General features: G+C 35.7%; 3 protein-coding genes and 2 long non-coding RNA genes across 5 annotated transcripts; all 5 read right to left on the bottom strand.

Annotated features, from left to right (window-relative positions):
* Nucleotides 1–22,898: 22,898 nt before the first annotated feature.
* On the bottom strand, nt 22,899–30,712 carry LOC138704329 (uncharacterized). The gene is made up of 3 exons (XM_069832184.1): nt 30,335–30,712; nt 29,047–29,251; nt 22,899–23,615 (listed from the first exon to the last, which is right to left on the bottom strand). The coding sequence occupies exons 1-3, from the start codon at nt 30,395–30,397 to the stop codon at nt 23,515–23,517; spliced, it is 369 nt and encodes a 122-aa protein (XP_069688285.1). The 5' UTR covers nt 30,398–30,712; the 3' UTR covers nt 22,899–23,514.
* An 8,599-nt stretch (nt 30,713–39,311) lies between these two features.
* LOC138704343 (uncharacterized) lies at nt 39,312–60,575 on the bottom strand. Its single transcript, XM_069832188.1, has 3 exons — nt 60,421–60,575; nt 44,805–45,012; nt 39,312–39,543 (listed from the first exon to the last, which is right to left on the bottom strand). Exons 1-3 carry the CDS (start codon nt 60,433–60,435, stop codon nt 39,425–39,427), a joined length of 342 nt encoding a protein of 113 aa, XP_069688289.1. The 5' UTR covers nt 60,436–60,575; the 3' UTR covers nt 39,312–39,424.
* Nucleotides 60,576–62,953: 2,378 nt separating this feature from the next.
* On the bottom strand, nt 62,954–75,367 carry LOC138709387 (uncharacterized). Its single transcript, XM_069840129.1, has 6 exons — nt 75,217–75,367; nt 72,013–72,208; nt 71,744–71,792; nt 68,800–68,910; nt 67,711–67,821; nt 62,954–63,160 (listed from the first exon to the last, which is right to left on the bottom strand). The coding sequence occupies exons 2-6, from the start codon at nt 72,022–72,024 to the stop codon at nt 63,117–63,119; spliced, it is 327 nt and encodes a 108-aa protein (XP_069696230.1). The 5' UTR covers nt 72,025–72,208; nt 75,217–75,367; the 3' UTR covers nt 62,954–63,116.
* A 9,819-nt stretch (nt 75,368–85,186) lies between these two features.
* Nucleotides 85,187–96,168, bottom strand: LOC138704309 (uncharacterized). The gene is made up of 4 exons (XR_011333309.1): nt 95,988–96,168; nt 93,223–93,271; nt 89,737–89,938; nt 85,187–85,374 (listed from the first exon to the last, which is right to left on the bottom strand). It is a non-coding gene; the product is annotated as an uncharacterized lncRNA (long non-coding RNA).
* Nucleotides 96,169–103,230: 7,062 nt separating this feature from the next.
* LOC138704302 (uncharacterized) lies at nt 103,231–109,712 on the bottom strand. Its single transcript, XR_011333307.1, has 2 exons — nt 109,414–109,712; nt 103,231–105,632 (listed from the first exon to the last, which is right to left on the bottom strand). It is a non-coding gene; the product is annotated as an uncharacterized lncRNA (long non-coding RNA).
* Between the last annotated feature and the right edge of the window lie 14,207 nt (nt 109,713–123,919).

Below are 123,919 nucleotides of genomic sequence, written 5' to 3'. Positions count from 1 at the left end.
TCATCCACTCAAAACAAGAACCGGAAGTAAGTTGCACAGGAAATGAGCACAGCGCATTCTGTAAAAGTAGTTCGATTGTGTTATCTTTGGTTTCCGTTCGATTTTCGATATATCGACCAGGAAGACATTTTCGATTTATCGCAATCACTCATTATCGGAAACTTATATGACTTCACTATAAAATATTCGGAAAAATAAAACAAACTTACATTTAAAAAATAAGCGATTAAAATTTAACTGAAAACTTCCCCGGACTTCACCGGACGCCATAATAACCGAGATATGTCCGGGACAATCCGAATGTATGGAAACCCTACCTGATAATGAGTTCCGAAGCGTTGGAAATGTCAACTTTCAGGACACTGTGGAATACCCAAAAATCTAACTTTGAAGGCACACTTTTATTGATATTACTTATTAATGTGTTCATAAGCAGAGAACATAGAATATGGGGAATGATTTGAGAGTAGCCCGTGAATAGGAATTCAATCACATTTCCCATTGTACTGTTCTTTAATCATGACTGCCTATTATGAAATATTTGTAAATATAATTTAACTGTTGAAATCTGATGGAATTTTACATCGATGTGCGAAATACAAATTTATTCTAAATATATTTGAAATATATTGAAATATTACGATGGAAATAATTGATTATGTAAATGTACATAAGTATAAATCATTTCATAATCTATATTTTTTTTTAGGTAACGCAGGACTTTATACACACATATATACATACAAAACTTTAATAATAGAGTTGTTTCAGTCACTATCTGTCTTATAAAAAAAACCAAAGCCACCGTTTCTGACGCGTGAAATAAGTAATGAGAACATTGAGGGCGAGTGTCTTGTCTTCGCCACATTCTGTGGACAAAAAAAGCTGACAGATGTGACTGACAGATTGTTGGCGTCAAATCTGTTTAGGAGGTGGTACCACTCAGCCGAAGTGACAACAGATGTCACTGACTGGACAGTGTACGCGAAGTTCGTCTTGCCTTTGACGCAGACAGTGTGCAATAAGACCGACAGCTGTGGTTGGCAGATTGTTGACGTGGCGTGTTGGGTGTTACCGTTCTCAGCTACACTGGCAACAAGTGCTCACTGACTGACCTTTTGCTCAATGACACGCGCCAGGAACCCTGGTACTGGCTGTACTAATTTCATGTTGCTTTATCATTATCTACCCAACCTCATCGTCTCTGAATTGTATCTTCAGCTGAAAAAAAAAAAAAAACGTTGAAAAATGTACTGTTGTCTTCATGATAACTCGTATGTCATATTTATTGCTTAATTGCTGTCATTGAAATAACATTTCATGAATAAATACACGAGAAAATGTAACTCGGTTCCATAATTTAACACACTTTAAATCTTATGTACCAACTTTATAATGCGTATGAACTGAGACAATAGTATTCGTAGGATCACTGATAACAGTCTCATTAAGAGTAGAAGAACACGCGAAGTAAGTATAATGTTATTTTCTTTGTTGGACTTTATGATGACGAATCACTATCTAACGTGAGCAATTAACGAACTGTAGGCCTATCTAATTCTCACAAGCCCGAATGCAGTCTCTTTTCTCACTACTAACACAAAAGTTGTAACGCGACCGTACAATAGAAACAAACTTGAAGTATAATAATTGGAGCGTAAAATGGAAACTTGCCAAATATTTCTCTTGAACAAGGACACACTTATGCAGGTAAGTGGGTGGAAGCATATTCTGACCGTATAACTGAGAAACAAAAGTATGGTGTTACAGTATTCTGTGCTCCTTAAGAAGTGTAATGTGATATAATAATTGTGGTCAAATAGCAATAATAATAATGATGATGATGATGATAATAATGACTACAAGATGTTCCTAAACTATTATCACACTCAGGGCCGAATTTAACGTTTTGCAGCCCCTAGGCCGGTCAGAGCTCAATCTTAATAGCCTAATTTTTTTTTATTGGTGCCGGTAGTGAATATACAGGGACATCACTTTATTTTTACCAATATTTTTAACATTAACCTGGCTATACTCGGAAACACTGTTACCCCCTTCCATTACAGGAGTTTGGTGTTACTAGTGCAATATGTGAACAAATCATTTTACTAGCTATAGGAGGAGAGAAAAGTAGTGTATCCATTTATGTTACAGAGAAATACAATATTAGGATTTTCAGTTTGATCATTACTTTTACGGTATTGTAAATTTATTTCAACTCAACAATAGGATTTTATTCTTCCAACAATAATTCCTTTCTACAATTCACCTTAAAAGCTCTCGTCAACAATAGGATTTTCGCTCAACACAGTATTCGTTATAGCACTCCACCGACGACAATGACAATTTACTTGGACTATTACGAACAACAATGAACTGTTAATCTTAACTAATATTTACAAAGCACTATTTACAAATCAGAACTATCAGTTCTCAGTTCACAGTTCTTCTAGCTCAGTCACTCGAGTTCACAGTATCTCGAACCACAGACCTTCAGAGACAGTCCACTGTTATCGAACTCAGGTCCCTCCAACTGCGGTCCACTGCACTCGAACTCAGGTCCCTCCAACTGCGGTCCACTGCACTCGAACTCAGGCTTTCGGATTGCGGACGCACACTCGAATCGAACTCCGGTACACAAGACTGGCTTGCTTGCTCTGGCTTACTCACTGACTGAATAACTGAAAAACTGCTCGAGTTCGCTGGCGTTTCTTCTTTTATAGCAGAATCATAGTTGCGAGAAATTTCTACGGGTGTGCAGAGATAGCTCTCTCTCGACGTATCTGGATATCTCCACTTCGACGGACTTCTCAAAGAGTCGGGAGGGTCCGTCCCCCCTTTACTTCGTACGCAGCAGTTGCGCGCGCACTCTCTCTCCACTCTCTCGCCGCGTTGGCCCTTTCCCCTCTCCGCTGCGCGCCGTCCCTCAGTGCTTCATGAAGCCCGCGCGATCTGCTTTCTTGCGGGACGCTGGTCGTGAGTTCGAATCTCACGTCGCTGTCACAGTATTTTATCAAAATACGGTAGAGTAGTAACATTTTTTTTTTCACAAACTCAACTTTTCAGGCGGTTTTATTCATTAAATTGGCTAGTTTATTCAGCATATTACCGTACTTTCGGTAACTCTAATCTTCACTTCTGCTCAGTCCACACAGATAAAATTATTCAATTATGCTACACACAGTACTTGTGCGAAATAAGCAAGGGAGGGTATTTACGAAGATCGCGAAAGTCACGACATAATAGATATACAATAGATTTTTACTAATCTTTACGTATTAAGTGATTCTGATTAATAATATGCGGACAAAACAATCACGACAAATCGCGAAATAGAGTTCTAATAGCGAAATATGAACACATTCGCGAATTATTATTATTATTATCATTATTATTATTATTATTATTATTATTATTATTATTATTATTATTATTATTATTATTATTATTGTGTCGTTTTATAGCGAATTTCATATTCTGAGTTCTTTTTTCGGACATTTTTTTTCATTTTAATTCGTTGCACATTCAAGTAGGCTACATTACGTGGCATTCCAGGTGTTCTGATTACATTAGTGAACTCAAAAAACGGAGAATTCAACATTTCACTAATAATTTGAAAGTACTAATTTCAGGGCTGCAAGCTTTTCTTTTCCTTTTTAAATGAATGTGTGTTAAATACAGTCCCAATCCAAGAAATATTATCTATTGGCCATGCCGCACCTTTACCAGAATCCAATGAACCTTTAATGTTAATTATTTGGAAAGTAATATTCATACTGATTTAATACTCCAATTTCAAAATAATTGTATTTTCCAAAATTTCCATTAATATCCAACAAGAATACAAATCAATCTCCAACAATCTCCGCCGACACCAATATTAAAAAACACAAACGATAAAATTAATCTCCATAAATACCTGCCCCTGAAAATAAGCTTCAATAATATAGGCTCTTCCTTCTATGGAAAACGCAACCATATTTCTGAAACACATTATAGGCCTACTCTGTACTGTTTACTTCACTTCTAGCAGACTTCGAGTGCAACAGCGGCCATAAGTTTGCGTGGCTGACGGGAGCAAGAACGTTACTGCAAGGGGTGGGAGTCAAGTACATTCAGAAACGCAGGTACAATAAAAATGCAAGTAAAAATATAGTGATGTCCCGGTAGTACTGTGCTGTACAGTGGCTGGACAACGAATTAGGAATTTCAAAAAAAATGTTGTGGGCCTACCGGTACTTTATCAATTCTTTTAAATTTATACTTAGTATTTTCATATAGCCTATGGAACTGAAACACCCCTAGCGACAAATAACTGAATTACCATCATAATCATGTAAAAATAAATTTTTTATGTTAATTTTTTTACTTTGGGGAAAAGGAAATTGTACCAGAACAATGGTAGGGGGACAAGACTAACTGTAGTAACTTTCGAGGAATATCACTTTTGTTGACGTACAAAATTTTGTCCAATATTCTTTTGAGAAGATTAACTCCATATATAGATTAAATTATTGGGGATCATCAGTGCGGTTTTAGGCGTAATACTCAACTATTGATCAGATATTTTGTATTCGACAGATAATGGAGAAAAAAATGGGAGTATAAGAGTACATGCAAACGCATGTAGTTGACACAATTTTCCATTTGTTTCTGAGTGAATAGGCCTCCCTCTTTCCCGATCACGTATATTGTAAAAATGAGGTAAATAAAAACAATAGGCTTCTAACTATATCAAATTTGGAGCATTAAATACTAAAAACAAACTATACTAATCTTATTAAAACTAACTTACAATATACATTTCATTTCATTAAACTTAACTGAAACTTTGTAGTAACACGTGCAAAATAAAATAACAAACAATTCCCCAATCCAATTTCAGTCTGTAAGAATGTAGCTAGGTTTAATCCGTGCTGGTATACATTGTTCACAAGATCAGTGATATCGAAGGGATGTGACAGCCTACTTCTTTAAAACCATTGGCTCTATTTTAAATGCGTAATCTTTCCATTCTTATGAAAAAGACACTGTAGAAACACTAGGCTTGTATTTGTTTTCCAAAGCAAACTGTTAGACAAAATATAACTGAAACTCAAACAAGCAGTTTTATTTCATTATTTTTACAAATATAATCGTCCACATCTGTGGAGTAACGGTGAGCGCGTCTAGCCGCGAAACCAGGTTGCCCGGGTTCGATTCCCGGTCGGGGCAAGTTACCTGGTTGAGTTTTTTTTTCCGGGTTTTTCCCTCGACCCAAAATGAGCAAATGTTGGGTAACTTTCGGTGCTGGAACCCGGACTCATTTCACCGGCATTATCATCTTCATCTCATTCAGACGCTAAATAACCTAAGCTGTTGATAAGACGTCGTAAAATAACCTACTAAAATAAAAAAAAAACAAATATAATCTTAGTGATTTCATGCACGAATTAAAGGAAATATGCACTAAATTGAAAATAGTTTTTTATATCTTATTCTAAATTTGAAAATGTTGATGAGAGAAAAAAAGATACTTTTCCTTCCTACGAGCAGTGGTAAGATAATTCTATATAAAACTGTGTCCTGTTTTTGAGACCTTCAAAAAGACTGTTTTCAGATTATGATGTTTCAATTACATTTTGTTTAAAATTATTTTCACTTTTTCGCAGATATGTCTGGCAGCTGCACTTGTATTAATGTCTCTCTTACAACAAAACGATGCAGAAAATATTAATGATTTTACAATGAAAGAATGCATAATGGACTGCACTACTAAGATCATTCATCGACATTTCGCCCAAGATCGTACTCTTCTGATTTCAATATCTAATAATAGAACACTCATGAATTTATACGGCAATTATTTGGAACGATTTAATCTTGATTCCCAGTGGCTTGATTTTGAAGACAATCTCATACGACGAATCCATTCTTCAACTCTGTGGCCAATTGCGGTGTCTTCGCCAAGTGGAATTGTCAGAAATTCACGTGGATCTCTTGACTGGAACCCTAACAATGACGATAAACACGGGTACTATATTCTCATTTCATGGCAACAGAACACAAGAGAAGCACTTCTTGATATCAGGAGTCAACTCAAACAACTTGAGTTATCCTCTGCCTGGAATTACAGAGCTCGATTTGTGATAGTTCTGCCTGTTAATATGCAAGCTACTACAGTGGTCTCGCAGGTTATTTTGGAAGAACTCTGGAGCTGGCATTTAATCAATTCAGTTATTTTGGTTCCAAACATCTCAGATTCAGTTGGATTGCAGGAAGGAATTACATGTACCATTAATATTGTTACATTTTTTCCATATAGACTGCATTCTGGCGTATTTGGTCAAACTGATTTACTAGACATGTACATATGCAACTCCAGACGATGTCATTTCTTACAAAATCTTGCTAGTAATTTCTTTCCTGAAAAAGTTCCGAACGATATGAATGGATACGTTTTCAGAGTATCTACAGGACAACTACCGCCATTCGTTATATACACTAACTTCACAGAAGGGATTATAAATGTTACTGATGTGGATGGAATAGAAATACATATTCTTGAGATCATCGCACAGAAAATGAATTTGTCTCTAAAAATATTGCCAAATCACAACGAATATCCCTGGGGAAACTTTAAAAACGGAACATGGACAGGACTTAGAGGGGATATTTTTCACAACAAAAGTGATGCTGCCATCGCTGGATGGGCACAAAACTTTGAAGACCATTTGCTGTTCGACGAATCTACAACCTACTTCACGGACAGGTTAACTTTATTTGTTCCCCGTGCAAAGCACTTACCACGTTGGATGAGTATAGCACGAGTTTTTGGTCTTAGCACTTGGATGACGATTTTCTGCACCATCATCCTGGCGACCGTGACTTTCAGACTACTGTCATCTATATTTGATCCTCGTCAGTATAGGAGCCTCCTTCAATGTATGTCTTCCTCCTGGAGCGTACTTCTTGGTGTGTCAGTTACTCAACTACCTCTCAGTAACCCGCTCCGAATTTTCATTTTGTCCTGGGTTTTGTACTCTATGGCAATCAGCACAATTTTTCAAACATTCATGACTACTTATTTTGTCGATCCTGGATCAGAATACCAAACGAGTAAATTAGATGAACTAAGTGATCAAAAATTTAATTATCTCTTTGAGGATTTTTATGATCAGTTCTTCTGTGATGATATATTAAAGATACTACACCCTCGACTTCATTGCGATGATCCCAACAGTTGTTTTAAGTATACTTTCACTGGTACCAAAAATGCGCTTTTAACTTCAAGAATAGTGTTTCCTTATGTATCCAAGGATTTCATGGTTAGAGAAAGACATCTAATTTTATATCAATTTAAAGATGATTTGTTACAAACCCCGACAATAATGGTATTACAGAAAGGATATCCTCTTCGAGATACATTTAACGATATTATTATTCGCTTAATACAATCAGGATTTCCGATGAAATTCTATAGAGACATTGTGCACAGAAAGTATCTCGAAGATGGTGTGACGCTTTTGTTAAATTCTGAAATAACTTACATACCAATGTCTATGGTCCACCTGTATTCAGTATTTATTTTGCTGTCTCTAGGTTTGGGATTAAGCTGCTGCTCCTTTGTAGTAGAGATGAAATGCAAAAATTTTAAGTAACAAGTTCATATTAGTGCGCTTAATGAACTATGTTTGTATGTTTAGTCCACAGTCAGGAGACTGGTTGGAACCTCGTAATTGACAACAATAAGACATCACTCTTGAGACAACTAAGCCAGGAGATAATTTAGTAGTAGTATTTATTTATTTAACCTGGTAGAGATAAAGCCGTCTACCCGTCTACCAGGGGATTAAAACTATAATATGAACAATAAAATTACAATTAACATTAAATTTACAATTACAATTACAATAAAAATTAAAGTACGACAAGATTACCTGATTAATGAAAGCTAGACATTTTATCATAGAAGTTAAGAACAAAGAATATTTTTGTATTTACTGAATTACAAATAAAACCTACAATAACAAAAATCTATAGTAATGAAATTACCGGATATTGAAATATTTTATGATAGATTAAGAGAACTATTTACAAGAAACCATGTCTGAACGAGTCTCAATTACTGACAAAGTGCCTAGTAAGTTTGCGTTTGAATTCAATTTTATTTCGACAGTCCCTGATGCTAGCAGGTAACGAATTCCAGAGTCTTGGCAGAGCTATTGTGAAAGAGGATGAGTATGAGGAGGTGCGATGGGATGGTATTGTTGGTATTGTTTCATGGCGAGAGCGTGTGTTCAGATTGTGGTGGGAAGAAAGGTAAGTGAAGCGAGACGACAGGTACGAAGGAATAGAAGAGAAGGAGAAGTGAATGTAAATTTCTTTTCTTATCTAGTTTAAGCCAACCTATTGTGTCCAGGGATGGGGTAATATGATCATATTTACGAACATTACTTACAAAACGCACACACAGGTTATGAGCACGTTGAAGTTTCGTTTTGTTGTCGCTGGAAAGGTCAGTCAGTAAAATGTCAGCATAGTCAAAATAGGGAAATACAAGCGTCTGCACAAGGGACATTTTTAAGCAAGAGGGAAGATGAACATTTATCCTTTTTAGCACATGGATAATAGAATATACTTTTCTGCAGGTTTCTGTGATTTGCGAGATAATAGGAGTAGAGCGGCCAGTTCCTTTACCCTTCCATCGTATACATCACTGACTAGTAACATAGATCTCTAATCAGACTTCAGATGTATACAAACAATTGTTCTTCCTGTAATACAGGAGTTCCCAACCGGTATGTCGCGCAGCCCCATGGAGTATGTAGCGAAATTTTGAAATTGAAAACTACATTTGAGGCGCTGACATGGGAAAGGTAGTAACTGCCAAAAACAAAATTTTTCAGGAGAAGCAAAAAACAAATTCATGAACACTTTCTCACTTACATTATTACAGAAACTGCTTTAAATGAAAGGCATACACTCATGTTTGTGTTACATATGAAATTTGAAAAGTCTGGCACAGATTTATCTGTGAAATCCTATTTTATGAAAATACAACATTGAAATCACTCCTTAGCCAAACTGAGAATTAACGTTATTTATCCATTATGCACAAATTTTTCGGTAAAATGCATGATACTTTTCATCGAGGAAGTCTAACATAGATAACAATCTCTCTTTTTGGCATCAGGGACAACTGGTCTTCTTTCAAGGCGTTGCAAGCACTGCAAGTTAGTGATTGACGTTAATGACTGTCGTTTCTTAAAACTCCTGTGCTCTGTCCACATTTCAAAGTCATTGAATGACTGTCTTGTTTTTATTGGAGGAAAATCAGCTCTTGAGAGTCTAATCCAGTTGAGGGTGCTGATTTTGATAGGAGTTGTATTCAAAAACTTGTCACATTCTGCAGAAAAGTCGAAGAAATCCTCATCCTTCATCATTATTACATTATTAGGCCTTACCTCTTCTGGAACCATGGTCTTGCATCTTTTTTTTCTTTTCTCTACGATGCCAAATTCCCTATCACATGGCATGTAGGAATGTTCTGAAACCAGGAATTTCAAGTCCACTGAATCAAAATGTTTCTTGGCAATAATGTAAATCAGGACCATTACAATCATCCGATTCTTATTCTGCCCTGCACAGTTATCAGCCCATATTTGTCTAGACACACTCTGATGTTGTAAAAGGAGTTACTACCTTCTTCGCGTCAACAGCTGTGCACATACAACGTACAACATCTAGTGACTACGTTTCCAACTTCGTTTCATTACATACGGACATACTACCTCCTCTGTGCCATTGGCATGGCCATTTACTACCTTCTCAATGAAAAACCTAAAAATTCGAATTTTTGGCAGTTACCACCTTTCCCATGTCAATGCCTCATTTTATGCCATCCAGAAAGGCTCTTTACAACGCATTTTTTATTTACAAACAAGTCTTTGATATGGTACATTTTATTCTGAGACAGATTTTACCAATGAAACGTGAACACCTGCAACAATGCTCAGTTTAATTTTTTCTGTCTGGCGATAATTCGAATGAAAGTGAACACCTGCAACAATGCTTGGTAATTCGTTTACTCTTCCCACTTAGTAATAAACAGAGTTTAGAATCGTCAGAACACATTGGTCAGTTTCAGTATATAGCCTACGTGTGAGTGGGTGAAAGTGCGACTAGCAGTGATAATTCAAATAATGTGAGTGAAAATTCTCACTAGGGTTCATAAAAACGTACTGCGTTTCGTAAATATAATATGAATACTTGCAATATTGATTTAAGTGGCGTGGCGACGAATATAAACTAAATTCCTAGTGTCTTATATGCGGAAATGTTTTATCAAAATCAGTCGATGGTGCCGAATAATATAAAAAAAAGTTTATAATTGCTGTCTTCAACGTCATCTTTGTGTGAATCAACATTTTCTACGAAGAAAATAATTAAATATAAACAAAGGAACAAACTGCTGGATCTTGAAGATTATTTACGTGTTAGACTGTCAACCATAATACCACGTATAGAGAAACTCTATGCAACCCGCCAAGCGCAGACTTGAAATTAATTTAAATAGATTAGTTTAAAAAAAACGATAATAAAACTCTTTTATCGGACATCCAGCATAGATAGGTTGGGATTTTTGACATATACCTTTGTTTTTTTCTAATGCCACTCGAGTTGCTGCTTGTTTTTTAGAATTTTCGATTGCGTGTTAACATCGACCTATCTATAACACTGGATGTCCGACAGTACAAATATGTTATCGGTGCCTTTTTCTGGCGGAAGACGCTTGAACGGCGTTTCGGCTCCTTTTTCTTGCATTTTTCATCATAAAACCGAAATATGTGTGAATATGTTTTTAATATTATTTTTGTTTGAATTCCGCTTAGACCTTGAAAGTCTTATTTGGAGAAAATGAGCTTAAAACGACAAAATTCCCATGCAGTGAACAGTAATCATATCCCCGTCCGCTATAAAATATTCTACACAGAGCTCCACCACTTTTTTCTCCAGAAGAAAAACACTGGTTGTTATCATTATACAGTGGGATCGAAAAGTCCCTCCGCAGGTCTATTAGTTGTAGTAATCCTAGAATACAACCCTGTAGAAAGTTGTCACTCCCCCATTCATTTCGGTTTGACAACCTCACACTCCCAGTCCATCCTATGCTTAACGGCCAATGCTCCCATTTGAATTCTCTACTAAATACAATTGAATTCTCTGCCTAGTGGATTCTCGGCTACACAAGCACTGCGGAGAAACTTCTCGATCACACTGTGTTATTATTAATAAAAACAAGTGTGTCGCAATATAGTGGGCGTTCAGTAAAGTGTGTCGTCAATAAAAAAAAAATGTTGGGGACCACTGCTCTAACACATATTATTAAGTGAGATGTACTGCCTTATAATAGATGGATCAGCCAGATTCTCAGTCAGAGGTTGTAAAAATATATAAATGAAATTACAATAATGAACTGTACTATTTTGTTTCTCATTCTATAAGGTACTTTGTGTGACTTCTATAGATTCACTATTGATGTCGAAATTATAGTAGAATTTGTGCTATATTCAGTGCACCACTGTCATTATCGCTTGCTTGACAGCGACAATAACACTATTTTGGAGCCATTCTTAACGTTCACCGAAAAGTAATCGGACGGAGTAGGAATTGGTGACTTAGTGGAACAACAGACTGTAGAGGACTGAGTCATATGAGACTTATAAATAGATATCAGGTGTTTAAGAAACTGCCTATTTTATTTGAATGATTTTATAATAATAATAATAATAATAATAATAATAATAATAATGATAATTTTATTGCTAGAATAAAGATACCTATTATTTTTATTTAAAAAATCACTCTAGTTTCTTTAGAAAGAGTAGGTGCATGCACGTGATCCGAGGGAATTCCACAAAATTTAAAACAAATATTTAATTAATTAACAAAAAGAAAAAAGAAAAACGCAAGGTCAATTCTTATTACTCAACTGCCACTTCCAACGGACTCCTAACGAATATTCACACGTTTATCACTGGGATTGTGGCGCTGGAAATCAATGTAGAACACTTTTATCTCAGCCACGACACATTTCAATTTTTATTGTACAATAAAAATGCAATTATCACTACAATGACACAATAATTCTTGCAGATAACACAGAAACAACTTCGGAAACGTTATTAACAGAATAGCAGTTTCACTTCACTTCCACTAGATGACTCTTCAGTTCCAGCAGAGGCGTAGCAGGAATGCCAATATCGGCAAACGAAATGAAACTGTGAGGAATGTTACAACAGGTGTGCTAAACGTTAGGAATGTTACAATAGATGTGTAGCACGTTAGGTTAGGTTAGATTAGGTTTTGTTAGGAGTGTAAGATAATATGAATGGTACCACAGTTGGCGACACTGCAATCATTCTCCCACTCCACCTCAAATAACGTCACAACGACGGAACATGGCCGCCTTCTTCCTTCAAATACGACGATTTTCCTATATAAGTAAGGAACCTATTTAGGGCTGGTTGGGTGGAACCACAGCTCTCCCAGTGATCACATCGAGTTTCTACTTCTCCACACTACAAAACCAAGGTATTTTCAGTGTTTGTTTTTAATTTCCTATACTGGCAGTACAGTAATAAAAATTCACCAAACGCAATAAAGTTGAAAACTTTATAATGCCTCCCTAAACAATAATTTTTATTGATTTTTTTTTAAATAGTGAGCATTAAGAAATTCAAAGTTAGGTAATTTAGCTGTTATCTTGTTATAGAACCTTGGACCGCAGTTGCTACTGTGATTATAAGCTACAGTTGTGGTACATTTAGGTTCTGTCCAGCATATGTCGTCTGAACTTTTATTTTTATATTTATGTGAATAAAAATTAAATATATTACGGGTTTTATATACGAAATTCAGTGAGACATTGTTATAAATTTTATGGATGTTAAATGCTTTAAATTCAGAATACAACAGTTCTGAGAAATAATCAAGAAGTTTATTAAGACATGTGTATTATACTTTTCTGTAGCAGTGTTATTAGCAGGCTTCGAGACTTCGGACCCAATAGAGCAGTTCAGTGGGAAAGCCGCATAACGGCGTACTGAGTATAGTGGTAAAGCGTACAGTGGGTGGGGGTACTGTAGAATGAATGCCAACAAATACGCAAAGGAAAACGCTCTGGATTTGAAGGTTCTGACGAATAATGTGGTTTTCATACAAACTGTGTCTGAAACTATTACACGGTTAGAAAAGTCAGAGCAAGAGATGCCGGAACCCCTCAAATTAATTTAGAAAATGATGCAGAGAATCAATGAGACATCAAGTACACCGGTTACTGAACGTGTAAAACAGAAGTGGAAATAAATTTTATGTCAAAATAACGGATATGGAACATTGTGTATTATAAACAGCAAATTAGTGGACATAGAGTCACCCGAGAATAAAGGACTGTCTCTTAGAGACTGCAATGATGTTAGGTTTTTTCGTTTTGCTTTATCACGTCATGCGACGTAGAGCGCAGCTTTCTACTGTACAAACTTTGGCAGATAACCGAAAAATATTTACGTTTGAGACACTGATAATGTATCTTGTAGTAGGTACATGGCAATTCGGTACTGTAACTGCACTTCCTGAAGACGACCAATAGGATAAATGAAAAAATTAAAATTGCTACATGCTTATTTCCACCTTTAACACTGTGTAAAATTAAATACAAATGCTTATAAAAGACAGGAGAATAAATGCTTTTCACATTCTTTTGACATTATCATTGTGTTATGTATACTTACTTTCAGAATGTACATATGTGTGTTTCCCCATTCTACCGTATTCTACTATAAATAGCAACGTTGTTACCTCAACACATCTCTATCTACCTACAGCGAGTCAACAACCTATAGTGCATGCACAGTAAACTTATTGTATAGGGTTCAAAGTCTCGAAGCCTGGTTATTAGTATGATGGCATGAGGGGGTAGTAAAAGTACAACCCATCCCATAATACCATATTGTAATATAGATTGTACTAATGCGAAATAAATACAGTAATTCGTAAAGTATGGATAGTCAAGTAATTTCTTAGGATAATCATTAACATCATCATCATTGGCACTACAGCCCGTTATGAGCCCTGGCCTCCCTCAGTAGGCTTTGCCATCTGTCTCTGTCCTGTGCAACAGTCCTCCAATTACTGTATCCCATTCTTACAAGATCCTCCTCCACTCCATCAATCCATCGCAGATGTGGTCGTCCTCGTTTCCTTTGACCTCCGGGGTTTGTGAGAATAATTCTTTTACAAGGTTCTGATGCATCCATTCTCATTACATGTCCCACCCACTTCAATCTATTGGTTTTAATTATATTTATTATATTGGGCTCTTTAAACATGCTATATAATTCCCCATTAAATCTTTTTCTTCATAATCCATTTTAAAAAACTGGACCATATATTCTTCGAAGAATCTTCCTTTCAAAAATGTCAAGTCTTCTCTCGTCATTTTTAGAAATGGTCCATATTTCAGTGGCATATATCAGGGTTGATCTCACAAGTGTTTTGTATAAGGTGGTTTTTGTTTTCTGTGCAAGGGCATGTGATTTGAAATATTTCTTTAGTCCGAAATAAGCTCTATTCCCACATACCATCCTGTTCGAGATTTCCTTAGACATGTTATTGTCATTTGTAGCCAAGGATTCGAGGTATTTAAATTTGTTAACCCTTTCAAATTTATAATTCTCTATCTGTATACTATCTGCTTTACCACCTAATTTCCACCAGTTGTCACCATGTACTTGGTCTTTCCCTCGTTGATAACCATTCCCATTTCTTTACCAGATTTTTGAAGAGCAAGAAATGCTTCTTCCACATATTTTAAGGATCTGCTGATGATGACTATGTCATCCGCAAATGCCATTATCTGGGTTGATTTATAAAAAATATTACCTCTGACTTGTACTTCAGACTTCCGAATCACATTTTCTAAAACAATATTAAAAAGAAGAAATGCCAGGGCATTCCCTTGACGAACTCCATTATATGTTAAAAATGCTCTTGACAAGTGTGGCTGTATTTTAACCTTATTTTTTGTATTTTCCGTTATTAGCTTCTTCTTAGGATAATAGTACTGAATAATTTTTTATTAATCTATAATGTAAATACTGTTTAAAGACTTTTGATATATGTGCACGAGTTATGAAAAATGTAGCATTCTGGCGAAGTTTTATATTGCCCTTTTGTGTCTCTTTTGACGTAGACGAATTTATTTTTTCTCGTGCATTTCTTTTGTTACATACACCTTTTAAAATTCTTAAGTATTTTCTTTCAAGCCTTTCAAATTACGTAATACACTTCGCACAACATAATTAATTCTTTTTTTCAAAGACATGACAACAGTCATCAATGGTTTTATTTAATTCCGTTTTTAAAGACTTGATAACAATTAGCAACGGATTTTGAAAGGAAATATATAGAGTGTAGCACCGACTGTGTGTAGCGATATATTTTTAAATATCAGCAACTTCTCCATTCTGCACCTAATTGACATCAGTGTTGTATATTCAACCTAATTCCGGCTGATTGATTCTGGCAGTTTCGAATTCCTTGAAACAGAAAAATTTTTTTGTCAGACGAGAGCTGAAAATCTGGTACATTATTCCGTCGACCTCATTATTTTAAGCACTGAAATTATTAATTGGCTATGTTATTCAACCAGCAAAATTAGACAATTACACTCTTTAAAAGGAAAACGAAATTTAAATGTACAATGAGAGATTATTCACTGTTGCAAAATCAAAGCTAGATTTTACCTGACTCATTTTGTAAGCTGTGTGACCTCCAAGAAGAAATGAAGAGGAATCATCTCCACCATTGTCCTGCTCTATCTAAGCTGAGGGAAAGTGACCACTACTGGGAAGCGAGCAGCTTCATGAGTCTATTATAATAGATTTTGTTATTGTTATATTTCCTTGTTTCTTTTATTTTCATTTTGTTTATAATATGATTGTATTTAGGCCTGTCATTGGAAAATAAATCAAAGTTACAGGAAATTGTTTTGTGTGACGTAACAACGAGCTATAGTTATAAAAGTTTCGTCATAATGCGTTCTGCGCCAAACAATATTAAGTTCTTCATTTTTCTATATAAACTTTTCACACTTATATAGCGCTGATTAAATTTCCAACTTCTTTACTGTACATCTTGATTACACAACGTTTAACACTATATCGCTTCGGAATAAGTATTATATGTCTTTCTCGTGCTAAATTCTATCGTACCTGGTTAACATGTTTCGACCTGTTATTGGCCTTCTTCAGAACACACACAAGATTGCAACCTCATTCAAGAAATTAAATTACAACATCGAATACAGAACAAATAATACTCTACAAAAACGTCTCAACACACAAACAACACAAACAAACAAATACAACCACACAGACGTATACAAACTCAAATGTAACACCTGCAACAACTTCTACACAGGACAGACAGGCAGATCATGTCAAACACGTTACAAAGAAAACATCACAGCCATAACACAATTACAAAACACTTCCACATATGCAGAACACATCACAAATGCTAACCACAACTACAGAGACATCAACACAGGCATGGAAATCTACATATCCAACCAAAAAGCTAGAAACTAAACACACTAAACAATATAATATAACAGACACACAAGAACACATCCAAATGAAATTCTCAACACGCAACTCAATTTCAGAACACACACACTCTTTGACTCCATATTACACTACACAAACACACACCCACAGGAAACAAAAGAAAAGGCGCCAAGACCAGCAACAACTAGTTCTGAAGAAAGCCAATAACAGGTCGAAACATGTTAACCAGGTACGATAGAATTTAACACAGGAAAGACATATAATACATATTCTTTACTGTGTTAACGTTTAGGATTTACCTGGTGACTAGTTTCGAAGTCCTGTTGTTCAATGTCCAAAGCACTATCTTCTAGTTTTCACCACTCAACACTCAACTCAGTTTATTCATACTTTACGAATTATTTACCTCATATTAGTAAAAGCTGCATTACAATATGGTATTATATGATGGGGTTGTACTTTTATTATTCATATATTATTATTATTATTATTATTATTATTATTATTATTATTATTATTATTATTATTATTATTATATTTCTATCTTTTTAGTTTTTATTTTATTGATATTAATGTTATGAGGGATAAGCTCTTTAACATATTTTTATAATTTTTGTTATTTATTAGGTAATGTTGGTTTTATAATAACTATCATTTTAAATTTGTTAAAATTTTATTTTTTAGGGTTTTGATTTATTAATATTTAATTGTTTTACTGAAATTTTTTATTAAATTATTATTTATTTGTAATTACGATGGAATTAGTAATTTTCTATTTATACTATTAAAACTTTGTTAAGATTTTAAAAGGAACTAGGCAAATAAAAGTGTTCTCTGGCATGTTTATCAAAAACATCTTTTCTTGAATTTTAATATGAGATATGACCTGCCCACTGATAAATTTTGAAGGGCCGCGGTATTTCGAAACACGCATCCTTTCCGACACAATCATGAACACACTCATCACAACAGAAAACAACTAGACTTTTGACAATGAAGAACAAAACTTCGAAACTAGTCGCCAGGTAAATCCTTAATCTTAACACAGTAAAGAAGTTGAAAATTTAATCATTAATAGGCCTACTAAGTTGTTAAATTACGTAAAACCTAAAACAAAAGTTAGCCTACATCAAAATGTATCGACATCTGAAAATACATAGCATTGCATTCCTGGAAGAAGTAGGCTAGAAAATGCTGGAATATCAGTTTTTTTAATTGTACATTTATATAGTGAATTGGAATTCTGTACAATAATTCATTCATAAAAGATGTAATTGTGTCAAATGTGTTATAAAATGGTGGCTTTACAAGAGACTGAGATTGAAAAAATAATGTTTCATTTATATCCTGAATGAATTATGTCGTAATTGCTAGTATTATTTAACGGAGAAAAATAGTTGACATGCAGAATTTAGCGGTTATTTAACTTCTCATAGTACAAAGAAACATTTGTTTACATTGATAGCATAAGAATTCAGGGGAATTTAATTCTTGTTTGGCGTTTTTCCTTGAACTTGTATTGGCAAGATTGTTAATTATCGTCATCATTTCGTAATTTACCCGATACACTACATCTAACTTGCTTTGAAGCTAGTATTTACCAACACGATTCAGAGAATTGCAGGGAATTCACCGTGTGAAGGCCATTTCCGCGCCAGCCGCTTGAACCCCTACAGCACGTGTTGGTGCACGAAGGTCGAGTATTCTTGAACAATACTGCAGCAGTAGTTAATACGAAACTCACGAACCGAAGGACTGGGTTTTCACAACTTCTCACACCTACTGTTCGACCGAGTGGTTATATCGCAGGGTCGTCGAAACGTTACAGTTATTTACTTAACAAAGCCCTTTTCTTTCAATTATCTTAAACAGTTGTATAATATTACGTAGACTTCCAATAAATTCCTTACAGCAAATATTTTCGAAAAAGAGCCAAACAATCCGGCCACTAGCCTCGAACTCTTTGAGGCACAGAACTATAATTAATAAATTTGAAGTAGATATTAGTCAAATGAAATAAAATACATAAAATAGAGATGAAATTTGCAAACAATTTGTGTTGTCATACATTTGCATACAAATTAGGCGGTAGCTTTATTTGAAGCCACTGTGGCACAACTTTACGACTTCCAGACTTTTACCTAGAAACAAAACCAGAACTACTTGTGGTAAAGAATAATTCAAATGAAACCACTAGGCCAGCGGTGACCAAAACTTGAGCTGCAGTCATTACATGCGACAGACGGCCTATTAAGTAAGGAGACGGAGGAAAGGTAGTTGGGATGAAAACTACAACCAGTGGCTGTTCCTATCTTGATCAATCCTGCGGATAAAAATCTCAAGCTTTGCTGTATCAGTAATGTCACTGCTGTCATCAAGAGCCAGTGAAAAATATACGATTTTTCTTGCTTCTTTTTTTAACCTTTCTCTTGAATATAATCAGGAAACTTCTAAATTCTTCTCTCGATAGCTTGGTCGAGAAATTCGTAGTTTTTCAAAATTAGAAACTTCTTATGGACAAGTTTTTAAGCTATTTTAATAATTACTCTTTTGGGAAATTCTGTTCTGTTAAAAGGCTTTAGAGCACGAGATATTTCAAACCCCATTAAGTAGCTGACTTCCTTACATTTATTTATCTCATCTTTCTCTTCCTGGCTATGGTTTAAAAAATGTCAATTCCTGGCGCTTAACAGTTCGTGGCACATAATACTGAATTAGGTTTTCTACAATATTATTATTAAATGAATAACTAATAATTAGTTACCCTCATCTAAAGGTTAACAAGATTAAAACTGAGATAAAACCTAATAATTTTATCTTTCTAGAGACAAGCTCTAAATATATCAATATTCACAGAAGAATTACAGAAACACATACTTGGTGGTCAGTAATAATAATAATAATAATAATAATAATAATAATAATAATAATAATAATAATAATAATAATAATAAATTATTCAGCGTGGCAATTAATGTTTCTATATACTACTAATTGAGCCGTTGAACAAAGTAAACATATTACATTTTTTCCGACAAAACAACAAAAACGTTCTCCTTCTCATTCTTTACGAAACCACCTCTTACTTCTTCTAGAGACAGAGTTTGTAGAGCGACATGATACCGCCACTGCTTGCCTTCAGTACGTGAATGAAACACACATCAATGTACAGCAAACTCCTCGTACCCGTTTGAATGTCTGTGATTATACTATGCATCAAAGGGTTAAAAAGGGGCCAGCAGAAACGAGTGGGGGAAACCAGTATGCGACATAACCACTCGGACGGACAGTAATACTAATGGTAAATACTGTTCACATCATCATCTGGTTACCATGATCATCCTTTGTTTTTAAAGTATCTTAATTTTATCGTAATAATAAAAATAACCATATGTAACAACATCGTTATGTTATTAATTTGACAATTATCAACGTTTTAGTTATATTGTCAACAGTAATCTCACTAGAGGCTTTCATTTATGTAGGGAAAACCAAAACTCGAGTGGGATTTAATTCACTATTACACGATTAGAAGAAAGTACTGTATATAGGCCTACATATTATAAGAAATAAAGTACTCTTATACAATAAAATCTTAAGGATGCTATTCATAGACATTTCGCTAGCCCGTGCTACGAGCGTGCTAAACTAGCCACGGCTATCGACTGATTACTTGTACAGGATTCATATCAATTCATATCGCTAACACTGGTTTATGAATACGAAAAACGTTAGTTCGCTGATCATCCACCGGAAGCCTGCGCTAAGAATGTCTATGAATATGGCCCTTTGACTTACTAAAATTCTATTTCACTAATGTTGTCTTCACCAAAACGTATGAACGGAGCCTTCATTTTCAGTCGACTATCTGTGCGGGAAACAAATGACGATCGCAAAGCATGTTTTATAATACCGTAAAGAATTTGCAGTTTGAAGTGTTGGCAAACAAAGAGACAAATGCTAGGGAAGTGACAAAATTGTAGCGATAAGCAGCCATGATCGGTACCGTTTTATTGGTTAAAAGTTGTATGACGTAGTAAAAGTGTAATGGTCATTTTAAAATGTCATAATAAAATTATCATTATTTCAAATTTAAAATTCGTTTTATATTATTTAATAATCCCTCAAATGTTTCTTACCAATTAGGATACATCTTGTATGCGGACAATTCTTTAGGTATGGTGAGAAATTTTACGCAGGTGTTCAGAAAAAATATCAGAATATTTTTGCTTGAAGAACTCGTAGACTATAAAACTTCCTTACTAGGAAATTAAAAACAGTTTTGGAATAATTCGCCACGTCATATTTTTTTCATGTTTCAATAATTTAATTGAGGTAATATTTCCCTAAATGAAGAAGAATGCAGAGGAGGACTGGAGGATACTTCACGTTTGCCTAAGTGACAAAGAAAAACACTCTTTTTTTTTAGTTTTGTTTCGTAATTAGTTTCTCACAGTCAACGGAAATATCTATTTTTATACTGTACTTATAAAATAAAATGAAGTCAGTTTGTATAATTTTATAACTTCACTTGTTGCTATAAATAATGTGCAGATAAATAAGCTCGTGTCATTCAGTGTTCTTACCTATCTACAATACATCCTTCTACCATTAGCGTTATTTATACAATGACGACAGATCTGTTGTATAGTGATAATGAAGGCCTTTGTATGCGGCGGTATCATACTATGCTTGTTCTTTTCTTTCGCAATGTCATTAAACAGATTTTGCTTAGCAACACGCGTGTAAATTGTAGCCATAGAATTATTGGTGTAGATATTCCTGAAGAATAGCGGTCGTCGCGTGTGAAACCCATACATAAAAGGATAAAAAAAATTATCGCAAAATTGTAGAGAGATGGCAATTATTTCTACAAATGTTAGGATGTATACAAAATTGTTAAAAATATTCATTAAACAAGGTGCAGTAGATGACCAACCTAAAGAACAATGGTGAAGAGTGGGAAGATTTACAATTATTATTGATTATATATTTACCTCAATTTATTATTAGGAAAGCTGCTGCAACGAAATAAAGAAAATCACTTAGATACTTATTAGAAAGGCAAATGGTTATGTTTAATCCTTACAGTGAATTTCAGTGAAGTCCTGAGGGCCTAATTAGTCAAATCCACTCTCCTCACCTCCACGCTGGGGCTCCCTGGGATCTTTTTAAGATGCGAAAGAGAGAGTGGTGTGCTACCGCATTTATCTTTCCCAAGAAAAACTGCAAACATGCATGGTCATAGGAAGACACATACAGAAGATAAACTTACGAATTTTAAATGAGGCAGTAGAGCAGGTGGACAGCTTCACATACTTGGGATGTACTATGAGCAGTAACATGAGCTTCTTCCAGGAAGTCAAAAGGAGGATAGCAATGGCAAAGGAAACTTTTAATAGAAAATGAAGCATATTCTGCGGGCCTCTGGAAAAAGAACTAAGAAAGAGACTATTGAAGTGCTTTGTATGGAGTGTGGCAATGTATGGAGCAGAAACATGGACATTACGACGAAGTGAAGAGAACCGAATTTGAAATGTGGATATGGAGAAAAATGGAACTTGTGAAGTGGACAGACAGAATAAGAAATTAAACTTATCATGTACAAAACTAATAAAACAAACATAAACGAATCGCATCTCGCAGGAAGAAATTAATAATTATACAGGGTGGAAGGTAAGGTAGTACATTAATTGTAGGATGTGATTTTTAAAATATAACGAACAAAAAAGTCCAATATCATTTTGCTCGTTTTTGCGAGGTTTTTGAAGAAATAATACTTTAATGCCGACAATTCGACAGCGAATTTTACGAATACTGTTTAAAATACGCTGTACGTCCAACTGCATACTAATGCAATGTAAACATCACAACAGCTGATCAGTTGCGAGTACTACGCAAACCGTCTGCCGTCTCGACAGCGATGCCAGATTTTTAGACCTTCTGTACGTGACTCGACAGTCAATGTTTCCAGTGTTTCTTCAATCGATTAGTTCGAAATCTGTGAATTTTCTAATTCAAATACTGCTGCAACATGAACATAACAAACATTCTCTTCGTTGTTATACAAGAAATTAAACTTATTTTAAACAGTATTCGTAAAATTCGCGATCGAAATGTCGGCATAAAAGTATTATTTCTTCAAAAACCTCGCAAAAACGAGCAAGATGACATTAGACTTTTTTGTTCGTTATATTTTAAGGAGTCACATCCTACAATTAATGTACTACCTTACCTTCCACCCTGTAATAATCGCCTCTCCACAAACATGTTCAAACTAATAAAAATAATACAATTACTTTTATTTTAAAAATACATTTTTTATGTAATTGGATAAAACTTTGTACGATATACTTGTTATAACTTCATACTACGATACTGGACTGGTTATTAAACTCGTATTGTAATATGAAAAGTGTCATTACTCTTATCGTAAAATAACTACTGATGCGTCGTACATTAACATACTAGTGCGTTTATCGGGCACATTCTTGACCACATTAAATATTGATATCATATGATATTTTTTTTCACTTCGTTCATTCTTAGAATAGTCAATCTATCTTTACATCTATTCACCCATCTACCAAAACAACTAGCCATCCAACTCTTCAGTCTTATTTTCATGAATCTTTCCATCACAGTCTTTAAAATGTTGGAACTCCTGTCTGCACTCTACAGTACATACACGTGAAAATGTGTCATAATAATTTGTAACCATTTTAAACTTTATTTTTGACAAAATCCTATCAAATCTTGTAATAAATGTAAGACTTTTATATTGACACACCATTATTTATTTCAAATAATGTTTACAAGGGAAAAAGATATGTGTCTAAATAACCTGTTCCTAATTCTGGAACTGTTCCATATTTCATTGAAGACTCTCTGTATATTCTCTCTAAGCCTGCGCACATTTTCCCACTTCAGAACAGCACAGGCCGCATTTGCACCCAACTACGTGAGAATTCATGATTTCTCTCGGGCAGAACTCTCCTATTTCTGAAACGAGAAATCAGTTAAATCTTTTTTCAGTAACATAACTACGTTTTTGTATAATATTACTACTAATGATAATAATCATACGTCATATAAACATATAATATGTCACACATATACAGGGTGTAAGCGATACAATCTGCCAAAATTATACAGACAGTAAATATCAGTCTACTGAAGAAAATTTAATTATTTCTTATAATTATATTTTTAATTTGTAAAATAGTATGTTTTTAAAATTGATAACAGTGTAATATTTGTTTACATTTCAACTGGAAGTATATGCCATTGCCAATGAACTTGCGCCCAACACATACCTAGACATAACAGACTATAGCTCGACCAACTACAAAAAGACGTTCGACTTTTTCAATACTCACGTGGCCATGGAGGGGGAGACGCCATCACTATACGAGCAGCTCGCTAAGCCGGGTTACATTAGTCGGACTCCAATTGTGGTAGACAATGACAGTACCCCTTCCTTTAAAACGTTTTTTTATCAAGCTGGCCGAAACTCCCGTAGCTTCCTTGTTGATATGGCAACATTATATTTAAACTTAAATTGAATTTTGTTTCTCTTTTAAAAACTTCGCAACGTTATAAATAATTTTACGCGCGTCACTTTTCAAAAGTCTGCCGCGCACATTTGGTTTCCCTTCCATTATTATAAATTACAGTCTGCTTTACCTATACACAATACGTCGAAATGGAATATTGATAATTGATTGAAAAGTGAAAGATTGGACGCGGATACGAGTGCTGTTTCGAATAGTTTAGAACGTACTCGCTGCGAGACGTCGATCAGGGAGCGCATCTACAACACAACAGATCCCCCACTATGACAACCTGCGCACGAACGAACACTGGTTTGTGGCGCAGGTTTTAATGTCGGTGGTCGGGCTGTAACAAACGACTGCTTCTGCGTACATATAGGACAAAGTAAATAATGACTGTCTACTCTCATTTTTAAAAAGTTAGACTCACAAAATTAATTTTTTTTCTGGAAAAAACTTGAAAGTTACAGAAAACCATGATTTTACTTTACTCTTCTGTTATTTATGCTCTGTCACAAGTATCTTTTTTTTTATATCGTTTACACTCTGTATACAAAGGTTTCAGACTGGAAACTACAAAGTTCAAGAAGGCATTCGAAGAAGTATCAGATTATTTTTAGACAGGAAATTCATGGGTGGTACAGATTCCTTTCCGTGAAATAAAAAGGAAATCGTTTTAGTTCTTATGCGATTCAATAGGACACTGCAATATCAGTATTGTGTATTAAAATATAACTAATATTTACAGTAAATATGCAAAATTTATACCATGAACAATACGACAAAGCGTATAGTGGGCCTACTGGAGCATGGGCAGACGATAGGCCTACGCGTTAGTATCCCAGCGGTTTTTGATTGTACGAATAAAATATCCTCTCAATCTAAATAGAAGTCTAGTAGACAGAACTTTTGCTATTCCCTCACAAAATGAAAATTTCACTAGCGTTAAATCAGGTGACCTTATTGACCATCACGACCTATCCATCAATGTTCAAAACTTGTGTAAGCTTTACTATAGTCCCGTCGCTCTAATTTCCGGCAGCCAATCACGTTGCAGGTCGGCTACATTTAAATGTGTGCGTCTTGTGATTCGCTGATGAAGACACTATGCATTTCCTAAGGCTCGATAAATATTTAATATAATCGCCCGCCATTTTGGCTCTTTCGTTGGCGTTCGCAGAAAGCACACGAAGACGTTATTTGCCGCATAAATTTTTGCTGAATTACAGTGCATTTGATTTATTATCATAGGAGCTACGACATGATAATGTTTAACGGTACGGCAAATAGATTCCTCGTCTGGTAGCTCGGCAACGAAAGAACAAAAATTGCGAACGATACTACCTACATAGACTTTATAGAGCCTTCACTGCCTAAGACGTAAGCAAAGAGGAGGAGTCACGCCGGGAATAACAGCGTCGTGAGGGAACAAGCAAAGTCCTACATCTTAATTGTACAGTAAGCCTACTTAGTAAACATTGCAATTTAGTGACAAGATTCATCCAACATGACGTAAAAATTTGAGGTTATGTTAATATTCTCATCTGTAACGTAGATGTCGAATAACCACAGGAGGAATCCTCGGACTCATCGCGATATACTATCTCGCTGTCTCCAATTTTACCGACACTAGATACCCTCACAGTTGATAAAGCGCTATTAAGTAACCAAATAAAGAAGAACACGTTGGTTATCAATATTTTGTGTGAGGTAAGCTTTTATATTCTAAAATTTTCCCAGTAGTACTTGATGTGGTCCACACCTATGGAGTAACGGTTAGAGCGACTGACCGCGAAACCAGGTGTCCCGGGTTCGAATCCCGGTGGGACAAGTTACCTGGTTGAGATTTTTTCCGTGGTTTTTCCTCAACATAATACGAGCAAATGCTGGGTAACTATCGGTGCTAGATCCCGGACTCATTTCACCGGCATTATCACCATTTCATTCATACGCTAAATAACCTGAGATATTGATAGAGCGTCGTAAAATAAAGTACTAAAGAAAAAGTACTCGGCGTGCTAATTAATCGGGATGTGAACTCGTAACAAGGACAATTAATAGACTACAATACTAGAAATCAGTTCTATACTCATGAGTGATGCCTTATTGGTGTCACTTGTGAGGTCCAAACCTGTCTTCGAACAGTTGACGGACAACAATATGAGAAGTTCGATAATCTCTCAAGAAACTGTATCAATTTCAAATTTAGAAATAAGCCTACATCTACTATCAGGACATCATTTGGTAGGCCTATACTGTAACATTTTTATTAATACAAAATATTTATTTATTTATTTATTTATTTATTTATTTATTTATTTATTTATTTATTTATTTATTTATTTATTTATTTATTTATTTAAATTTAAATATACAGAATAGAGAACATAATTACAACAATATAAATAAAATAACACAATCAATATAAAAAAGAGAGGATACAGTCATATTAACAAAATCTGAGGACTGAATGAGCAGCGGTCGTGTTCGGTCATATTATTAATAGGCTTATAAGAGAATATACAAAATAAAATAGGAACTAAAACTAAAATTACAGCTATAGTGAAATTATATTATAATACTAGCTGAAAGTACCCGGCGTTGCCCGGGTTTTCCTTTCTGCTTCTGTTTTCAAATGAACTGGTTGTTAAATTTTCGAAAATTTCGGAAACCCAACTATATACAACCAAAACGAATTGTTTTACTAAGCTTTCCTCGCACATAAAGATGAATCTTTACTTAACTTCACTTACATGAATTAATACTCCTTAGCCAAATGCCTGCCAGGTTTAACTAAATTTAAAACAATTGTAGATCAGGCACCGAAAAGAAAATATTTCATTATGTGCCTGACGTTCAACTTTGTTTTAAATTTATATATTTATTTGTTTTGTTTATTTATCTCTGCCGGTCAGTTACCGCTAAATTTCAAGTGCTTTATCTTAGTCGTGGCTGTCAGCGTATTAAACACCATTAATTTTTCTGCTGTCTCCTTTCCTCCCCGCCACAAATGTGACGTTGTACAGAGGCAGAGAAAAAATAATAATATCTGTACATTTAACTGGAGCTGTGCTAACATACATTTCACGTAATTTCATGTCTATGTGTGCTTCCACTTGAACTTCAGAGACAGCTGATGGTAATTAGAGAATTCCCTTGTTCCCAGTCTGAATCGTTGGGGTGTCATCGTGAGCCTAAATTTATCTATCGGTCGTACCAAAGAATCAATATATACGTATGTAATTCAATTTATATTGGAATATTTTTTACCCCTTGACAGCTGTACGCCCGCTTATATCATACCAGGGCTTTTTAAAATATGACTTAAGATATAATATCTAACAAATTTAGAACATATTAAATATACTACTTTTTATTTTATATACAGAATGCAGATAGAGTATAATTTTGCAAGAAGTCATTGTTCAGCATAAATAATAATATTCTGAAAGACATCCTATGTTACAGAAAATGAAGTCACCGTTCTTTCCACAACGCTTGACATACTACACTGGCAACCTGATTACACAGATAACATTTTATTGCACATGGGCAATAATATTTTGAAAGATATATATTTTAGAATTAAGTAGTATATCGAAATGATAGCCGTCCAAATCTTGGATTTAAAATATCGGCATCCAAATCAATTCAAATGAACAAAATAAAGAAAATGTAAATTACCTAATGTCTTATTTTCAGTGGGCTTACGTATATTCACATACTACATTAGGAACATGACAAAAGTATCATTGATATGCATACAATTCGTTTTCCCGTCTTTTGTATAAATGTGTATATATGTTTAGGTGTGCTCACATGAAAGCAAGTTACGCAATTATTGACAATGTGAAAAACACGGAGATTTAACTTTGCAACTTTGCAACTTTGAGCGACTATCCTTGAGCTTTATTTTGCTACGGTCATTACGAATCCTAGTCGCACTGAAATGGCAGTTGCTTAAAATCGAATGGCATGTTACTGGCTATCATAAGAATATGTAGGATAAAAATATCTTTTCCTTTCGTTTTGCCAGTTAATACTGTCACTTCTATTACGTTTGTCATGAGTTTTTTCACACCAATTCCTATTCCATTGCATAATTCTTGTGGATCAATATTTCGCAATAATACTATTGGTGATTCAATATTAAGTATTAAATTATCTGTTGGCAATTCTTGTGATTTCAAAGAATTTAAGAATTCAGTTTGATAAAACACAGTCTGCATAAGGATACTTACTGCATGAATTGTCTACATTTTGGCCTTCATGATGTATCTACAATGTTATTTTATCGTTTTGCTTTTTCCATGGCCTCATGAAAGTCGATGTTGAATACAACAGACAATAATAAAGAACAATTGACTATAGAAGATTGCATTTTAGTATTATAATTGAATGATTGATGGTATTTATTTTTATTTTTTACTGTTTTAATTAATTTAACGTCCATTTTAACAATTTTAATATAGCCTATGTTCTTCTCCTGATTATGAAGGTTAAATGTGCAAACTTTGGTACATATTGGTCAAAGCGTGTAGATTTGTATAGGGAACATACATACATACATACATACATACATACATACATACATACATACATACATACATACATACATACATACATACATACATACCCACATTCACTTTTATATATTAGATAATATATTAATATAAGACGAATATAGGAAATAAAATAAAATAGGAACTAAAGTTAAAATTATAGCTGCAATGAAATTATTTAATATTAACATATATAAAATAATATCGTACGTGAATAAAGTGGGACAAATTATGAAGAAATATGTATTCCAAATAAAATTTCATTTTCAGTCTTCACGCGACCTTTATTTTTTATTTGCTGACTGTCAGCGTACTCACCAAGAGAGCGGTTGACGCATGCACCACAGCACTCGCACACTTGACCCGGGTACATGTATACTTCTCCTTTGGAGCAGTGTTCTTGCGATGTTATGTTGCAAAGAATGTCGGTGCACAACAGTCTGCCGCATGGATGAAGAAGACATTTCTGAGCACTGCTGATCGTCACCATGGTCACCAGCACAACGACGCCGATCATGATAGTCTGCGGATTATATTCAATAAGTCCTGGATTTTACGTTATTGCGATGTATTGCATACATATATACCAGTAGTGGTTTTTATTATATTTGCATTTCATGAGAAATTTGTGTAATTTGGTCAGCTGGCGTTCGGGAAATGCTATGGAATGATGACAGGAGTGATGTAGATGCCTAATATGGAGAGGTAAGATTTGAACGCGTGCTGTTGCTGGAGCGAAATTGAAGAACAGCACGTAATATAACGGGATGACATCACTGGCCTAGACAATTACAGACCAATTATTTAGTCCTGACAGCTCAGCGACGCGAAGGAGGGGAAGTAATAGGAGGAGTGGGAGAGTTCCGGAGTAGAGATAAGGGCGAGCGGTCGCAGTACAGCTTAATTGTACTGGAAACATACCGCTTTACCGCACGCATGACATCTGATCACTTCGAAGGCAAGCGAGTGAGTAACCCATACACCCCTTGGATTAACCACATCTCCGGCGACTGTCAGGACTAAATAATCGTATTGTAGATAAGGTTGGAAGTTAAGTGAGGCGAGAGTTCCCAATATGGTAGTTAAACATGGATTGACAGTAAAATGGCACTTATAGTATTATTAAGTTATATGAACAGTTGAAAATAGATGAGTTAGTGATATTATTGGTCTTAACATCAGTGTGTAAATAACTGAAATTTACTTTCTTGTGCGAATGTCGCAACCTTATTTTCGTGGTACAATGGCTAGTTCAAGATGCAAGAAATGAAATTCTAACATATGAACTTATTATTCAAAAGGATAACTGCAATATTGATATATACACCAAGTCACGTGAAACCAAATAATTAGAAACTTAAGAAAAATTAATATGTAACTCCAATCTCATTCTTTTACTATAATGATGATGATACTATAAAAACGAAAAATCAATTGTTTGGTCCTCAAATGTGCATGAAACTCCTGTTGATTGTCACGCTAGACAGGATGTGGTCAAGATTCTAAGCAAGATGGTTATTCTCTAGTACGCTATTTATATCACAATTGTCTACTTCCTTTGTGAACTTCACTAATAAATGTTACAAGATTTCTTGAGACAACTTACTTTACAAATGTTATCAGTATTTTTTATCCAACGGCGACTGCTGACGACGCCGGATCCCTTCATCCAGGATCGAAGATGGCTTGTCCTCTTAATCAGGCTCGTCGAGGTTGACTTCTGCTTCTTTCAGTGCTACTCGACAGCAAACTTCCTGTACCGGCCTTGGAACTTGTAAGAGTGAATAGTTCGACGCATGCTCAGTAAATACTTTCCAACTTCAATTTCACAAGCACAGTAGAGTCTCGTTCGTCCGAATTAATTGGGACCAAGACATATTCGGATTACAAGATTTTCGGATTAACCGAAATATTTCCTGTAATGCAATGCATGCTATTCACGAGCACTGAGAGACGGTGGTGGGAGTACCCTGTTGCTATTTTTAGAACCACAACCAACAGGTTTATTTAATTACGACAACAGAAAATTACTGATTTTATGAACATGACAGATGTGTAAATAATGTATAGAAAACGCTAATTGTTGTAAGTGCCCTTGAATGTGCTATTTTCATAATTTTTTAAGTAAAAGTAATTGAGTGAATTTATATATTTTTTCTTTTCGCTACTTTGTACTATTACAATAAATTTAGTTTTTTTTTTCTTAAAATAATTTTGTTCCGATTAACTAGATTTTCGGATTAGCGTAGTTTGGATTGAAGTTTGACCCAATCAATGGCTTAGTCCCAAACTCCTTTCTAGATTATCAAAATTAAGATGCTATAAAACTATAATCCTACCAACTCTTGTACATTGCTGTGAAACTTGGATATTAACAAAACAACAACAAAATCCCTTTTTACTTTTGAGAACAAAATCTTGAGGAAGACTTTTGGTCCCAATTCAAGAAAATAACACATGGAGAATTTTGAACAACAGGGAGCTAAGGGATATTTATAAAGATCCGGACATAGTAGCCTAAATAAAAAGTCCAAATTCCTTTCTAGATTATCAAAATTAAGATGCTATAAAACAATAATCCTACCAACTGTCGTATATTGCTGTGAAACTTGGATATTAACAAAAAAACAACAAAATCCCTTTTTTACTTTTGAGAACAAAATCTTGAGGAAGATTTTGGGTCCCAATTCAAGAAAATAACAAATGGAAAATTTTGAACAACGGGGAACTAAGGGATATTTATAAAGATCCGGACATAATAGCTTTAATAAAAAGTCGAAGACTACTTTGGCCTGGACACGTTCTACGGCGTGATGAAGACTCTCTTCTATGTAAAGCTTTCGACTATTCTCCAAGATGTAAGAGACCTCTTGGTAGACCTCGTCTCCGTTGGCAGGACCAAGTGTATGATAATCTTTCTACAGTGGGAGGACGACAAGAAGATGCAGAGAACAGAGACGAATGGCGATATATCGTGAATGAGGACCTCTTAGGTTTTAAATGCCCTAAATTTGATTGATTGATTGATTGATTGATTGATTGATTGATTGATTGATTGATTGATTGATTGATTGATTGATTGATTGATTGATTGATTGATTGATTGATTGATTGATTGATTGTAGTTCGGATTAACGTGACTCTACTGTAACACCAATATTATTAAAATTATGACAGCAATCGAAAATAAATTCACGCGACATTTTGTATAAGAATTTGGTTTGCTGACCAGTTCTGAGTCCTGATAGATCAAAGTTATCTCTTGACTAACCAGTTTCACTTTTTAAAGCCCGATTCCCACGGTGCTTGTTTATATGATGGATTCCAAGCTGGCAGCGCTATTGGCTGCTCTGCGTGCTTGCTTGCTGAAAGTAATGCGTACTGGTGGCTGCTTTGGTGGCTAGACTAGACGGCATTTCGGAAGGCGGTCGGCTGCTACATGCACCTTAGCATTTATAGTATGTGACGTCACAAACTTGTACAGTAGAACCAATCAGAATCAGTCTATAATAAGTACTTCCAGAGATCGTTTGTTCACGTGTGAGTGTTTCAATACGTTGAATAAGTAAAACTAACATTTACTATGTACGTGTAAGATAAATAAATGGAAGAAGAGACTGTAAAAAGACAAGTATTGCACAGGCAGGCGCGGAAAATAGTATTTAAGGTGTATAATTATTTTAAAAACGTTGACGAGCAGAACGCTGCCGGCCATCTTGATGCTGACTGCAACGTTGCCAACGCGCAAGAAACGACTGCAGAAGCATGTGGTGTGGGATTGAGAAACGTGCAAAGAATATTGCTAGTGAAGGAAACAGGGTTTGTTTGGTGTCATGCTTACAGTAATCAACGGCTAAGGTCATTATTGTCTTTTGATAATTTAAATTCTCTCCTGCGCTATTTGCATCGCACGTGCGCGTGAAGTACGATGTGGCAATGTTGTACGCTGCCTTGCCCTCTCTATCTGTCTCTCTCGACGCAAACGCTAGCAGACTACCGCCTTCCGAAATGCCGTCGACTCTAGCTTGCTGGATTTTGAGATTAGGTTGCTTGCTATTTTTCGTGTTGGCTTGCAGGCTGGAAAATATGAAACTGAGTCCCTTAACACTTTAGCTAATTTCATGGTATTTCCATCGTTCATATGAATCTCTTCGTCTGTATTTAACCATGTTATTTGATTTCCTTCAACATATATATTTTAATTTCTGAAGCTGCCAAATGAAGTAATTTATATTATGCAAATCTGTAGAATCCAGAGTTCCAAACGGGTATTTCAATGTATGTTCCTATCACATCTGTAAGTCTCGTCTCGTGATTTACGTCAGTCTTGAGAAAATATGCCTACATGTAGTTAAAACTTTATAGCTTGTTCTGGTAAGAGTTTCATTATGTTCATGAAATCCTCTGATAATTTATCTACTAGCTCATAAACTCTATTTCAGTCCTTAATATAGTCGGACGTGTCCACACCTGTGAAGTAACGGTCAGCGCGTCTGGCCGTAAAACCAGGTGGCCCGGATTCGAATCCCGGTCGGGGCAAGTTACCTGGTTGAGGTTTTTTCCGGCATTATCACCTTCATATAATTCAGACGCTAAATAACCCATATGTTGTTACAGCGTCGTAAAATAACCCAATAAAAAATAGTCCGACGTCGAAATGTTGTTCTAGAAATGTTCGGTCTATTTAGTAGTAGTACGGTATCTATCTTATTAGTAAAATTGAATCTCTGTATACTTCCAAATAGGTGTTCGCAACTACTGTCCATTTTTCACCTGTCAGCAGTACGTCACGGTGTTTCAAAACCATAGCGCCCATGTCTACTTTCAAATCTGTATTTGGTGGTTCTAAATTCCTTTCACTGTAAAGCGAAAATATAATAAAGATTTACGGTGCTGTACTGCATATTAATTAAATCGCACACAAGTGATATATTTACTCTTTAAATTTATAGCGACCCAATGCCTTTCCCTACAAAGTCATTACTTAGGCCGTGTCTCAAAGCTCGTCCATACTACACACTACTGACTAGCAACTAGGTGACTTGTAAACTACACACTAGGGAGCTTTGGACATGTATGCTTGAAACATGGCCTTCTTTATAGACTACTTTTCTAAAAACCATGACATCACCGTGCAGCACTAAATTAAGAAGGCAGTGTCCTAATGCAGTTTCATTACGAGTTATGTATATGGAAAATATAAGGGCTTAATATTATATTACAATAATGTTTAAAACATTGTACAGAAGGTACTAACAATGCCAGTGTTCAAAGTTAACGTGTTATTCTACATTATATTTACATTATTTCACTTCCAAAGCATTTTCAGTTTTCATAACCCCAATTGCTAATGAGGTATCCATGTTTGTTTAGTGAACAAGTCAGCAATCAAGCAAGCATTTTCGTTTACTAGCTACTACAGACTTGATTGCTATGCACTATGTAGCTTTGGATCGTAACTTCTGATGCCACATCCGACTATTTAGTAAACAATCTAGTTCACTTCAGCTGAAAATGTAGCGTTGAGACACGGCCTAAGTTCCACCTGAACTGGAGCTGAATAATATGAAATTTAGGAGGGTTAAATACCAAATGTACTTAATTTGCATAATATATTGTTAATACATTTAAACAGCAATTTAGCTCTCTGCTGTGTCTGGATTTATTCCATGAACCTTAAAAAATAAACCGTTAATGCTGTTTCATATTTAAGTAAAAAATATAGGAATTCTATTTGAAATTTAAAAGTGTGGTGTTTGGGGATAGGGGGTAAAATCTAAAATGCAATTAAGTCTGGTTTCAGACTTCCCCCTCAATATCTAAATTGAATTAAATTTAAATAATTAGTTATTTAGACTGGGAAGTTTTGAAATGAATGCCTTGTGTATTAGATTTGCAGTGAAATGGCTCTTGTAGCCTTATTAGATTATTTGAAACTGTGAAAAACAGGAAGAGTTTGTGGCTTTGGTGGTTTTACATAAGTCTCGAAATAACTGGAAATTCCTTTCCTGTACGAACGACAGTCAGACTTGGTTCCATGACATTTGATATTATAATGGCTAGTTCAAGATGCAAGAGATGAAATTCCGACACATGAACTTACGATTCAAGAGAATAAGCGCAATAATGATATGCCGGTACACAACTAATGATATTAAACGCAATGATTAGAAACGTAAGAAAAATTAATATCTTCCTCGAATCTCGTACCTATTCCCATCAAAGTTTATACAAGCATCAACTTCTTGTCATGTTTTATAATCAAGGTCCACTATTACACATTCCGGTTAAGAACATTGACATAAGCACCTGAGTGTCAGGTAAAAAACAATGGCGTCGAGCATAACAAATTGTAAGGAGACAGTAGGAGGGCATTTAGGTTTTTATGGATATTACAAACATAATTTTATGTTAAGAGTAATACAATATTTTACGAAAGAATATTGAATTTAATTTAAATGTAGAGTTTCGAAATTCGTAGTATTTCTTTAATTATTATTAACCTACTTAAGTCTATAAGCATTTAATATCATAAGGAACGGATCTAGGTGCTAAAAACGAGACATTTGGGACTTTATAAAATTAAATTTAGAACTTTTTAGGACTTTATTTAAAATTAACAATTAATAATTTTAATTTTAGTAAATATTTCATTTTAGATGGAATTTAAGTACAAAGAACTGATGCTGATAATCAGTGCTACTGAATGAAGACTCAAATTCTATCTGTGAATTATTGCTGTTTACAGTATTATTATTATTATTATTATTATTATTATTATTATTATTATTATTATTATTATTAGCCTACTTAAGTCTATAGCCATTTAATATCGCAGGGAACTGATTTCTAGGTGCCAAAAAGATACATTTAGGACTTAATAAAATCAAATCTATAAGTTTTTAGGACTTTATTTAAAATTAACAATTAATAATTTTAACTTTAGTAAATATTTCATTTTAGGTGGAATTTAAGTACAAAGAACTGATGCTGACAATGAGTAGGCCCTACTACTGAACTGAAGACTCAAATTTTATCAGTGAATTATTGCTGATTACAATAAAATTATTATTATTATCCTACTTAAGTCTATAGGCATTTAATATCGTAGGGAACGGATTTACAGGTACTAAAAAAAGAGACATTTAGGACTGTATAAAATTAAGCTTAGAACGTTTTAAGACTTTATTTAAAATTAACAATTAATTATTTTAATTTTAGTAAATATTTCATTTTTTATGGAATTTAAGTACAAAGAACTGATGCTGACAATGAGTGCTACTGAACTGAAAACTCAAATTTTATCAGTGAATTATTGCTGATTACAATAAAATTATTATTTTCCTACTTAAGTCTATAGGCATTTAATATCACAGAGAACGTATTTATAGGTACTAAAAAAAGAGACATTTAGTATTGTATAAAATTAAATTTAGAACTTTTTAGGACTTTATTTAAAATTAACAATTAATCATTTTAATTTTAGTAAAATATATTTCATTTTAGGTGGAATTTAAGTACAAAGAACTGATGCTGACAATCAGTGCTACTGAACTGTAGACTCAAATTCTATCAGTGAATTATTGCAGATTACAATAAAATAATTATTATTAGCCTACTTTAGTCTATAGGCATTTAAAATCGTAGGGAACAGATTTCTATGTGCTAAAAAAGAGAATTTAAACATTATAAGATTAAATTTAGAACGTTTTAGGACTTTATTTAAAATTAATCCTTGATAATTTTAATTTTAGTAAAACTTCATTTCAGGTGGAATTTAAGTACGAAGAACTGGTGCTGACAATGAGTGCTACTGAACTGAAGACTCAAATTCTATCTATGAATTATTGTTGATTAGTCAGTTTAATTTCTCATAACAGGGGGGCATGACGTGAAAACTAACTTGTAAGCTCTCGCATAACATAAAGAATCTAGTACATAGACTTTTCCTAATGAACTTCAGTTCCAGGAAATTAGGTAAAATTTTCTTCTCTCCCCTTTCTTTCTATATCCTTTTTTAAAGACTAATACGGGACGAAATTGCGAGACCAGTGTTTGTAAGATAATGTTAATATCATTTTTGTAGTTATCCTGGCATTATTTCATGTTTAGTACCGGAATTTTTATTTGACACATAAAAAAATATTAAAAAGGCGCTTTTCAGGCAGAAACAAGTTTGAGGCATTTATAGGAGTTTATGGACCATTTAAGCATTTTAGATTCTATAGGGGGATAATGTGTACAATGTACATGAAACGTAGAGATATCTGAATACCGTACGTCTACGACGTAGTAAATATAGTAATATACGTTACAAGAGCGGTATGTTGACGTTTTCATGGTCGAGGAAAAGATTGAAAAAGCGAAACGTATTTGAGCTTTTTTGATTTCCGAGAACATGAAAACAAACATACCGCTCGTGTACCGTACATTATTTTGTGCGAAGATCGCTTATTACATATCTGAAAGACGAATTTCTAATTAGTTTCAATGAAATCTCCATGTTGGTTTCTGTTTAATGACGGCAACTTCGGAAAACCAAAATATCTTTCTTCAACATTGTTGCTATAAAATGTTTTCTGTGTTTACTATACTCCAGCAGGCCGTGATATACGTCTGTCTTTTTTTCCCCCAGTCTATAAATGCGAACTTAAAACAAACGGTAAGGTTATGTAATGATTTATTTTTCATTTTAATATTTTAACAATATTATTTATATAACATATTGCAGTAATAACATCGGCAACTGGAATCTAGTATATTTTTTTACGGCTTCCTTAATGTTACTTGTATCAGGAATGCAATAGGTTTCGTGGAGTAGTAGACTTTACTTAATTTTTGCAAATATTTAAAAACAATAATTAACATTGCAATTTAGGTGAAATTGCAGTGGTAAGTTTCCAACTTATAATTATTACTATGTTAAACGTCTCTAAAAATAATATGTTAAAAGCCTAAAGCAGTAAAATGAGTGTCGCGCTTAAGCGGTAAGAAGAGGGAAATTGTTATGTGTGTTACGTTGGGAATACTGAATGTGGTATTTCACACTTACCGCGTATTGGTTCTGTGCGGAAAACAAGCAAATACGCACGATCTCGCACAAAAATAGTTACGAAACTGGAAATCAGTTCCCTATTTATAGTAAGTTACATTTTAGTGTGTGTAGATTTATGAGATTCATAAGCTGCACCACGACAAAAATGTAGTTATAAATTTTGCAATCATGATTTTCTTTCAAATGGCATGTATTATCCATCTGGTATTAACTTGGACGTTAGGACAAATTCGGAATTTCTCGAAGGTGATGAAATTATATTTGATCTTGAACTCAGTTTTTCACAAAATAGTATGAATTGATTTTTAATTTTTATTTTATATTTAGTCTGAAAAAATTAAATATGGCAATAAAATATGACATGAATTTAAGGTTATTATAGCTGACTTCAACTTGTTTATTACTACTGTTCGGAGAAAGTAGCTGTAGAAGGATATACATCCTTGGTCCGTGCGTTTTGTTTACGGGGGACTGGAACTACGGAGCGCTTAGTTCGGAAGCTAATGCAAGTAAATTATTTTTTTTTCTATAACTTTCGAAATTTTTTCTACTGAGACTACACACTTCAAATTATATTAATTTCGTTTGGCTCAAATTTTGTAATAATTAATTTGAATTGACAAATATTTTGTATGGCGATATTTATTTACATTCGTGTTCAATATTGTTTCTCATCCAATAACGGATAGGCCTACTTGACATTTAGTCATACACCCAAGCGTCCTCATCTACGAGCGACGCGCCGAAGACCCAGTTCTTTTCCCACCGTAAGCGTTAACCTCGATATAGCAACGCATGATGATTAATAGAGACATGTTAGAATTCCGGTAAGGAAAACGGAAAAACCTACCATCAAGCACCACCTTTGTAGCCTACATAAAAAATTGCACTTGGACACGGAATTCGAACCTGGGTTACCAGTGTAGAAAGTCTATGTTCTAGCTGTTCAGTGTATTTTCGAGGACCATAAGTTCTTGGTGTTCATTACTTCTTACGGAAGACGTTAACGCCATCTGACTTGTAAAGTGTCAAGTGAGGTCCCATAATAAAAACGAGAAATACAGAACTGCACATAAGAAGAGAGTGGTTACTAATTCCATATTCTGAAAACCTTTGTTTGACATATATAACAGAGGCTCAGAATTAAAAATCAGTAAACGACGAGTTTCTAAACTGCAGCCCATGTAGGGACTTTTCCGTAGAAGTTCATTAACATACTTGTAAGACCGACCTGTTATTATTTTCTAGTCTACACAATGTTGCGCGCTGTTTTGTTTAGAATTTATTTCAAATTAAAGTAGATATTTGCTGCATTGATTTGACGTCATCATATCTTCTTTAGTGACGAAAGTAACAGTTTCCTGAGGTCGTTGGTTATGGCGTGCTTTACTGTAGGGATACAAATAACATCCCAGGGACAAGACTTGGATTACGATAAATCCTTAAATGTTGGAAAGGAACTGAAGCAGAAGAGAAATTTAAGTTTAAAATTATATTCGGCTCCATTGCTGTACCAAATGAACATAAATTCACTGTTTGATATATTTTATAATTCAATGAATTGTACAAACACAAAGATAGGGTACAAATGATTGAGGTATTATTTTTGTATCCTTTTTAAAAATCATTTCACGTTCCACTTCAGTAATCTTCTGGCTCAGCATTAACAACACATGTTTTCTCTCTGGAGCAACATAACCCACTCTTGCAACCATTTACATGTGAATCCATCATATCATTTGAGCATGCTTCATCCTTTTCTGAAACATAAAAATATGAGAAAGAATCATTAGGGCATATACTTTTTTGCTAAGTGGTTATAAGTTATCATTCTTGTATCAAAGTTTTCTCAGAACCAAATCTTTGGGCTTGTTAACCGACTATGATATAGACCTACGGACACACATTAACGAACACACGGAAAAATGAAGCTTGGTACTTCCTTATTTGTAAATAAATTAATTATTATATTTTTTCTATGTAAATAAACAGAAAAAAAAGTCCATTCTAACCTTCTTCCCAGGAAGGAAAGTGATATAGCAGTAATGAACTATTATTTTAGTTCCCCTTGAGGGAAGGGATACCGGCTTGGGATACTCTTGCACGTAGGTCGCTTGGGTGGGCCCATTGTATGGAATGGTGTGGATGCTCTAAACCCCATTTCAGTTTGGTTGATAGTCTTTCCCCTCTACTCACACTCCCTACCATCAGTGAAGGGAAAGATGCTACTGTTCATCTTACAAACGTTCGACTAATTGACTTTCTACACAGTGAAAAATTTTATTTCTAAAAGTGTTTACCGGTACTCTATATTTCGAAAGTCTACACTAAGCGTTTATATTGAATTTTATTGCTGTTTATATTAACAGGTACATTAAAAAGTTACTGACAACAGATGATAAATGTTTTCTCCACCGCTAGTTGCTACTCTACAGCATACACACTGGGACAATCTGAACTGCGTCGCTTCCCCTGACTTCATAATACAAACTAACATTCCTTAATATAATTAATTATTAGTTGAAAATATTGCAACACTACACAGAAATATACTCTAACATGTAATTGTCAAAAATCTGTGTCACTGTATTTTCTATTCACTTACGTACTTTATTTAATATTTTATTTGCTAGTGTGTACAGCTTGGGAGGTGCAGGTATAAGAGGTAACAGCTCCCGGTCTGTCACTGATGGACTCAGAGCAAGTAGAAGGGGAAAGAAATGCCTTCGCAACCTCTCAACTTGTATGGAATATCGTTTAAGCCTAAAGCCATACTCCTACAGATTCCTCTATGGGCCTCCACCGAACTTCCCTACAGGCCGCATACAGAATCCTTTTTTAACTTTCCATGTAGACATCACCGCGGTCCCTCGAGCTATCATGAGTCCCAGGAAGAGAGTCCACAGTGCAAAGTACTACCACTATCAACCAATGACCACATATCATGGATGTCCAAGTGCGGTGGCAGTTCGCAGTCGACTCTACTTCGGACGCAAACCCCAAATATGGGAAATAAACAATGATGATGATGATGATGATGATGATGATGGAGGAGAAGAAGTGTAACTATGGTGGCGAAATAAGTCCGAGATCCAACGCCAAAAGTTACTCAGCAATTTTATTCTGCTTCTCATGAGACAATATTAAATTGAACTGCAAATTATAAAGTGAAATATGTTTATCAATAGCTTAATCACAGTATATTTTTAGGATTAACCCTCTCACCAGTTACGTCCACGTTCCTTAGAGAAAGTTGGAATGTTCACAAAATAGTCATAATTAGCCTAATTGTCTATTAATAAGTCAGCAAGGCCTAAGGGTATTCCTGGAGATAGGTAGAATGTAGATTATTTTTTTATGAAATGTGGAGCAATTGTACCTAACTGCTGTTCCGAGATATATTGCAGCTATAGACTCTATTATATTTCGTCTTTGTACTTGTTTATATTCACAAGTATTAGGCCTACATGATATACAGTGAGTTTTATAATTTCTATACAAACTTCTAGGAGTTGTAGAGGGGACTAAGTAGTTAAAGTTTTGATTAGGAACCCATTTCCGGAAATGTTTCGTTTCGATGCAAAATAAGTTTGAAGATCGAATCGATTTCACATTTCCCACTTCACTAGAGACAATGATCTTCCTCCGACTCTGTAGGAAACTCATAAACAAGGTTCTTCATGTGGTCCCAAAGGGAAAGGCTGAGAGGAGTTAAATTTGGCGACCGTGGTGGCCAAGGAGTTGGACCACCTCGACCTATCCACCTTTCCCCGAATGTTTGGTGGAGATGTTCGCGGATGACAAGTGAGAAGTGCACGGGTGAGCCATCATGTTGAAACCACATTTGCTGATGTAGTGCCAGTAGCAAATCTTCACGTAACTCTACCAGTACTCTTGCAGGAAGGACCTGTTAGGCGGTACGTGGAACCATTGTAGTGCACACTGACAAGAGCTCATTGTCTCTATTGAAGTGGGAGATGTGAAATCGATTCGATCTTCAAACTTATTTAGCATGGAAACGATACATTTCCGGACAAGGATTCCTAATCAAAACTTTATCTACTTAGTCCCCTCTACAATCCCTATATTTTTGTAATAGAAATTATGAAACATTCTGTATACGCTTATATACAGTATGTAATAGGACAGTCTTTACGCCTCAGAGATTGTGTTAAAAGTAAATTAAGTACATAAGTATGAAATTAAATTTATCATTATCTTGATTTCAGTTTATTAATAGCTTCCAGGATGAAACTTATAAGACACAAATTTGAAAAGTTCTTTTTAATTTAATGACTGACACTTAGCTTACGTCATTGATGGTGTCTGGTGGAGCTATGGTAGAATGCCGGTGGGAAAAACGGCAGTAAACTACCTGCGAAAACCTACTACCAAGTTAAGTCTTACTATCACAATTCCAGTGGGACACTACGGGATTCAACCCGGGTTATCAGCATGAAAAGTCGACGCTGTAGCAGTTATGCTAATGGTGCGCATACGTAAAAACATTTAGGAAGCTAATATTATGAGCAGGGAACGGATTTATATGGACTAAAAATATATGAAATATGTAAATATATATGTAGTTATTTTTACCAAAATATGGAATTAAATATGGATTTTTACCAAAATATGGAATTAAATATGGACTTAAAATTATAAAAAAATGACTATGTACGTTAAATATTGGTACATTTTAATCAAACTAAACAAAAAATATAATGGACGTACCTTATCTTCCAATGTAGTTTCAACAAAACACAATTTTTATTGTCTGTTACCATAACAATAGGTTACAAACATTTCTTTCAAGTGCTGAAAAGTGAATCTTCTTCTATTGTCTCTGAGGATAGATTTATACTGACTAAAAGAGCGTTCGACGTCACAAGAAGTAACTGGTACATAATTCAATTTCACAATGTCTGCTGGGGATAAGTCCAAGTTAATCTTCACTGTTGATTCACCACTCATCACAGCAACAACCTTTTGTAGTTCTTCATATCCAGGGTTTTTTGAAAGTACAGTGTCCACCTTAGCTCTTACTGCATCTGCAACTTTACCTCTACCACGATTCAGTTGTTCCACAGTACTATTTATAATTTCAAAACTTTCAGATAGTGAAAGGTGCCTATTTTGGAGACTTTTGAGCGTTTTTATGATGCATGAAAATGTATGCTGAATGTGAGCTAAGTCATTCTTCACACTTATGTCACAGGTAACTGTTTTCGCAGTATCAATTGAGACTGCATCTTCAGAGTCCAATGCAAGGAGAACATTGTTAATAGAGTCTATATGTTCGGCATAATATTCAACTGCTTCTAGCCATGTACCCCATCTAGTTAAAATTGGCTTTGGTGGCAATGGAATTTCAGGGTACATTTCTTTCAACACGTTAACTCTACTGGGAGCTTTGAGAAATACTTTTTTCACTGATGAAATCAACAAATCTACTTTAGGGAAATTGTCTCTGACCACTTCTGCCACACGATGAAATGCATGCACCACACAAGTAAAATGAGTCAATTTAGGATATGCAACAGATAATGCTTGTCCAGCTTTGACCATATAAGGGGCAGCATCGCTAATAAAGAATAACACATTATCGTACATAATACCCTTTGGCCACAGGATACCCATAGCTTCGTTGAACAGTTTAACTATAGTTTTGTTATTGCACTTTTCTAGAACATCACAATGTAAAAGAATTCGTTCAGAATATTGTTCACTTAACAAACCGATAACTACATTACCAACAAGTCTACCTTCTTTGTCGGGAGTCTCATCAATGGAAACCCAAATTGAACTATCTTTAATTTCATCTCTTATCTTCTGTATTGTCTCATCGTAGATGGATGGAGCATACGTCTTCCTAAGTGTTGACTCATCCGGGATTGTATGTTGAGTATATTTATTCAAGGAATTCCCTGAAGACCTTATTCTTTAGTTTGTAGAGAGGAATATCAGCAGAGATGAGAGAACGGCACAGGTCGATGTTAAACTCAGATCTTACATTCGATGTTGTTGGTTGTGTTAAAAACAATTGTCTCTGCTTGGAATTTAGTTGTTTGTTGGCCTGATGTTTACTAGTTGTAATGTGTTGTTGCACCAGGAACTTTTGTGTAGATGATACTGCACACTGACACAAATTACAAAATAATATTTTATTGTCAGTTGATAAACCATCTTCTTTAAATTCTGAAATGTAACTTGTTAGTTTTGATTTTAAATTGACTGAATGACGTACTTTTGGCATATTTACCGTCTTTATAGTATGATTTACAAAACTGAACCTATGTGTACTCTGACTGGCATTTAACTGTTGAGCTGCACAACTGAAGTCTGTTAAAAATTTTAAATTAAATTAATACAGTTTTGTAACTTACTTTCCCATTGTTGATAGGACTGCTAATTTTCAAATAACTCTGATGTTAAAGGGATTACTGAACATGTGTTTAAATCTCTATTGTTGAAATGTATTTTTAAAAGTTAATGGAATTTTGTTTTGTTTTATTGTTAAACCTAATATAATATGGACTGTTTTATATGAAATATGGAAAATATATGGAAATTAACGAAAATATGTACTAAACTCTAAAATATGGAAAAATATGGAAAATAAAAGTAGGATTTTTCAACCCTACACATTGTGAAACATAAAGATAATGCAAAATATAAATTATATTAGCTTTATAAGTAAATATGTATTTACATATAAATCCTTTCCCTGATTATGAGGTTGATGTATAATTTACAACAGGGGCGCATTAAGCCTGTGTACCAATATTACCGGTAAAGCGAGCAACTGACGAATACATTAGGCCTACAACAGGAGACCACTTTTTCATTCCAGTACTACTCACCAAGTGAGCAGGAGTCCATTCTTTCATAGTACTAATATTACTCACCAAATGAGTAGGTAATTCAAGCGTCACAGCTGGAACGCACTCATCATGTTGTGTACCAATGCTACTCACAAAGCAAGAGGTTGACCCAACTCTTCTCGGGTACCAGTACTACTCACCAAGCGAGCGCTTGACGCACGCACCACAGCAGGAGCGCACTCTTCCCGGGTACCAATATTCTTCTCCCTCACGGCAGTCAGCTTGCGATGTTATTTTACATCTATCGACATTACGACAGTCCAAACTCACAAATATTCGGGGTGGGCAATATTGAGCGTTGCTAAATGTCACCATGGTGACCAGCACTATGACGCCAAACACTGCAACCTGCAGATGATATTGAATACAACTAATATTTGGCATTCTTTATTGTGCAATTATGCGGATATCGTGTGATAATTATGTCTTCACATATGCAACCTTGTAATGACTATCCCTCGTTCCGTCCGTCCATGGAAACATTTATCCAAATATACGGACATATTTTATTCCATAGATGTAGCTTTATATTCATTTCTATGTCTATTTTAATATACGTTCATTCATACTTGCATATAATCCATCTACGAGAAATCTGATATCTGAATGAATTGTTACGTAATCTCGTATGCGGAAAACTTTCTGATAAAATTCTTATTTAGCTTGTTCCTATGAACAATCTGCAGTATTTTACTAATCACGAGTCAATTAAACGTAATGTTTTGTGTTTTACAATAATACATATGAATCGGCGGTCGGGTAGCTCAGTTGGTAGAGCAGCTGGCTACGGACTGGAAAGTCTGGGTTTCGATCCCGAGAGGTGACGGGGTTTTTCTCGTTGCCAAACTTCCAGAACGGCCCCGAGGTTCACTCAGCCTCAGTACCGGGTCTTTCCCGGGGGTAAAATGCTGTCAGAGCTGGTGCCGACCACACCATCTCATTCTAGTGCCAAGGTCATGGAAAGCATGGGGCTCTACCTCCATGCCCCCCCAAGTGCCTTCATGGTATGTGACGGGGATACCTTTACCTTTACATATGAATATTTAACAGTTCACAGTAATGTTGGAGTTATTATCTTCTGCATTTTATGTGAGTAATATCTTATAGTAATTGACCGTAGAATTTTTTATGTAACATCCTGCATGTATTAGGCCTATACAAATGAAATAGAAAGTTTTGGAGTTTTCATATTTCAATGGTGATTGGTTTGTGATTGTGGGTTTTGTAGTTGTGTTTCAAAATATATTTCTTTTACGCTTCGAAACTAACTAGTGGGTAACAAGTTCAACAGAATAGGTGAACCTTCCATCTCAAGTGATGATGTCATAAAGATAATTTAGCCAGCCATTACAAATTTTCCTCCTAACGCATCCCTTTTTATAAAGTCTAATAGTTTCAGATTGCTGTGCGGTTTTGATATTTTAAGACCTTGCGATGAAGACTGGATTACTACCTTCCATACATTTACAAAAGCAAAAGTGAAAAGAGGACGCACGTGAATAAAAACCTTTACTTGTAATAAGCAGACAATTGATAACATTTTGCATCAGTGTGTACATTTGGATAGGGTTGTGACAGGAATATGGGTTACTTGAAAATACTCAAGACCGGGGAGACATCTTACTGCCTTACTAGATCTCTGCTTCCCGTTGCTAGTTCCCTCCAAGAAGCTTTCTCCTACTGTATGAATGTTAGGTATGCGTGTGTAGATGGCTCCGCCGACTGTTTAAGTTTCCGTGAGAGCCAGAACATATTTTACAGCTTAAGACGATCCTTGCTCAACTATAGGAATATTCAAAGCACACTACTTATTGGTGTGAGAGGGAAAGAGAGACAGAAGAAGAAATGAGGAATAAAACAAAATTAATTAACAGAAGACCACGATGAGAATGGAAGCATTACATCCCTTCAAACTATTCGCACATAATTCTAATTACACTACTTTGCCTTTCTGATGTTTAAGCTGCTAAAATTACCGAGAGAAATCATTGAGCTTTCTTATACTAAAGACAGATGTTCCAAATAAATTTTCCGTTTACAGTGTCCGTATCCAAAATAATTGTCTTAACATCTATACTTGTTAAATAATTAGTAGGGCTGAAGAAAATATTTCTTTTTTACTTATTTTCCCCCTTTTTCGTTTCTCTTTTCCTGTTTTCCGGTTTCTTGAACTATTACGTAAACAACACTATGCCCGAGGCAGGACTCGAACCCACAACCCTTTGGACCAAGAGATAGAAACATGCCGTGCCCCTACCCCTACTGAATTTGGTGTGTAAATGTTTTTGAACATCTTTTGCAGAGATTTTATTGTGTAATAGTAATATGCGTTACAAGAGCGGTATGTTCAAGTTTTCATGTTCGAGGAAAAGTTTGAAAAAGTGAAACATAGTTGAGATTTTTTAATTTCCGAGAATTGAAAGAAAACATACCGCTCGTGTATCCTACATTATTTTGTGCGAAGATCGTTTATTACATACCTGAAAGAGGAATTTCTAATTAGTTGTAATGAAATCTCCATCTTGGTTTCTGTTCAATGACGGAAATTGTGGAAAACAAAAATATCTATCTTCACCATTGTTGCTTTAAAATGTTTTCTGTGTTTGCTATACTCCAGCAGGCCGTGATATACGTCTGTCTTTTTTTTCCCCCCAGTCTATAAATGCGAACTTAAAACAAACGGCTTCCTTAATGTTACATGCATCACGAAATGCAGTAACTTTAGTGGAGTTGTAGAGTTTACTTAATTTTTGCAAATATTTAAAAACAATAATTAACAGTGAAATTTAGGTGAAATTGCAGTGGTAAGTTTCCAATTTATAATTATTACTATATTGAACGTCTCTAAAAATAATATGTTAAAAGCCTAAAGCAGTAAAATCAATATGTCACTTAAGCGGTCAGAAGAGGGAAATTGTTATGTGTGTTAGGTTGGGAATACTGAATGTGAAATTTTAGACTTACCGCGGGTTGGTTTTATGCGGAAACCAAGCAAGTACGCACGATCTCGCACAAATGTATTATAAAAGACTCGTGCAATAAAGCATAGCAGTGGTTTGTGTTACATTAAGATCTGGTGTCTCCCAAAATTTGCCTCATAGCACAATATGGCATTAGGGAAAACTGTCTTGGTGTTCCATAGAACCTCCCGGAGTTTTTTCGTTTTCATTACTTTTCACTCCTTATAGGGTGCTCAATGGGCCAAAGCGTGCACTTCTAAAGCAAATTCAAGCCAACCACTCATAAAGCGAATGACTAACACACACACCACAGCTAAAGACCACACGTCCTTCGTGTTAGTGCTAAATACTCGCCAAGCAAGATGCAGACGCGCTCACAACAGCAAAAGCACACACTTTCCGGTTTTGCTGAACAATCGACAAAGAGAGGGCTGGGAAAAGGGGTGGGTTTATAAACTGCAGAGAGGGCTGCATCATGTAGGAATGGGATGGGTGTGGGAGAGAGGAGAGAATAACAGGAGGAATGCATGGCGTAATGTGAAGATGCGTTTAATTGATATCGAGAGGCAAGAAATTGAGCTCCAATGTTCGGAAAAGTCCTCACTACATTTATAATCAGATCTCATGCTTAACTGGGGGAGGTGTGACTACATAAATTCTTGTAACAAATACAGCAGAGCAGGTTTAGCGTGGCTAAGATTGGGGGCATGGAAGGGTAATAAAATTGTCAACGAAGAAGGGGAGCGTCTTTGTCCGCATTGCAAAGAAAAGGACTCCTATAAACATATTTTATTACAGTGTGTCGAATTGGAACATGTACGGAGAAAATATTTACCACCCTCGATGTTAAGTCAGAATAGGAGTTCGCTTGCATGTCTTGACCTCATGGGGAATAGAGAATGGGAACAAAAGACTGGATTGTTCCTCTTGAAGGCGAGAAAGATTAGAACTGCAGCTGTTGAAGTTTGCGACGCGAACTGAGGAAGGGATAATAGTATCCACCCAACTGTACATTTTTAGGTCTTTTAGGTTAGGATATATTATATAATGTGTTTTGTTGTGTCATTATCCATTTTAATATATGTGTTTTTTAGCGAGTAGTTGGATGTAATCATAAGTGGGGGGGGGGAACCTACAAAGGAGGACTTGTTTCTGGTACAAAGCGGGTTATTTTAAGATAATGTTCTCTTTGTTGGTCTTACATTTATAGGTTATAATGAGTATTCTATTAAATGTTGGTAATTCGATTTTTTGTACGGTCAGAAGACCCGTGCATTGGATTTTAGACAAAATTATGATAATATAAAATTTGTATGTATAATATTACTCAATAAATCTATCTATCTGTCTGTCTGTCTGTCTGTCTGTCTGTCTGTCTGCCTGTCTGTCTGTCTGTCTGTCTGTCTGTCTATCTAAACAAGCGAGCGGCCAGCACAGCAAGAGCGCGCTCTTTCTGGGTACCAGTATACCTCATACCGAACGAGTGACTGACGCATGTATCAGAGTAAGAACCCATGATTCGTAAGTACCAATATCACTCGGCAAGCGAGCTGTTTACTCGCACACCACTGTGGAAGTGCAGTTATCCTGAGTATTAGTGCTGCTCATCAAGCGAGCGGTTGACGCATGCACAATGGCAGGGATGTATCCATCCTCGGTACCAGTACTACTCACCAAGCGAGCGGTTTGACGTCATCCTGGGTACCATACTACTCACCAAGCGAGCGGTTGACGCATGCCCCATGGCAGGAATGCATTCATCCTGGGTACCATACTACTCACCAAGCGAGCGGTTGACGCATGCCCCATGGCAGGAATGCATTCATCCTGGGTACCATACTACTCACCAAGCGAGCGGTTGACGCATGCCCCATGGCAGGAATGCATTCATCCTGGGTACCATACTACTCACCAAGCGAGCGGTTAACGCATGCACCGCAGCAGGCGCGCACCCTTCCCGGGTACCAGTACTCTTCTCCGTTATGGCAGTTAGTTTGCGATGTTATCTCACAACTAGTGACGTTACGACAATCCAGTTTTACACGTATTATGGGTGGACAGTATTGAGCGTCTGTAAGTGTCACCATGGCGACCAGCACCGCGACTCCGAACACTGCAATCTGTGGATGATATTGAATAGGCCTACAGCTGCGATTTGGCATTCATTGTTGTGGAACTACGTGGATTTCATACGATTTGTATTCACTCCGTCCTTTCTTTCGATCAGCTAATCTTTCTTCCTTCCGTCCATGAAAACATCTATTCATCCGAATAAGCAGTCATTTCTTCCCTGCATGTACCAATTTATTCATTCCTACATCTCTTTTAATATAAATTCATCTACACTTGCTAGTCCATTAATTATGTCAACGACAAAAAAGAAGAATGGAAGACCAAACTGACATGGACACAAGTAATAATTAAAACAATGAGAGAAAGGGGATTGGAAGATGTGCGTGGAAAAATAGTGAATAGAGAAAGGCTCTAGAATCCTGAAAAGGGGAAAGGAGAATGTCCTAGGACATTGTAAAACCTCATAAATAAATAAATAAATAAATAAATTTTTCATTCCATGGCCACGAGATAACATATCTAACCGAATGAATTATTACGTAATCTCTCATGCGAGAGCTTCATGATAAAATTTTCATTTAGACAGTCTCTATGAACAATTTATTTCCATAAAAATAAATCATTTGAAAGTAATGTTTTGTTTTTCACAGAACATAGTATAACCACAGTCTAGCATATACAGTCACGAAGCTCAACATGTAGGGAATATGCATCCATTGATGGTTGCTAACTACTAGGATCGCTACTATCGCCTCATCACAAATAATGCGAAATAGTACCCGCACAGTCTATTGTTTCTAATACTCACAATAACTCAAGCTTCGTGACTATATACTATATAGACTGTGATAAAACTGTACACATTTGTTGTAATCTTATCTTCATGCATTTTAAAGTGATCTATACATGGTGGAAGTGAAATAATCTTGCAGATTGGAAGGTACAATATGATAGACTTAAATGAATAGAAAACCTAGTTTGTACTATATTTTGTGATTAAATGCACAGTTAATTATAAAATGGAGTTGGTACATTAGATACTGTTAATGAATTTAGGTAAATTCAGTAATTTTACCTCCAAATTCATACAAGTCCTTGAATCCAATCAGAGTAGCTTCAAGTCAAGGCCTTTAAGCCTTGTTCACATTTTTCAAGTAACTTGAATTCAAGTCACGTGATTTCAAGTACCTGAATTCAAGTCGCCGTTCAGACATGTTCAAGTCATTTTGTTTTGAAGTAGGATAAAATGGCGTCTATGGATATTGTGTAATTAGGAATTTCTGTAGTAGCACGTCTCCGTGCCAGGGAAATGATCAATATATTGAAGAAATGGAAAACGCGTTGTTCAGTATGGGTTAGGAATTTGATTAATAAGAGAAATACACGACCACTGACTATTACAAATAGAATAAGTGAAATCTTCAAGCAGATTTAATAATTCTTATCGCATAATAAAACATAAGCGAGTCTGATTTACCATAATTGAAAATGATTATCTTGAAGCTGTTACAGTTCCCCCACAAAAATCTATCAACCACATTGAACCATGCCAGTTTCGGCGATAAATGTCATCCCTTCAAGCAACGCTCTTCTTTTCTTAATCCTTCATATCTTCCTCACTTCTTTTCTATCTACAGTTTAATAGTTTTGTATTATTTTTCATAGGCTATCTCATCTGTATCCACGTTAAAATCTCTGCTGTTCAGTTCTTCAATGAACTCTTCCTTTCTTTGCAGCTTCCTTTGCATTTCTATTACGAAACTTTGCAGTTTCTATAATCCGCAGGCCTTCGTGAATTTTATACAACTTCAGAAACTCAAATACTTGGTCATTATTTCACTTACTGCTGTTTGCTATTATTTTTACGTTCCCAGTAGAACTGAAAAACAATTAGCTGTTAATTTAACGCTCTTAAAATAGCTGTTAATTTAAATTCCCGCTCTTTTCTCCTTGAATTCAAGTTATCAAGTGACGTTCACGCTTTTCAAGTCAAGTAAAAAGTAGAAAGGGATCCAACTTCACTTGAAACTTGAATTCAAGCCGTTAATTGATTTCAAGTCAACTTGAAACATAGTTCACACTTTTCAAGTTCGTCTTTCAAGTGACTTGAATTCAAGTTACTTGAAAAGTGTGAACGAGGCTTTACACCCCAAAATGGCGACGCACATCTGTATCTGTCTGGAGTTACATAGTTTGAGACAAGAGGTTATTTGTGATTAGGACTTTGCGTTAATCGAAAAGAAAGGATGCGAGGTTGACACAATAGTTTATCAAGAAGACTGGATAGCTCTCATTGAAAGTGCTCGCAAGAGTAAAGAATTCATTGTTTTATTTCTAAAATATCCATTAAACGAAGAACTCGAAACTCGAACCTGATGAAGAACGTGAAATCGCTGCAGTTCAGAACCAGAGTGAGGTTCTCGATGGTATTCTAAGAACTTAGGTCCTGAGAATTTGAAAATTAATGAGTGCGAATTTAGAAAAGAAGAAAGGGATAATGGCAACAGAAATAATGGTGGGACTTTGTAATATACCCTATAAGTATGTCTTCTCAAGAGGGGAGTGCGGGATGAAAGCCTAAAGAACTACGATATTTGAAGAAGGTCAGGGAAAACACTGATTCTTGTCCAGTAAAATCTGAATATGTTTCAGGTAGCATGTACCTCTCCAAGTAATTTTTTCAGCATAATAGTAATCTTGAACAAATACCACCTGGTCAACAGCAAAAAATACTGTATAATGTTTCCCTTGCACTACTGGGTGTTCATTTCAAAGTGTGTCATGACGTCACTGTTGATGAGTCAGCGATTTGAAGTGAGTTTCAGCATTTATGTCAGAGAAGTTGCCTATTAATCAAGGCGTTCAATCTGAACTTGAGAACGTGTACAGTACAACTTGAACGTCGTAGCAACAGATGGCGGTCAGTACGGTCTGTATGCTACCGTAACTCTTTCGAACTGTATTTTGCGAAGCAAAGTTGTACACAGGGTATTTGTTATCATCGGTTGCGTACGGCAACATTCCACAACACAAATCAAATGGTCCGTGTCCGTGTTGACCGTCGAAGTTAATGTCAACAAATACGTAAGTAATCGTCTTAACCCTCTCCCCATATCTCGACAGTAAGAAAAAAATTCACTTCAGTACTTGTTTCCAAACAGTTCACATTCCTGCCACTACCGGCGTTACCGTACGTATCGGTAAGTACTCTTCAGAATGAACGCCGTACTTGTTAGGCAACTTCTCTCGCACATAGGTAATACGCCTCTGCGGAAGTGTAGGAAGGTTGAATTCTCTAGGCTCATCGGCTAGCCACATGACGGCATACAGCGAGCCATGACACACTTTGAACTGAACACCCAGTAGTACATCCATTCCTTCAGATGAAAAATTTCAATTCCTTGATATTCCTTTCAGATATATTTTAAAAATTGCTGAAGACATTCCGCAGCCTTGTCCTAATCCTTTAGTTGTCCGGAACTCTTCTGAAACTTTCGTCCAACATTGACCACAGCGCGAGTTGAGTGAAAAATCCTTTCAATAAGATGAACAACGGGTTCCTCAATTCTTATACTACCAAGGGAGTTCCATAATTGAGAGATGGATGCAGGATAATAAGGTTTTTCTAGATCTATAAAAATTAAATGAAGTTCCTTGTTCTTCGCTACCATTTCCTATTAAATCTATTGGATGGTGAATATATTGCCGATACTAATAAAACAAACATAAACGAATCGCCGCTCGCAGGAAGAAACATAATAATAGTAATAATAATGATAATGATAATGATAATAATAATAATAATAATAATAATAATAATAATAATAATAATAAAAAATTGCCCCTCCACAAAAGACTAATAAAAATAACACAATTGTTTTTATTAAAGTTTATTTTTTATATCAAAGTGGATAAAACGTTGTACGATATACTTATAACTTCATTATTACAATACTCGTTCTGCGGTCTCGTTTGACAAATTTCCCTCTCATATTGTAATATGAAACGTTACAATACTCATGTCCTATAACAATTACAGTTTTTAATAATATTTCTCTTCGCACGTGGATTTAAGGGGTTAGTACAGCTTACAGCAGTAAAAGTTTGGAAATATTCAACATTTTTTCCTCCATTACTGTATCTTGTACAATAATGAAAATTAGTATGTGCGAAACAGTGTTCTTCTGCTACATGAAAAAAAATATTTTTACAAGTTAAAAAAAGTTATTTACATTTTTTTTTTTTCCAAATTCAGTTCACTGTGCAGTGCACTTAACTAGAAATCTGTCCAACATTTTGTGATGAAATTTTTTGTGATTATTTATGTCATATCTGTAATATGATGCAAGATCACTTCCCTACCTTTGATAGATTGTCTGATAAAAAATAAATTAATTTTAAAAATGGTCAAATATCAGTAAATAAAAAAAAATATTATTGATTAAGGAATGTAGTTGAAAGAGCATGATATTATAAACATGGAGTTTCAGCAATAAAATAAAAGAGAGAGAACATGAATAAGTTAACAAGTTTATGAGTTATGAGGGAAACTCTTCATCACAGCATAGGGAACTGCCAACATTTTGAATTCTGAAAAAAATATAGAAATAAATTTTTCCAAAACGTAAAAATATATATATTTTTTTTCATATAGCAGAAGGACAGTATTTTACACACACCAATTTTCATTATTGTACAAGATACTGTAATGGAGGAAAAAAATGTTGAATATTTCCAAAACTTTTACTGCTACAAGCTGAACCTAATCCTTTAATTATTATTTTTTGTTAATTCACAACAATTGGTTATATGTTTTGTGTCGTATAGTTCCCGATAGAACTGAAATTAATAGTGCATAAGTAGACTTCTGTAGGCTTATAAGTTATCGAGAGTAAGGACGCATGAAGGAGAAGGAAGAATAAACAACTATTTTCTTTTATGATTGTTAGGTAGACGTTGAAATTTAATATTCCATGTACGGAAGAAACGGGAGGAAATCCTTCTGCACTGCTCTTTTGAACATCTGTCAATAATAATTTATTGCTCTCGGTAATTTCAATACTTACTAGGCCTATAGGCTCACTTACAATCTTTTAAGAGGAAATGTGCAAGATAAATTAAACACAGAGTGCAGGTTTTCATAGAAATTCATGTTAACATTCACTTTCAGATTTAGTTCATTTTCTCACTCAGTTGATATTTTAAGGAATCGCTGTAAAATTTCAGCCAAATCCATTTGTTTCTCACTACAGTTATTCAAATAAACAAAAATCTGTTTAAGAATTTTCACGGATATTTGCGTTTTCTGTACTTCAGGTTGTGAATTGCTTTTTTTTCATATCGTCTACGTTTTTCTCTGTCCTTCTGTTGTGATTTTGCAGGATATACAAAATCTATTACGGTACTTCTATATAATTTTATTATTCGTATATTTAGAATCTGACAATCTAATTTGAGAAGTAACCATCTCATTTTCTTACATATTCATATTCATGTGTGGGTTCATAGTTTCATATATTCTTGAAGTGGATCTTATCTCTTACAAAGTGTCTTGTTTCTTTACAGGTCAGTGGTCAAGCTTCACAGAGATGAGCTTATTGTTGTGAAAGCAACTCATCTGATAGAACAATACATCCAGGTAACAGAAGCTCAATGTTTCTATACAACTAACCGAACATGGTCAGATAGAATATCATTTAACATTATAATTAAGATGCAGATTCTTTAAACTTTTACAAAAATGCGCTAAACTGGAGAATTAGCTACGGTAGCTTTCAACCGTGCCGTTACGGTTTCGACCAAATAGAACTAAATATGCAATGTCGCCAACATAAGGGCATGACGTTGGCCTATGGCGTCGTTAGGAGGAGAAATGTTTTTCTCTCTCTATACTTCCTTCGTTCTGAACATTGCTGACAGCAGACAAGATTAAGTAGATTTTGATGAACAGATACATATATTAGTATAAACTAGACACACGGACAGGGATAAGGCTTATTAATATTTTGAAAGATATTCTCGTTATGATTATGTTGTTCTTTAAAAGTATTTTGAAATATATTCTCATTAGAAATAGGTTGTCCCTTATCAATATTTTCGAATATATTGATGTTAGTGTTAGATATTTTTATTTTTCTTATTTTCTTCTTTCCCCGGTTATACATCTTGCATATACGAAGGTTAGGTTTGCTTAGTTTAGGTTTTGATTAACCAAGTCCGCGCATGCGCAATTATCACCTTACAGCCAAACTCTTCCTGTCACGAGCCGCACTTGACAAAACTTGTTAACTTAAACATAAGATTTCATTTAATTCTCCATGTACTAATTTAAATTAGTCTATATCATATTGTAGCCTACTTAACAAATAATTTTAACTTTAAATATAACTTGTTTCATTTAAATATTATTCGTATGTAATACAAAAATGTTATATGACGAGGTATTTTCTATAGATCAAAAATAAAACGTCAACGTGGTCATAATTATGTAGGTAACGGTTCGGTGAATATTAACTGCAAATTTACTTTCGTTCATTTCAATGATAATCCCTGAATCACACCTTTTTTTCCCTTTATTTCGTTGTGATAACCTACTATAAAATCTTAGTACATTTGCATTTTCTTTCATTGTATTCAAAACACAGTCGTTATACTCCGTAAACCTTGAACTTGACTAGTGGAGTCAATTATTTAAGAATATAGTCGCGAATTTTACTACCACCATTTCGATTGTATTTTGTTTCACACGGCTCGGTACGGCCCGGTGACTAATCCCCATTTCAGTTTGGTTGATAGGCTTTCCCCTCTACTCACACTCTTTACCATCCGTAAAGGGGAAGATGCTACTGTCTATCTTACTAACGTTCGACTAATTGACTTTGAACATAGTGAAAATTCTTATTATTGAAAATGTTCACCGGTAATCTATATTTCGAAAATCTATAGTAAGCGTTTATATTTAATTTTATTGTTATTTATATCAACTGGCACATTAAAAAACTACTGATAGCAGAAGATAAATGTTTTCTTCACCGCTAGTTGCTACTCTACAGCATACACAATGGGACAATCTGCACTGTGTCACTCCCCCCTGACTTTATAATACAAACTGACATTCCTTAACTTAATTAATTATCAGTTGAAAATATTGTAAGAACGACACTAAAATATACTGAAATACGTAATTGTCGAAAATCTGTGTCGCTGTATTTTATATCAACTTAAGTACTTCACTTAATATTTTATTTTCTTGTGTGTACAACTTGGGGGGGTGCAGGTATAAGAGGTAACAGCTACCGGTCTGCTTCTGACGGACTCAGGGCAAGTAGAAGGGGAAAGAAATGCCTTCGCATCCTCTCAACTTGTATGAAATATCGTTTAGTGGCAAGCGTAGTCGGCGTTGCTCTACCGTGCGTATTATCCAATTGTTCCCAAAAATGTAATCCGCTGGATTTCATTTCGTGTTGAAATATTAGATAATAAAATTATATACACTTGTCAGAGAACATTTCAAATTAGATAAGCATGGTTAAAAGTGTTCAACATAGGCCTATATTGACATTTATTTTGAATTTTGAAAGGAAATTGAGAAGTGCTCCCAAACTTCAACCCAAAAATTTTAACAGCAAATATCCAAGAAGAGCCATATATTTAGATGTAAGTTACGTAGAGACGATAGGAGAGCGTAATTAGCATTTAGAGGTAAGAAACTAAGGAAATTGAGAATTATAGTTTATATTAAATTACCTTTGCTTGACATAGTGTGTGAATCAGGAGAGTTATTACCAAATTATACTCTTTATTACTGAAAAATACTTATCGTATAGGCCAGTAATTATACAGTACGCATATGTATAGTGTTCTAAAACACCAAAGAATACAACTTACGGATTTAATCTAAGGACCTTGAAATAATAATATGGAAAGGAATAAAGTCAATGAATTTCTGGAGTGATATAGAGTTTCAAAATCAAGGTAACATTGCCTATGAATGACACAATAACTTAGTGAATATAATTTGCTCACGAAGCTCCAGAAGTTTTATTGGCACTTTATAAACACTTAATGTGAGAACCTATTGTTACATCAACATGGTAGTCAAATTCTTGCCACACTCTCTTCAACATATCTTTACTTGTGCATGTAATAGCAACAATGGTCTGATATCCTACTTCTCCAAGGTCTTAGGTTAGTGGTAGCACATAAACTATATATCCTTCATGTATCTCAAGAAAAAAAGTTACATGGTATCAAATCCGGTGATCTGGGAGGCCAAAAGTTATAGGCCAAATCAGCGCCGGTAGCACGTCCAATTCAACGATGTGATAGATGATAACTCGGAAATGTCTATGAAATAACATGTGTACCTTTGTTACTGAACTTTAAAACTTTGCAATTCTAACTTTCGGAGAATATATTATTCCTATTGGTATAGGAAACATTTGTTATTACTGTTTACGATTATTATACTTCCAAATTTTAGTTAAATGTGTTGCATGTGTTCGGAAATATATTTTGTACCAAATATTTCAAAAGTAAATTAGTTACAATTTATTTCGACCACATAGGATATTTGTGTAAATTATCATCACCAGTATCATATCACTATAGTTATGTGGATTTGGATTTGGACCATTGGTCGATCTGTTCCGGTCTCAATTGTTTAATAGTCGTTTTAGAGGTTTTTCTTGTTGTCTTATTCTCCTAGCCTAGATTAATAAACTTTTCCTTATTCTTGAGAGACGTCGTGATATCCGTTGCACAAGTACAAACTGTCCCTAATAAAGCGTTTCAAGCAAAATTTATGGAGTATTTTTCACTACTACTACTACTACTACTACTGCTACCACTACTACTACTGCTGCTGCTGCTACTACTACTACTACTACTACTGCTACTGCTACTGCTACTGTTGCTGCTGCTACTACTACTACTACTGCTACTACTACTACTGCTACTACTACTACTGCTACTACTGCTGCTATTGCTGCTACTACTACTACTATTACTACTACTACTGTTGCTGCTGCTACTACTACTATTACTACTACTACTACTGTTGCTGCTGCTGCTACTACTACTGTTGCTGCTGCTGCTACTACTGCTGCTGCTACTATTACTGCTACTACTACTACTACTACTACTACTGCGACTACTGCTACTACTACTACTATTATTACTACTGCTATTACAACTGCTGCTACTACTACTACTACTACTACTACTACTACTACTGGTAGTACTACTGCGACGACTACTGCTGCTACTACTACTACTGCTATTACAATTGCTGCTGCTGCTACTACTACTACTACTACTACTACTACTGGTACTACTACTAGCCTACTACAAGGCAAATTCTCTATGTATTATGTATGTACAGTATAACTTAATAAATTCACATCCATCTAACACCACTACTGTTACTTCTACTAATGCTGCTAACTAATACTACCATTAAAACTACTACCACCATATCTTAAATGAGCAGCAAGACATTTCTGAAAGTAAAAACGTCTGACGGATAACAAATGAAACTATAACTGTAGTAAGTTTTTCACATCAGATTGGTATGTAAACTACAGAAGTCAATTATTGAATATTGTTACATTTTGTATCCTGACGAATGGTCATATTCTACATTTAGATTTCCGTGTGCAGAGACTTAAATACCAAATCTTCTCTTGATATGATTACCGGTGTGATCAAAGTTCACCAATTTTGCAAAGACGTTTTATATACTGTTTGTTGCATCAGCGTTCTTTCTGTTTGTTGCAACAGCAGCAACTATATTTGAAGCTTTAATTTGCTTGTAAATCATTTAATATATGAAATATGACGTATTGTAATGCGCATATTTCTTTGATCCTTATCATTGGACGTACATTTTGATTTTCGGTGTTTAATACTATCAGTGCAGAATATTATTTATACGGCAAGTTCACATCGTGACTTGAATAATGTTATGCAGATGTTTTCTGATGATGTTGTTATAATGATAGTGATGATTATTATTGAATGTACTCTGTGTAGAAAGTAAGATCCTAATTTAATTTTTACTTAGGAATATATTACGCAGTAGATTAACTTAACATACCAGTAGCGTTAGTTTATTTTATTAAAATTCCAACATGGTAGAAAGCACATATGAAATACACTGTAAAAAGTCGTCTTATAATTTAAAAATAAGCTAACTGAAGTAATTTATCATGAATTATGTACGAGTACAACAATATCTTTAGTCTGTATAGTTTTTGTGTTTAGTCTGTATAGTTTTTTCGTGTTTAGTTGGTATAGCTTGTTTGTGTGTTTAGATTGTAAGTAAAGTGTAAGCTCTCTTGGACTGGCTCCCCAAGTGTAGTAGACCTTCGGCTGATCCTACACTCCTGTAGGAGGCCGTTGCCCTTATGGGATTTCAGGTTTTTCGTATTTTGTATACAACAATAATTCCATATCACGGTTCTATTTTGATTTCACTGTAGTAACATTTTCTCTAAATGAAGAAGAAATAGAAAGAACTTAAGTTTACGTCACATTTGTATATTTGTATGATAACGAAAAAGTACTTGCTTAAGTCTATTTTCTGATTCAATTGTCATAAACGTACATATCTATTTTGCAAGTAGTACAACGAAACAGGAACAAATTTGTGTAATTTTATATTTAACTAGTTACTATAGATATTGTGCCAATGAAAAAGTGCGCTTTATCTACATTTTCTTACCTGTGTATAATGCATCCTTCGCACGTCAGCGTTGTCTGTACAATGATGAAAACTCTCGTGTAGCGATAATGAATGCCTCGGTGTCCGGGAACAGGTTGTGGTTTTTTTCTCAAGGTCAGCGAACAGGGCTTCCCATTGACTGTTGTGCGATTAGAATACAGGCGGGCGAGAACAGCCAGCGATATTCAAACGCTAATTATGTAACTTAATGTATTTTACGTCTACAGCAAATCATCTTCAAAGACGTATCTACAGGACAGACCCGGACACATTGCAGACTAATAAAACTTAGTTATCTAATGTAGACTAAAGGTACGGTCACACGTCGCTACTTTTGCTGCGCAACTTTTGTACTGCAGCTGTAAAAGTTGCGTGTCGTGTTCACACGTAAGCCAAAAGAGCGCCTGCAGGCTACTTTTCGTGCTGCGCAACCCGAGTGCTGCAAAAGTTGTAATTCGAGGTTGCGAGTCTGTTCACACACAAGGCGCTACTTTTGCAGCCACAGTCATGCTGCAGATTTTCATCTCCGTGTTGACTTCTCAATATACATTTTATGGTTATGTTCGCATTATTAAGAAACTCATGCGAAAGCTTACTCATCTATTATTTGCTTCTCTGTCCTAACTAGTATTCAGAAATTGACATTATTTTTACTATAAAGCTTTTAAAAACGCCTATACACTTAAATGATAACCAACAGCATATTCACGTAATCAATGTTGGCAACCCTCCTGTTTGAAACTACGCTACGGAAAATTAAAACAATGAATTATATCGTCAGCAAATATGCTCAGACTGTGCTGTGCATTTAATAACTGTTACAAATAATTTATTTTCATCACATCTAACATTAAAATATATCCAAACAAAAGTATCATTGGCACATTTGGGTGGCAACACTGGTCGCAACCGCAGCAAAAGTTTCGACAAAACCGATATCAAAACTGCTGCGGCTGCAAACCTGAGAATCCCGTTCACACGTCGCTACTTCTAAGCTGCGCGCAGCATGGAAAAGTAGCGGGCAGCCGCTACTTTTCTGGTTGCACCGTTATTCACACGTCGCAGTACGAGAGTTGCGCAGTTTTTTGTACTGCAGCGCTGCAAAAGTAGCGACGTGTGACCGTACCTTAATACAAACTAGTTGTCTCTGCAGCATTTCAATTTATTGATGTTGGCTATATCTGTTTTCAGTAATGAAAATACGTTGGTAATTATGACCGGCAATAAAAAGTTTAAATGGTTGGCACATTACGATAAATATTGAATTAACGGATGTGTCCATCGTATTGCGTATGCCGTAAAGGAAATTCACCCTAGTGCACTGCGTTTTCCGCGGGTAAGAGAGACTAGCCCCAGAGTGCTCTGTGCTGACGACCCCAGCCTTAAGTGATAATAGCAAAAATCTATGTAGTTTTCATCTAAATAAGGGAAAGTTCAAGGTGAGTTTGCTTAAAGAGATATAGATAGGACTTTTTCCACTTCTATTAATGAAAATAGTGATAAAGGAATTCACGTCTTCTCGAACAATGGCTCTGTCTTAGCTTTAGAAGTTTAGGTAAACAAAGAAATGGGATGAGAACGGTTTATACTCGTTGGAATTTTTACAAATATCTATATCTATTTTCTTTCTTTACCTGAAGACCAAGATAGATACAATTTTCGACACGTTATGAATTCCGATTTCTTTAACATTCGCTGATAGTTTTCTGCTGAAGGGCAGGTCTTTAATTGCAAACCAAACGTTTTCCAATGTTTTCTATTTTCTATCTTCCTCTGTCCTCTCATATGAATTTCATTAAAAACAATGAAAAGTTTCCTATTGCACCTCTTCTGAATATTTTTTTTCTGTAATTAGTTCTCTGAATCTTCAGCACTCATACCTGATAAGAGGTTTTGAAATTAATTAACTATATAAATCGTTTATGCGTGACCATGCCGAAATAGCAGCCCTTTAATGGACCTCATTAAAGTACACCTATTCATTAAAGTTCAGGTGTTCCAACAATCAGAAAACACCGTTGTAGCAATATGAAAGCGCAAGTATCGATTATTCTCGGATATGCAATCGAAAGACAACTAACGAAACGTCACGGAGGCTGGAAATCTAATACTGTCGCAGAAGGTTATGTTCTGTTACTATAATAATTAGAGTTAATTGTAAATAATATTCAAATAAATTAAATTTGTCATCTCGTTTTTCAATGTTTAAATCAATTTCAATGCTATATCAAGATTAATGTTTATCAAGGTCAATGACATTTGTGTCTCGGAAAAAATCAATACTTTCGCGTCTGCGTACATCTCACAATTTACAAGATATTGCACAAGGTCAGTTTCGCTCCCCAGTCAGATAAGAATAACATGAATACTTATGAATAATTTCAAGTTAGAAATATGGTCGAACATAAAAAGTCGTATGAAACTTGCCTATAATGGTAGTTAAGACGCTCGTATGATAATTATGAAACTCGCTTGCGCTCGTTTCATAAACATACTCGCGTCTTAATTACTACCATTATAGGCTCGTTGCATAATGTACTATTATATAATTATTTATTGACAAATATAACAATTACATTACAATAAGCTTGTCATAACTGGTATGTTCTTACATTATGCAATAGACTACAGCCAGTATACGTCTGTAATCTGAAAATGGCATCGTTCTCATATAGATGTTTTAGCCGGTGTTCAGTTCAGTCATCGTCGAATTCATCATCATCGTAATAGCGGTAGCGTCCTGAATTTGAAACAGATAAGTATAAATTAATTACTACATATAGCTAACAAAGACGTTCAAAATTGTATTACATCTTACGAAATAAAACTGTCATGCATATTTTCAGAAAATATTTAAAAATATAAGCATTTGAATTATAAAAATACAGTGATTGAAAAAATGTGACTTAAACATCTCTTAATAACTGCTTATGCATTGACCATTGCGACTTAACAACACAAAGAATATCGCTTATTGACTAAAGATTTGAATAAACTTAAAGAAAACCGCACAACGACTCGAAAGAAATCAGCATCACAGTTATTTTGCACAACATGAAAACTCAGAATTTATCAGACACCTGCTACTGGCTCTGTATCTCTATTCAGAGAACGTCAGTTAAGTAATCTTCTGTCAGACCTAAATATGAAGCTTACATTTTAATTTCCATATTATTTCATAAGTGGCACTATGTAAAATATACACATCCGCTCCGCTGGGACCATCTTCTATAAAATATTCATAAATACCGTACACGTTTATTTAGAGATAAATTCAAAAGACATTAATGCAATATTTACTTGCATATGAAAGAAAATTTGCACCAACCGTAACACGAGATTTATGGTCATCGGAAGTGGTTTATCTGGTATACGTGTTGTCATGGCAGTGTGTACTTGTGGGCCTCTTTTAAATGTAGCACTGTTAGTAAAAACATTCTCTATTTTCTTGTCTAAAAATTTCGTAACCGCAAAATAAATTGAGAGGAGATTGAGCTACAGTGAAATCTGGAATATCTATTGTAATTTTCTAGTGTCCCATCTATTTAGGCCTACAATAATTTTGCATAAAAAGTGGAGAATTGGCTTGACTTTTCGAGGGCTCAACCTCCAGGGGCGGATCCGTGCACTTCAACCTGCATTGGCCCATTGTGCGTCCTTTTGTAATGATTGTCGAAGCCCGACCGGTGGCTTTGATAGCATTCCTGAACACGATGCTGAAAGATGGACCATTTTGCTTAGCTCTGACAGAGCCAGGTACATTCCTCAGACGAATACTTGATAAGTAGTGTCTATATTCTGTCCCAGGGCGTACGGAGATAAGGTTAAGCTTTGGTTTTTCTGACTCAACGCATGCGACGTGCGAGATGCGAGGCCCGCCTCGCACAAATCCGGACTACACGAGAGATAGTGAGTGGTTTCTATAATTGCGAGGTACACAGACCTCGCATCTCACAGTTATAGAAACCACTCACTATCTCTCGTGTAGTCCGGATTTGTGCGAGGCGGTCCTCATATCTCGCACGTCGCATATGTCGATTAAGAAAAAACCAAGGTTTAAGTTGTTCATAGACTAAATTGGCGTGACGTCATATTTCACGCGCGACACAGGTACTGGTACTACTAAGGAATACTTGCATTTTGCTTGTGTGTAGTTGGCGTTCTATTCATAATTGAAGCTAGACCCCGCAGACTGTTCATAATGCATTCTAGTGTTAAAGAATGACACTACGATGGTCTTCCTTACAATTTAAAATTTTTATTTATTTATTTGATTGACTTATTTTTACTTATAGAGTTACGGCCTTCTCTTCCACTCATCCGGTATAAAATACATAGCAAATGTTATAAATAACAGTAATACAGAAAACAATGGAATAATAATAATAATAATAATAATAATAATAATAATAATAATAATAATAATAATAATAATTGTAATAATAGTAAGAGAAAAAGCAAAATGTGGATGTGTTTAGATACATGTAATTCTGAGAGCTAAATAGTTACAGTTTAGTGTTAAATAAGATAATTTGGACCAAATGAATGATTAATATAATGAAGGATAATTCATATATGAAAAATAAAAATCGTATTCTACAGAAGTAATATTTGAAGAAAGATCATATTCCAGAGACGAAAAGCAGTTTTTTTTTACAAATCGGCTTTTGAAATTGGCCAATGTCTTACAGCCTCTTTACACTATGTACAGTAGCGGCAAAAAAAACTGGACCGACCCTTGTAGTTGATTTTAGAGCCTTGTTTACTCCAGAGCACGATTGTCTGGTAACTAACACTTTCGTGGTTCGAATCCTGCCTGGGAAGGAAACTTTTTTTTTGTTCCTTATTCAAATTTATTCCCAATACTTTTCGATTGCTGGCAAAATTCATGTTCTGGGAATAATAAGTTAATTAAGTAGTAAAATATCGCTGCAATCGAAAAGTATTGGGAATAAATTTGAATAAGGAATAAAAAAATGTTTCCTTCCCAGGCAGGATAAGAACGACGAAAGTCTTAGTTACCAGTCTATCGTGCTCTGAGTGAACAAGGCTCTGAAATCAGCTACAAGGGTCGGTCCGGTTTTTTTGTCACTACTGTACACTAGAACACGCTATTTTTACGATTTTCATTATTATAAAGGGTGTAGGCTGTCATAGATCAAACATATTTACACTATTTACAAAATAAGTAGGCTATAGTTATAAGTAGATAGTCGGCGGTGTATGTAATGGAGGAAGAAAGGAAGTGGCCACCCTATCCCATTGTCTCCTGGCCAAGTTATCTCATAAGTGATGCTTTCTTTGTACCACTTGTGAGGTTTTCAGACCTGTCTTCGGACAGTTGATTAAGCAACAAGAGTATTATTAAATAAGATAATTACCTTGCATTCCAATAAACAACACTGTACATAAAAATGTAAATAATGTATGGTCAGTGTAGACATACATTCTTTGTGATAGTTTAAATAGTAAAAATAGCGTATTTAATGTACATAGTGTAAATAATTTAAATTGTAAATTTAGTGTAATTGTTAAAGTGGTCTATGGTTTGTTCTGCCCATCTTTACCAAATAGAAGTCGCATGAGCAGCCAGTCAAGTACTTCGTTTGCATATGCAGGCGCGTCGTTCACTTAAAAACTCCAGTAATACCTAGTCTTGTAGCCTTGTGGAACAACGGAGCGGCAAGCCCCTCCTATATCAGATCTGCAACCGTATTTCCCCCAAGACTTTGCCCCAGCCTATTCTTAATTATTGCGGATGTTAGACAAAATGAGGGAAAGATAGAGAGTGTTGGTTGAATAATAGAGGAAAACGGGAGTAGCCTGGGAAAACCCTCCGCAACGTCTGCTACGTCCACACAAATTCCATTCAGACCCGCCGAAAATCGAACCCGGGCCTCCTGGCTACGAGACTAGAGCTTTAGCCACATCGTGCGTAGTGGGGCGTCATTATTCTAGATCTTATTATTGCTTCTACCTCATTAGCAGAATTCCGTAAAGTCTAAAGTCTCTCATCTCATCTAGTATGTTCTGAATAGATTTTGTATATAGATCTCTATAAAGATCTGTTTACTATTATAAGGTAAAATGATTTGAACTGCTAATCAGTTATATTATTTTAATGTACCGAAGTATATATGATATTTCCATGCAGATATTCTGCGTCATCATACGATGAAAGAGTAATGGAACGGAGAAAAACTCTCTCCGGCACCGGGATTTGAACCCGGGTTTTCAGCTCTACGTGCTGATGCTTTATCCACTAAGCCACACCGGATACCCATCCCGGTGTCGGACAGAATCGTCTCAGTTTAAGTTCCAACTCTTGGGTTCCCTCTAGTGGCCGCCCTCTGCACTACGTCATAGATGTCTATGAACGTAGGACTGAAGTCCATACATGTGCTGAGGTGCACTTGTTATGAGTGACTAGTTGACCGGGATCCGACGGAATAAGCGCCGTGATTTACGCATATCATATATATTATTTTAATGTACCGAAGTACATATGATATTTCCATGTGTGGACTTCAGTCCTACGTTCATATACATCTATAACTTAGTGCAGAGGGTGGCCACTAGAGGGAACCCAAGAGTTAGAACTTAAACTGAGACGATTCTGTCCGACACCGGGATGGGTATCCGATGTGGCTTAGTAGATAAAGCATCAGCACGTAGAGCTGAAAACCCAGGTTCAAATCCCGGTGCCGGAGAGATTTTTTCTCCGTTCCGATGACGCAGAATATCTGTATGGAAATATCATATGTACTTCGGTACATCAAAATAATATATATGATATGCGTAAATCACTTCGTGATTTAAGACGGCGTTTATTCCGTCGGATCCCGGCCAACTAGTCACTCATAACGAGTGCACCTCAGCACATGTATGGACTTCAGTCCTACGTTCATAGACATCTATGACGTAGTGCAGAGGGCGGCCACTAGAAGGAACCCAAGAGTTGCAACTTAAACTGAGATGATTCTGTCCGACACCGGGATGGGTATCCGGTGTGGGCTTAGTGGATAAAACATCAGCACGTAGAGCTGAAAACCCGGGTTCAAATCTCGGTGCCGGAAAGAGTTTTTCTCCGTTCCATTACTCTTTCATCGTATGCTAATCAGTTGTTTAAGAGATATCACAAGATACAGCTCTTTTGCTTGCATAAGGTACAAACATTTTCCTGAAATTAATCAACTCGTTCAACGTGATACGCGATGTAAGTTTGCATTAAAATCGCCCATGATTTCATCGCTTGTTATAATAATGTATTAGAGTACTACGAATACAAACCTTTGCCTCTTGGCCAAGGCCGCTTGCAGTCTCCATCTCTGCATTCATATCCTAGCGGACACAAAGTGTGATGACCCGTGCGAGGGTCGTATCTGCAGTCGTCATCGTCGTCTGTGATGGAAGTTAAGTTAGATATACAGTCTTCATATACATTTTGTCTTCGTATTAAAAAAAAACTATTATTTAACCTGCTCCTCGTTCTCCTTTGATTTATAACCAATATTACACATTTAAGTATTAAAAGAACTCTTTGGTCAAGTGTTCAGCATGATGCAAAACAAACATTTAAGATAACAAGTGACAAATGAAGGTAAAGAACAAACGTCTAATTCTCATTAGCGTGAGATAAATCTCCAAGGAATTAATATTAATGTGGAAATCGAACTCAGGACTTCTAGTTAGTTAGTGGGGCTTAGAAAGGGCGCGTCAGCTACTAAGACATTTTGCGCTCTTATCTAAAATTCTTAAAAATACAAAACCACAAACAATACAATAAGCTAAATGCTAACACAAACTAAAAAACGTTGTCACATTAAAAACGAGGTACACATATGTATTATCAACAAGAGAGGAAGTATAATTATGATAGCGAAATGAATCCGAGATCCAACGAAAGTTACCCAGCAATTCTGCTTCGATTGGTTGAGAAAAAACCCTCGGCCAGCTAACTTGTCTCAATAAAGATTTGAACCCGGGCCCGTTCGTTTCACTGTCAGACGTGCTGACCGTTAATCCACAGCGGTGGACTACTTACACGCTTACTTAAATCATAATATAATGTGTAAGTTAGGGGTAAATAATGTTTTTCTTACGCAATCATTAAACGAAAGTTTATGTTCTTATTTGCGTTCAAATTAAGTGATTTCATTTTAAGTGTCTTTCTTCTAAATAATGGTTCAAGAAAATAAACTTTAAACAGTGATATGATTCCCAACATGAAGGAATTGTTACAAAACACGTAAATCGTAAATTAAGTACGAGGTATTTGTATTTTCTTGACACTCAATTTACAACAAGCACACCGTGACTTCAGGTGCGCAGTGTCTGTCGTCTACATCTTTGTTGCTCATTATAAACAACTTTACACACCTCTGCGTCCTGATCGAGGCCGTTTGCAGTCTCCGTCTCTGCATACGTATCCTGGTGGACACAATGTGTAAAGACGTGTGGTGGGATCATATCTGCAGTCATCGTCATTATCTGTGGCAAACATGAAGCTTCCTATGTAAAATTCTTTAACTTTACATTCACACATGTACAAGTTTTCATACTGCATCACGATCTTAGCTTAAATAAAAAAAAATAAAATCATTGAAATAATCAATTTTACTCCTTTAGACATTCATAACTTGATTGCTTATTATGCACATTGAACTGAAATCTGTAATAATATTATTACAACTTCTTTTTATTTCATAACAATTGCAGAATGAAATTGAGAGACACCCTAAGCAACTAAATTCATGATTTTAACAACGTGTCGTGAAACAAAGTAATTACTTGGCACAAACAAAAGAAAGTCACATGGTTAATTGGTAATGGGAACAAGTAAGGTTGGAGTATTGCCTCCCCGGCGTGGATTACAGCATTACAACGCCTGTTCATGCCTCTGACAACACCCCGCGCGTTCACTTGAGGCAGACGTCTTCTCTCGTTCACAAGGGCTTCCTTAAGAGCATGAAATGTTTGGGAAGGTTTATCTCTTACCTGAACACGTCTTTCGAGTTGGACCCAAACTTGTTCGATTTCAAGTCTGGACTTCTCGATGGCCACTCCATTACTTGCAAAGTGGCGCTGTTGCATGAATCTTTGAACGGTGTTAGCCACATGAGACAGTTGTCTTTCGTTCACAAGGGCTTTCTCAAGAGCACGAAGTGTTTGGGGAGGTTGATCCATTACTTGAATACGTCTTTCGAGTTTGACCCAAACTTGTTCGATCGATTTAAAGTCTGGACTTCTGGACTTACTTTCAAAGTGGCGCTGCTGCATGAATCTTTGAACAGTGTTAGTCATATGAGACTTAGCATTATCATTCGTGAGAGTATTGTTATGAATTCTCCGGAGAGCTGAAAACGAGCATTCTGCTGAATTACTACTCGCAGGAATTGTCAAAATAGTTCACTGAACATTTCCACTTGTGGCACAACATCTGTAAATTCCATCTTACACAAATCTTGATGAAACTCGTAAATCTTTTTATTTTGAAATTGAGGACACGAATATACGAGTACATAACAGAGTTCACTTTTTAAGCGCATGATGTTGAAGTATTGCCATAATGTTTAAGTAATGTATTAAACTTGTTCTGGGAAAGCCTTGTCATACTCATCATATTTCGTATTATCAAGTATTGAAAGAAATTGTAACTGATCAATGTTCGAGAATCTAGTAATCAATTGTGTGATAATTGTACCGATTATCTCATAAAATAATCGGCGGTAAGAATCTTTAATTTCATTTCCGTCCGTATCCATTCTCCGTCTCTTTTTTTTTGCAGTCTTGTTGTACGTCAGATTCAATCTTCGACCAGATCGCCTCATCGAAATTTTCACGCAGCGAACAAAGATGTTTTTTTGAAGTCATCAACTTTTTGCTTGCAGAAACCAATATCATGGATTTTTTTTCTGCAACATGTTGAACAAAGAATCCGACTAGTGGAGACACATATAAAAACACCAAAAGTAAAAATCAAAATTCAAAACTCAAAAGATTATAACATCCCGTGGCACATGGCCTTGTTTTATCATCCCTTATGTCTTCATCTACCATCATTGACTGAAAGAGCGTGACAAGTTCAGTTTTGAGATTAAAAATGACATCTATCATTCTGCTTCTATAGTTTCATCTAGTGGCAGATACTTTGGTAGCCTTTTTTTTTACCTCATTATCTAGAGCTTTTGTCCTTTTTGAAGATTTTGTAAAAAGTGAAGACAATTCTGTAACTGCTCAATTCTTCGGCACTACATGGCAACCATACTTTTTCTGACATGTGTTACGGGAAACTAATGGATTTAGATTGTTGATATAACATACAAATTAAGAAATTATATAATAAGGGACATACTTAATTTCTATTTCTTATATTTTGCTGACAGTAACGCAGACGCCACACTTCTGTTTAATTTATGGCCCATATTGCTAAAGGCGATTAATTTAAATATTTTACCAAATTAACCCTAATTAATTACTGATTTATATGAAATATCAGATAATTATTATAATCAATGTTCTGGAATATGTGAAAGAGAAGACTAAACACATCACTGGTCACAGGTTAGAAGTAATGATTTGGGTCTCAAAACGAAGATGTGTGCTCGGTACATTTCGGATTGTATTATGCCTTTTGACTGTAAAGTTCGAATTCGTTCCGTTTTGTTTTGCAAAGAACGGTTATATTAATTGCATTAAATCAGGAACACTGAGAAGGATGGAGAGTGTGAAATGGACAGACAGAATAAGAAACGAAGTTGTGTTAGAAAGAGTGGGTGAAGAAAGAATGATGCTGAAACTAATCAGAAAGAGTAAAAGGAATTGGCTGGGTCACTGGTTGAGAAGAAACTGCATGCTGAAGGATACACTGGAAGGAATGGTGAACGGGAGAAAAGTTCGGGGCAGAAGAAGATACCAGACGATAGACGACATTAAGATATGTGGATCATATACGGAGACTAAGAGGAAGGCAGAAAATAGGAAAGACTGGAGAATGCTGAGTTTGCAGTGAAAGACCTGCCCTTGGGCAGAACACTATGAATGAATATCGTTAAGCTGTATGATCTATAACTCAATATAGTCAACATAAAACGTAATGTTGTTTAGTCAACTGACCAAAGATAGGTTTGAATCTCATAAGTGACACCAGTAAAGCATCTCATGAGTCAACTAAGCCACGAGTTAATGGGGTAGGGTGGCCAGTTCTTTTCTTCCTGTATTGCATACATCGCTGCTTATTGCACTAATCAGACTTGAGATGTATACAAACAATAAGTTCTTCCTCTGGCACATAATAACATATAACATGGGAGAAAGTTCGTACCTGATACTGCCAATGACACCAGCATACACAGCAGAATCACACAGGTTATCTGGAATTGTAAATGTTATAATTATGACGAATATTATCAAGCGGATCTAAGGTTGGCATGGAATTCTTAAATCCCATTATTGCTTCATATTAAAGCTATTGTTTAGCCTATTAATTGATGATTAGATGAAGTTATATTAAACGCTAAGAAACCATAGTTCCTTAAATCTTCGCTATTTTAAGACAATGTATATGTAGCAGTTTATTTCCTTCATACTTACAATTTTGGGCATCGTACTTCGAGACTTCGTGTCGTGCGTGAGTCATATAATGTGCAGATTAGGTATTTGAATCTCCTTCAAGTGTCTTGTATGTGTAACAAAAGAAACTATTATGACGTGAAGCCGTTAATATTTCGCAAATACAAATAGGCACCCCACCAGAGATTATTGTTGGTATATGGTAATAAATTTTATTCTGAAACAAAGATTTTTCTAATTAGAACATATGCTTACAAATCATGTATATTTTCATGGCCGATTTTCTTGCTTCAATGTATTTTTGATGGCTGGAAACTTCACTTTACTGATTTCTTACGTCATGGAATCTTTAAAACTGTTCTTCGTTTTGCTTTGTTAGGCCACAAGTTTTCAGAACTCTGTATTATATACAAGATCCTTCAACTGTATTAAGTTAATTATTTTTCTATAAATGAAGGGTTCAGAACCATAGTGGGCCAAGCGCCATTTACTAAAACCGTAGAAAACAAGGGTTAAAATGAAGTTATTATCATAATTCAATGGAAACATATAACAAGTAATATAAAGTATACACATTAAAACTAAATGATATGTCAATCTTCATTAAACTATGGTATTCACTTAACTTTAACCCTTGCTTTCTCCGTTTTTAATAAATGGTGCTTGGCCCACTATGGCTCTGAACCCTTCAAATATTCTACTCATTTGTGTTTGAATTGCTATGATACAAACTATTTATTTATAACTGTCATTAGAATTGTCTCGTACACATTTAAAGAAACATTTAACTGGATATCTATTTTCAGTGTGCGTGCGTGCACGATTTTTTTGTGTTTCGTTTCTCATTAGAAACGTGCGACGACACATTCGCAATTTGAGTGCTTGTGCGTTTATTTGGAAAAAGACATAAGTGCAAAATCAGCAGCTAAGAAATATACTCGTATGTATAATCAATTGTCCGAAAACAGATCTGAACCTCACAAGTGATACTAAGAAGGCACCACTTATGAGGCAACTAGGACAGGAGATAATGGGATAGGGCGGCCAGTTCCTTTCCCTTTCCATTGCATACATCGCCGATTAGCTACATATTACACTAGTCAGACTTCAGATGCATACTTGTTCTTCCTCTGACACATATCGTCAAGCGAGATGTACTGCCTGATAATAGATGTACATATCAGCCAGAATCTCAATCAAAGGTAAAATATATGTATATGAAGTGGAATGTGAAGAAGTGATCAGTATTAGAACTAGAGCAGCTAAGAAGCCTGGACCAAGGGTTTTCCGAACGCAAGTTATAAATTCAGGGTGAATCGACTGGAATTTCAACCGAGGCGCTATACAAGCCGAGCACACTAGCACTGAGCCATCGTGGCGGTTAAAGTGAGAAAAGTAAATGAGTAGCTTAGTTGCAAAGACGGCCCAGTCTATTTTTTTCGAAAGTGGAGTTAAGAGTTTTTCTTATGAAAAATTGTAGGTGGAATCCGAATTTGCTATTATTTTCTGTCAAAAGCGGACAGAAATGTATTAAATTACGCTTTAGAAACAATCCTTCGTTACAAAGACGGCAACCTTCTACGCCTATTTATATGACAATAGCGGCCAACTCCACGCATAACCAATCAGAGGCTTGAATTAGGTCATGTGACTGAGCGAGATTTATTTTCGTAACAGGTGTTTAAAATAAGCAGAATCTCATAGTACACTGCCTTCATTGAAGTTCATTTTTTATTTTGGTGGTAATCTGGATGTGTTTATGATATTTTATGCCTAAGATTGGTGTACAGTTACTGACAGACGTGGCACGAGTTGCAGAAGTTGCGTTGGTTTAAAGCTATCATAGATGAAAACGATACAAAACCTGAAGTAGCCGAAGGAGCTGACTGTTGTGACTGTCCACTAGATGATTTTTAAGAAGGCAATGAAATTGTTCAGATTGTAATGTGAAATGACTTTCTATTAAGAGTAGTATTACAACATTGATTTCTTTTTATTCTGTGCAACAACATTGAAAAACAATGACAGAATAACAGATAGCGGATTGTAGAAAAACTCGATATTTTATACGACGAGGAAATTGGGGTATATATATATATATATATATACTGTAAATACGTACAGAATAATGGAACTATTTTATGAAAATACCATCAATCCACAGAGATACAGGGATAAAATATTCGCACAATTCTTCGAACAATTATCCAAATTGAATATCAATCTCCATTTTTCTAACAAGACCCTGCTACAGCCCATACAGCTGATAACTCATTGACTTCAATTGAGGAGATTTTTTAATATAGAATTGTTAGTAAAAGATAGTGGCCAGCACGATCTCCAGATCTTAGTGTGCACGATTTTTATCAATGAGAAACTTGAAAAATAAACTATATATTAATAACTAAAAAGGAACATAAGGAGAGAAATTGCATGGATTTTAGAAGGCTGACTAATCCATGTGAATGAAAATTTTCTAAAAAAAAAAACAAATACATAAAAAAATTTGTGGCCGTACAAGGACAACATTTCCAACATCATCTGTGACGAAGGAAGGTGATTAATTTAATTGTAATTTATTGCTAAATGGTTTAATTAAAATAAAGCTACACGCTTGACATGAGAGGTTATGCAATGTGGAGATGGTCGTACAATTTCACATAGACCTATATCTTATCATGCGGAAAAATGTATGTAGAGAAGTACTTAGCGCAGTGATCGTCAGCACTCGCTGAAATGAGTAGAGTGCATGGAGGGTAAGGAAATATGCTCCGTCGTGCACAAGGGATAGGGAAACAGTAGCAGCCACGAATGCACCTATCACAGTGTTCTTGTCCGCGGGTAAGAGACGCTAGTTCGAGGGTGCAGTGTTCTGATGACCACTGGCTTAACGATTCGTCGAAATAATACGTAGTCATCATCTCGAAGACTGAGAACTTTCTTTTCTTGTCAAAATTGGAGGGATTTCTGTTATCCCGAAGTAAATATAATTATGCAGGTAGAAAAGCCTTGATTTTGTCTCATTAATTGAAATGAACATGGTCATATGACTGTGTCAAAAATTGTGACAGGTTTGTGAATACAAAGGTAGAGAACTATGTTCATATGGTAGTTGTGCATAACCTCACACAACTTTGCATAAACAGAGCATCAGTAGTTACTATGCAGAGTGGGTAATGATAAAATATATGTTAGTTTAGTCAATGGAACCATTCCTTTACTTACCACATCAGTGAAGCTTCTTGATGAACTTGAGTGTTCCTTCGTACTCCATGTGTCTGTCAGCTTCAGAGCTCAGTCCGTAAGTACTTCGGAATGACACGAGACACTGCACGGTGATACTGTTTCGATACCCTCAATGTTTCAAACAGTCACGACACCAAAATTTTACAGTTATATGCTTTGTCGTGTTCATGGACCGGTCGTAAATCTAAAAATAAACACTAACTGTAAGATAAAAATATATGCTTGCTGTTTATGGAATGGATATAATGGTTCAAATCCTTATAATGAAGATATGGCGGTCCATATTAATGCGACAGCAAAATTCATGTGACACTGATGAATAAGGAGCGGATTCCTATGTAATTAAATATTCGTTTTGCGTGTGATAAAACACAATTAATAAAGTTAAAAATTCCGAACATGAAGTTTCAGGTTTAAAACCCGAATTTTACTTCACATAAAAACACATATTTTCAGGAAATCTATTATAAACACATAAATCTTGGAGTTTTACTTAAATAATTTTTTTACAAGAACGTTTAAATATTTTAAAACTAAATCAATTATATCACTCAGAAGTACGTTATCTTTTTTAAGAATTCTTGGTTGCTTCGTGTTTCTAAGCGCTGTGTGGTGTATCCGTGATCCATTTTCGTTATAGTTTCGCCTCAAGTTCTGAGAACTGCTAGGCAATTATACTGAAAGATGGTTATTTAAAAAACGATTTGGCTTTCCTATTAGCAAATTTAAGCTTTTGTGTGACGCCATAAAAAACTCGAAACATCCAAAAACCTGTTGTCTGAAACAGAGAGGTGCGTGCCGTGGAAATTAAACTAGACTCGCTACCAGGTTCAGAAGCACAATTACTAAGGGACAAATTCCAGAATGTGTTTGGGAAAAACAGTGGATATAAAAAAATGTGTAAAGTTGCTCAAGTATTGGAGGATGTACCTGTAGATGAAGTTGACGGTGTATGTGTTTGTGACATTCCTCTCTTTAAATATGCACGTCTGACGTCCTCTGATGTGGAAGGATCGTTTTCACAGTATAAGTCGTTGTTCAGAGATAATCGGCATGCATTTGTGATGGAGAATTTGGAGATGACCTTTGTTGTTCACTGCAGTTCTCGGCCAACTACTAGCACTTAAGTGTGGTTGGTGAGTAACTAGTAGCATTTTTTTTTTCAAGCTAAGTAAGGTATTTTTGTCATATTTAAAACAAAATATTTTTTTATTTTTAGCAAATATTTTCGTACCTTTTAGCACATAAAAATAAATATATTTAAATTTTTAGCACATAAAAATCCGCTCCCTACTGATGACGATAGCATATCAATCCAAGGCGACAGATCACTATGAGATCATCGATGTACTGGTGATGTTTTTTGTTGGTGATAATAATGATATGACAATAGTTACTACGGTGTTGATGACGATGGTGTTGATGGTAAACATGGCGATGACAAGTGTAATAATGACAACGATGGCCTAATAATAACAAATATAGGGTGTAAAATGGATATGCGCGTAAATATTTTGCTATTTTGTTAACAAGAAATGCAAGTAAACAAGTTAATTTGTTCCCTGTTTTGTTAGATAAAATTTTTTTGAGTATGAATAGGTATGTAGAGATGAACAAAACTAACTGCCGCTCTCGCTCGCTGTCTTTGTTGCATTTGTCTTTCGAAGCCTCGTCTCGTCATTCTCGTGCGCTTCATTCTCGAAATAGCATTTGCTCGGCATGGAAAGATTTCGTGACTTTGAGTAGTATACATCATTGAAATAAATAACATTATAAATATTTAAATGAGACAAAAAGACAGAACAGTATCGTAGTTATCAAATTGTTCTGATTCTATTACATGATATTACCTATACTTACTTACTTACTGGCTTTTAAGGAACCCGGAGGTTCATTGCCGCCCTCACATAAGCCCGCCATTGGTCCCTATCCTGAGCAAGATTAATCCAGTCTCTATCATCATATCCCACCTCCCTCAAATCCATTTTAATATTATCTCCCTACTTATGTCTCGGCCTCCCCAAAGGTATTTTCCCCTCTGGCCTTCCAACTAACACATAATATTACCTATGGTTATATAAATAAAAAAAAACTCAAATAAATTTGCATTTCTAAGACATATGAAACATAACGTTAATATATTTTTACTTGAGATTGCACACTTGATCTCAAACATATGACAAGAAAATTCCTAGCCTTTTAATAAGGGCCTAGTAATTAAATAAAGACTGGGGAACGGATTATTATACACTGAAAGGTAGAGATGATGTTTCAAATAGACTACTTGATTGTTTATACATTTGCCAGAGTAGATAAAAGTTCAGACAGGTATTACGACTGTGGTGATTCAAGGCTGGTTGACGTTCGGGACTTCGGGAGTGATCAATCTCGACGTCTCGAAACGCACACAAGCAGTCTTTACGTCAACGACGCGACGTGTACAAAATTATCGTGCGGGTTTTCGGCTTTGGGGCGCTGTTGGTCTTGCTTTCTCGATCGTTGTTCATCTCTAGTACGTAGCATATAAGAAAATGCGTAGTACTACTAATGTAAGGGAGAAAAGAGATTATGCAAATTCTTTTATGACAGTCAAGCTGAAATGGAAAGAGAAAGTTAAAATTAATGGTGTATTAAATTGATCTTGTAGGTGTGTGTTTTTTCGTAGAGAATAAAGAGTGTGGTAAATGGATATGTTTAGGAAAGGGGTTGTGGTTACATATAGTAGCTAATTGAATGTGTTACGCTTAAGAAAAAACAATAAGTATATTGGACTAATTTTTAGGGTAATGTAAGACTTGGCATAGGTGAATAAAATTGGAAAGTGAAGCAGATCTGGGGTAATATAGAATTGTAACAGGTCTGTCTTACAGATACACGCGTATGACGGATGAATAAATATGTCGTATATCATATCATATCATATCATATGTAAACCAAATTATGTTGAATCATGCAAATCTATGTTGAATCAATCTGTTTGAGCATTAAATGCATACATCATATCATATATATTAATAATTAACTTTTTTTCTTCTTATTTCTTTAGCATTTAGCACTGTAATCTTAAGTTATTATTGCTAGGAAATAGTTTAAAAACTTCAACTGCATTTAGGTTGGTACCATTGAGAACCAAAAGCAGCATGTTCACCCGACAGTCCCTCAGGTCAGTGTACAGAGCCCGGTGCCCTCTATTAACACGAACAATAGCAACCCTACCTGCCCACTGCCCTGTACCGCAGACATACTCAAGGCTGCGCTTTCTTTCTCTCCTTTGTCACTTAATGTTGTTCACATGAATGCACAAAGTCTGTTGTGTCATTTTGACGAATTTTCTTCTATCTTCTCACCTTTAGACATTCACGTTATTCTTATCTCCGAATCTTGGTTACATCCTAATCTTCCTTCCACTCTCGTAAACCTTCCTGGCTATACGCTTTGCCGTAATGACAGAGAAGGCAAGAGAGGCGGAGGGGTGGCTGGTTATATTAGATCCGATTTGCGACCTAAAATTATTCATCATTCTCCAAGCCAGTACTCTGCCAAACCCGAGTTCATGTTCATTGAAATTTGCACCTTATTCACAAAATGTCTAGTGTGTGTCGTATATAAACCCCCACATATATATGACGTAGATGATTTCGAAACCGCCTTACTAAACGTAACGCCGCAATATGAGAACGTTATAATCATGGGTGACTTCAATTCAAACTTACTTGACTCACACTCTAGTACGACTAAAAGACTTCAATCATTCTTTCAGTGCCTTGATATGGTAATCCTACCCCTAGCTCCCACACATCATACGGAAGGTACAGACACATTACTGGACTTGATAATTACTAACAATGCCGACAAAATACTGACGCATGGACAGTTGCCTGCACCAGGACTATCAGGGCATGATATCATTTATCTATAATTTAATCTGCAGTGTCCTAAATCGGCTCCCAAAGTAATTACTTACAGGGATATTAAAAGAATAGATGATATTGCACTGAAAGAAGACGCTGCACAACTTCCATGGCACATGATCTGGACATTACGAACTGTAGACGAGAAAGTAGACTTATTCAATACGTTAATACTTCAACTTTATGACAAACACGCACCATTAAAGACCAAACGTACCAGAAGAAACCCAGCCCCTTGGATGACGACTGAAATACGTAGCCTGATGTCCGAACGCGACTTAGCTTATAGAAAATACACCCGCAACAAAAACGACGAATATTTTAACTCCTATAAACACCTAAGAAATAGAACGACTCAACTAATAAACGCTAAACTGAAATACTCCTACAAACTTATAGAACCCAACACAACCCCTTCCGAATTATGGAAAAATCTGAAGGTTATTGGACTTGGAAGGGCTAGTGAACAAGCAGACATTCCCATCCCACTTGACCGCTTGAACGAACACTTTGTAAAGGACCCGAGCTTGAACGACACAACGAAACAAGACACAGTTTTGCCTGACTCAGTTCCCCCAACTCGAGACAAATTCTATTTTACCGACGTCACTCCCATTGACGTAATGAAAGCCATCCGACGCATCAAGACAAAAGCCCAAGGGCCAGACAACATTAGCATAATACTTATACAGCAAATATAAGAGACAGTAATACCTACGATTGCACATATATTCAATAGTTCCTTAATCACTTCAACTTTCCCTAAAATATGGAAGCAAGCTTTCGTTCTTCCTCTTCCAAAAGTCAAAGTTCCCACCGACCCGAACCACTATAGACCAATCAGTATCCTGCCAGCCATTTCAAAAGCACTGGAAAGAATCGTACACAGACAAATTACTAACTACATGAACGAACACAAACTATTCGACGAGTATCAGTCAGGTTTCAGAGCTGGACACAACACAAGCACTGCTCTACTTAAAGTGACCGAAGACATTCGTGAAGCAATCGACTCTAATAAAGTAACAATACTAACACTTCTTGACCTTAGCAAAGCTTTCAACTCTGTAAGTTTTGACCTGCTCACCCATAATTTGAGAAATATGTATTTGTCAGAGAATGCTGTGAGTTGGTTCGAATCCTACTTACGGGAAAGACAACAATGTGTTGTATCCGGGAATCGAAGCTCCTCCTGGCTTGACATAACATCAGGTATACCACAGGGGTCGGTACTCGGACCATTGTTGTTCACAATATATGTCAATGATATTACATCTCTTGTAAGGCATTGTAACTATCACTTGTATGCTGACGACCTTCAATGCTACATCTCTTCCCGCTTAGACCGAGTAAATGACGCTATAGATAAATTGAACGAAGACATTGACTCGATTGTGACATGGACAAAGAAACTCCGTCTTAAAATCAATCCTGGAAAGACACAAGCAATTATATTAGGACACAAACGGCAAACCGACGCTGTAAAGTACCTCGACATTTCCCCTGTTAAAGTAAGTACAGTGCATATCCCTTTCAGTTCTTCAGTAAAAAAATCTTGGCATTCACATGGATAATAATCTCAACTGGGACATGCAAATCACAGAAACCTGCAGAAAAGTATATTCTATTATCCATGTGCTAAAAAGGATAAATGTTCATCTCCCCTCTTGCTTAAAAAAGTCCCTTGTGCAGACACTTGCATTTCCCTATTTCGACTATGCGGACATTTTACTGACTGACCTCTCCAGCGACAACAAAATGAAACTTCAACGTGCTCATAATTTGTGTGTACGTTTTGTAAGCAATGTTCGTAAATATGATCATATTACCCCATCCCTGGAAGCAATAGGTTGGCTTAAACTAGATAAGAAAAGAAATTTACATTCACTTCTCTTTCTCTTCGAAATCTTGAACTCTTCTATTCCTTCGTACCTGTCGTCTCGCTTCACTTACCTTTCTTCCCACCATAATCTGAACACACGCTCTCGTCATGAAACAATACTAACAATACCATCCCATCGCACCTCCTCATACTCATCTTCTTTCACAATAGCCCTGCCAAGACTCTGGAATTCGCTACCTGCTAGCATCAGGGACTGTCGAAATAAAATTGAATTCAAACGCAAACTTACTAGGCACTTGGTCAGTAATTGATTACTTGTAAATAGTTTCTTTAATCTATCACAAAATATTTCAATATTCAGTAATTTCATCACTATACAATTTTGTTATTCTAGATTTAATTTGTAATTCAGTAAATATAAAATATTCTTTGTTTCTCTATGATAAATTATCTAGCTTTAATTATTCAGGTAATCTTTTCGTACTTTGATTTTATTGTAATTGTAAATTTAATACTAACTGTAATATTATTTGTAATTGTAATTGTAAATTTAATACTAATTGTAATTTTATTGTTGATATTGTAGTTGGAATCTCCTGGTAGAGGGGCAGAGAAGGCCTGACGGCCTTATCTCTACCAGGTTAAATAAATAAATACTAATACTAATACTAATACTAATATCGTATCATATATCATATAATATCATATCAAATATATCATATATCATATCATATACCTATCGTATCGTATCGTCCACACCTGTGGAGTAACGGTCAGCGCGTCTGGTCGCGAAACCAGGTGGCCCGAGTTCGAATCCCGGTCGGGGCAAGTTATCTGGTTGAGGTTTTTTCCGGGGTTTTCCCTCAACCCAATACGAGAAAATGCTGGGTAACTTTCGGTGCTGGACTTCGGACTCATTTCACCGGCATTATCATCTTCGTTTCATTCAGACGCTAAATAACCTGAGATGTTGATACAGCATCGTAAAATAACTTGTAAATTTGTAGTGTTTTTGTAACGCAGTTTTTACTCCTGGTTGAGTGTTAGAGAAGGCCGTATGGCCTTAACTCTGCCAGGTTAAATAAATCATTATTATTATTATTATTATTATTATTATTATTATTATTATTATTATTATTATTATAAAATAAAATAAAATAAATCGTATCGTATCATATCTCATACTACATCACATCATATCATTCCCTATTTACTTTTCCTCTTGCTCTAAAAGTTTCTCCATAATATGTCACTTATTTTACGGTTTGATGTTTAATGAAAGGTCGTAAAATGAAACGCATATCAGTTTAGACTACACTCACATGTACTCCTGTATGAACATTTCAATTAAAGATAGTTAACCTTGCCTAAACCTAGATTGGGAAGGATTCATTAATGCTGAATAAGCCGATATTCACTTATTGATCGGCCTGGACAGCATAGTCGGTATAGCGCTGGCCTTCTGTGCTCGAGGTTGCGGGTTCGATCCCGGCGCAGGTCGATGGCATTTAAGTGTGTTTAAATGCGACAGGATCATGTCAGTAGTATACTGGCATGTAAAAGAACTCCTGTGGAACAAAATTCCGGCACACCGGCTACGCTGATATAACCCCTGCAGTTGCGAGCGTCGTTAAATAAACCATAATTTAATTTTTCATTTATTGTGCGGATCAGCAGGAAAATCTGCAATCGTGGTGAGGGAGCTCCGTCGGCAAATATTTCCAAATTCCAAACAGATTAATGTTCGTAGCTCTGTACCGAAGACTCCGGGATACAGGATCTCTTCTTCCTCGGACTGAGACGAGATTCTGATTCCTTTCGTAATGTGATAGAACTTTTCTGATAATTTTCTACATTATTAAAAAAAATACTCTCCTTTAAGAACAAAGAGATTGTTTTATTTTCGTATTTTTTTTTTTAATTTAGTGAAAAATAATTTTTAAATGTGAATTCTACTTCATTTTTAGGTCCTGGTAGTTTGGAAATCATTACCACAACGTTCACAAAGCCTCGTATTTACATTTTGATCATTTAGATACTATTACTTAATTTTTAACAGCAGTTTACCATCCTCATGATAATAAAATTATATCTGTGTTCGGAATTCCAACGTCTTACAGTACATACATATACATGCATACATACATACATACATACATACATACATACATACATACATACATACATACATACATACATAGTGTTCTGCCACATGGCGGGTCTTTCATTGCAAACCCAGCACTCTTTAATATTTCTTGTTTTCTGCCTTCCTCTTAGTCTCCGCATATAATCCACATATCCTAAATTGTTAACGAAGAAAGAGAGCGCCTTTGTCCACATTGCAGAGAAAAGGACTCCTATAGACATATTTTATTACAGCGTGTCGAATTGGAACATGTACGGAGAAATATCTACCACCCTCTATGTTAAGTCAGAATAGGAGTTCGTTTGCATGTCTTGACCTCATGGGGAATAGAGAATACGAACAAAAGACTGGATTGTTCCTCTTGAAGGCGAGACAGATTAGAACTTCAGCTGTTGAAGTTTATGATGCGAACTGACGAAGGGATACTGGTATCTACCCAGTAATATACTTTTATGTCTGTTTTAGGTTAGGATATATTATATAATGTGTTTTGTTGTGCCACTTGCATTTTAATATATGTGTTCTTTTAGAGAGTGGTTGGATATAATCATAGGTGAGAGGAGTGAAACCTACAAAGTAGGACTTGTTTCAGGTACAAAGCACGTACGGTCAGAAGACCCGTGCATTGGATTTTAGAGAAAATTATGAGAAAAAATAACATCTGTATGTATAATATTACTCAATAAATCCATCTATCTATATCTTAATGCCGTCTGTCATCTCATATCTTATTGTCTCACAGTACGCAACGAATAATAAATTTAGGCCCAGATGTTAATGTATCACAGAACCTGTTTGTGTATGGATACACGTTAAATTATTTTGTTATCTGTAACGATATAAATACCTTCATGGCAAACCTGGTATTTTTACACGTCTAAAAATAACCTCGAAGACTGAGAAATTGTTTACATAATATGGTTCAATATTATCCCCCATTATCTCTAAGAATAGTGCTTAATTGCACGTGTACCATTTATATCATTTATATGCATTACGACGAAGACGATGACATGTCGACAAAGATGATTGACAGGTTGTGGTAGCTTTCATATACTGATGATATAAGAATTTGAGTAGAGCACAAAATATTCTTCTGAAACATGTAGCCTATCTCGTCTATCGTAATTCTCACAAGAACTTCTGAAACCTGACCTACAAAACGACCATCGTATAAATCTGTAAAGTTATTATACTACAGAATAAATCAAAAGTCCGGAACCATATAAATATCTTCCATATGCTTGATTTTTAATTAATACAGATGTTACAAATATTTATAAGACCAAATGCTCTACCAGTGACACATTCGATTCTAGCCCTCAGCTATCTCAAAAGTCGCCATTTTGGATGCAACTTTGAAATTTTAAATGGAAAGGAGGTCATGAAATTTTCTGAAAAAGATAAGCAATGGCGCAATCCGTTTTGGGATATCTCTAATCGTTTTCAAGTTATTTAAAGATAACTGCCATACTGACACAAACATTAATTATTGCATCTACAGATATTTTGTAACATGGTACAGTACGAGGGAGGCTTTGGAAAAAATATTATTTTTATGCAATTCTGATAATTAACTTTTCCTGCTTTACTATCTGGTTAATCTGTGGCAGTTTCAATGCATTGTTGTGATTATTTGTAGCTTTCCTATAACAAATTTCTTAATTTTCGTTATGACATTACCTAAAGAGGAAAGAATTGATATTATTCTTCGTTGTGGTTGATTAAGCCACAGAAATGTTGCAGCAGACTGGACGAACAGTTCCCTCAACATTGGATTGGTCGGCGTGGACAAGTAGAATGGCCAGCCAGGTCTCCAGATTTAACACCCCTTGATTTTTCTTTTGGGTTTACATAAAGAGCTTGGCATATGTAGAGAAAATTGAGAATGTGGAGAGAACATTTTGTAGCATTTCCAGAGTGACGTTAGCACAGGCTTCAATGATACTTCTTTAAATGTTCCACATTCTCAGATTTCACATTTTACTAAAATATACTTCAGGTAGGCTACGTTATGGAATATATGTTGAAGTGTAAATGCGGAGTGGATATAGTCAATTATTTAATGCAACAAGTCTAAACTAAAATAAATACAATTTTTAGAAAAAGTAGAATAAAATAATCAGTAGTTTATATACACGTTACAATAAATTAATTGAATCCTTTGTTTATATCCGTTTTGTTCGATGTTCGGTTGAAGTGGTCTGCTTGGGCGTTGCTGCATATTTAGGGTGTCCCTGTGAACAAGAACGGAAATAATCTTGTGTATATCTACATTGTGTGTGCTGCCAAAAAAAAAAAGAGATGCAGCATGTTGTATAAGTACTTGAAGTTTTAAGTCACAGACTTCTGTTCAGGATGATAAAGTAGCTACCTGAAACTTACATAGCAGTAAAGGGACTAAAAGTTGAAGCTAATTTACTGATTGAAATACTAACATTCTAAAAGTGTCAATTTTTCAAATGTCATTTTATTCAATCTAATGGAGGAACAACCATATTAGAATATCATACTAATTGTCTTTGTCGTAACTCAACAATAAATGACTTCATGCACCAAAAGACGATGTCGTAGATATCCCAATATGTATTTCGCAGTGTGTTTTTCATCAGTATCTCAGAAAGTTGTTTTTTGAACTTAGCACATTTAGAATTCGTGACAATATCGTACGAAATTGAAGATAAAAATAGAAAATTTTTCTTTTGAAAAGGTGGAAAAGTTGAAATATCTTGGAGCAACAGTAACAAATATAAATTACACTCGGAAGGAAATTAAACACAGAATAAATATGGGAAATATCTGTTATTATTCGGTTGAGAAGTTTTTGTCATCCAGTTTGCTCTAATAAATGTGAAAGTTAGAATTTATGAAACAGTTATATCACCGGTTATTCTGTGTGGTTGTCAAACTTGGACTCTCACTTTGAGAGAGACAGAGAGGCTAAGGATGTTCGAGAATAAGGTGCTTAGAAAAATATTTGTGTCTAAGAGGCTTGAAGTTACAGGAGAATGGAGAAAGTTACACAACATAGAACAGCACGCATTGTATTCTTCACCTGACATAATTAGGAATATTAAATCCGGACGTTTGTGATGGGCAGGGCATGTAGCACGTATGGGCCAATTCAGAAATGTTCATAATGTGTTAGTTGGGAGGCCGGAGGGAAGAAGGCTTTTGGGAATGCCGGGAGGATAATATTAAAATGAATTTGAGGAAAGTGGGATGTAATGGTAGGGACTGGTTTAATCTTGCTCAGGTTAGGGATCAATGGCGGGATTATATGAGGGCGACAACGAACCTCCAGGTTTCTTAAAAGCCATTTGTAAGTAAGTAAGTAAGCAAGCACATTTTAGAATGTTAGGTCCTCAGTTCTTAAAATAACATTCTTTCATGAGGTATAATAATAATAATAATAATAATAATAATAATAATAGTAAAAATTAATAATAATATAAATAATTCATTATCATTATCATGTTATACAGTATTTTCTAAGATTGTGTTCTGTATCAATCTTGTATCATCAAATGTTATTTGCCATTCACAATTTACGGGTGTTCCCTGGTTATGTGGTCAAGAATACCAATTGAAATAATACAGGACAATGACCGAGGATGTAACCGGGGTATCATGGGAGGGATATAATACGAAACTGTAATTGATTTTAAAAATAACATAAATTATAATCAAATGCATTCTTAAATTTAATGAAGAATAATTACATCAGTATTTTTCTTAAAGATAATTATAATGACTCCATTATTCTTAATACGAATTCTGAAGTAAATGGAAACGTTAAACATCAATACGGTTGCGTTTAAAATTCTTATTTTGTACATAAAATCCACGTCCCTGCTCTGAATACATAATGAGTCCACTGAACTTGTAACTACGATCGCTAGAATAGAGGAAATTAAACATTTCTTCTTCTTTTCTTCTTATTTAGACTGTAGCCTGTTATTCACTAGAGAGCAGGAGTCCTTCCATATCTTTCTTGGTTTTCCAGGGCTCCTCCTTCCACTTGGGAGATTATCACACGCCACGCGAAAGATTCTGTTCAGTGCCATTCGAGATATAATGTTCATAAAACATTTAACACCTTTAATTTCAAACTAATGTTAGTTATTCTGTACATTATTCTAAATATCTCGGCTCCAACTTCTCCAGCTTTTCTTTTGACGTAGAACTACTTTCTACTAGCTATGTAGGGGGGTTACTTGGAATTCAGCGTCACATAAAAATTCAACCCCTCTCTTTGGCGTCCTCTGATACTCCTTGTATTTCTCTTGTCTCCTTGTTTTCCTGCCTTGTCTTACTCTTGTTCTCCTTGTATTCGCCTTTTTCCATGACCTCCTCTTGTCTTCCTCTAGTTCTTTATAGCTTCTCCCTTTTCCCCTTGTCGTTCCTTGTTCTCCTTGTATTCTATTTCCTCCTTATATTTCCCTTGTTCTCCTTGTCATCTATTTGTTCTTCTTGTTTTCGCTTCTTCCTCTTGTTTTCCCCTTGTTATCCTTGTATTTCCTTTGTTCTCCTTATATTCCCTTACTCTTCTTTTATTTACATAGTTCTTCTTGTTTTTTTATTCCCCTTGTTCTCCCTGCATTCCTTCATTCTGCTTGTGTTCCTGTTATTTTCCTTGTATTCCCCTTGTTCACCTTTTATTCCCTTTGTGCTCCTTGTATTTCCCTTGTTCTCCTTGTCATCCTTTTGTTCTTACTATTTCCTTACGATGGAAGAGTAATGGAACGGAGAAAAATTCTCTCCGGCGCCGGGATTTGAACCCGGGTTTTCAGCTCTACGTGCTGATCCTTGTTCTTTTTGTCCCCTCGTTCTCCTTGTCGTCTCTTTATTCTTGAATTTTCCTGGTTCTTCCTATAATTTCTTTTTTTGTTTTAATATTTCCCTTGTTCTCCTTGCCATCCTGTTCTTCTTGTATTCATCTTGTTCTCCTTGTGTTCCCCTTCTTCTCCTTGTTCCTTTGTTCTGCTTGTTTTCCCCTTGTTCTCCTTGTGTTCACCTTGTTATCCTTGTCGTCCCCTTTTTCTCCTCGTTTTCCTTTTAATCCTCATGTTCTCCTTGTATCCCCTAATTATCCTTGTATTTCCCTTTACTTCCTTTTATTCCTCTTATTCTCCTTGTATTCCCCTTCTTCTCCTTGTTGTACATTGTTACCTTTCCTTCTCGCATTTCTCCATTTATTCTCCCCGTTTTCAGCTTTTCTCTTCTATGCTGTTTCTTTATTCTTCCCTCCCATATTCTTCTATTCTCCCTCCAATTTATTCTTTCCTTTTTTCTTGTACTTTTTATTTTCATTTCATTTCTTATTTGAACTCTTCTCCTGTCCCATCTTCTCTGTCTTCCCGTACTAACGTTCATTATCCGTCTCTTCTTTCTCTCAATCATCCTGTTATTCCTTTCCTTTATAGTATTTCTTCTTTTCTTTCCCCTTCTACTTATTTTCATTCTAATCTTCCATAGAAGCAGGCAGTCTAAGAATGCCTGGTTCAATGCCATTTTCTACACTGTAAATCCCTAAAGATATGTGTAATAGCGAACCTATGCCTCTTTGGCGAGAATCCGCCGTTTTTGGTGTGGCTGACTTAACCCTTTGATGCACGCATTTGGGAAGGAAATAAAAAATTGTGTTTGCAATGAAATTTAACTTTTGTCTAAGAGAAGTGCCTCAAATTTTAAAAATTATCAAAACTTCCATTTTTTACACAGAAAATGGGTGATTTCATGGTAAAACCACTATGCAATACTGCAGAACACAATGTCTTCAGATTTATTGCGAATGATACAATAGGAAACAGTTTCTGGTTTCATTAAGGCAAAGTGCCACTTCACATGTGTTGCATGGTGATTAGAAAGGAAAAGAATGGACCTTCTATCCTTCACTTGAGCCAGGACACTCCAGCATATGACGTACGGCTGTCACTCTCACCACGTTTCATGTCGCGGTCTCTTCTTTCGTCGTGTGGTAAACCAATACGCCCATGTCTAACTGTGCCACATGCATACATATTTTGCTCCCTTAGAGATCATCAGATTCAAACTTGTGAAAAAGTTGTCAAAAACACTCTGTGATTGTCACCAACCATCTCTTCCTTGTAGCCATGATGAATAAGCTGACACAAAAATTGAACATTTTGTTGGATATGGTAAGCATAACTACCCTGTTTGCGTAGTGATTACGTTTTGAACCCACCACATTATTTCTATATTGACGCCACATGTGTCGAAGAAATTACAATCTTGTTACTGAAATATGTTCTAAAAGACCGAAAGACAAATAATACTAAATAGAAACTTACGTAACTGTGATATTTTTAACATACAACTGAAACAAAAACACGTAGCGAGTCTTACACACCCCAACTATACACAACAACATCGGCCATCTTAGTGGAGCAACACAAATATAGGAAAAATAAAATTCTTCTACAGTTACTAGGGATCAGTGAACGCAGCGCAGTAGTTTTTAAATAAAAATCACACTGTAAATAGGCAGGAAACTCAAATTTAAAAGGTGGTTATGTACTATAACCACTGCGCTTCAAAGGGTTAAGTATATAATCGTTCAGTAAAAGAATGCTTACGTATTTTTGGTATGCAGTATCCACAACAGTTGCAACTAGAGTGGGGAGGCACAAAGTTGTTGTCTTCTGGGCAGTTCTTCTCGGAAAGAACTTCGCAAGTTTCTGTGCATCGTTTCATTTCATCCTCGCAGACTACCGAAGCTCTTGCTGTGTTCACCAACAGGAGGAACCCGACGAAGCACAGCACAAGAGAGACCATGACCTGAGGAGGAAATGACATCATCTTTACTACACTCTAACTACTATGTTCTTTCCAAAATGGTTACCGGAACCTAAACACATCGAGGGACTCCAAAAGATGATTGGAGAAATATCTCCAGTAGAAGGTGAACTTGAAAGGAAACTCACAACCAGGAGGAGAGCAGAATGAAGCGAGGTGCTTAATTTCACACACCACAGAAAAGTTCTGGAGGAAGAAAAAGGTTGAGGAGCAAAAAATAGAAAGCTGGATAGAGAAAAGCAATATCCCAGTAAGATGGTACTATAAAACATGGGAAAATGTGTAACAATGGAAAAGCAAGAGGAAAAATAGTGAGACAATACGCTATGAATATTCCAGAAACCCTGAAAAGGTCATGAAGAATGCTTATTATTGAGAATGGGAACAGGATAGTGATAGTAGAGTAGAGAAGGTGTTCGAAAGCAAGACGAAGATGCCGCAGATGAAACAGAATATGTGACAAGCGGCAAAACATTTCAGGAGAGTGGCCGCAGAGCTTGGGTTGTGTGGCTGGACACACGAACAGTGCGCAGACAGCGAGGATATTTTTATTTCAGAATTGATCTTTGAAAATAGTCAATGAGATATCCTGCTTCTTTCTGGAATGCATTAAATGCAAATGTTTTTAATGTTTATCTAGTATTAAGTCATTTTATAATTTTGAAACACTATCGATACTGGGAATCCATTTTTTTAGAGTTCGTAAATGCATTCTTTTTTTTTTTTTCAGAAGATTTTTAAAATACTGAAATAAAGATTTATAAAATTAACTCTTAAAATAATATGATGAAAGATGAGTGGAACGGAGAAAAATTCTCTCCGGCACCGGGATTTCAACCCCGGTTTTCAGCTCTACGTGCTGATGCTCTATCCACTAAGCCACACCGGATTCCCATCCCGATGTCGGATCGAATCCTCTCAGTTTAAGTTCCACCTCTTGGGTTCCCTCTAGTGGTCTACCCTCATGCACTGCGCCATAGATGTATGACAGTGGCACAATGTCCACATATGTGCAGAGGTGCACTCGTTATGAGTGACTAAGTGGCCGGATCCGATGGAATAAGCGCCGTCTTAAATCAATGAGAATTTTTCTCCGTTCCACTCATCTTTCATCATATGATGACGCAGAATATCTGCACGGAAATATATGTACTTCGATATACCATAATAATATATCTTGAAATAATGCTGCAAAAAACACCAACACTAGGCACTTAGTTCAAGATTCATTACAAAATCTTACAATGTTATTTACTTTGACTTCTGCGTTTATGATTAATTATTTAAATAGGCCTACTGTTACACTGTTACAAGTTGAACACATTAAACTCTGCAGTCAACTTATACCACTCTAAACTTAAAAAAAAATAAGTATTGACACTATTTCTAGCATAATTGTCTAATTAATTACGTAATTAGGCCTACCTGTTTATAATTACATATTTCCTCAATTCTGATTTTCAGTCCGCAGAGTTTTATCTATTTCAATTTTCATAAATCATTTTAAGAAAATCTTGTTCCTGAATTTTCAGGTCCCCAGCATCTTGAGGCCCTGAGCAAAGGCACCATAGGCTCCTGCCTAAATCAGGCCCTAGGACGGAGTGTACTGTGCTGAAATGACAGAACAATTTCCTTGCAGTGCTTTTTCCGATGACATTCTCCTCGTACATGACAAAAAATTTTCCCTCTTACAGTGATTCGCTTCAGATCCCTTTTGTTCAGAGGTTTTGGTTCGGTGGGGTGAGGTTTCCAATAACGTTGATCCTCTGTCTTCTCCAATGGTTCAAAACATTGAGATGAAATTCTAGTCTCTCTTTTTCTTCAGATACAGATCGTGCTCGTTTTTTGGCTCTCCAACAAAATATTTCAGGGTCTTGGTTTCATGCATTTCCTTCCCCTAACATCGATACTTTTATGGATCCCAGATCCTTTAAAGCAATGGTCGTCAGCACTCGCTGAAATGTGCAAAGGGTAAGCGGTGCCGTCCCGTGTGCCCCGTCGTGCAGCAGGAAGAGATAGAGAGCATATCCGCTAGCAGCTACGAGTGCACCATGGTGCACTACGTTTTCCGCGGGTAAGAGACATTAGCCCCAGGGTGCTCTGTGCTGACGACCCCTGCTTTAAAGTTTCCGTGGCTTTACGCCTCGATTGCAAAATCTGTCACATCCATAAATGTATCTGTGACAATATTGCAGATTCCTATGACCACCATGCCTTAAGTTGTGTCATGAGTAAGGGCCGTCTTTCTCGTCATTCATTGATTATGTCATTAAAAGAGCATCAACATCCTCAGGGGTTCCATCCATCTTACAACCTTTCGGGATCAGCCGTTCAGACGGCAAAAGACCCGATGGTCTGACTCTGGTCTCGTGGTGTGTAGGCAAATCCTTAATTTGAGATTCCACATGTGTGGATACACTGGCCCCTTCTCACCTGTCTTCAGCCTCTAAGACACAAGGATCTGCAGCAGAAAGTGCCGCTCTCAATAAACACCATAAATATAAACATCTTACAGATAATTATATTTTTATCCCTTTTGCCGTTGAAACGTTTGGATCATGATGTAGTGAAGCCAAAGCTCTCATCTCCACCATAGGCAGAAGTTTAGTGCAGCTTTCTGGGGACCCCCGAAGCAGTCAATATCTATGTCAGCGCATTGGGATCGCCATTCAGTGCGGTAATGCAACGAGTATTCTTGCATCAATACACCATATTATATTTTATTATGCTTTGACTCTGTATACAGCATTTATGTTCATGCTCATGATATTTAATATTTATTGCATCTTGTTGAATCAGCAATTTAATGTTAAGTTATATTTAACAGTAAAGCTTTATGTTTTCCATTCCTTCATGGTTTCATCACAGTCTAGTAGATACAGTCACGAAGCTTGAGTTGTGAGGGTGCTAGGAACAATAGACTGTGCCGGTATTATTTCGCATTGTCTGTAGTAGCGATACTAGTGCTTAGCAACTATCTATGGATGCATATTTCCTACATATTGACCTTCGTGACTGTATATACTAGACTGTGGTTTCATGTTATAATCGTTCCTAAAATGATTGCTATGTATGGCTCAATAATACTTACAAGAAGCAATACGAGTATAATGACAAACGATAAATAATCTCCTAGCAACGCAGTGTTGTGATAACGAACAAAAACGCTATGAAATATGCATCAATCCTAATTGTATATTGTCTGATATCTCAGCTTAGCATGGTAGGTAGGCCTACGTAAGCATTATTTAAGATAGAGAACTTACTTTACTGCACTTCATGATGGCGAAGGTTTAAAAACGTGCACAACGAGATCTGTAAGATAAAATTCATGAATTATCAAACAATATTGTGAAAATATGCATTATTATGAATAATATTGACAACCGTTTTCAACATTAACACACAATAGTTTAATTCGATTTTCAGAAAAGTAAGCAATTAGTTATGTCTTTATGTCCTCTTCTGTTTCTGCTATGACTCCTTAGATCAGCCATGGCGAAAATGCGACTCACGAGCACAGTGTGGCTCGCAATGATAGCTGTGCATTTCCTTTGCTTCCTACCTTCCCCAACCCCCTACCCTCTCACTCACTGGAGTCAAACTCCATTCCATTTGTATTTGTCTCTGACCTGCGAGTAGCGTATCGTTGCAATGTCTCTCTCGAAACCATGTACCTCTACAAAAACGAAAGTTTCAAGTAGGATGGGAGGACGCATTTTTTTCTGCCAATATGATGAGAATATTAAATGTATGTTTTGTTCACAAGTATTACGAGGAAAACTGTTGTATAACATAAAACGGCATTATACTACATGTCACTCATGAAACATTGAAAGGTTATCATCATCATCATCATCATCATCATCATCATCATCATCTTTTTCAAAAGATGTACGAATAATGCGGTTAGATCTTCAATTTAAACTCACAGATTTACAATATGACGTTAAATGAAAGCTAGATGTAAGGACTTCACAAATGTTGAACTTTTCAAATCTTTGCCAAAAAATAAATATCCGAACTTTCGTTCTTTCGCTTGCCCTTTTGAAGCCACGTTCGCTACAACTTACGTTTGTGAAAAATTATTTTCAACAATGAAAATAGTAAAAACCAAATTTAGATCACGACTGACAGATAACTACCTTTGTGATCAACTACGACTGGCAGTAAGTGACATAATTCCTGATTTTCAAACTCTGTCGCAGAGACATTCTGAAGACAATTTTAGGTTGTGATAATGTGTCCTATATTTTCTTGTTCATTTCTTTCTTCGTTACACGTACTAAACATTAGTTTGTAGCCTTGAACTGAATAAAATTTTATTGAAGTGCTTGACGTAAGGAAAATTAAAATCCGTTAATAAGTCAGACAGTTGCTTCACTTTCCCTTCGGTTGTCCGCCTCCCTCCATAGGTCCTATGCACGTTGCAGGTTACACAGTGGCTCCGTGCACGATCGCATTTTCGCCACAGCTACCTTAGATAATTAAGTAACGTTATTATTATTATTATTATTATTATTATTATTATTATTATTATTATTATTATTATTATTATTATTATTATTATAAAGCTGGCCGCCCAGCATCGGAAATTCACACTAATATAAGATCTCCGTCCGTGAATGAAAGGTCTCTAGGTAAAATTTTCCGACCATTTCTGGCGAATCTCCATATTTTGAGGAAGCATAACGGTCTAAATGCACACGAACTTGTCTGACCCTTCAGCTGTAGATCATCCAATTATCAAGCACCATTGTTATCATATTCAAATAAATTAAGTATGTCTCGTATTTCAGAATTTACTTGCAACTATTTGGAATAAGCACCCTTACAAAAATTAGAACGTGTATTCTTTCAAGGTATGATCATGGACTGTAAGAATCTGAGTACGGCATGATAAGATTTCGTAATTTGTGACATTGATTTCACCCTCTCATCTCTACAACATGACCTGGGGTCAGAGGAGGTGGGATGGGATAACAGCACACATGCCAGGTTGCTAATATTAGTTGGGAATCGGAGAAATATAATTACATGCTTCTTTGAATACATGAAAAATTCGTAATAATAACGGACTGTAAGGGAGAAGTTACTCTTTGCATGTAAAACATATATTTGTTCACAATTAATCCAATGGAGGAATGTTATATATTAATTTATGACGTCTATAAAGCAGAAACGTAAATGTTTGTGTGTATGTATGTATGTATGTATGTATGTATGTATGTATGTATGTATGTACAAACTATGCGAACAGATTTATTTGTTACACAGGGTGTAAGTGAAATAACCCTAAATATTTTCATAAAATCCTATAAACGCAACTTCGTAGGTTCAAGTCTCCTCGCCTCCTAAAAGGTAAATTATAAATTATTACAAATTTAAAAAACAATACGTATTAGTTATGAATGCAATGCACAAATTAATTACGACGTAGTAGACAGAGAAAAGAGAAGGAGATTGGGTGTATGTATATTTAAGAAATGGTAATAAAGAAGTAGAGGTAGTGACATCTAGTAACTAATATATTAACTTCTTGAGTAATAGGTGAATGGAAAAGTATGCGTGTATGCCCGGGTACTAGGAAAATACTAATGAACTGTGAGATAAAGTTCAAACTGTGAGGTAAAGTCTTTATCTCACTAGTGGAATAAAGTAATTTTGAATAAAAGCCCACTTTACAAATGCAAAAGTATTTAGTAAAGGTATGTTTTTCGTTATGGTCATGGATAATGTATTTTACGGATTACTGAAAAATAAATGGCAACCGTTGTAATATTACAGCGAATTTATTATATATCTTTCTAAATTCATCACGCTGTATATTATTTTCTTTCATCCACAACATTCCATTAACAACATACGTATGTAACAATGGAAAAATATTGCGTGCTATTGTTTTCTTTTCAACAGCGGAAAGGCTCAAGTATTCTGATGATAATAACAATGAGAACTAATGTAGCTAAAGTTTAACAATAATTTATTTTACTGTATCTACGAATGAAAAAGAAGTGAAAGGCAGACTTACCTAGTGTGTAGGAACTGTAATTGTCTCTGCTTTTGTAAGAGCGTAGGAACTGAAAAAGCTGAGAACGGTGAACGTTTTATATTTGTATTACGGGATCCTTGAAAGCTACTTCAAACCAGGATGCAAACAGTAGGGAAAACCAGTACGTAAAACATTGTACCTTTATCGACGACGGTGACAAGTTTCCGAAAAGGAGGAAAAGAGTTTGAGTTATTTATGGTATCGAACCCGGAATCGAGACTCCAGGAAGTTCCGAACTTCTGGATACGATAACATGTCGGTATCTTTCATGTAATGAGCCTCACCTTAAGAATAAATATTATGATTCTTAAATACATATCAAAATGTAATAGAATAAATAATTCCTACAATTTCAATTTTATATTATTTTAAAATTGGTTTGCATCCTTGCATTTTGTGAACAAATATTTCAATATTAAATTTGAATCAGGTTACAGGTTTATGTAACGTAATAATATTATTCAGACTGGAAAGGGGGATATCCACATAACTACAGCCTATATAGGTTTATAAGACTATTCAGACTGAAAAGGAGGATATCCACATAATATAGCCTATATAGGTTTATAAGACTATTCAGACTGGAAAGGAGGATATCCACATAATATAGCCTATATAGGTTTATAAGACTATTCAGACTCAAAAGGAGGATATCCACATAATATAGCCTATATAGGTTTATAAGACTATTCAGACTGGAAAGGAGGATATCCACATAATATAGCCTATATAGGTTTATAAGACTATTCAGACTGAAAAGGAGGATATCCACATACTATGGCCTATATAGGTTTATAAGACTATTCAGACTGCAAAGGAGGATATCCACATACTATAGCCTATATAGGTTTATAAGACTATTCAGACTGGAAAGGAGGATATCCACATAATATAGCCTATATAGGTTTATAAGACTATTCAGACTGCAAAGGAGGATATCCACATACTATAGCCTATATAGGTTTATCAGACTATTCAGACTGGAAAGGGGGATATCCACATACTATAGCCTATATAGGTTTATAAGACTATTCAGACTGGAAAGGAGGATATCCACATAATATAGCCTATATAGGTTTATAAGACTATTCAGACTGCAAAGGAGGATATCCAAATACTATAGCCTATATAGGTTTATCAGACTATTCAGACTGGAAAGGGGGATATCCACATACTATAGCCTATATAGGTTTATAAGACTATTCAGACTGGAAAGGAGGATATCCACATACTATAGCCTATATAGGTTTATAAGACTATTCAGACTGGAAAGGGGGATATCCACATACTATAGCCTATATAGGTTTATAAGACTATTCAGACTGGAAAGGGGGATATCCACATACTATAGCCTATATAGGTTTATAAGACTATTCAGACTGGAAAGGGGATATCCACATACTATAGCCTATATAGGTTTATAAGACTATTCAGACTGCAAAGGAGGATATCCACATACTATAGCCTATATAGGTTTATAAGACTATTCAGACTGCAAAGGAGGATATCCACATACTATGGCCTATATAGGTTTATAAGACTATTCAGACTGCAAAGGAGGATATCCACATACTATAGCCTATATAGGCTTATAAGACTATTCAGACTGGAAAGGGGGATATCCACATACTATAGCCTATATAGGTTTATAAGACTATTCAGACTGGAAAAGAGGATATCCACATACTATAGCCTATATAGGCTTATAAGACTATTCAGACTGGAAAGGGGGATATCCACACACTATAGCCTATATAGGCTTATAAGACTATTCAGACTGGAAAGGGGGATATCCACATACTATAGCCTATATAGGTTTATAAGACTATTCAGACTGGAAAAGAGGATATCCACATACTATAGCCTATATAGGCTTATAAGACTATTCAGACTGCAAAGGAGGATATCCACATACTATAGCCTATATAGGCTTATAGGACTATTCAGACTGGAAAGGGGGATATCCCAATACTATAGCCTATATAGGTTTATAAGACTATTCAGACTGGAAAGGAGGATATCCACATACTATAGCCTATATAGGCTTATAAGACCATTCAGACTGGAAAGGGGGATATCCACACACTATAGCCTATATAGGTTTATAAGACCATTCAGACTGGAAAGGGGGATATCAACACACTATAGCCTATATAGGTTTATAAGACTATTCAGACTGGAAAGGGGGATATCCACACACTATAGCCTATATAGGTTTATAAGACTATTCAGACTGGAAAGGGGGATATCCACACACTATAGCCTATATAGGTTTATAAGACTATTCAGACTGGAAAGAGGGATATCCACATACTATAGCCTATATAGGTTTATAAGACTATTCGGACTGGAAAGGAGGATATCCACATACTATAGCCTATATAGGTTTATAAGACTATTCGGACTGGAAAGGGGGATATCCACATACTATAGCCTATATAGGTTTATAAGACTATTCGGACTGGAAAGGAGGATATCCACATACTATAGCCTATATAGGTTTATAAGACTATTCAGACTGGAAATGGGGATATCCACATACTGTAGCCTATAGAGGTTTATAAGACTATTCAGACTGGAAATGGGGATATCCACATACTGTAGCCTATATAGATTTATAAGACTATTCAGACTGGAAAGGAGGATATCCACATACTATAGCCTATATAGGTTTATCAGGCTATTCAGACTGGAAAGGGGGATATCCACATACTATAGCCTATATATGTTTATAAGACTATTCAATTCACTTCTACTTACTTAATGTATAAATGGTTTTTATAGAACCTGGAGGTTCATTATCGCCCTCACAATATAATCACGTCATCGGTCCCTATCCTGAGCAAGATTAATCCAGTCCGTACCATCATATCCCACCTCCCTCAAATTCATTTCAATAATATCCTTCCTGAAATTCATTTCAATAATATCCTTCCGTCTATGTCTCAACCTTCCCAAAGGTCTTTTTCCTCAGGTCTCCAACTAACAGTCTACATGCATTTCTGGATTCACCCACACGTGCTACATGTCCTGTCCTTCTCAAACGTCTGGACTTAATATTCCTAATTATAACATGTGAAGAATACAGTGCGTGCAGTTCTGCGTTGTATAACTTTCAACTTTCTCCTATAACTTCATCCCCTTTAGTTCCAAATATTTTCCTAAGAACCTTATTCTCAAACACCCTTAGCCTCTGCTCTTCTCTCAAATGAGAGTCCAACATTCACAACCATACAGAACAACCGCTAATATAACTGTTTCATATATTCTGTCAGTTTTTTTGAAAGCAGGCTAAACAAGTAAATATTCTCAACCGAATAATAACAGGCATATCCCATATTTATTCTGTATTTAATTTCCTCCCGAGTGTTATTTATATTTGTTACTGGTGCTCCAAGATATTTGAATTTTTTCATCTCTTCAAAGGATAAATTTCCAATTTTTATGTTTTCATTTCGTACTATGTTCTGGTCACGAGACATAATCATAAACTTAGTCTTATCGGAATTTACTTCCAAACTTATCTCATTACTTGCCTGAAGTAAAATTTCCGTGTTTTCCCCAAGAGTTTGTGGATTTTCTTCTAACGTATTCACACCATCCTCATAAACAAGCACCTGATGTAATCCGTTCAATTCAAAACTCTCTGTTTTCCTGGACTTCCTCAATGACATATCTTGTGGTAAAGTTAAGAAGTAAAGTTAATAGTGCATCTCCTTGCTTTAGCCCGCAGTGAATTGGAAAAGCATCAGATAGAAACTGGCCCATATGGACTCCGCTGCATGTTTCACTGAGACACATTTTAATTAATCGAACTACTTTCTTGGGAATACCAAATTCAATAAGAATACTATATAAAACTTCTCTCTTAGCTGAGTCATATGCCTTTTTGAAATCTATGAATAACTGTTGTATTGTACACTTATACTCCCATTTTTTTCTCCAATATCTGCCGAATACAAAAATTTTGATCAATAGTCGAACTATTACGCCTAAAATCACATTGATGGTCTCCAATAATTTCATCTACATATGAAATTAATCTTCACAAAAGAGTATTGAACAACATTTTGTATTTACTGTAAATGGTGTAACAATGGCAGGAGAGAAGTAGTATGGTTGTACAATATGCAGTGGGGCACAAAACAAGTACCGTACAAAATATGAAGGACTATATCTTAGAATACTGCATAACATTCTTTACCATTCATTTATCGTTGGAGATAGCAAAATTTCTAGATTAACAGGACACATTTATTGTGTTGTTTTGACGGTCATGGTCTGAAATGAAGAACTGGAGCCAAGTGAAGTTTCCAAGTCTATATTTTATTCTCTTGCATGAAAAATAGAATGTCTTGGATATATTATTTTATTATTTTTATTCTGAAACTACTGACGCCATCTATCATGTTTTCCCTGTTACAATAATGTGCTTGTCATACAAAATGGTTCGATTGGCTGCTGAAGATTAAAGTATTAATTGAACGAACGTAACTTAACAGCGCGTTCCTTTTCGAATAAGAATCCTTGCAAGGTTAGTCTTTAACAAGTGTACAGCGCTTAATAACAAAGATCCGTATTAATTGCATTGTCGGAATGAGCTGGAAGTGAAAGACCATGCCCTATGCGTGTACCAGGAAAGATTGTAGAAGTCCATGACCTAGTGTGCAGTGATGATGATGTCCCTAGAACAATTTTAAGTTCAAGACAAACGTCGAGGCAAGCAGGAATTAGTCGCAGCTCAGTCAGGCCTATTTGAAAGTTGGATTTGGGATTGATTAGTCTTACAAAAGTGTCCAGGTAACAAGGTTATCCACATTTCGGCATGTTGAGTTTGTTCAGGTTGCGTATGGCTGTGCTGTTCAGATGCAGCAACTGTCTTCGTGTTCAGTCAACAGCATCAGTCTCCTCTACCAACGTCACAATTCATAATTCCACTCTCACTTCTCCGATCTTCACTTGTCATCGTACGTTTCCAGGATGTCAGCCAAGTGCTCGTTGTCTCGCGGCTTCTTGAGCTGCTTCTTGCGCTGGTTCGGTTTCTTACGCTTGTGGAGTGTCGCCTTCTTGGGTCCATGATCTTCCATGGGGCGGATTCCCTGTTTCTCCAGATATTCTTCTATCTTCAGGTTATCCGTGCTCTCAACTGCCACAGGACGCCAGAGTTTCTGGAACTCATCGTCCACAGAGCTGCTGTCTTGTTATTGTAGAACACAATCTTCTTCTTGTCAATCAGTCGCGAGATGTATGTGATCTCATTCTGCAAAGCCTTGAGGGTTTTATCACAATGTGGCAGAGATTTCTGAACGTCTTCCAACAAAATTCCTTCAAGACTCTTCAAATCGTGCTGCTCCAACAAACGCAGTTGTTCTGATATTTGACCAATATTTATAATTTCAAAAATAAAATATTTCCTCCAAAGCCAGTGTTTGAGGAAATGTCCCCATAACACTGGCAGCATTCCCACGCTGGATAGCAATAGCGATTCTTTATCTCAAGAAGTCAGTCGACCTGGAATCTCCATTGAACGCTTGCAATTTTTTCCCGATGTCTGAAACCAGAGTTTTAGCCTCTGAGCACCAAGGTCCCAACGTCTCAACAGCAAAAAGAGAGAACAAGTATCTGTCCTGGAGATCCCGATACTTATTCCTTTTGATACAGCGGATGTTGCAGCAGAACCAGCGACTTTAGAGGTAACAGGCAAATGGGATGGTGCTAAGATGTCGACACAAGTGGCATCCAATAGCAGAGATTTTCCATGAGACCAGGGTATCAAGATATTCAAGTGGAATGATATTCTACAAAAACGAAAACTGAATAATGTTAGGAAGTACCATGAAGATGTGCTCGAGGAAATGCTTACAAATATTGAAGATCTTATGCCAAGATTATCAGTTATTACTTTTATGCAAGGTGGAACACCATGCCACAGAGCTGCGCAAACAATTACACACTCTCAAGTTAACTGGCTAAGCCTTATATCTCCACCATGTAACCGAGAGTAGATCATCCTGAGTGTAAGTTTTGTCGGGGCTTTCCCCACTCGAAAAGGTGAATGCCGAATTGGAATTTACTTACCATCTACCCCAAACGTTCTGTTCGTTGTTAATATAACATATGTGTTGTTTTTAGGAGATGATCCCTGCATCGAGCTGATCCCTCAGCAGGTGAGTCCCTCTACTATCCTTGTCTGATAAGTGATCCAAAAATTATCAGAGGGGGCAGAGGTTTGTAATGCCCAGAAAGAGGTTAAACGAATAAAGAAAAAAGTGTCGATCTGTAGTTTCGATTTGCGGCCTTGCTAATTACTAGTATTTTAACCCATATTTCTCCCATTCACAATAACTTCACATAATTACATATATTTCCTGAATATATTCTTTACGTAACATAGCACTCTTCGACATTTCGTTAAAACTCGATAATAATAAACCATCTGACTTCCTTCGTATCTTATCGCCTAACGGAAGTACCGAACCTTGAACATGCAAACCTGTAGAAATGTACAAGTTGTCGCTAATGACGCAAGCATTGTATTACCATACAAAGGTGGCACTTCTTATCGACAAACTTATTTCGGTTTTAAGATCCTCTCTTGCAAAATCATCTCCTATTGAACTTCACATTATATAACATTTATTCCACGAAAGCTATTTCATAAAGGTAATAAATACACGATTTAGAACTTTCCATACAGTAAGAAATAACTTTATTCTTTTTAGAAACCATTCAGAAATGATGTTGCCTAAATAGAGTATTTTACTGGCCGGATTGTGGAATCGTAGCAATTTTGCAGAAAAATTCGACAGAAAATAAAACCTCGACAGATAAATCGCACAGGGCTCTGTGGAACACTGAAAAACATATTGTATAAGGTGCAAAACATGAGTTACCTGTAAGGACCGAATTTTTAGCTTTTTAAAAAGGACATTTTAGGTTTTTGGAGTAGGAGAAATAGGTTTTTTTTTTTTAGATTTTATGTCCAACTTGAACAAGTAACTTCTTTTACTTACCTTGGATGTGATCTGTCTTACATATCCTTCACAGACGTAGAAAACGAGTTAAATAAATTTTTAAAATTTATTGGTACTCTTAAACGTACACTCATAAATAAAGTCGACAGACAAACTGTTCTCAAATTTTATAAGACGTAATAGGATAATAGGGATATTGGGAATCTGTTGTAGTGACGGTTGAGAAACTAAATGATTCCAAAAGTATGTATCTGCTTCAGTATCGTCTGTATATTATGAATATTCAGCACTTTATATTATTACAGATGTGATAATTTATAACCGTAATATAATATGATATGTATTACGTGTTGTACAAATTTTGTTATTCAAGTACTTAAAATGCAGATTAGGGTGGAGTGAAAATGTGAAGTTTATGGAATCAAAATAGAATACCAGGGAAACGTTGTGGGGTGATATCATAAAGAACAATGCAAAATATATTTTCTCTAGCTTAATATTCAGAGGTGCCCCAAGAGCATCATATTTTGAAATTTTCACAAAATTTTGATGTTCAGATTTTTTAGCGGGAAAACATTCTCCAGTGAGTATTTTGAATTTTATTCAGCTTCCTCCAAGTGAAGGCTGCCTAGAAGACAAAGCTTACCAAAAAATTGTTGTTTTTTTAAGTAAATGGTAGGTACACAATTATAATGAAAAAGAAATAACACAATTATAAATAATTGAAGACGACTAAACAAAAGATCATTAATTCCAGAAAAAAAAACATAAAATTCCTTAGTACGGTATCTATTTGCTATTAGGTGATCACAGTCGTCTATTTAGCACTAGTTGCAAGACCCAACTTAAGTGAGCAGATCGCCATAGGAAAGAGATCAGTCTATTTACGTGTAGAGATGGTTTCTTAGAATTTTTATAAATCCCTTCACTGCAGACAGAGATATTTCAGTGACAAGAGTTTGTCCTAGACCAAACTGCTTGCAAAAATGCGCGAATCTTTTTGTGATGGTCCCTCTAACCCCAATCAGTAATCCAATAACTTCTGAACAGGATACCAGGAACATGTTAAAAGACTCAGCATATTTTGGTCCCCTATTGTTTCATCTTGAAGTGTCACAAAAACTTCAATTTATAAGAGAATTGGGAATAATTACAAAACTCTTAGGTATGATATAATTAATATAATATAATTAATGAAAATTCATTCTTCTTATGTTGCAGGGCATTTAAATCAGAATATCTCTAATATTAATACAAGAAATCTGTCCTACCCTGTATTTGCAATGCCAGAGGGGCTGAACCCATCACAATTACCTACCTATCATGACGTAATTAAATATTATCTATGGGTCAAAATGAATTAAAATCTGACTTCAAATCAAAAGAATCTATTGCTGAAGAGTTTTCAGAAAGAGTTTCTATCAAAACTAAGAAACTCCAGGTAAAGGCATACATTCCGAAAATCAGTCGTAAAAGAATATTACAACTGATTCGTGCTTACCATGATCAATACACAAACTTAATGAAGCCTTGTAAGAAACGACATAGTGACGACAACTAAAATGACAACATTGCAAATTTCGAAGAAGAAACAAACAAATCATTTGATACATCTGCAGTTCTCGGGAAAAATGACATAAGTCAGTTTCCACAAACGTTTTTTGATAATTTATTGACAACTTACGGAACATCTGCTCGCTTGGAAAAAAAAATACATAAGTATTTCTCCCATTCCAATAATTCATAGAGAAAAAAATCAAATCGACATAAACCAGTGTAAGTTGTCAATAAATTATCAAAAAAGTTTTGTGGAAACTGACTTCTGTCACTTTTCCCGAGCACTGCAGATATGTAGTTACAAATACAAAAAAAAATTAATACTGTAGGCCTAATTGTGATAAAGACAGCCGTGTTCCAAAACAAGAAAGAATGTTTTACTAGAGCAAAGAACGGAAAGAAGTATGATAATTGGACCTATTGATTTAGTTACCACTGAGAAAGAAGTGAAAAAGAAAACAAGAATAAATTCTAACTAAAAAAAATAAATGGGCTGAAATGGAATTTTTTTCATATTTTATGTAAAATACTATAGCTGTATTTTGTCTTTTTGGATCCCCTAAAAAATACTGTATACTGCAACCCCAATTTAGAGTCTTCCGAATAAAGTTTAAATATGTGATTTTACAGCAATTCATTAGCTACGTAATGAAAAACAAAGTAATAGAATAAATATAGAAAAAGACAAAAAATTGTAATTTTAAGAAACTTCAAAGCCCTTGGGGCACCTCAAAAATTAAGTATAGAAACTCCATATTTTTCACATTCCTAAGTTAAGTGAAAATACAGATTTTTGCAACTATTACATTTAGAAAACGGATAGAAAACAATTTCATGTATAGATTCACTCCATTCTAATGCACATGTATCAGTTTATGTAAGGTGAAGTCCTCATTGTTCACTTTAAGTTTTTACAGTAGGGGCAGCAATTACACTGGGAGTACATAGGGATGAACTCTTGGTTGGGTGTGCAATCCTCCGGCAATTTCATTATACATCTCACAGTTTCACACTTCTTCAAGCAGGGATCAGAGTAACTGGACACCAAACACTGCATCGAAAGTAACACGCTGACCAGAAATAAGAAACCAATCTGAAACAAAAATTCATAAATAAACAATTTGTTGTATCAAGCGATAATAGTACATTATGCAATGAGCCTATAATGGTAGTAATTAAGACGCGAGTATGTTTGTTTATGAAACGAGCGCAAGCGAGTTTCATAATTTTCATACGAGCTTCTTAATTACCATTATAAGCAAGTTTCATACGACTTTTTATACTCGACCATATTTCTAACTTGAAATTATTCATAAGTATTCATGTTATGGTTATCTAAGTGAAGAGCGGAACTAACCTTCTAAATTGTGAGATTTGCGCAGACGCGAAAGTATTGATTTTTTCCGAGGAATGAATGTCATTGACCTTGATATAATCTAGAGAATAACATGAACGTTAATCTTGATATAACCTGGAAATTGATTTAGAATTGAAAAACGAGAAGACAAATTGAATTTATTTGATTATTATTTACAATTAACGCTAATTGTTATAGTAACAGAACCTAACCTTCTGCGACAGTATTGGATTTCCAGCCTCCGTGACGCTTCGCTAGTTGTCTTTCGATTGCATATCCGAGAATAATCGATACTTGCGCTTTTATAATGCTACAATGGTGATTTCTGATTGGCTGAACAACTGAACTATAATGAATAGGTGTACTTTAATGAGGTGCATTAAAGGGCTACTACCAGGTGTATAATTACTACATTTCGGCATGGTCGAGCATAAAAAATATAACATTTGAATAGCCCTATCTCTTCATAATTGTACGTCACATAACTGTATACGGGGCGCTGAGAAATTTTTGTTGGGATTTCAGTAATTTTATTGTAACGCGACTGTTATTGGATCCAAGATTGTTTAAATTTAGAGTACCTAAGCGCCAGAATCATACAGAAAACTAAAGTGGTTAACTGACTGAATTTGATGAAGGATGAGTGGAACAGAGAAAAATTCTCTCCGGCACCGGGTTTTTAGCTCTACGTGCTAAGTCATACCGGATTCTCATCCCGATGACGGATCGAATCCTCTCAGTTTAAGTTCCACCTCTTTGGTTCCCTCTAGTGGCCTATCCTCAGTACTGCGTCATAGATGTATGATAGTGGCACAATGTCCACATATGTACAGAGGTGCACTCGTTATGAGTGACTAAGTGGCCGGGATCCGACGGAGTAAGCGCCGTCTTAAATCACTAAGTGATTATTTTTCGCATATCATATATTAGGGGACTCGATCCGACATCGGGATGGGAATTCGGTGTGGCTTAGTGGATGGAGCGTCAGCACGTAAAGCTGAAAACCCGGGTTCAAATCCCGGTGCCGGAGATAATTTTTCTCTGTTCCACTCCTCCTTCATCATATGAGGCGCTCAGAGCTAAAATGGATCAAATCCATGAGACGTTGTTTTGAGACAATAGGACTTAAAGTTAACTTGCTCTACTGGATTATCTAATTTCACTAGCAATAATTTTATTACTCCATTCTCACATTCCAGACTTATAAGATTTAAAAAATTGTGATGTTAATTGATGCAACGCTTTGGTAACTTGATCCAATATGGCTCAAAATATCGTGAACAAATGATCTGAGCCAAAAGTGACTGGTGTCACCTCCCGGCGAATGCTTGGAATTAAGACTTGATCCATTACTGCTCGGAAAAGATCCAACTTCAGATAATCAAAAAATGAATTAAACTCAATTTATGAAAATTTGTGACTTGATCCACTTTAGCTCTGAACGCCTCATATGATGACGCAGAATTTCTGCACAGAAATATCATTTGTACTTTGGCACAACGTAATAATAATATATAACTGGATTTGATTTTGTTTGTTTCTTTAGTTACTTTCATTTATTTAGTTTCATTTAATTAAATTTCCTTGGTTTTATTAGTTAAGTTTTGTTAGGTTAGGTTAAGATTTGAATAGTCCACTTTGGTTTCGTTCGATTAACTTGATTTCATTAACTTAGTTTTATTTTGATTAATACAGTTTATAATACCTTAGATTGGTTTAATTTTGTTTGTCTATTTTGCTTATTTTCAGAAATTCTATAATTTTCTTATTAAGAGTTTCTTAGTTTTCATCGTTTACTTTGGTCAATTTAATTCAGCTAGACTAATGCCATTAGCTTGGACAAAGCTAAATTTGATTTTTTTTAAGTTAGTCAGTCGGTCAGCTTCTTTGTCTGTTTTCTTGTTTGCTTGCTTGTTTGTTTATTCGTTTGTTTCTTTCTTTGCTTTATTACCTTTCATTTCTTGTATTCGTAGTTCGATTTTTAAATACTGTTTCAGTGTGTGACGCACCCAGTAATATCTCTTGGAAGGCATGGCGCATCCTCAGGTTGCGGATAGAGGAAACAGCCTCCAGATATGGAGAGTAGCTGCGAATGTATTGAATAAGCAGTCGTGGACAGCCGATAAGGGGTGGTCCTCGAGCTTGGGGTTGGGCGAAGGGCTAACAACCCATCACCGTAAAAAACAGCTTGTTACGAATCCATACAATAAGTCTCGGTTTGGAAGCAAATCCCGAAAAGACAAAGTATGTAATTATGTCTCGTGATCAAAATATTGTACGAAATGCAAACGTCAAAATTCGAGACTCATCCTTCGAAGAGGTTGAAAAATTCAAATATCTTGGAGCAACAGTAACAAATGTAAATGACACTCGAGAGGAAATTAAACGCAGAATAAATATGGGAAATGCCTATTATTATTCGGTTAAAAAGCTTTTGTCATCTAGTCTGCTGTCAAAAAATCTGAAAGTTAAAATTTATAAAACAGTAATTATATTACCGGTTGTTCTGTATGGTTGTGGAACTTGGACTCTCACTTTGAGAGAGGAACAGAGATTAAGGGTGTTTGCGAATAAGATTCTTAGGAAAATATTTGGGGCTAAGAGGGATGAGGTTACAGGAGAATGGAGAAAGTTACATAACGCAGAACTTCACGCATTGTATTCTTCACCTGACATAATTAAGAACATTAAATCCAGACGTTTGAGATGGGCAGGGCATGTAGCACGTATGGGCGAATCCAGAAAGACATATAGAGTGTTAGTTGGGAAACCGGAGGGAAAAAGACCTTTGGGGAGGCCGAGACGTAGATGGGAGAATAATATTAAAATGGATTTGAGGGAAGTGGGATATGATGATAGAGACTGGATTAATCTTGCACAGGATAGGGACCGATGGCGGGCTTATGTGACTGCGACAATGTACCTGTGGGTTCCTTAACAGCCATTTGTAATTAAGTAATTTATAGATCAACATTAAAGCTGTATAGCTGTACCCTTATGCGAAGCAGGGATGGTTTAAGTACATACAGCGTTACTGAGGTGTGATAGGCTGGTGGGATTGGTTGGAGATAGACTCGCTCCAAATTAAAGGTATAGATAGATCTTCGAATATTACCGACAGTTTAAGATTTTTTAAAATAAAATTATGTTATAATAAGTCCATCCACATGCAGCATATTCAAAAATTAAGGTTTCAAAAGATCACACACTTTCCATAAAAATGAATACAGGCACATGAAAGCATTAAAAAGCATTCTTTTTCTGTTTTTTATTTGTGGGTTTGAGCCCTCTGAGCCTCTCCATGATTGCCCATCGGTTTCTGTTTTAGTTTGGCTTCATTCGGTTGATTTGGTTTCTTATGTTTATTTTGTTAAATGCTTACTTTAGTTTAATTTGATTCGACCGTAAATGCCTTTGCTACTATGTTTTATTTTATTTTATTAGTTTAGTTTGTTATTTTACTTCGAGTGACTCAATCAATCAATCAATCAATCAATCAATCAATCAAAGTACTCACCATTCTCGCTGCCATTGCAATCAACGTCCCTTCACGATTCTGATAGGTTTTTTGCAGAGTTCAGTCCACACGCCGTTACGTGAATGTTCTGAAACAACCTGAATATTAGAAGCGTCATGCTTGAAAATCAAGCATGAGTGGCAGGAAATGACGATGGAATACTATCAGTTGACCACAACACAATGTCCGGTATTACGAGTATATTCCGACGTTACCGACGTGTTATCTGTTATATTCATACAGATAGGCCTATATAAACGGGTTTGAGAAAATTGTTTCACCAAAATATTTTCTTGTCCAAACACGACAAATTAAAGGGAACTGAAATGCAATATATAATACACGGTGTAAGGGGTATGATTATTCCTAGTGAACTGAAATGCAATATATAATACATTGTGTAAGGGGTATGATTATTCCTAGTGAACTGAAATGCAATATATAATACACGGTGTAAGGCGTATGATTATTCCTAGTCAACTGAAATGCAATATATAATACACGGTGTAAGGGGTATGATTATTCTTAATGAACTGAAATGCAATATATAATACACGGTGTAAGGGGTATGATTATTCTTAATGAACTGAAATGCAATATATAATACACGGTGTAAGGGGTATGATTATTCTTAATGAACTGAAATGCAATATATAATACACGGTGTAAGGCGTATGATTATTCCTAGTGAACTGAAATGCAATATATAATACACAGTGTAAGGGGTATGATTATTCCTGGTGAACTGAAATGCAATATATAATACACGGTGTAAGGGGTATGATTATTCCTAGTGAACTGAAATGCAATATATAATACACGGTGTAAGGGGTATCATTATTCCTAGTGAACTGAAATGCAATATATAATACACGGTGTTAGGGGTATGATTATTCCTGGTGAACTGAAATGCAATATATAATACACAGTGTAAGGGGTATGATTATTCCTGGTGAACTGAAATGCAATATATAATACACGGTGTAAGGGGTATGATTATTCCTAGTGAACTGAAATGCAATATATAATACACGGTGTAAGGGGTATGATTATTCTTAATGAACTGAAATGCAATATATAATACACGGTGTAAGGCGTATGATTATTCCTAGTGAACTGAAATGCAATATATAATACACAGTGTAAGGGGTATGATTATTCCTGGTGAACTGAAATGCAATATATAATACACGGTGTAAGGGGTATGATTATTCCTAGTGAACTGAAATGCAATATATAATACACGGTGTAAGGGGTATCATTATTCCTAGTGAACTGAAATGCAATATATAATACACGGTGTAAGGGGTATGATTATTCCTAGTGAACTGAAATGCAATATATAATACACGGTGTAAGGGGTATCATTATTCCTAGTGAACTGAAATGCAATATATAATACACGGTGTAAGGGGTATGATTATTCCTGGTGAACTGAAATGCAATATATAATACACAGTGTAAGGGGTATGATTATTCCTGGTGAACTGAAATGCAATATATAATACACGGTGTAAGGGGTATGATTATTCCTAGTGAACTGAAATGCAATATATAATACACGGTGTAAGGGGTATGATTATTCTTAATGAACTGAAATGCAATATATAATACACGGTGTAAGGCGTATGATTATTCCTAGTGAACTGAAATGCAATATATAATACACAGTGTAAGGGGTATGATTATTCCTGGTGAACTGAAATGCAATATATAATACACGGTGTAAGGGGTATGATTATTCCTAGTGAACTGAAATGCAATATATAATACACGGTGTAAGGGGTATCATTATTCCTAGTGAACTGAAATGCAATATATAATACACGGTGTAAGGGGTATGATTATTCCTGGTGAACTGAAATGCAATATATAATACACAGTGTAAGGGGTATGATTATTCCTGGTGAACTGAAATGCAATATATAATACACGGTGTAAGGGGTATGATTATTCCTAGTGAACTGAAATGCAATATATAATACACGGTGTAAGGGGTATGATTATTCTTAATGAACTGAAATGCAATATATAATACACGGTGTAAGGCGTATGATTATTCCTAGTGAACTGAAATGCAATATATAATACACAGTGTAAGGGGTATGATTATTCCTGGTGAACTGAAATGCAATATATAATACACGGTGTAAGGGGTATGATTATTCCTAGTGAACTGAAATGCAATATATAATACACGGTGTAAGGGGTATGATTATTCCTAGTGAACTGAAATGCAATATATAATACACGGTGTAAGGGGTATCATTATTCCTAGTGAACTGAAATGCAATATATAATACACGGTGTAAGGGGTATGATTATTCTTAATGAACTGAAATGCAATATATAATACACGGTGTAAGGCGTATGATTATTCCTAGTGAACTGAAATGCAATATATAATACACAGTGTAAGGGGTATGATTATTCCTGGTGAACTGAAATGCAATATATAATACACGGTGTAAGGGGTATGATTATTCCTAGTGAACTGAAATGCAATATATAATACACGGTGTAAGGGGTATCATTATTCCTAGTGAACTGAAATGCAATATATAATACACGGTGTAAGGGGTATGATTATTCCTGGTGAACTGAAATGCAATATATAATACACAGTGTAAGGGGTATGATTATTCCTGGTGAACTGAAATGCAATATATAATACACGGTGTAAGGGGTATGATTATTCCTAGTGAACTGAAATGCAATATATAATACATGGTGTAAGGGGTATGATTATTCTTAATGAACTGAAATGCAATATATAATACACGGTGTAAGGCGTATGATTATTCCTAGTGAACTGAAATGCAATATATAATACACAGTGTAAGGGGTATGATTATTCCTGGTGAACTGAAATGCAATATATAATACACGGTGTAAGGGGTATGATTATTCCTAGTGAACTGAAATGCAATATATAATACACGGTGTAAGGGGTATCATTATTCCTAGTGAACTGAAATGCAATATATAATACACGGTGTAAGGGGTATGATTATTCCTAGTGAACTGAAATGCAATATATAATACACGGTGTAAGGGGTATCATTATTCCTAGTGAACTGAAATGCAATATATAATACACGGTGTAAGGGGTATGATTATTCCTGGTGAACTGAAATGCAATATATAATACACAGTGTAAGGGGTATGATTATTCCTGGTGAACTGAAATGCAATATATAATACACGGTGTAAGGGGTATGATTATTCCTAGTGAACTGAAATGCAATATATAATACACGGTGTAAGGGGTATGATTATTCTTAATGAACTGAAATGCAATATATAATACACGGTGTAAGGCGTATGATTATTCCTAGTGAACTGAAATGCAATATATAATACACAGTGTAAGGGGTATGATTATTCCTGGTGAACTGAAATGCAATATATAATACACGGTGTAAGGGGTATGATTATCCCTAGTGAACTGAAATGCAATATATAATACACGGTGTAAGGGGTATCATTATTCCTAGTGAACTGAAATGCAATATATAATACACGGTGTAAGGGGTATGATTATTCCTGGTGAACTGAAATGCAATATATAATACACAGTGTAAGGGGTATGATTATTCCTGGTGAACTGAAATGCAATATATAATACACGGTGTAAGGGGTATGATTATTCCTAGTGAACTGAAATGCAATATATAATACACGGTGTAAGGGGTATGATTATTCTTAATGAACTGAAATGCAATATATAATACACGGTGTAAGGCGTATGATTATTCCTAGTGAACTGAAATGCAATATATAATACACAGTGTAAGGGGTATGATTATTCCTGGTGAACTGAAATGCAATATATAATACACGGTGTAAGGGGTATGATTATTCCTAGTGAACTGAAATGCAATATATAATACACGGTGTAAGGGGTATGATTATTCCTAGTGAACTGAAATGCAATATATAATACACGGTGTAAGGGGTATCATTATTCCTAGTGAACTGAAATGCAATATATAATACACGGTGTAAGGGGTATGATTATTCTTAATGAACTGAAATGCAATATATAATACACGGTGTAAGGCGTATGATTATTCCTAGTGAACTGAAATGCAATATATAATACACAGTGTAAGGGGTATGATTATTCCTGGTGAACTGAAATGCAATATATAATACACGGTGTAAGGGGTATGATTATTCCTAGTGAACTGAAATGCAATATATAATACACGGTGTAAGGGGTATCATTATTCCTAGTGAACTGAAATGCAATATATAATACACGGTGTAAGGGGTATGATTATTCCTGGTGAACTGAAATGCAATATATAATACACAGTGTAAGGGGTATGATTATTCCTGGTGAACTGAAATGCAATATATAATACACGGTGTAAGGGGTATGATTATTCCTAGTGAACTGAAATGCAATATATAATACACGGTGTAAGGGGTATGATTATTCTTAATGAACTGAAATGCAATATATAATACACGGTGTAAGGCGTATGATTATTCCTAGTGAACTGAAATGCAATATATAATACACAGTGTAAGGGGTATGATTATTCCTGGTGAACTGAAATGCAATATATAATACACGGTGTAAGGGGTATGATTATTCCTAGTGAACTGAAATGCAATATATAATACACGGTGTAAGGGGTATCATTATTCCTAGTGAACTGAAATGCAATATATAATACACGGTGTAAGGGGTATGATTATTCCTAGTGAACTGAAATGCAATATATAATACACGGTGTAAGGGGTATCATTATTCCTAGTGAACTGAAATGCAATATATAATACACGGTGTAAGGGGTATGATTATTCCTGGTGAACTGAAATGCAATATATAATACACAGTGTAAGGGGTATGATTATTCCTGGTGAACTGAAATGCAATATATAATACACGGTGTAAGGGGTATGATTATTCCTAGTGAACTGAAATGCAATATATAATACACGGTGTAAGGGGTATGATTATTCTTAATGAACTGAAATGCAATATATAATACACGGTGTAAGGCGTATGATTATTCCTAGTGAACTGAAATGCAATATATAATACACAGTGTAAGGGGTATGATTATTCCTGGTGAACTGAAATGCAATATATAATACACGGTGTAAGGGGTATGATTATTCCTAGTGAACTGAAATGCAATATATAATACACGGTGTAAGGGGTATCATTATTCCTAGTGAACTGAAATGCAATATATAATACACGGTGTAAGGGGTATGATTATTCCTGGTGAACTGAAATGCAATATATAATACACAGTGTAAGGGGTATGATTATTCCTGGTGAACTGAAATGCAATATATAATACACGGTGTAAGGGGTATGATTATTCCTAGTGAACTGAAATGCAATATATAATACACGGTGTAAGGGGTATGATTATTCTTAATGAACTGAAATGCAATATATAATACACGGTGTAAGGCGTATGATTATTCCTAGTGAACTGAAATGCAATATATAATACACAGTGTAAGGGGTATGATTATTCCTGGTGAACTGAAATGCAATATATAATACACGGTGTAAGGGGTATGATTATTCCTAGTGAACTGAAATGCAATATATAATACACGGTGTAAGGGGTATGATTATTCCTAGTGAACTGAAATGCAATATATAATACACGGTGTAAGGGGTATCATTATTCCTAGTGAACTGAAATGCAATATATAATACACGGTGTAAGGGGTATCATTATTCCTAGTGAACTGAAATGCAATATATAATACACGGTGTAAGGGGTATGATTATTCTTAATGAACTGAAATGCAATATATAATACACGGTGTAAGGCGTATGATTATTCCTAGTGAACTGAAATGCAATATATAATACACAGTGTAAGGGGTATGATTATTCCTGGTGAACTGAAATGCAATATATAATACACGGTGTAGGTAAGACGTATGATTATTCCTGTCATAAGGAAGAAAAAATGTTCTTACAATTTTTTTAATTGCAATATTTAACTAATTATTAAAGCTTACAATATTAGATGTTTTGCAACGTTGCTGGATGGGGAGGAGTGGGTTTAGAATACACAGTACAGTTCAGATTTACGGACATACCGGTACAAAACAGATGCTCTGTTCTAATGCAGGAGCGGACCGTGATAATACTATTCTTTACATAAAACGAGCAGGAAATACAAACTTTCAATCTCATTAATATAACATTATGGTAAATTTACATTTTATGTAACAATATTGCTCCATTTTTTATTTTACGTCTGAAAGATAAACAATAATGGTTTTCTGCACAAAATCACACGAACTTTTTTCTAATGTAACATTTTAATCTCTCCCGCTTCCGTAAATCAGTAGCATTTTTTAAGAAATTTCTAGTTGAGTGATTTTCGAAACGGGGTAAGAGACCTCTAGTTTCTAAATATTGTTGAGAAACTGCTACAGAAGTTCGCCGTTTAGGTAATCTTATTTGAGGAAAACGTTCACGGTAAATCCTTCTTGCCTCACTTGAATTACAATGACTTTCTCCATAAATTAATAACATATGGTATTCCTAAACTGTAAATGACATTGTAAGTTGCTTATCGAATGCCCTGTATTGAACTGTCATCCGCTCCGCAGTAGACCTGTGGACAGGAAGCTTGAACTCAACCGACTCTTACTTACGCCTGTGCAGAGTACTGCCTGCTGAATTCGTTGCCACGTCTCTCACGCCAGAATATTAACAAATTTAAGCATTCATTTTTATTTAATTTCACGAAAACATAATGGAACACACAAATATTTATTTAAACTAATGTTAACTCTTTGCTAGATATGCCTACTGACGTAATTATTTTCGTGATTTTACTAATGATATAAGTAGTATAACGCAAATAAAATAAAAATGTAAATATTTTTTACTACGAAAACTATCAAGTTTTGACCTTATGTTGTATGGAAAGGGCGGCACTTATACCCCTTACACCCTGTACAATGGGAAATAGGTTATAAATAATAATTTATTTCTAGATCTAGTCTCGCCAACATCAGTTTGTCGTCAGAATTGGATCATTTGTCTTTTCTCATACGTACTACTCCAGTCGAGAGCAGTAGGCCTAAAACAAATAATTGAAATGAGATCCTTTTTTACCATTATTTCTTTTATTACAGTAACAGATGTGATACATATTTATTACGCAACATTTCTAGCCTGATACAAGTTTTAGAAATTAAATATTTGAAATACATAATATACCGGATAACTGGACCCATTTCACTTATGAGAGTGTATATGACGTTTAATATTAAATTTATTTATAAAGTGTTTTTCTTATCATTTTCTCTTTATCCTCAGTGCATGGCCTCTTTCTTACTGATATTACACACACAATGGTGGATTTCCCGTGACGTGAGCTCAACACGACTCTGGACCTTCACCTGCTGTTTGATAACACACAACATTACACTAGAGGCCATCGGCATAGCCCAGAGTAACGATTTCGGGTGTGGATTCAAGTCCCGCTTTGGTTGATTACCTGGTTATTTTCTTCTGGGTTTTCTCCAACTCTAAGATAAAATTCAGATAATCGTATGGCGAATCCTCGTACTCACTAACGGAACTCATTGGATGATTTTTAGTTGGTTATTTAACGACGCTGTATCAACTACTAGCGTCGATGAGATTGGTGATAGCGAGATGAGGCCGAGGATTCGCCATAGGTTACCTTGAATTCACCTTACGGTTGGGGGAAAAAGTCGGAAAAAACCAACCAGCTAACCAGCCCAAGCTGGGATCGAAACCACGTCCGAACGCAACTTCAGACCGGCAGGCAAGCGCCTTAACCGACTGAGCCACGCCGGTGGCACGGATGATTGTAATGGTCCTACTAGGTCCAGGTGAACGTGTTGGAAACGTTGTCCTTGTATGGGAATGTGAATCTCTCTATACCTTACATGACTGTTAACTTTGCTGGCTATCAAAGCAAACATGTACGTGCCCACTTCATAATATATTTCTTCAAGTATAGCTATACAAATTTTTTCCTAACAGAAGCACTTGTTGGTCGCCCTCTAAGAAAAGATAATTCATGAACCATATTAAAAATATGTTTCAAAGATAGCGACATATAAGATCGAATGTTTTATCACAATAGACTAAGGATGAAGATTTATCAAATCGGAATTCGCGAAGTTGAAGTGATGTATTAGTATTAAGAAAATTGTGAAGATCTTTGTCCTTTTCTTATTTTGTAGGCAGCTCTTGAGCATTAGTTAAAGCTGGTAAGTCAATTTATTTTATTATTGACATATCTGCAACAGTTATTATTTCCTGAGCTATGTCGTATATTTATGCTGGACTTTCAAATGAAATCTAGCTACCGTATTTACTATGAAATACTTTGCTAGATTATTCTTTAAAAGCATGTGATAGTGGTTTATAATCAGTAGGGCCGTGACATCAGTATATTTGTATTAGTTTGAAGGTGAACATGCGACGCCGGACAGAATGTACTTAAGCATTTTACGAATATCTTGAATTTTGGTTTCATTGATCGGTGATAAACCACTGTGTTAGAAAGTGAGGAGAAAGAATGGTGCTGAAAATGATCAAGACGTAGAAAGGGAATTAGTTGTGTCACTGGCTGAATAGAACTGCCTACTGAAGGATGCACTGGAAGGAATGTTAAACGTGAGATAAGTTCGTAAAGAATTACCAATGACAACCGACAAAAAGCAATTTGTCAGCTGAATGTATGATTAAAATTACATATTATGTAAGTTTCTTCAGCTCTTGACAGGAAAAAAAACTTATGTCCATGTCTAAAGTCGTTTTACCACTTAACCAAATATTCTGCTGCTAATAAAAATTATACAAAAGTCGTGGATAATCATGCTCTCATCTCAAAACCTCCAAAATGTGGACTTAAGTCGTCTTGCAAATTCACCATTCAATTGTAACGCGACATTTCTAACCTGATACAAGTTTTAGAAATTAAATATTTGAAATACATAATATACCGAATAACTGGACCCATTTCACTTATGAGAGTGTATATGACGTGTATTATTAAATTTATGTATAAAGTGTTTTTCTTATCATTTTCGCTTTATCCTCAGTGCATGGCCTCTTTCTTACTGATATTACACACAATGGTGGATTTCCCGTGACGTAAGCTCAGCATGACTTTGGGCCTTCACCTGCTGTGTGACAACACACATTATACGAGAGGCCATCGGCATAGCCCAGAGTAACGATTTCGGGTGTGGGTTCAAGTCCCGCTTTGGTTGATTACCTGCTTAGGTTTCTTCTGGGTTTTTTCCAACTCTAAGATAAAATTCAGGTAGGCTAATCGTATGACGAATCCTGGTACTCACTCACGGAAACCATTGGAAGGTTTTTTTAGTTGGTTATTTAACGACGCTGTATCAATTACTAGTCCACACCTGTGGAGCAACGGCTAGCGCGTCTGGCTGCGAAGCCAGGTGGCCCGGGTTCGATTCCCGGTTGGGGCTAGTTAATTGGTTAAGGTTTTTTCCGTGGTTTTCCCTCAACCCAACATGAGCAAATGCTGGGTAACTTTCGGTGTTGGACCCCGGATTCATTTCACCAGCATTATCACCTTCATCTCATTCAGACGGTAAGTAACCTAGATGTTGATAAAGCGTCGTAAAATAACCTACTAAAAAAATCAACTACTAGGTTATTTAGTGTCGATGAGATTGGTGATAGCGAAATGATATTTGGCGAGATGAGGCCGAGGATTCGCCATAGATTACCTTGCATTCACCTTACGGTTGGGGGAAAACCTCGGAAAAAACCCAACCAGGTAATCAGCCCAAGCGGGAATCGAACCCACGCCCGAACGCAACTTCAGACCGGCAGGCAAGCGCCTTAACCGACTGAGCCACTCCGGTGGCTCGGATGATTGTAATGGTCCTACTAGGTCCAGGTGAACGTGTTGGAAATGTTGTCCTGGTATGGGAATGTGAATCTCTCGATACCTTACATGACTGTTAACTCTGCTGCCTATCAACGCAAACATATACGTGCCCACTTCATAATATCCTTCTTCATGTATGGCTATACAAATTTTTTCCTAACAGAAGCACTTGTTGGTCACCCTCTAGGAAAAGGTAATTCATGAATCATATTAAAAATATGTTTCAAAGATAGCGACATATAAGATCGAATGTTTTATCACAATAGACTAAGGATGAAGCTTTATCAAATCGGAGTTCGTGAAGTTGAAGAGATGTATTAGTTTGAAGAAAATTGTGAAGATCTTTGTCCTTTTCTTATTTTGTAGGGAGCTCTTGAGCATTAGTTAAAGCTGGTAAGTCAATTTATTTTATTATTGACATATCTGCAACAGTTATTATTTCCTGAGCTATGTCGTATATTTATGCTGGATTTTCAAATGAAATCTAGCTACTGTATTTGATATGATATACTTTACCATATTATTCTTTAAAATCATGTGTTAGTGGTTTATAATCAGTAGGGCCGTGAAATCAGTATACGTGGTACATTCATTAAGTTCTGAGACTGAGGGCATAGTGGCGATGTGGTACACTAGAACGGATAGGTGGCGCCGTGACCTTGTCAGTTAGTCTCTCGTCCCAGCATCATACAGTTACGTGCATATAGTGTAAGCAGAACTACGGTCATTGTTGTGACTGTGATTTGAATGCGCGCGTCGGAACTCGAGTATGTTGCAGTTTGAGCAACGGGCAAACGTCACGTTCTGTCAGAAATTAGGCGAAACTGCTATAACCGATCATAACTGGAGACGAAACGTGGTGTTTCCTTTACGATCCGCAAATGAAGCGACAATCCGCCACCTGGAAAACGCCATTATTTCCACGACAGAAAAATCCGCAACAAGACAGGTCAAAAGGCAAGGTGATGCTTTAACAGTTTTTTTTTTATTAAAATGGAATTGTTCACATAGAATTCATCCCACAAGGTGCAACTGTAGACAAGATCCTCTACAAAGAGATTCTTGGCCGTTTACGCAATTCAATTCGTCTTAAGCGTCCTGAGCTTTGGCATAGGAAGAATTGGCTGTTGCTACACAACAACGCCCCTGCACATCGCTCCATCCTTGTCCAAGAGGAACTTGCAAGGCAACAGGTCGCTGTTTTGCCACACCCTCCGTACTCACCTGATCTCGCACCATGCGATTTTTTTCTCTTTCCCCTCATGAAATCAATCCTAGGAGGGCGTAATTTGTATGCGGCCGAAAAGGTCATGACTGCCGCAAGAGAAGCCGTACGGCATCTTCCTGCCAACATTTTTCAGCAGTGCTTCTAGCAGCTACACCAACGTTGGCAGACGTGCATAGCGGCCAACGGCGACTATATTGAGGGAGGATGTCGATCTGTTTAAGTGTACGCCGTATCACGCGGCATCTTCTGAGACATCCAGATTCTTGTGGGTGCCTACCCTTCAGGCGTCAGTGTCAGAACTTAATGACTGTACCACGTATTTGTAATAGTTTGAAGGTAAAAATACGACGCCGGACGGAATGTAGTCGACGTGTTTCAAGTACAGGCAGCGGAAGCGAATTTGACACACGCCTAAGCAAGCACATTCCGTGTTTTGCATACGATTATTTCGTATTATAAAATCGAGACAATACAATCGTTGTATATAAGGGTTAACATCGGAAAGATCTAAAATGTTGAGGTTGAGAATAATTGCTGGAAATCATACTTAAATTATCACAAATTTGGTAAAACATAATTCTGAAAATTTTTTTTATATTTAGAGTTCTGCATTATAGTTTTGGAATACCGAAAACGTATATGGCGTATGATGATATAAGTAAAAAGGTGGTGCGAAAATGAACACAGTAATACAAAAAAAATGTGGTTTCAGTACATTATGCAAAATTGCATGAATTTTGTCAGATGACAAGTGCGATTGTTATAAACTTGATGTGGAAATGGATATTGTGAAATATTTTACATCTGTGCCCTTGATTTCGCCGATGTAGAACACAGTTTTTTCCGCTTACAAGGTTATACTATCCGATACTCGATGGTCTTTTCATTTGAAACTTTGAAAATGAAATGTTGTTGTTTATTGCAGCAGGAACGGAAACCAGACAAACAACATGCAAGAAAATTAAGATACGGAATAGATGTGATAAATAAATTAATGTAAGAGTTAAATATAGGGAAAGCAAAACTGTACGCCATATACGTTTTCGGGATTCTAAAACTGTAATGCAAAACTCAAAAACATCTTTTCAGACTTATGTTTTACCGCATTTGTGACAATTTAAGTATGATTTCTCAACTTCACCAGCATTTTAGACCGTTCCGATATTAAACTTTACATTCAATAATTGTATTGTCTTGATTTTATAACACGCAATAATCGTATACAAAACACGGAACGTGCTTGCTTAGACATGTGTCAAATTCGCTTCCGCTACCTGTACTTGAAACGCCGACTACATTCTGTCCGACGTCGTGTGTTCACCTCAAACTAATACAAATATACCGATGTCACGGTCCTAATAATCAGTCCTAATAGTAAATGGACGACCTTCCAACATAATAAAGGGTGCAGCAAAACATCCTCCTTAATTTCAAGTTTAAATAAAAAAACAGGTGGATCAAAATAAGAAAACTTTATTAATAAGAATGGTATCGTAACAGTGGGAATTTTTCATTTTTTGAATAACGTGTCTCTCAAGTGGTGTCCTTCACTATCAATGCATTGCTGAATGCAACTTCGGAAATTCTGCATCACTCTAACTAAGTTAGCATTTCTTGAGGAATAAGACCAATTTCTTCCTGTATCGAATTTCTTAGGCCTGGCAAAGTTCTCGGCCGACGTTTGAACACCTCAGCCTTAAGCTCCCCCATAGAAAAAAATCGTAGGGAACAAGGTCTGGTGATCGTGCTTCATCACTAAAAAGAACCACAGCATCTTCAGCATCTGCATTACACATTTTCACTTATCGGGATGCGTGAATCATCAAAATTTCCTATATTGGAGTGGACAGAACCCTCGTGAACTTCATGAGAAACCTCTACATAACGACCGTGTTACTGTATGGTGCGCGGTTGCAAGAGTCGGGATACTTGGTCCCTACTTCTTTGAAGAGGATGGTACAGTCACGGAAGAAAAAACTGGCCGATGTGCAGCAAAACTCGTAATGTTACTTATGCCTGTTTTGTTGTGATTATCACAGTATAGAGCAGTGGTCCCCAACTCAGAGCACTGTGTCGTCATCAAGCCTTGCCCGCTCGCTCGCTCGCGGTAAGTCGTAGCAGGGCAGGTAAGACGTTCAGCGGCGGGACCAAAATATGAATTTACTACATAGGTTTATGATTGTTTTCTGATGAAAAAAGATACGGGCTGAATAGAAATAACTAAATGAACTATCTTAAGCAATTTGAAAAAAAAAAAAAAAAAAAAAAAAAAAACATTGTAGCCTATTTTCAACAAAGTTAGAAGTTAATAAATTTATAATTACTTTTAGAAATGTAATACACATTTCATGTTAATTATTCGGGTAATGCATGACAATTACTGTAAATGTGTAAACTGCTTCTGTTAAGGAAAATGTTGAACAAAAAACATAAAAATCCTAGGAATAATAATGCAGAAATTTAACTCCATTCACTCCACTCAACACTGGCATTAGCACTGATTTTTCGGGATTTGTTTAATTATCTTTTTCCTCAGCAATTTCTCAACATTTGGAACTATTGTTTGTATAGTGCATAATGTGACAGCACATTTTAAGTTGTGATCCGATAATTGGCTTCCATGACATGGCTTGTTTATCTTCATCATAGGAAAAAAATTACTGTTCGCACAGATGGCCTAACTGAATCCGAAAAAGGATGTCTGTACAATCGGGGAAATCTAAGACATGGAAAGTTCATATAAAAGTCTGATAACGATAACTTCTTTTGTTTTGATTTTTATCCTTCAATTCACTATCGTAAAGTAAATCAATAAGTTCTAATTACAAATACTAATTGAAAATCAAATTGAAAATTTTCCTAGTCTTTAAATCTCAAATTTCTGGTGCAGATCGTCATGATGTGTGAATATATTCTTCGAAATCCAAAGTCTTAAGAAACTAGTATGCCTATATCGTTGTTAATATTGAAAAATGCGCTGTAACTTATCCTTTTAGTTAAGCTAACGTTCCATAATTAAAGGTGGTTTATATTAAACGCCTTCACTCTGTCATATAACTGTGTAATAATCTTGTTGTTACCATGTAGAAAGCAATTTAAAGCATTCAGATAATTCCATTAAGAAGGCAAGTTCACAAATCCATTTTTTCATTCTTCACTTATGATACAGACTTTTCTTCTTCCTCCGTGAACGATGATGTTTCCTCCCTCAGTTCAAAGAGCCTACTCAATAATTTGCCACGACTAAGTCACCGTACTTTACTATAATATGACAGATCGCCTTACTCGCTATTGCATTCATCAAGAAAGACTTAAATTGACAATGAGCGAGACTTTTCGATATAATTGTGTTGGTGGTTTTTCCAACTGG

Source organism: Periplaneta americana, chromosome 1 (genome assembly GCF_040183065.1).
Source record: "Periplaneta americana isolate PAMFEO1 chromosome 1, P.americana_PAMFEO1_priV1, whole genome shotgun sequence".
In the NCBI taxonomy this organism is placed as follows: domain Eukaryota; kingdom Metazoa; phylum Arthropoda; class Insecta; order Blattodea; family Blattidae; genus Periplaneta; species Periplaneta americana.
The sequence above is the reverse complement of the archived record's forward strand: the minus strand, read 5'-3'. Positions and strand labels throughout refer to the sequence as shown.

Bases quoted from the DNA above. Each gene is read 5' to 3' on its own strand.
- LOC138704343 (XM_069832188.1), bottom strand. The intron at 39,544-44,804 runs GTGAGTAGTACT...TTTATGTTTCAG, and splicing joins GTGCGTCAAGCGCTCGCTTG to AAAAGGATGAAGCATGCTCA.
- LOC138709387 (XM_069840129.1), bottom strand. The intron at 67,822-68,799 runs GTGTGTAAAGTT...CTTCCATCACAG, and splicing joins GCCTCGATCAGGACGCAGAG to ACGACGATGACGACTGCAGA. The intron at 63,161-67,710 runs GTTTGTATTCGT...TTTCAAATTCAG, and splicing joins GCCTTGGCCAAGAGGCAAAG to GACGCTACCGCTATTACGAT.
- LOC138704329 (XM_069832184.1), bottom strand. From the start codon at position 30,397: ATGAAGGGATCCGGCGTCGTCAGCAGTCGCCGTTGGATAAAAAATACT. The intron at 29,252-30,334 runs GTAAGTTGTCTC...TATAATCCGCAG, and splicing joins ATACTGATAACATTTGTAAA to ACTATCATGATCGGCGTCGT. The intron at 23,616-29,046 runs GTGAGTACGCTG...TTCTCGTTTCAG, and splicing joins ATGCGTCAACCGCTCTCTTG to AAATAGGAGAGTTCTGCCCG.